Genomic DNA, 120697 nt, shown 5'->3' on the forward strand with positions numbered 1-120697 from the left:
CTTTGACCTCCACATGGCATGTTTCGCCCGTAGAGCTGCTGCTCGCTGGATATTTTTTCTCTTTTCCGACAAATTCTTAGTAAACTTTTAGAGATGATTGTATGTGAAAATCCCAGTAGATCGATATTTTATTCCCCATTCACTATTGCTTTGGTTATATTCTACCATTTAATATACAGTACATTTATTTTTTGCAAAGCTATTTCTCTTCTTTTTTTTCTTTTTACTTTGGATATACTTTGCATTTTACTCATACCGTCCTAAGGTGGCCATTCTCCTCTGACCTCAATGTGGCGTTTTCGCCCACATAACTGCTCCTCACTGGCCTTTCTACATTTTATATTTATATAATAGTTGTATGTTACGTGCCTGGAGCTGTGCTGCTGTTACACAACATTTTCACATTTTTTCACGGATCAACAACATGTAATATTTATGTCTACATTCCTTATGTGAGTTGAAAAAAATTAATTTGTATTTTATTTCATTAAAGTAAAAAGTACCTTAGTAGTAATTCTAGTATTTGTGTGCAGGCCTCACCAAACCTGTATCAGTCACAAAAATAATGTATTTCACCAAAACAATCATAGTAGTGCCATGACCATGATAGTAATGTCCTGACTAAACCTGTGCTCCCATTAGTCACCACCAGGGGGCCTCCACAGTTTGATAAAACACTGTACTGTTTTCCCTTGAACTCATTACTCTCACACAGACTGTGACGCTCAGAGTGCACTTGTCCTCTAATGTTGGACTTTGTTGTAGTTTAGAAAAGGGAAGAAGAAGAAAAAAATAAAACAGCTCTCCTTCCTGTCAAGGTATTTTTTAAACTCTTCCCGTTTCATTCTGAGAGGAAAACAACACTCGTGGTTTCAAAATGATCCTAAAAAAGCAGCTGAAACAGAGGAAACTCACTGAATATGTGTATCCTCTCACTCACTCCATCATGGAGATGATTAAATTACATTACATGAAGCCACTTTGATCAGATTGTGTCATCACGTCTCTGTGTCTCTCCTCACTTTCTCTCCTCCTCCTCCTCCTTCATCCTGTCTGCTGTCTGCACCTCCGCGTCCCTCACCTTTGCCCTCCTTACATTTACTTTATTGCTTCCTTTCTTTCTCATGTCTCCTTTAGCCATTCCTCTCACTTATCATCTTCCTAACCTGCACCCCCCCTCCCCCCCTCCCCCCCTACATCATTCTCTTTATTACACTCCCCCCCTCCCTTCAGATATCACCCACCTCTCCTCTCTCTTCTCCTCTTGTTCACCCTCCAGCTCACAGAGTTGCGATGGTGCTCACTGTGAAAATCTTCCCACTCCATAGCAACGCGCCTCCTCACGACTGTAGCCTCTGCTGCCACTGATGCAGCGTCGGGATGTGAAACTACATCAGAGGAGATTACATATTGCCTCGGCTCATTTTCCCACATGTCAGCTGTAGCTGCTGCTTTATCCTCCTTTCTTTTCATATTTGACACACACTTGGTGGTTTTTTTTTTCCTCTCCCTCTTTCTTCCTCCTCCTCCTCTGCTCATCTCCACGTTCCCCCTTCCTCCTCCTCCTCCTCCTCCTCTCTGCGCTCACAAAACGATTCAATTCACTCTCGGGGCACATGTGATTCAGGAATTGTGCTGGCCCTTTCTTTGTAATTTCACACAATAATTCAACAAGCAAGGCTGCTGCGTGGGCTGCCTATGAACACAGAGAACAACTAATGGAAAGAGAGAAAGACGAGAGAAAGGGGGAGAGGAGGAGGAGGAGAGAACACAATAAATTGCAGTCTGCATTTCCTAAAGAAGGAGGGCATGTGTTGCCTGTGTTTATTGCTGCTGTAGCTCTCGTTCCCCTTCTGTGTTTGACACCTCTTCCTCATGTACACCAATACTTTGTGTCATTTGTCACAATGCTTAAATAAATGTAAATGTTGTATTATTATTACAACTGTGTGTTGAAATGTAGCCTATAGTTTCCTTGTTGTGGGGGTTTCAGATCTACAGTGTTCCAACAATACAGTGAGAAAAAAGCTAGTTTTTATACTCACAATCGTTTTAATCAGGATGGAAATAACTATATTAAATGCTCAACTATGATCACCACCTGCTGTTTACATTATATTATCTGGCTGTGTACTGAGAGTTTCTAAGCTGGGGCTATATAAAGGAGAACTAATTAACTACAGGACGTGATTGACAATGAGAACTGGTTTTCATTTGATCTACCTGGTAAAATAAAGGTTAAATGATAAAAAACAAAAAACATTTATTACCATTCTTATTTGCACTGTCAGTAGCAACATTTATGTTCAGCCTGTCTGTTCTTTTAATACCATGCCAAATCTGTCCATCTAACTATCCATCCATCATCTATCCACCTAACCAACTATCCATCTATCTATCTATCTATCTATCTATCTATCTATCTATCTATCTATCTATCTATCTATCTATCTATCTATCTATCTATCTATCTATCTATCTATCTATCTATCTATCTATCTATCTATCTATCTATCTATCTATCTATCTATCTATCTATCTATCTATCTATCTATCTATACATCATCTAACCAACTATCCATCTATCTATCCATCTATCTAACCAACTATCCATCCATCCATCATCTTACCAACTATCTATCTATCTATCTATCTATCTATCTATCTATCTATCTATCTATCTATCTATCTATCTATCTATCTATCTATCTATCTATCTATCTATCTATCTATCTATCTATCTATCTATCTATCTATCTAACCAAATATCCATCTATCTATCCATCATCTAACCAACTATCCATCTATCTATCCATCTATCTAACCAACTATCCATCTATCTATCCATCTATCTAACCAACTATCCATCCATCCATCCATCCATCAATCTAACCAACTATCCATCTATCTAACCAACTATCCATCCATCCATCCATCCATCAATCTAACCAACTATCCATTTATCTAACCAACTAGCCATCTAACCAACTATCTATCTAACAACCATCCCTCCATCAATCTAACCAACTATCCATCCATCCATCCATCATCCATCTATCTAACCAACTATCCATCTAACCAACTATCCATCCATCCATCTATCTAACCAACTATCCATCTATCTATCTAACCAACCATCCATCCATCCATCCATCTATCTAACAACGATTGATCCATCTATCTATCCAACTATCCATCCATCCATCCATCCATCAATCTAACCAACTATCCATTTATCTAACCAACTAGCCATCTAACCAACTATCTATCTAACAACCATCCCTCCATCAATCTAACCAACTATCCATCCATCCATCCATCATCCATCTATCTAACCAACTATCCATCTAACCAACTATCCATCCATCCATCTATCTAACCAACTATCCATCTATCTATCTAACCAACCATCCATCCATCCATCCATCTATCTAACAACGATTGATCCATCTATCTATCCAACTATCCATCCATCCATCTATCTATGTATCCAACTATCCATCCATCCAGTTGTTCACAGTATTGTGGAAAAGTCTTATGCATCACCACCTTTATTTTAAATTCTATGATCATTGACATTTGGATCAGAATGATATGACTGAACTTGTGTGTGTTTAATGTGTTAATGTGGCTAACATCATCATCATTACTCTGTTTATAGTGGAAGCCTCACTGGTTTGTGTACGTCATTATTTATGCAGCAAGTCTGTTTTCACTGCACTTTGTTGTAGTGTTTTATTAACTTTCCCACCTCAGGGGACCTGACAATGCACTGTGATCTGAGTCAATGTTGGATTTTATTTATTTTTTATTTGCTCTGGTGTTTTATGCACTATTTAAAAAAAAAAAAAAAAAAAAAAGGTACACACGAAAGCAGATGGATAGAAAAGCATATATGACAAAAAAAAAAAGAATCCTAACCTGCAGTGCTGATGCACCACTAAGACAAACAAATGGAAGCAAAAAAAAAATTGCTTTGTCGTTACAATGCAGGTGCAGTGAAAGATTGTCCCTGTCGCTTCTTATGACTCACAAGTTTGTTTTAAAAACACACACTGAAGGCGTGAATGTCATGGTAGAGAGAAACAACACCGTCAGTGCTGCAGAGCACGTGGAGCTGTGATGAATGTGGTTTTGTTTTTTTCTCGGAATAATTTTTTGCAGCTTGGTGGATTTGTGTTGAGGCAGAGTCCATTTATCAAAAGTGATGAGAGAATTTCTTCCACTGTTGTTTTTTTATACTCTCTGGATTTGTCTCTTTCCTTTTCTCAAAGGAGGTCCAGGTTCTCATCTCAGGATTTATTGTCTCGCTGCGACAGACTCATTTAGTTTCTGCTGGGTTTTCCGGGACGTCGCACACCCAGTGTGTCCCACCGTCTCTTCATTTACACTGAGAAACAACAAAAAGTCCTGAATGAATAGCATGAGGCTGATTGGTGGAGTGTTTATGCCAGCTTCTAAAGCATCTCAAGGCCAAGACTGGGAGATCATGGTTCCCATGTCACTGGGTTTGGACTGGACTGCCACTCTCTATTCTGTGCTTCCCAGTAGAACTCCTGGGGTTTTCACGGAGGCAGGATGTGGCTTTATTGAGTGTCCGTTCCCCTCAGAAGGAAGCCAGAACAAGATAATCGTGTGTGTGTGTGTGTGTGTGTGTGTGTGTGTGAGAGAGAGAGAGATGCTGGCCTTGATTAAACTCATGCTGGCTTCACAGATGAGAAGGAACATTCAAATGCTGATGAAGCAGAATGAAGGCCATGATTCGACTCCCTGCTTCTCAAACACAGTTTCTTGTTTTTGTCACTCACTTAGCTTAAGTAGTTTTCTTTAAATTCTGTATATTGTAATGTCCTTATTTACATAATCAAATAAATATTTGTTGTTTACAATACTCTTAACCTCTAGTGCTCATGTGCCACATATCTGTGCCCCAGGTGCACCCATTGGGAAATTACCATGGGAATAATAGTTTTTCTCAAAGCTAATAATAACTCCTTATATGGACATCCTGGGGGTGTGTGTTTATAGGTCACATATTCAGGCAGTTTTTCACATCACATTTTTAGTAGTGATAATTGTGCAGAAGTCACAAAATTAGACCTTTTTTTCTTTTCTTTTTGTTCATAAAAAAACGAGCCAAGTGAACTTTCAACTGTGACGTGTTTCCAAATTTCACAAATTGTGCTTTTAAAAAAGGACATAGTTCACTCTATATTGCACATTCTTATAGCCTCTGTATAGTTGGATGGATGGATGGATGGATGGATAATAATAATAATAATATATAGTTGGTTAGATAGCTGAAATGGATGGATGGATGGATAATAATAATAATAATATAAAGTTGGATAGATAGATAGATAGATAGATAGATAGATAGATAGATAGATAGATAGATAGATAGATAGATAGATAGATAGATAGATCTCGGGCTATATGCAGCATCCCAATTCATTAGACTCATTGGCCCCCAGGTCACTTGAATTTGACACCTCTGCTTTAAACCTTAATGCTTTGTAAACCTAGCAGTGACTTGCTGGTTCAGCCTGATCGTCTTGTTTACTCACTCTTTAATACGAATCTCGACCCAGCTCGTAAAAACAAGTTTTCTAAAACCTGAAGACAGTTTGCGACTAAATTATGTATTTTAACAAATGTGGGTAATTACCCGCCTCTGTGTGGTTGATAAAAAATAAGGAACAGAAGCATTTTGGAGCTTGACTACAAACATAAAAGCATCTCAGCCTCAGCTTCTCTGATATTGACCTCTACATATATCTATAACCAGTCAGTGGGTGTTTTACGAATTTACATCCATTAATTTTGCATAGGAAAATCATGGCATCATCAGCATATAACATATATGTATCATCTTTATTGTATTTGGATGGACGATCTGAAACCTTTGTGACTTAAGTTTGTGCTTAAATACTGAAAATCCAGTCTCAAGAAAACTGTATTTGTATGTAGGTCAAATAAGGCTGGCTCAGAGGGACAGATGTGTAGTCACTGCAGATGTCATCATGCCACAGTGACTCAATGACAAAGTCAGGCAGGATATAGAAAGATTTTATGAGTTTTTTTTATTATTATTATTTTGTGTACTATGTTCTCATCTGCAATAATGAGCAGTCACAGTTTGTTCCACTTCCCAGTTCCTCTGACTATCAGAGCAGAAGGGCTACACGAGTAACGCAGTGACCACTTCTGTCAAATCAAAACTCCGGATAAACCCTCTCCGCTGTGTGTTTTGACGTTGTGACACAGGCTACTGCGGCACATGTTCACAGAACTGCAGCTGCGACATGCACTGAATGTTGTTTTACACACTGTTGCCCAACCTTTCTTCCAGGTCCCCACCCTGTTACTCAAGCGGTGATATCCTCCCTTCCTGTCCGCTTGGTTAAAAATTTGTTTAAGTCTATAAATGCTTCCCACCTCTCACTGCTGATCTCATCTATTGAATCCACATGTTGACCACAGAAATATTGACCGTGTCACCGTTTTTTTTTTTTTACAGCTCAAACACTAACGGTCCATAAATGTGTAAATCATACTCTCCCTGTAGAGCACATTTCATCAGTTTCTCATGTTTCTCTTATTTTGAAAGTTTGACTTCCTCATTCTACAGCAGGTGTTGTCTATAGTATAAGAGCCAGAGGACACAGAGATGTGATGGCGTGGGAGAGGAAACTGTGGTTTTCATAGTTCTCGCCACCCTGTTGCCACACCCTGCTGCAATCCTGCTCATGGTTTCTGGAGATCCTCATCAGGAACTCAAAAATAAAAAAATATTTAAAAAAAAAATAGTACAGGGTGGTGTCATAGGTAATTATTAAATTGCTTGGGACTCATCAGTAAGTGTCAGAAATGTATGCATGTGTGCAATAACTAGTACATCAAAGAATGTTGATGTTATAATTTTGCCTCTTTTTAGTCTCGAGCCCTGACTGAGGGAGCGTTTGTGTGTATACAGCAGCAGCACAAGTGCGGGAGCATTTATGATAAATAGTCATATTTATACATACAGCACATCTTCTGCACGCGCAGTGCGTTTTTCTATCACTCAACACCCTCTTACCCATGTCTTGCTGACTCGGGATTCAAACCCGCAACCTTCAAGTTGAAAGACGACCCGCTCTACCACTGAGCTACCGTTGTGCCCTGTCAACTTATCCCTTGAGCAGTAGAATTGATTAATTTCTTCTGTGTTCATAGTCATACTACAAACTGTTTGCAGTCGTCTTGCTTTACTAGCGCAATGTTGCTGTTGCGTCCATCTTGACGTAAAACAAGTAAATTCCTGTGTGCAGCACTGGAAGCAGCAGAAGACTTGAACAGTGAGAAAGACAGAGAGTCGTGTGGAGCTTATAGGTTTAGGCTTGAATCTAACTGACATCTTTTAATATTAAAGTTATCTAGTACCAGTTAAAGGCCTATTTAGTGCATTAATTTTTACTTTACTTAGTACTTCCTGTAACGTCCTGAGTCCATCAGTGTAAGTGTGACACTGAGGGTCACAGACACTGAAGAACAGAAAAGGCCTCTTGTCTCCAGGTGTGACCGGAAGCATCAGGGCTGCACAAACACGGGCACCGCCGTCTCTGCGGCGCACCAGTCTGCACAGCTGTTTTGCAGCAGCTGTATCGCCGCTATTGTCCTGATGCCCCTCTTTGCACAATGAGACCGAGACAGAAAGTCAACGAGGGCAGGAGGAAAGGGAAAAAGACAAAATACAATAGCGGCAGGGAGAGACGAGGAGAGAGAGCAGTGGTGGTGACGGCGCAGAAGGAGTCGCAGGCTTCACGGTGACGCTTGGATTATCCTTAAAACACCATGTACTCCAGATTCAGGTCTTACAATTATATAAAGATGAGAAGATATCGATATGCTTGGAGTGAGTATGTCTGCTGTATCTTTACTTTTTCCATTTATTGCTAAAAAAAACCCATCTTATTTGCCATGCTTTCCTTCTGCACATGAAGCCAGACAAGTTTATTCAGACCCTCACAAACTGTGCTTTTGACCAAGTGGGAGCCACTAATGTTTGCACAGGCAAATGACCCTGTTTGTTTACCTGTGACTGAGTCTGTGATTCTGACAGTTTTTCTTTATTGAAAAGCCAAAATTAGGAGCTGGAGTGCGTGGCCTGTGTGTGAACATGCAAAAAAAAAAAAAAAAAGCACACCGTGTGAACTGGATATAACTATATTATGCCTTATTGTGAATGCTTCCTATCAAACACTTGAGGCCTGTAGTGATTTGCGCGCACACACTCGCAAACATACACGTGCACATCGAATGAGTCAGAGTGCCATGACAAATTGGATTTACCACGCAATGCCCTCATTATTGTTACCAGGGTAACCAGGCACCCCCTCCACAATCATGCTATTTTGTCATTCTTCTTCAAGGGAGGGAAAAAGAGGCAGTAATTTGGGTGGAGGTCTCTTCTTTTTTTTCTGTTTTTTTAAAAATCTGCTTCTTCTGTGTCTTGTTTTGATTTAACCAGAGCAGGATATCAAAGTTCTGTTCCTCAGCCCCTCCCCATCACTTACGACCCACACCTATGTGTCATGCTTTAGCGCAGGAGGTCACAGTGACATCACGAAATTCCTTGATTCGTTTTCCTCTTCCTCTTCATGTGTATACAATCTCTGAGCATTCATTGTACTTGGAAATTCAGTCTACAAAGACTTTATGAATTGGCCTTTTTGTGTTTTCTCCTCCCATTGTTTCTTCTTCGGCGGATAAGAGTTGACGTTTATCATGTTATTATACAAGAAAGTGTGTGAATTGGTTTAAAATCTCATGTTGAAAATCCAATATCGAGCTTATTAAAGTCAAGTGAGTGTTTTTTTCGTATATGTTTTTAACAAGTAAAACACTCTCCATGTGACTGAAAACCTCATGTTCATTGAAAAACCATGGACTTGAACTCTGTGACCTCAGCTTGAAAGTGGAAAAAATAACCCTAAATCTTGTTGTGATCATGTTGATGCACGGTTTTGTGCACAGTCAGTCTGATCTGAGGATTGCATACTTAGAATTTGACTTTTTGTGTATTTTCTGTGTTTGGTGCATGTTTGAAGCATCTTTCCATGAAGAAATACAATAATGTACTTAAATCTCCACATACAGGAGATCTGTACCTTCTGTGTTTGTGTAGCCTGGATGCTAAAGAGGTGACACTACCATGCAAATGACTGATATTTTCAGCTACAGTAACGTGGCGGCGCACTGATGCTCATTGTCAGGGCCTGTGAGTGTGAGTGTGTAGGAGGCTGAAGCCGCCTATTCAGCCTCCCGGGTTATTCATCATCTGGCTGGATTCAGATGCCAAAGAGCTCCATTGTTTGACCCATTCAAACAACACCATTGTACCGAGCGGACTCTGATTGTGCTCCTCTCTGCTCTGCCAGAGTAACAGACGTTTGTACGTGTGTGTGTGCTGGTGTATTTTACTGCGTTGTGTTTGGTGTCATTGTGTGTGTGAACGTTCAGTGTTGTTGTCGTGTAAATATCTTTCTGTGTGTGTGTGTTGGCATTGTTTGTGAGCATCTCTGCAGCATGCGTTTGCATTTCCCAAAAGCAGGGGGTTTTCTCCACTGTTGACAACAATGTCGCCACTCATTGAAATGCACAGCAGAGCAAACGCAGCACAAACGTGAAGCCGTTTTTCTGGCACCGCCGCCTACAAAACGACCCGCGGTCGGAAGCTGTAGCTGAATTGGTATTGGGGCTTTTCATAGTAGATGCCATCCAAATGTTCTGGGGATGGAGGATATGACTCTGAGAGTTTGGCGGTGATCGTGATGCAGATCTGGATTCACTCACGTTTAAAATGTTTATTACGGAAGGAAAACATATTCAAGTTTGTTGTTTAGGCTCTGATGTCATCACCCCCAGCAGATTATATACACAGAAATGAGGAAATTCTACAGGTGGATGCTGTGGTGGTTGTGGTGGGAATGAAGAACAGAGCAAATGTGATGATAGGCAGAGAGAGAGGCCTGGCAAGTGTTGTACTTTAAATAGACTGACAGGCTTCACTGCATTTGTTAATCTTGTGAGATTAGGACAGTAAACAATAAAGGGAAGAAACTTGGGAAGCAGAAATGCTTTTTCTACTCTTATGTTGGGGACTCGAGTCACATGACTTGACTGGAGTCAGATTTGAGGAGTTGAAGACTCAAAATGACTTTGTCTTATGGCGACCTTGAGTGTCTTGAAAGGCACCTTCAAATATAATGCATTATTATTGTTATTATTATGGAATATTGTTGAGTGTTACCCTCAGCCCATGTAATTAAATTAGGGACAGTTCAATAAAACTATTTCTTGTCCAAATCCGACACCAATATTTATTTACATTTTTATACTACTAAGCTATTAAAAAAAAAAAAAAAAAAAGAACATTTATTTCAATGTATCAACCACCAAGCCATAACTAGTCATTTTCAAAACATAATGTTACAACTGTGAAACAAATACCTGGCCAGGACTTTTTCAAAATTTTCTCAAATACAATTTGTTTTTGAAACACAAAAAACATTGGGTTTCTTGCTTTTGCGGCCTTGCTTACAAACCTGGCAACCGAGCGACACCTACACCACAACGTGTAATTCAATTTGACGCTTCAAATCCGACAAAAGGAAGTTAAGACAGGATTTCAGTTGCTTGCTATTTTAATCTAACGCTAGTTAAAGGTGCATTATGTAATAAATCTAAATCAACTGGCCATAAAATCCTCCTAATATGTCACAGACTCAGGAATAATGTTCATATAACAAACTGAACTCACCAACAACAACAGTACAGACAAAATATTTGCATTCAAAACATTTTTTGCGGACTGCAAATCATGTTTATGTTTTGAAATCATGTTTTGGCATGTGGCGCCACCTACTGCCGTCTACCAATCATTGCAGTCAGTAGAGTCTCAGCTGTCGAGCAACCACGGGTTGCCAGTTACGTGTGAGCTGCAATGGCGGAGAAAACGAAACCTAAAAGACCTCGGTATTTTAAATTTGACTGTAGTAACCGTTTTTGGCCACATTCTTACATATGGCGCCTTTAACATCTTGGTGGGGCCAAAAATCAGGTTATGATTGGTGCTTGAAACATGCTGTTTTTAGCCTAATTCTAAAACTATTAATGTCTTTTTTTTTTTTTTTTTTTAAATAAAGAATTCCATTGTATAGGACCATGAATCAATCTTTACATTGTGTGAGTAAAACAGTGTTTCTGTTACAGATAAAACTCAAAATGACGGTCTTTATTTTCAGCATAATTAATGTGGAATATCTGGTAAATCATCTTTATCGTCTATAGTCGTACAACTTGACTTGTAACTTGCTTGATTCTTGCAAGAATGACTTTGGTTTTGCTTAAGATTTGTTTGTATTGACTTGCATATGTGTGACCTACTCCCATCAAACCCTCTTCATGTCCTGAGAGTCATCAATAAACAAAGAACATTTCTTTGGCTGTATTTCTTGCAGTGCTGCGTTTTCTGCAGCTGATTCAGACATGATGTATAGTCAGGATCAATGAAGCTGCCCTGTTATGCAGAGTGTCTTATTGTGTTTTAAGGGCGGAGCTTTTGACGATGACTATGTGATGTGATGACTATGTGATGTATAGGGTGCATCGGCTGCAGTAAACAGTCTGCTGTTGCAAGCTTTTCCAAGCTCCTACTTTTCTCTCTTTTTTTTTCCCCTTTCCGAAGACAACATTATTTATTGATGCACATGAAGACAAATAAACAAATTACATAAGAAAGTGAAAATGCTTCATAGTCACCAGCTCATGTGATGATGATGATGATGATGATGATGATGATGATAACAGGGATTGTTTCTGCATGAGTGGCCTGTGCAGTCCGTGATTCTCCTTCAGGATCAGAGTCACAAAGTCAAAACATGCCTCTGTCTCACTGCAGTGAACCACCAGACTGGTTAGTGAGCATTCATTATGACTGTAGAAATAAGCCGTCTTTTATTATAGCTCTGTCTGCTGTTTATTTCATCACTTTATTTCTTGTTGTCGGGAACAAAAAAGGAGGTGTGTAGTTTCTACAGACTCCATATTGTCTTCTTAAAAACCGTTGAATGATTCTTTCCATAGTCTCATCAGCTGGATGTTGTCATATCCCACCCTGTCCTGTGCGCGTACGCGTGCGTGCGTGTGTGTGTGTGTGTGTGTGTGCAGCAGCAGCAGCAGCAGCAGCTGATTATCACTCCCACATTCATAATTCATTCATGGCTTTAAAGAGCAGTAAAGTCTGCGCTATCAGGAGAAAATAAATCTTCTTAGATCAATAACTGCTCCTCATTTTTATGACTAACTATGACAATGATCCTTTACCATGTTTTTGTGTAAGAACATAACCAAACCTGTTTCTTCTACGGTTGTAATTGAAGGAAGGACTCACTTTCTTTTATGTTTTCATGTTGATTGATTTTTATTTTCCTATTGGGATTGCAACTAACATTTTTTAATTGATTGATTGATTCATTCATTGAGAGATTATTTATAGACAACATTCCTCAATCAAATCAGCTTCAGAATCGCAGGTAAATGATTGGAAATATGCAATTTCAATTGTTCAGAATGAAAGGTTGACATTTTAAAATGGCATCTTCCTTCTTTCAGTTGTCGATACTTATGTAGCCAGTAGTCAGTGTGCACTGGTATAATCCAAGAAAAGCAGCAAACACAGTGTTTATTAAGTAATGCAATATGTCAAATTATTGACTGAGAGACTATTCGTTTATAAAGTTGAATACTAGTGCTAGGCACGTTAGCGCGTTAACGGCGTTTCCATGACGACTGAACGGAAAAAGGCACGCGTGACGTCATGTTTACGGGACTCCTGATTATTAAAAGGTGTCTCTAAAGTAACGCTAAACTTTAAAGAGAGGCACACATAGGCACATATTCTTTTAATAAACAGACCGCTCCAGTTCGATTGTAGGCTCGCTAACGGCGCTAAAGGAGCTAACGCAGCTAACGGCGCTAACTGGTGCCTGGACTCCGGTGCCGTGGCACGTAAACATGACGTCATGCGCTTCTTTTTCCGGTCAGTCGTCATGGAAACGTGTCATGAGTTAACGTTGACCGCCGTTAACGTGTTATATATCACTATTGAATGCTGCTGAAAAGTTGCTCTCTAAGCTGTTTCTATAATACATTTACCTGTGTAGGTTCACAGATGTTCTTCCATTCATCCGTCTTCTACAGCTTTATCCTCCACATGAGGGTCGCTGGTGCCAATCCCAGCTGACATAGGGTAAAAGGCGGGGTCACACCCTGGACAGGTTGCCAGTCCATCACAGAACCACATATAGAGACAAACAACCATCCACTCTCACACCTACGGTCAATTTTAAGTGTCTAGTTTGCCCTAAATCTGCAAATCTGCATGCTTTTGGACTGTGGGAGGAAAGCGGAAAACCTGGAGAAAACCCCACACACACACGGGGAGAACATGCACCACTACTGGTTCTATCCACTACACCAAAGCGTGTACATAATGCACTACTTTTCAAGTACATTCTTCACAGCAGTTTTGCCTCCAATTTTAGCCGTTGTCTTGGTTTCAGTTCCTGGTTTAGGCTGACAGATATTAACATCCACACGCATCGTCTGCCAAACACCTGACTGTGTGTGTTTTGTCTCAGAATGACCTGAGAAAATTGTCGTTGACTCAGCAAGCTGCCCACAACAACGTTCCACCTCCGTCCTGATAGATTTAGTGACGTGTCTCGAGTTGTCTGGACTAGTCTCGGTGGCGATGAATTTCAGGATTGTTCCCCGGAGCTTCAGCCTTCAAGGGAGAGGAAGTCTGAAGGAAGAGTAATAATGAGTTGACTTGAGGCCTAGATTCTATTTTGGTAGGGAATTGGTTTTTGTGTAAATGGGATATGAGTCAGAGAAACTGCACAGTGAGGACAGACGGAGGCACGGTGTGAAAAGGAGGAAGGAAAATGTGGGTTTTTACTTCTTTTTACCGTCTTGTTACCAGTAATTAGGGTACATTTGTAAACAGGTGAGCTGAGGGAATTATATTCACACATATTGTGTACTTAAATGCAATAGCAGAAATATTCTAGTTTTGTCCAGTTTTGTCAAATTTAAAGGGTTCTTTCAATCCAGCTAGTAGGAAAATATCCTGTCTACAGCACAATAAAGAGAATTTATCAAATAGTCATGGCATCAGGTTTATGTGTGTGGCTAAATGAGTTGTGGTACTTTGTGTTGTGATGGTTTGAGCAGAGCGTAAGATGTGAGAGCTGCTCACTGTTTGGGTTGAACACAACAGATGTTTGGCTCCGTGAACCAAAAATCTTTGTCTGAAGCAAATCCTTCTCCCTTTTTTTCACTGAATCAGAGCAGGTGAGAGTGTGTTTTCTTTTTTTGCCTGTGTGTCATGAGTGGCAGCGTAGAGGCTTTCAGCGACAGAACACAATTGCGTTATCAGCGGCGCAGGGGCCTCCGTGGTGTATGGGCCAAGTGGAAAAAATAGAGGGAGCAATCAGTGTGGGGCCATGGTTCCTGGTGAGCTGTGAAGGAATGACAAGTGGAGCCAAGTCCAGATCTCATATGCCATTCCACACACACAAACACACACACACACGCGCTCACACACATGCACATTTTCACACTTTTTTTTCCCATGCTCTTCCTGGCTCACAATACAAAATCTAATTATTGTTAATCACCAGGCAGGCACTCAAGCTGGCTCGTTGCAGAGATTCATACTGTGTGTTACTGTCTTTTACACACACAAACACACACATTAACCACACATCATGTCTTCACCGTAATCATTTACATTACGTGGACTTGATTTTTATCCCCATAAGGAAGACAAGTCCCCATAATGAGACAGTGTAAACAGATTTAGGTCCCCGAAACATACCTGGAGCACATAATCACATTATCACACACACACACACACACACACACATACCCTCCCTATTTGAACACTCACTCATACAAGTGCTCTTCAAACAGCACACTCTCACTTCAGCTTTACACAGGATGTTATGAAATCTGCACTGCTGCAGTGGCTGGGAGTTCTCTCTCTCACCCACACACTCACACACTTACACACTCACGCACACACACTCTCATGATCTTGCACTTAAACACTCACACACTCACACACACATATCCTGGTGCAGGCAGCTGAAGCTCAGCTCAATCCCAGTCCTCTCTCTCTCTGGAGCGAGCGAGGAGCCTGCTGGTGATCGCGCTGTCGCCTGAAGCGAAGAGGCCAAACCAGTGCTGATTCAATCTTTCCAGTCCAGTCACTCTCTCCCTCTGCCAAGCAACGGTTGGTCAGCTGAGGAAAAAAAAGCGAGGGGGAGAGAAGAAGAAGAAGGAGAAGGAGACGAGAGGAATAGTGATGGCGACGATGACCAACGTTGCAGAGGACGACCTGGATGAGAGGATGCGCGAAGAAGCAGAGGATGTCTTCTTTGGAGACGGTAGGGTCAGGCGCGATAGTGTGAGAGCAGGTGTGTGGGTTTACAGGTGTTGCTGCTCGAGGCTGAGACAGCTGCAGGAGGCTTACAGCGTGGCTACGGTGGTTGGTTTGTGGCTCATGGTGGTAACGAGGTTAAGAAGTGAGTGAAAGTTGCAGTGTGGTCCAGGGGGATTTCTTCAGCTGTGTAGGTGCGGATGGTTGCTGTATGGATGATCAGACTCTGATAGAATGCCTTGGTGATTTTTGCAGAAACGGGTTAGTAAATATCTGCATGATGTCTGCACAGGAACTGGAATAAGAGTTTCTGTATGTTCTGTATGATGGCAGCACTGGAGGCAGATTGTCAAACTTTCATTCTTTAACCCTTAGTGCTCACGCAGCACCGTGCACCCGTCCAGGTAAATTGCTGTGGGAATAATACACAACTCCTTATATGGACATCCTGGGGAGTGTGTTTGTAGGTCACATACTCAGGCTTTAAAAAAAAATTGTGTTTTTGTCTTCTTATGTGTTGTTGTGTCAAAGTTGATATCACATTTATATCACAGTCGGGATATGAAGTAGCTATAAGTGTGCAAGAGTCACAAAATAGACCGTTTTTCTTTTATTTTTGTTCATAAAAATGAGCCAAGTGCACTTTGGTCTTTGAAAAAAAAAAAATCAGATTGCGTAGGTTGTGCTGAAAGAAAGGAGGAGATGCTCTATGTTGCACATTCTTATAGCCCTAGTATATACTGTGTCTAAGTAATGTGTTCTAAGGGTTAAATGTTTTTGGTTTTTTTTGTGTTACTACCAATTACCTGTTTAGATGAATGGTAAATTAAAAATAATACTCGATCATACAACAAAAGAGACATTAATAATTTATTTATCCCAAAACAGAACTGTTTTTACATGCACTGATTGTGTGTGATGATGAATCACTGTGGTGAGAACTTCACACTTTTTTTGTCTCTCTCTCTGCAGACGCTCTGTTCACTTTGTATAAGCAGTATATGAATATATATTTATTTATTTATTTTAACTTTTACCCTTTTTTTTTTAGAAAGCGAGAGGTGCTGTGTCCTGAGCGGTGTGGGCGTTCTTGTGTAACAGGCACATGTTTTAAACCAAGCATTTTTCACCGACCGAAAAAAGAGAAGCTTTTGAACATGCACTTTGTGTTTGTTATTTTAAAACCAACTCCTCTCATATGTGCTCCTATCACACAGTTCAGAAAGAACCGACTGATTGTTATTCACAAGTCGATAAAAGTTCAGAAAATGGTTTATTCTGTGGAACAGTGTTGGCCAGAAAAAAAACATTACATGAATATGATACTAAAGTGCTAAACTGATCCATATGGATCAGTTTAGCACTTTAGTATCATATTCCACTGCTGTTTTAAAGGGCCGTTTACTTAAAGGAACAGTTTGATATTTTTAAGTATTAGTTGTGAGGCATTAGACACAGATGAGAAGATCAATACCACTCTCATACACGGATGAATAGGAACTGTTGCTCTGTCGGTTTAGCTTAAGGACTGAAAAACTGCTCTATCCAGCAGGAAATCTATTTACCAGCACATCTGAGAGTCACTTTAAAGGGGACATATTACGCTAAATCAACTTTTTAATCATTTAAATCCTTATATTTGGGACTCTGGAGGCCCTATCGGTCGGCAAAGTGTGAAAAAAGATGACTCACTCATGTTTTTGTGGTCCTCCTCAGTCTAAGTACAGTAGATGAAACACTCATTGTTGACTTCCGCGCTCACTGGGACGTCACAAGATGCTAAATTTCTGGAATTGCTGTCTCGCAGGCCTCCGCTTTGTCCCTTAAAAAATGTGAGAGTGCTGGGGAGTACGGTAACGGTATCCGAAAACCGGAAGTCCGCAAAAAGTTCTATTCTTGGCTCCACAGTGCAGCACAGAGTTCTACACAAACTTCCAGCCTCAGAGGATTTATCTGTCCAGTGGATACATGTTATATATGACGGCAATGTGCCTGCTAGAGCCTCCAAATGATCACTTTTCCAAATGCTAACTGCTGTTAGCTCCCAGTAGCCTCTGTGGCTGATGTCATTTCCTGTCCCTTAAGTTTTATTTAAGGTGGACCTTTAAGGTGGACCTAAAGAGACACTACTAAACAGAACGTTCTGAACAGGGCTGTTTTGGCAGGGTGATTGAACTGCTGTGGTGCTTCATCCTTATGGTATTTTGACCAAAGCATGTCACAGACATGTTCATTAGGACACCAGGGAACTAGTTTAACTTGGGGAAATGAGGTATAATATGACCCCTTTAACATATTTCTCTATAATGTTTGTTTAATTTCATCGCATAGTTGTGGCAGAATTCTATATTTGTCATTTCTGAATTGGTGATCATTCAATAATGTGTCAACATTTCAAATGATTCCTTTAATTTAACCCAGTTTCACAATTTCTCTTAAGTGTAAATTCACATGGACACTGTGCACTGCCTTGGTATTAATACATTTGAATATATACTTGAGCTGAACGCCATACAGGCTTTAAGTGTCGCGCAGCAGCTCCACAGACGATGAGAGGACAGTGAGAAATATTCCCACATATTCTCTGTGTAATGTATGTTAATGCCTCCACTGACCCACTTCTGACTGATGCTCTGTATCAACACGACCAGGAGGTAGGATACACGCAGTCAGCTGACAGCCAATCACAGCACACTCTCTCTCGTGCAGAGGCTGGCCAGCAGGCATCACTGTGTTTATTCATAGAGGCAGCTGAAGGTTGCAGAGTATGGAGCTCTTATAGTTTCTGTAATTTCTCTTCTCACTGGCTCTTTGACTGTGTCACTGAAACTCTATGTACTAGTGTGTGTCGTGTGGTGAATATTTAAGTGTTTCATTCTTATTGGTGCTGCATGTAAATTTACTACCACTGGCCCATTTTTCTGTCTTCATCATTAGTTTCAACAGCTTTTCTATGCCACAAAATTAGAATTTCATGTTAAAATAGCTCAGTTTGAAGTGTCGACGTGTGATTTTGCTCCACAGGGAAAATGACTGCAGGAAATACAGGAAATCGTGGGATTTTTTTTGTTATTTTGGTTTTTAGTTTTCCCTCGTTCTCATTTTCTTGTTCTATTCAATGGAAAGATCTTCAAATTAACTTAGATTCATGGATGTAAAACCTATGATGAGTTGATTTGCAGCCAGGACATTAGTCCATACGTTGGCAGCGATTTTAACATTCTGACCTTTACGAGATCGGTATATAACACAGATCATCATCTTAATCGTAGCCTATTAGCCAATTCACATTTGTTAAAACTAAACACATCTTGTCTTATTATCTGAGCAAAAACATTGGACAAAATGTTGGTGCTGTGGTGTCGCCAGTTGAAGTGTCACATTCCATCCTGAGAGGTGAATGAAAGCGTCCACTAAATCTGATCAATGGCATTCCATCAAGTATGTGGAGATATTCATTAATTCATCTTCGATTGCTTTATCCTCACTGGTGTTAATCTCGGCTGACATAGGGCAAAAGGTGTAGTACACCCCAGACAAGCTGCGAAAGCCACTGGTCATAGGTGATGTAATAAGGTTTTTGAAGCTGGTTAGGCAGTGTAAAAATAGATCAAATATTGAGTGCAAAGATAAAAGCGTAGAAGCCAGTGTCAAATTTCAGCTACAAACCCATTAGCTATCAGCTCTGTATTTACAGAGACAATAGCATCTACTGCTTCAGGGCACACGCGCTGAGTGACGTGTTACCTAATCACCTATCGCTGCCTCGTGCTGTTGTACTTGCATATTTGCACCTGTCTTTGCTGTGTGGTGGCGTGTGCGTGTGTGTGTGTGTGTGTGTAGAATGATGTATGATGTAGTGCAAAACAATGTCCCTCCAGGGACAAGTAATGGCGCGTCATTGTCATTCATATGCTGCTGTGAATAGCAAGCTCGACGATGACTAAAGGCGCACGACCTTGACCTCTCATTGGAAATGTAAGAATGCATGAACAGAGGACACACACACACACACACACACACACACACACACACAGGCGTCAACACTCCTTAACTCTGTCACCCTCTCCTCATCACTCACTCTGGTTGTTTATGTGACGTTTGATGAAATGTAACTATTGTTTATATCCGACTAAAACCAGACTTTTAAAGACATTCAAACATGATAATCTGACTCCTCTTCTGGTTAAAAAAAAAAAACCAACATTTTATTATGTTACCCCAAAATGAAAATATTTTTCGGAAACTGCAACGATTATAATGAATGTTTCTGATTCTTCAGCTTCTTAAATGTCAATATTTTCTGGTTTCTTTGCTCCATACAACAAAGAAATCACTAAAACTGAATCATTTTTGTTTGTGGACAAGACGAGACATTCGAGAACATCATCATTTCCAGGTTTTGTAAACACGGATCAACATTTTCTGGACCAAATAATAGTTAGTTCCAACCCTGCTCACTTCTACTAGTAGTCAAGCAACATGTGGAAATGTGTGGCCTGTTCCCAGGCTCATCAGTCACTGCCTACTTTATTGTTTCGTCTTGGCTGTCGTGCCAAATAAAAGCCATTTTTATGTATAAAACGAAGATGAGTGTGCCTGAAATTGCACGTATGCTGTCCATGTACAGAAATAACAACAATTATGTGCAAACTGACACCATTTAAAAAATAATAAAATAAAAAATTGAACTCAGCGAGTGGCTGTGCTGACTGAAAATTACATCAGCGTGTCATTCAAGCCAAATTGGACACTCTAAATTGACCGTACGTGTGAGTGTTGGTTGTCTCTCTATGTGTCCCTGTGATGGACTGATGTCCAGGGTGTGACCACGCCTATCGCTCTATGTCAGCTGGGATTGGCACCAGCGACCCCTGTGACCCTCATGTGGAGGATAAAGTGGTAAAAAGATGGATGGCATTCAACCCATTTTAAAAGTATTTTTGAATCATTGACATACTGTAGGTCACTTGGATCACATGACCTGCTTATCTTTCACAAGCATAGTGAGGAATACTGTGTGGAAGAGGCTGAATAAAAGTGAAATCTCAGCGTTTTGATGTTTGCAGCATAGATTCAGTATCTACTTTCAGGGTGTGATTCTTTGTCTTGGCTCAGTTTAAAGACTCAGCTCACGCCTGGCGATTAGCGGCGATCCCTCGCAAAATAACCTCTTCATGACCCCCCCTCCCTCCCCCCTCCCTCCAGTTCGGCTGAACGGGACTTTATTCAGAGCACAGAAGCTACAGTCAAAGCTGCTAAGTGGTTTTACACACATTTTTTGCTCAAACACTGCGCCGCTTTCTTCCCTTGTTATCACACTTCACGATAAATGTGCAGGACACCACCTTATAAAGATTAAAAAAAACAAAAAAAAAACTGATACCAAAATAAATACAATGGCTTCTTTAACTCTTTCTTTCTTCTCTATGTCAGTGATTCAGAGAGTCTCATTTTTTTTCTGGTTGTTTGCTGGTGTGATTGTCAAAGTGAAGGATGAAGCGTTGTGCTGCAGTAGCATTGGCTTTAATGACAATGAAGATACAGTTGAGCGTAGGATCGATGGTGACATGGACGGAATGAAGGATCAGATCGGTGTTTGATTAACTGGGTCAGGTCAGAAAGCATAAAGAGCTGCTTTGCATCCTGGAAACGTCTCAGTCATTACTTCCCACAGTACCTTGAATTATATTTAGACTCACAAACTTCCTTTAAAGGTCCCATATTATGCAAAATCAACTTTTTAATCATTTTAATACTTATATTTGGGACTCTAAGACTAAGACTGGGAGGTTGGAAGTGTGGAAAAAGATGACTCACTCATGTTTTTGTTGTCCTCCTCAGTCTAAGTACAGGAGATAATACACATGATGTTGACTTCCGCACTCTTTGGGATGTCACAAGACGCTAAATTCCTGTAATTGTTGTCCGGCGGAGCTCCGCTTAGTCCGTAAAACACACGAGAGCGCTGGCGAGGGCAACGGTAATCCGAAAACCGGAAGGAAATGGAACGAAAAGTTCTATTCTTGGCTCCACAGTGCAGCACAGAGTTCTACACAAACTTCCAGCCTCAGAGGATTTATCTGTCCAGTGGATACATGTTATATATGACGGCAATGTGCCTGCTAGAGCCTGCAAATGATCACTTTTCCAAATGCTAACTGCTGTTAGCTCCCAGTAGCCTCTGAGGCAGATGTCATTTACTGTCCCTTAATTTTTGTTTTACTTTTTTTTAAGGTGGACCTAAAGAGATACTACTAAACAGAGTGTTCTGAACAGGGTTGTTTTGGCAGGGTGACTGAACTGCTGTGGTGCTTCATGCATATGGTATATTTACCAAAGCATGTCACAGACATGTTCATTAGGACACCAGGGAACTAGTTTAACTTGGAGAAGTAGGGTATAATATGAGACCTTTAACATGTCAGACTTGAGGGTCATGTTTTTTTTCCTGTGTTAATTAACATGTTGTTGTTTCTGTTGTGTTTTCTTGCTCTCGTGCAGGAATGTTTCACATTGTTCGTGTTCCTTGTGCAATAGGACGTGTTTCTCCTCCTCTGATTCTAACTGACTGCCAATTACATGACAAACCACTCATTCCTGGGCTCAATTGCTATTGTATGTTGTTGTTGTTTTTTGTCAGGGGGGCGGGATTTGAAAGCTCATGACGGTGCAGCCACCTGTCAATTACCTCGATTTCGTGGAGGGTTTCCACAATCGAGATAATGTTAAGGTTCTGCAAGATCTTGAATAAATCCTAAAGGGGTGTGTTTTGTATAAATGTGTGACACTATACACCTGTGAGTGAGATTAGTGTTTTCAACCCACCTCTAATTTAGGGCTTCTTCACTCCAGGCTCTGGCTTTTCTTTGATGCTCTCAGCTTAACAACACCAGTGAACAAATAAACAGAGATTATGTCAAAGACTTGACGCAGCATGTACAGATGAGACACTACAATTTTAAGAAAATTAGTAACTGAGACACTTATTTGGAAATGAATTTGAAAATTGGAAATAATAATAACAAAAAAAGACAAATACACCTCATTTGACTAACTTTGTGTGGAATTGCACCTATTAAAGATTCAAGATTTATTTATTTGTCACACGAGATTGTACAAGGTACAGCCCCCATTGTGGTAAATATGTACATTTAAAGTTAAATAAAGATAGAAATAAAGGTAAATAAAATAAAAAAGTGAACTAGATTAGAATATAAAGAAAACTGTAAAGAATTATTGAGAATAAAAGAATAAAACTGTACTGTAACTATGCATACTAGCTTACCAGAAAGCTAAGGTTAGCACACATTCCAATTTTAGTCAAATAAAAATATCTGTGATGAAGACAGAGACACGTGGAGCTTGTTTTAAGACTCATATATGATATCAGTCTTTATATATATATAAAGAAGCTATAAGCTGAGCTGTGAGATGTTGCTGATGACATCTCAATCGTATAAATGTGCAGCTCTTGTCCAGAGGATGAAACAGGGACACATACCTCAGCACTCAGCATTAGCTTGATACACAGAGTTTAAGGCAAAGGCTGCAAGACTAGAAGCCAGGTCAGATTTCACAAATCCTTTTCAGTCTCGATGTCTCTCTCAGTCTCTTGTCTGTACATGCCCTGCACGGCTAACTCCAGGAAACAGTATCCCCATCAGAGCTGACGCGGTGCCCACAGGAGCTCACCCTGGCTGTGAAAAGCTGGGGAGGGAGAGAGGGTTTATCTGTATGGAGAACCGGGTGATGGCGTTTAGAAATTGCACTATACATACTGTATACTCTTAGAAATAAGGGTTCCAAAAGGGTCCTTCTACAAGGGCTGAGGTTCTACCTGGAACCATTTGCCATTCTTGGTAACACTGATGGTTCCAGTAAGAACCATTTTGATCCAGAGAACTCTTTAAAACCCCTTTCCTGAATAAAAGGTTTCAAAAGGGTTCTTGGTGGAACCCTCCTTTTTATAAAGATTCCACCTGGAGCCAAAAAGGGTTCTCCTATGAGGACAAGCTGAAGAAGGTTATATGGTTCTTCTTAGCACTTTTATTTCTAAGAGAAAAGGGATACATATTTGCAAATGAATTTTGCATGTTTTTAGAAACGCTATTTATCCAAGTTTAATAGATGTAATAGATTGTTCCTCCTCCTGGAAGTTATCGTCTAAAGGTGATTTGTTTTAGATTAGATCATGGGTCTCAAACTCAAATGATCTAAGGGGCCATTGAGCATTGAGTCTGGTCAGGAGGGGGCCGCTCAAGTAAAAAAAAAAGTCTATTTTTGATGATTATTTTGAAATTGTGTGAAATAATCATCAAAAATAGACTCTTTTTTTGTGCATATGTTGTTGCATATGGAACAATATACAGTATAACTCACACTAAATATTGATTTATGGTGTAAAATTAATCTTTACATCAAAATAAAACAACAACACTGAAAGTTTGAGACCGGTGTATTAGAAATCACATTAGCAACAGGTTTACATGACTAAGTTCATAAGCTTATTTAGTCACAATTGTCACTGTGGCAATTACATAAGATACATATGCTGTGATTGTATAATTCATAGAAATTATGATCAATATGAACAAAATGCTGATGCCAAATTTGACCTTGTGGCAAAAAATATTGGCAAGCAGTTTGAATAGGTTTTGTTTCATTGAGTTTCCTCAGTTTAAATAAAGAGTCAGGACTGTCATTATGATTTGATGATACAAAAAAAAACCTCACCTACACTGGGGTTAAGTGTAGATACAGTTCTGTCTTTTCAAATATTTCCCAGGTGAAAGTCTTTACATGACTTATTTTTTAATACACCGTAAGCGCTGTGATGTTTATTGCAGCAGAGCAGTGTGTGTTTGTCTGAGCAGGCAGTAATGTAGTCAATGTTTATTGCTGTCTGTCAACTGAGCTCAACTTTTACATTCAGTGGGTGAGGGAGAGGGAGAGGGTGAGGTCAGGGCCAAAGATATCACTGCTAGAGGTCGGCGTCTTAATCTGTTCGCCTTGGTCGTACACAAAGACATTGGTATCATCTGCATCGTGAATATTAATACACACCTCCACCGCGTGACCACGTCTCCGTCCACAGACGGTGTACGTTAGTGTGCCAGTGGTGACTCTGTGTTGAGAATAGCTCTGACCTGAGGGAAGTGACTGTAGCTGCGCTGCTCATCTCCCTCCTCCTGATTCTGACAGTTGGCTTCGCTGACCTACTTTGACCAAAAGAAGAAAGAGGAAGAAAAAAAAATCCAACTATTAATATTTCCACACAGCTTTCCCTGAAAGAGAAAAAGAATGGGAGTGAAGACAGAAGGAGGTAGAGGTACATTTTTAATGGCGCAACATTCAGTAAGGTGAATGACGCAAGAGGAGAAATCGTTCTCGTTTTAGCCTATAGGCTCATTTATGTTTTTCTTGTGGTGTATCTTGGCAGATCCACTGCACTGCTAAACCTTCCTTTTCACTTCCCGTGTGGTTACCGTGACGGTCATTGTTGCTGGCTGCACTGGGCGTGCGAGGTTTACATTTAGTGGTTTAAAAACCTCTCTCATAACGAGGTAATCCCAGTTAAAACAAGCAACAACAGACCACCCATGACTTTTCACAGATGGAGGTTTGGGATGGACTCACCTTTCTTTAGCTCACACATGTGTTGTCCAAAGAAACAGCTTATCATATATTTAATAGGAAATTAAAATGGAAATTTTTTTTGGCCATTTAAGAATGTATAGAACAACAACAGCAAAACTGTTAGAGTTTAAGTGTTGAAACTTTTTTAACCGTTTAACACCTACGCCTCAAAATGTGAATTTGTGCTTATTTTGATCATAAACTAAGTGCCTTTGCCCATTTTTCCAGAATAACTTTCAATATCTGGCAATTATTTACAATTTTCTGCATGTTAAAATAATGTATTAACAGTTTTAATAATGTTTTATTGAGGAAAAAAAACACAAACTCCAGTTTTTGCATGTTAAATTTTTTAATTTGAACCGTATAACACATATTTAAAATAACATTTGTTTTGAGTTTTTTCTCAATGTCCAAAAATCGGCCAAAAAATTAAAACGTATTCTCTTCCTGCAACAGTGCGAGTGAAATCACCGTAATAACCACATGTTGCCTTTGACGTGCAACTTCTCAGCTTTCAGAAACCGTTGGAATTTTTTCCGATGTCACAAACCGCCGCGTAACTATGACAACACAAATAGTGCTTGCACGAATGCGTCGTCTGCGATACACTCAGTGTTAATGGGTTAACAGCTACAGAGTAAATAAAAGTCCAACATTCAGTGTTAGTCTGCTCTGGTGTCTGATTCCTGGTGCACGACATGGTTGACTTTCTTCATTAATTACGGTTAAAAAAAAAAAAATTCGATCAGATCAAAGGCTAACAGCTAGGGGGCTTGTTTTTATAGACTGATTATTACAGCTTTAAAATGCACCAATAATCAAACAGACTTGGAATCACTGCCTTTTCACGTGCTATAGAGCGGAATGATAATGTTCCCCACGCAGCGGTCTGCAGATCTATGACATGCTTAAATGCCCTCTCCTCTACCTGGTGGCGACCTGGTACCTGCACCAAAACAACCTGTCATTACTGAGCAAAAGTACAGCCACAGCGTGAAGCCGTGCCACAGCCTGTAATCACTTCACCTGCGTGAGTCTGACTCAACACAGGATAATATTCAACTTTGAGCAGACACATAAGACTCATTCAAGAGGCACGAGCGCAGTAAACACGTCTCTGCATTCAGAGGAGCTTGTACTGTACGTAAGTGTTTGCTCAGTGTTTATGTCTGCGTTAAACGTCTCAAACTGGGCTTTCAAAAGCGATGGTGAAGTCCAACAAGGAGACACAGAGGACAGCGAGTAAACTGAGGAGGCAGCACTCAGCATTTTCCTCCTGATATTTTACTGCCACACTGTCACTCTGACACACACACACACACACACACACACACACACACACACACACACACACACACACACACACACACACACACACACACACACACACACACACGGTCAGCTGTGCCTGTACATCCCTCAGCCTTGACCTTCCTGCCCTCCGGTCATGTGACTCTTCCCCCGGTTTGGTAGTCAGACATGGACGAGCACATGCGAATAATGGTGAGAGGGAAACGAAGTCAAAGGAGTCAAATGAAGACTTAAATGAGGACATACTGTGTATTTAGAAGGTGTTTCAATGCTGCACTACACGTGGAGCAGGAGGTCGATGGTGACGACCAGCAGCAGCAGCAGCAGCAGCAGCTATGGCCGCTATGGAAGAAAAAGATCAGCACTGCGGGGAGGTCAGTGGGAGTTGGCTTCGTTTATATCTTTGTGTATATTCATGCTTGCTAGATTTATGAATGGGGACACATATGTGTGTATATGCAGTGGTTCTACAGTATATACACTCACGGTTCATCCAGGATTGCAGTATTTATTCAGGGTATATATATATATAAGAGTCACAAAGTCAACAAAGTTTTGCTCTTATAATAAATTGATTTCAGCTCGGGTGACATGTGTTTAAAGGATGGAGGGATCGTGCTGCTAATTCAATTTACACAGTTTTTACCGTTGTGTTCTACAAGTACAGCGGAGTTTCTGTAAATGCTGAATTTAGCATATGAGATATTTTTATACTGCAATATAAACACAAATTTCCTTTAATTTAATTGTAGTTTTATTCAAAAAAGAAAAGAACAATACAGCTCTGGGAAACCTGGGAAAATTCTTGCTGTGAGACAATGATGCAAATCTACCCACTGTCAAATTATGTGTTGCTGTGAGTTTGAGTGGCAGTGTTTATAAATAGTCGTGCATGTGCACGTATGTGTCACGCAGTCGTGTGTGTGTGCATGGCCTCCTCTTTGCATGTGTGTGTGTGTGTGTGTGTGTGTGTGTTTGTGTGTGCTGCTTCTCCAGTATATATAGCTGCTAGTCAGGGACTGTTGATGACGGCCATAATTACAGGCTGAGCTGTTCAGCAGCTGAGAGTCTCGGAGGAAGAAAGAGGCGTGCATGTGGGTGTGCACGCAAGTGTGTGTTAATATTAGCTGAGGGGGCTTATGTAAACCCCGCAGAGTTCCCCGAAAGTGCGATTTCATCATAAAAATGCTCAAGTCTGACCCGGCAGAGACAACTGAACAGCTGAGCAACTGAAAAACAACCAATGTTAGTCAAAAGTACAGAGAGAGAGAGAGAGACACCAGGGCAGAAAAGGTCAAATATGGGTTACATTTTTATGTATGAGGGTGTGACGAGGGTTCAAAACCAAAAACATTAGCATCTTTCTCTCCATTAGGTCATTTTCACGTCTGCTGGACTCGATTACGATTGGGGGTTGCAACATTCAGCCGGTGCAATTTTGCTTTCACACTCGCAGTTTAGTGAAATTAAACAAACATTTTGAAAAACGCATTCCCCTCCTCGCCTGAGGTGGCGCTGCATCAAGAATTACTGAAGGAGAAGACGAGACAAACAGTGAACAAGAAAACTCGCTCATCTGTTGGTTAATGCAGGACAACTTGTGTTTCCTCCAGAGCAAAACATGGAGCTACATCAAACTAGCTACACCTGGACGTTCTGTGCAACAATAATAATAATGATAATAGATCCCAGTACAAAGAAGAATAAGACAACAGTGACAAAAAACATGGTGAAATTCAAGCCAGTACATTTCTGTGACAGATGAGTGGAGCAGTGCCAAGCACCAGAGTCAGACACGCTTCATTCAATAAATCCATTCCTCACCTGTGCTTGTACAGTGGGACAAGGACATCTGCTCCATCCCCAAGATACAACGTAAAACAGGACTGTGTCACTTTATCAAAGTCTCTTTATCACAGTCTTTCAGTTCCATCCTTCAAGGATGACTTTGGTCAGAGACTATTTTTTTTTATAGGTGCACCAAAATTGCTACCATATCAGTTTTATTCTTGTCAGTTTGGGTTGGTGTTCTGCTTTGTGCTTCTGCAAACCTGAGCCAGACCAGTTTAACTGCAATTTAATTGTTGCTTTTAATCTGTTCTTTATTATTTTGCAGTATAATACTAAATACATTAATTTTTACCACTATAATCAGAACTATATGCAGCTATAAATCAATCTTATCTACTGTATTGTATTCCTTCAAGCCTTGTTTTTATTATTTCTTAATCGTTCTTTGCTATTCTTTGTGTATTAATCATCTTTTTTTTTTGCTTTTCCTCTCTCTCCATCATCATCTTTCCCTCTGCAGCTCTTTCATTGTCTCATTGCCGCTGCTGTTTCTTATTGACTCGACATCAAAGTACATTTTTGGTCCTGGAAACTGTAGTTTGGCTTAAAACTTTGATTGGACACATCAACTGTATTCGTTCTGCCCACGAAGAGCTTTATTGCTGTTGTTTCTCAGCAAAAATGACTTCTCCACAAATTTAATTTAATGCCTCAAAGACAACCGCATGAAAAATCTCCGAAACAAAGCTTAATGACATCAACGAGTCATTATGAAATCCCTTCCTCTACTAATATCAAACTGATGGATTAAAAGGGACAAGCCATTTGCTTCTAGGAAGGGCGAGTTGAATTGGATTTGTATGGACTCGGCGGAACAGCATATCCACTTATGGAGGGCAATTATGCTGACAGGAGCACTTCAAGAGGAGTCGCTCTTCTGAAGTCGGTCCAAAGAAATGTGTTTTCAAACAGCAGCGCTGTTCCAAAGATCAGCTGACTCAAACAACTCTGGGTTTGTTGGCCTAAGTCGATGTGAAAAGAGTCGATTTAAATCTCCAAAGGATGATTTTCATGTCCACACGTACAGTAGATAACTGTAAGAGACAGTAGGAAGCACCCCACAGGTCAGACTGGTGTGTGCAAAGAGAACAGAGATGGATTTTGCAGAAGTACAACACAGGCTGAGCTGCAGGGCCGGGCGTGGACTTTCATTTCCTGAATCAGTTCCACTCAGAAACATGTGCCACTGACCAGCAGCAAGAAGCTGCATTTGCAGCCATAGATGTCAAACTCACTGTGAACACACACTAATTGTTTTCCTTACAGCTTCAGTGCAGAGTTTCTGTCACCTCCATGAGATAAAATTGTAATTATTATTATTAAATATGCTGATAAGTGTTCAAATATTAGGTTCTCATGTTCCACTGGAGGAGCCGAGAACACATATACACCTAAGTGTGGTCCTAAGCAGCTGCACATCGCTGTTCATCAGTGTTTGTCCATCCATCATCCATCTTCTACCGCTTTATCCTCCACACGATCACAATCACAAACCTCAGACATGTAGAGAAGCAATGTTCATCTGCTGTAGTCCACACCAAAGTGTGCATGTGAGTGCGTGTCCACTGCGGGAGGAGTACACGCTTTAGTATGAGGGGCCGTGTAGGCTATAATTCCTTTTTTTACCTCTCACATTAAATGTTTTACCCCCACATACAATTTTTAACCTCTCACATTACTTTTTTTTTTTACCTCTCACATTACATTTTTACACATTACATGTGAGAGGTAAAGAAATTGTATGTGTGAGGTAAAATTGTGTATGTGAGAGGTAAAATTGTGTATGTGAGAGATAAAATTGTGTATGTGAGAGGTAAAATTGTGTATGTGAGAGATAAAATTGTGTATATGTGAGGTAAAATTGTGTATGTGAGAGGTAAAATTGTGTATGTGAGAGGTAAAAAGGGAATTATGGCCTACACAGCCCCTCATACTTTAGTGGGGGCTGGAGCAGCCGAACGTTGCTGTTTATCAGTAAAAAAAAAAAAAAGGGCATCTACTACTCACTGGTGGAGCAGGTACCACTGGTAATGCTTAAGACGTATGGACAGTGGGGGGACATGTCCCCACCAATATGTGGAAAAAGCAAGATTGTCCCTACAAATATTAGAGACAGGACATTGTATACGTGTGTGTGTGTGTGTGTGAATGCTGTGAGAGGAGAGCGAGAGTGACTCCCCACCAGTGTTGTAACCAAACCTACACCCTTGGTCCAAAGCGTGACCTGGGGCCAAAGGCAGCCTGGGCCCTGGGGACTGAACTTCATGTGGACCTCTGCTGCACAGTATTGTTTAATTAAGCAAAACGGGCATTCTCTATACATCACTGAATATCATTTCCTCTAAGGACACCCCTGTCATGTGTAGGGACAGCAGGGAAGTTCATAACGGCAGCCTTTTTTATTGGAAGGACATGCACAGGAAACAAAGATGCAAGGGCATCTGCACGAGAGACAATCATTTAAAATTTGTCTTTTGCTTTAGAGGACACACAAATGGCAGCCAGTAGGACACTTTGACTACTCAGGAGGGCTCTTTAGAGTATTGCGTTTTTGTCCATTACGGCACACGATTTACAAGTTGCTTATGTGTCTACATTTTAGCCTATATTTTAGTCTTTACGCCATAATTCTTTACTCCAAAATGCTCATTATTTCCCATGTTCTCCACTGTTTTCTAACATAAATCATGTGTGAGCAGGAGAAACTCTGCATTCGGTTTCCACGGACTCTAAAATGAATGCACAGACAGCTTTTGTGCTGACAGACAAAGGGAGACATCATGGCACTCACTCACTCACTCCAAGCCTAATTCATGCTCTCTCTCCTCTCTCTCAGGTCTCGCTCGCGCGCAGACATCCGCGTTCACGCGCCGTCAGACCCCTCCACTCACACACACACAAGGGGAGCGTTGGGGGGGGCGGGTAAAACAAAACAGAGAGAGCCCGCCCTCCTCCATGACTCCGCCGACCGCTCATTGGCTCGCCATTGTTCGGGAGGAGCGCAGCAAACACAAACTCGCAGCCGTGTGAATGTGAGTGAGAGTGAGCTCCGTGTGTCTGTGCTGTGAGGTTCCCACACTGAGAAAACGTCGAGCAGCTGTCGGATCATCCGTTTCTGGATTTCGAGATTTTTCGTCTTCTTTTTTTTTTTTTTAATCGAGAAAACAACGAGAATCTGCGTCCAAAAGCGCACGTTTCCATTTTTTTCCCTTCCTCTTTTACGCATGGATGGAGAGGCGCAGGTAGAAGAAGACAGGCACAGCTGAAGAGCCACTTGGGTGAAGTTTTGGAGAGGTGAGTCCAAACCCGGGTCCTGTGAGGATCCACGAGCTCGTTTTTAATGTATGGAGAGTGACATAATATATATACTACTGTGGGAGTGTGTGAGGCAGAGCGTGTTCTCTGGGCTTATAGTGGATCACAGAGATAAACTGATTTGATCAAGGATGCAACCGAGTGGAGGCTAAATCCACATAAAAACCAGCAGTAATATTATTTTAACGTGTACTCTTCATGACACAAATATCATGCAGTGTTGTTTTAAGCTTTAAGTCACAGCAGGATGTAACTATAGTGATGTGAGAAGTCGCAAAAACCACAATAAAACACATTTTATTTACAGATTTCATTGTAAGATTTGCATCCCACTTAGTGGAAGGTGTGTTGGTTTTGTCACTGGCTGCGTTGAGTTTGCTGTTGGCACGTGATTTAAGTTTGAATGAGAGGAAAATGTGATTGAAGTTTAGTGTCATGCACTTTTTTTTTCTTACTTCGTCAGTTTCCTTCTACACAAAACAATATAAATGTGCATAAATAATAACATCTAGAATACAAATGTGAGTAAATGTGAAAATGCAGGGGAAGATCCATTCATTTGAAAAACAAACCTTATTTTTCAAAAGTGTTCTGTGCCTACAGTGTTCATGTGTCGCACTTTTCTGATAACAATCATTTTCAAGTTCAGCTTACAAAGTGCTTTACACAATGAAAACACGCCAAACCAGGCAATTAAGATACAAATGATGCATGAAATAATTTAATAACAATGTTGACAATCGCAGTATTGATGTTGCAGGTGAAATGTAAGAGAAACGGGGTCAGTGATTGTTTAAAATGTCCCTCTGGGTGTTTGTGTTGTAAACCAGGGTCAACGTGGGCATTTTCTCTCCATGCTTTGTACAGTGACAGCACAGACAGTGGGTGTGTCAGCTGAACCACAGCAGCACAAACAGTGGGACTGAGAAACATCCGTTATTCTGCATATGATTATTTTCTTCTTGGGTTTAATGAAACACCTACCTAACCAACCTGGAGAGGAGTCAAGATTTTCTCCTTTTGTCCCTCAATCTGATCAAAATCAAGAATGCCCCCCCAGCTGTCGAACCCTTATCTCTGAGCCAATTCCACTGCACTTAAAAACCAAAACAAAAAGACAATCTTTAGCCTGAACAAAAAATGCAGCTTTACAGCGAGGCTTTCCTCCTGGCTGCTCATGCTGTTTCTGGAGCAGTTTTTTTTTTATTATTATTATTTCAGGGCAAAATGCTCCTTCATTGCTGTGCCAGGCTGACTTTGATATGGTTAAGTGGAAGTGCTTTGCTTCTCTGCCAGCCTGTTTGAGCCTTGGTGAAGCTGTTTGAGGAGGCAGGAGACGAGGGGGTGATGTGCATGTGCCAAGTCGAGGAAGGCTGCAGGGAGGCAAGAGCAAGAGCTGTTCCCAGGCTCTCTCTGTCTCTCTCTCTCTTTCTCACACACACACACACACACAAATAAAATCTCTGTCACCTGCTCTCCACTTTACCTCAGTCAGCTCTTCACTCCATGCATCTGCTGCTACCTCATTCTCAACCTTTCCCCCCGCCATCTCCCTCCTCTGTTTATCTCATTCTCACTTGTTTTTCACTTTCTCTGTCTGTCTCTCTCTCTCGCACTGACACACACACATGCACACAAACACAAACACACACGCACACACACTTCCCTTTCTCTCCAAAGGCACATTACAGGAATTATGAGTGTGTGGTTTGGAGGGAATTCAGATGCTCTCGTGTTTATTTGGGTTTTCCCCCGAAACTCCTAAAACACCGCACTTAAAGTGAATGCGATTTATTTTTTTTAAATTATTGTTATTTGAATTTCAACATCACCTGAACATGTTCGAGTGCTGTATCCAGGAGCAACTAATGACTGTTTTCATTATTTATTCATTTATTTTATTAAGTTAACTCGTGAAGCTGCTGTTTTTAGTTCAGTGTCTATATTTAAAGCTGCAGTGTGTGTGTCCTTTGGAGGTTGATGTTGTTGTTGTTTGTTTGCGGCATCCTTCATCTGAAAGCAGGCTCTGTCAGGCAATACTATCAGAAAAGCTAGTGGGGACAAGAGGAATTGTCCCATGATCCTTAAGTAGTAGAATTTGCTTCTGTAACTTTTAATTGGTACTTCTTTGTGTTTTCATTTACACGACAACCTGTTTGTAGCGTCTCACTTCACGAGGTTGTGCGGTGTTGATGTTGTTGTTGTTGTTAATGTTGCCTGCGTCTGTCCTGACGCATAACAAATCACTTCCTGTGTACAGTGTGGGACGGTCACCAGGCAACGTGACATCTAAACACTGCCATACTGAGAAAACACACAGTGAGTCGTGTGGAGCTGTTGGGCTTAATCAGCGTTGTGTGAACTCGGTTGACAATGGTTTGAATGTAACAGACATTTGTTTGTGTTGCACCACAGCTTTAAGCGAAGCATCAAATCATTTTTTTTGCTTTAGGAAGGAAAGAAAACAATAATGTTAACACAATAAAGCAGCATGTGATTTACCAACCGATGTTGATGTCATGTTGCAGATGATAATCTGTTGCTTGGCTGTTAGCCCATAGTCATTTGACTGAACTCATAAGACTGCATCCATGCCTCTATTTTTTTATTTGAAAAGATCAGGTCTGTGTCCTCACTTACACCCCTGAAAACAATAAATCACATAAGCAGTGTTGTACAGGCTCATTCCTAATTGTAATGTCAGTCAGTGCGTCGACATGCATGTTAAAAGTCCAATTTTAGTCAGACTAAGACAATTTAGTTTTCTTAATGTCAGTTAGTCGGACGAAATCTAACTAGTCTTAGTAGGACTAACATACCTGGATAAAGCGATTCATAGTCCGATTACTCCTGCATGTGTACGCTTAATTGGACTGGAGTTGGACTTGGCGTTCTGCACATGCACCAAAACTTCCTCCCTGTCTCTGACCTGGACGTAGAAGGAGACGACGTATAAACTGCAGTTCTGTTGCCGGAAATCATACGGCGGTGGTCGTCTTTCTTCAGACAACACAGCAACCGCGAGAGCCATGTTTGATGTACAACAGGTACCAAACACACAGGACCACAGCACCATCCATCTCACCGTTCGCGGTTTGTTTTCCTCTGACGTTAAGGTCAACAGGAAACTTTTTTAATAAGCACTAGCTTACAGAGAGGTAGAGTCGGACATATATAGCCAATAAATCGATAATCTCCGGTAAACAGGCTCGGCATGTTGTCCGATTACCTGTCTTAGTCGGACTACGGCCTTAGCTCGATTAAGCTGTGCATGAAAACGTATTTAGCTCGTTAAATGTTGACCAAATAATGCCAAATAATTTAAAACGTACACAATTCGGCACAAGCTAATTATAAGGGACATAAACAGTATGACACGGATGGAAGTGCATTATGCTGTCAGCCACGATAAAAACATCAGTGCTTTTAAAATCCATTAACGTCTCACACGTGAGCACTTGACCTTTTCCTTTCCCTGAGAACACCCATTTGCAGTTCTCAGGAGTATCACTGGCTTCTGCGTGTGGGTGGCTGTGTGTGTGTGTGTGTGTGTGTGTGTGTGTGTGTGTGTGTGTGTGTGTGTTCGCTGACTGCACATACATATGTTTTTCCATCCCTGAGCATATGTGGTGCTTTGGGGGGGTAAATGTCGGCCTTGCATTCTTCCAGGAGGAGTGTCTCCTCCAAAAAGTTTTCACAGCTGATAGTTATTTCATAAGGTGCGGAGGCTGCAGAAACGTTAAAGTGCTCTGCTGGGATGAGGAGAGAAATGAAATGAATGAGTTGAACAATAAAGTTACGAGTTAAATCATGAAGTAAAATCCTCCGCTTCGTTTTAATGACCCAGACATTCTCAGACAGGGCTGCCTTGATAAAACCAAAAAAAAAAGCCGGTAAGAGGTTGATCTGCTTCTGCTTCTTTGATGAAACTTTAATATTCCCTGTAAAGAGATTTGGTTAATTCTGTTCACAGACGGAACTTTTAACACTTGACAAGCTCGTAAAAAAAAGGTGATTCATCACATTCATAGATAACGGAGACAAACCGAGTAAGTCGCGGCGTCTGCTCTGAGTCAGAGGTTATCTGCTCTCAAGACGGTGGCCTGTCCTTATTTGCCTGTCTCGACGTGTCCTACCCTGCAATCACAGCTTCCTCGGGGGGGGGGGTGGGCGGGGGTGTGTGTTTTATGTTAGTGGGGAATTTCTGGTGTCAAGAAGGTGGGCTGTGCTGGTTGCACCGGGGGTTAAGTGGAATGCGGAGGGAGGGGCACGGGGCTTGACTTGGGACAGTGAGACGAGCAGCTGGAAGAATGGGAGGTGGGAGGTGGTGATCTCTGCGGAGAGACGAGTAGGAGAGAACAGTTTGGCCGTGCTGGCTGCAAAGTTCAAGGAAATGTCTAAAACTGAAATGTGCCACTAACCGTTGTTTCATTTTCTTATAGATTAGGTGTTTCTTCTCCGGGTCGTTTCCTCCCACTGTCCAAAAACATGCAGATTAGGGCAAATTGGATACTCTAAATTGACCGTAGGTGTGGATGGTTGTTTGTCTCTATTGGTGTGTTTCCACTGGCATGGCATAGTTGCGTTTCCACTAGCATAGTACCTGGTACCAGATACTTTTTTTTAGTTTTAGCTTATTTTATTTTTTTTGTTCCAAGCGCGCTGAGGCTATACTACGCGCGACTGCCTGCCACTGATTGGTCAGAGTGGCATCACAGGAATAGACGTCCGACACACGAATCAAGCCGAACAATGCCGAACTGTAGATCAGTTAAAAAGACTGTCCAAACAGTCCTAAAAACATGAGTTAATCTCCAACAATTACCAGAGAAACATCTAAAAACTCTATATTTAACAGAGGAGTCTGGTGCATTTAGCGACAGCACTGCAGACCTGTCCAGGGTGTACCCCGCATTTCACCCTGTGTCGGCTGACCCTCATGTGGAGGATAAAGCTGTAGAAGATGAGTGAATGAATGGAAGATCAGCTGTTTTGTCCAGAAAATATTCATTTTTGTATACCTATAAATGCCACTTTGGTCTAGTGTGTAACAGTAAGGTGGATTTATTTGTATAAATTGAATCTACGACCCATAAATAGGTTTATATCACTGCTTTAAGATGACTTGGTTTTCATAGCTTTAGAATTAGCCTCGCATTGCTTTTTTACTGTATGGCTGTATACGAGTAAGAGGCAGTGATGTATGAAACATGATAACCACAAGTGCTGTAGTCATTAGTCCACGAGTGTGTGCTGATGATGGTCAATAATGACTACAAAGCTCTTTGTGTGTGTGGTTTCAGGTCGACTCTTGTGGTCCCCCCCCCCCACACACACCCACACACACACATTATTACTCCCATCTTCCTTCCATCCATCCCTTGGTTCTTCCTCCAGTCCCTTCCCATCTGTCCACCCCCCTGTCTCCCTCCACTCACCTCCATATGCAGACAGAGAATTTATGGAAGGGCGTCTGAACCCATCCCATCCTCCCTCCCCCTCCTCCCCCTCGTTGTCTCTGAGCAGATCAACATTCTTGGAGGTGGTGGTGGTGGTGGTGGTTGGAGTTCCCCTTTAATCCCCTGCTCTGAAGGGACACACATGAACATGTTCTCATATTGTCATCATGTGCGACACATGATATTCCACACACATGTACACCAGTGGCTGTGAGCTGTAGCAGGGTCATAAGCGTTTTAGGGTCGTAAGCTTATAATCTGGCTGTTTTGGTCCTAATTCCCTCTGGTCCAGCAGCTGGAGGAGACGTGATTGGAGAACACATCTGTTCTGTGTCTGTTTGTTTACCACAGTGTGGTAGACGGTGTGTAGATGACGCGTTTTGTGACACATCCATAGCCGGCAGTCTTGACGCCTTCCTTCATAGTTATTGGTTAAAAAAAAGAAGGAGAGGAAGAAAACTCGGGACATGTGTTGTCAAAAATCTTCACACTCCTGTGATGAATCTCTTAGCAACTGTCAGCACTTCAGTCTCTGTGCTGGTGCAGACTTTGTTTCTGACTCTTCATCCTCCCCAGATTACAGCGCTGTGATCATATGTGGCCACAGACACATTTTGAGTCTTCTTTAGAGAAGATTATTTGCACCTGTTTTTTTTTTTTTTTTCTTTTCTGTCTCAAAGTCAAGTTTTTTTTTTTTTTTTGAAGTGGGTGTGTTCACATTAGCAGGCTGCCTCGGGGTGGCAGCGACACACAGCTGTGTGATGACAGATGAACCGAGGAGGAGCGAACGAGGGGAATGACTGTGCTCCCTTTTGTCCTGAGGCGACAAGTTGTGAGGATGACGGTTCATTCTTTGAACAGTATAGCAAGAAAATATGTCCTTCAAGGTTTTTGCCACCCCAAGTGTGATAATTATGTTTTGGCACCGTATAAATCAAAAAGGCCACTCTTTGAGTTGAAAGTGCAGCGGAAAGGATCATAATTCCTAAACTGACAAAGATTTATTTGTGGTCAAATAAATCTTCAAAGCTGTTACTGATCTGGAAAACTACAAACTGGTGGAAGTAGTTAGGAGGAAACAAGAATATGACGGAAACTAATGATTATTTCCGTCATCTATTATTTTCTCGATTAATGGCTTGGTCCATAAAATGTAAAAAAAAAACTTTGATCAGTAGAAATGACGATGTTCTCGAGAGTCTTGTTTTGTCCACAAACCAAAATGATTCCGTTTTAATGATTTCTTTGTTTCTTTGTTGTTTTAATAATGAAAAAAAGCTTTTAATAAGATTCATAATCAATAAATCGATTTATTATTTCAGCTCTAGTGCATTGTGTGAAATTGGAGGATCTCTTGGTTTAATCCATATTATTGACAAAAATAAGGATATTACTTTTCCTACACAGCTCTTTCACAGTTTCTTTTACTGATTTTGTCAACTGTAGAAACTAACGTTGAAAAAATGCGCACAAATTATTATTTGAATAAATGAAATGGATACTTGAAACACGCGATGTTGACTTACGCGCTCATTGGATGTCACAATACGCTAAATTTCTGGAATTGCTGTCTTGCAGTGCAGCACAGAGTTCTACACAAACTTCCAGCCTCAGAGGATTTATCTGTCCAGTGGATACATGTTATATATGACGGCAATGTGACTGCTAGAGCCTGCAAATGATCACTTTTCAAAATGCTAACTGCTGTTAGCTCCCAGTAGCCTCTGTGGCTGATGTCACTTCCTGTCCCTTAAGTTTAGTTTTTACTTTTTTTAAGGTGGCCCTAAAGAGACACTACTAAACCGAGTGTTTTGAACATGGCTGTTTTGGCAGGGTGATTGAACTGCTGTGGTGCTTCATCCTTATGGTATTTTGACCAAAGCATGTCACAGACATGTTCATTAGAACACCAGGGAACTAGGTTAACTTGGAGAAATAGGGTATAATATGACTCCTTTAAGAATAAACTGAAATAATAACTAGTTACAGTGACTCAGATTCCACTTTCACTCCTAAAGATTCCATTTAAAAAATATGTGCGGCTCAATTAACAGTCGATGAGTAAGACCTTGTGAAAACCAGGCTCCACTTTGTCTGTTGTTTAAAATTATTAATGAGAGAGTAATGAGGAAATTACAGCGTTTGAATTTGTCATGTTTCCTAAAAGGGATTGAATAATTTAGACGTGAACCACTTGCTGCTCTTCATGCAGCTGTTTATGTGCATGTATGACATAAAAATGATGTGACGGCGCAGGGTTAAAGCACGCGGCTGCAGCAGAGTCGTTTGAATGACTCTTGATCTTCTCTGCTTGTCCTCCACTCTCTCACTTTCCCACCTTCCCATTTTGAACCCACTGATTTCTACAAGTGTATGTGAACAGCGGGGCGGGTCAGAGGTCAGGTCGGTGAATGTGTGGCTCTGCATCACTGTGTCTGAACGACCGCTTATCTGTGTCTCAATCACGTTTTTTCATGTCCTTATAGTGACTATGTGCAACTTTGGTGTTTGGTGATTATTTTATATTATATTATCCATTATTGACGTACCAGTAAGCCCGAGTAGTGCATATACTGTAGGATATTGGATTTTGAAAAGACGTCTAATTCAGTAAAGGTGCTCTTAATTCATCACATACAGAAGTATGACTCATTATTAATTTTACCTCATTTACATAATCTACGCTGCATTTTAAATCTGCCAACTTCCAGGGAGAGGGGGAAACATTCCTTTACTTCTCTGAGCAACTTAAGACAGCTGAAAGCTTGATTTTAATATGTATTTCTATGTCTTTTAGTTTAATTTGTAGTCAAAGGCCTCTCGGGGTTCATATCGTCTCTGTTCCCCCGGCCCCCACTGAGCCTTTACTTAACATGTTAATCTTCACAGTTGGTTGAAATATTTTACCGTGAAACCACAGCTACGAGAGAAAAGGAACAATTGTGCCCTACAGTGATTTTCTCTTCCAGGGAGAGGTCACTTCAAGAACATGTGGGAGCTCTTGTTTTTATCATTTCCCTTTTCTCCCTGCAGCCTTTTCCTCCTACTGTCCCAGTTTTGCTTGGGAAAATTATTTGTTCTGTTTTTAACAATATGGTAATGGTTTAGTCCAGGGTGGAGTGTTGGGAAAATATCTGATTGTTATTGCCCACAGTGTTTAATACATTTATGGATATCGCAATGAAAGCAATGGAGCCAGAGTGCATTTATGTGGCTGCAGTTAAAGACTATTTGCATGCAACTGTAGCATAAAATGTAAAAAATTGGTTTATTAATCCATTCATTTCCTAGAGCTTTATCCTCCACATGAGGGTTGCAGGGCCACTGGAGCCAATCCCAGGTGACATAGGGCAAAAGGTGGGGTGCAGCTTGGTGGACAGGTTGCCAGTTTAGTGTCCAGTTAATCCACAATCTGCATGTTTTTAGATTGTGGGAAGAAGCCGGAGCACGTGGAGACATGCGCACGATTAAGGCAAAGCAAAATGTGAACCAGTGACCTTTTTGCAAGGCACCGCCATGATGTCCTCGATTTAGTTATTAGTTATTTCCTAGTTGATATACCACCTTTTCCTGTTGATATGTCATGATTTTGCCAAGTTGTTGCTGTATATTTTCCCATGCACACAGCTCTAAGCTCGTTTTGTCACAGTGAGCTGCTATCGGTGAAAAGAATGCCCGCTAAAAAATAACAAAAGGAGCTGAAATAACCAAACCTAATCCCGGTTTTTTTTGTGCCCGCCGCATTCCGTTGCCGCAGCATAGGTGGTCACTTTTTGTGAGTCGCACTTTATGGACGTAAACACAACAAAAGAAAGTAGAGCAAATAAACAAACCGGTTCTCATGGTGACACGCTGAATACAGAGATGTCAGTCAGATATTTATAACAGGACGATACATGTACGCTATGGATGTAAAAATACAGAAGCAGTGCAGGTGGAGGGTATTTGATCGAGGAGTGTGAAGTTGAGTTGATTGAGCGCACGTCAAGTGGTGAAGACTAAATTGAATCCACAATTACTGAGAGGAAAACAGGAAATGAAAGAAAAAATATAACAGGGAGTGGATGTTTGTGTGCAACAGTTTAGAATGAAGTGAATGAATATGAGAGAGCATAAGTTGAGCTTTAAGCCTTTTTTATTTATTTTTTTATTTTTTTAATCATCACTGGAAATTAGGGTAAACAATTACTCGAAATTGTATCAAAACCGCAATACGGCCTACTGCAATTTTGAAATCGCAGGAGGCACGATATTTGTTAAAGCCAAAATGTGTGTCAAAATATCGTTTTAGATTCATTATTGTCTTGATCTAAACACGTTATTCTACAGACTGAAGAGAACATGTTTGTTTCTTACAGATCTGCACACATTTTCAGAGAACAATCCTCCTATATTTTTTTTCGAAAAACTCACAATTGTTCAGCCTTAGTGGAAAGTAAACAAGAACATGGCTGTGCAGCATCAGATCTGCTGGTAATGACGTTGTCTCAGTGTCTCATCATGTGCAGATTCCCCTCTTCTATCCTCTTGAAGAATTCAACTGCTCTCCACTCAAGATGACGACACAGATTTCTATATTACCAGTTAAAACATGTTAACACAGTGCAGTAGTGGCTTGTACCATTACCTTGCAGGAGAAGAGAGCAACCCGGTCTGAACAAGTGTCTTTCTGTGATCCTCCCACTGTCCGAAAACATGCGAGAGTGAATGGCTGTTCATCTGGTGACGTGTCCAGGGTGTTTCCTGCCTTTCACCCTGTGTGTCAGCTTGTGTCAGATTGGCTCCAGCTCTCCAAGACCCTCATGTGGAGGATAAAGCGGAAGACAGTGAATGAATGAAAGCCATTGAAAGATGTTGCCATTTTGCTCTGCAGGCCTGTTCTTAATGTGGAACAAGTATCCAAAATCACACATCGTTACCTGCAGCTCTTAATGTCTTTTTGTCATCGTGTGGACACCAAGTCCATAAGATGCTGTACACAATCACGTGTCCCCCTCTCTTCAAAGCCTCTGCTTTCTGTTTTATGGTTTCACAGTTGTTGTGAAATTTGATCCACGCCGAATCCTTTCATTTGGATCGCGCATTTCACCGACTGCCGCGTCCTAAACGCGTCTCATAAGCGATTACATGGCGCTCTCTCCGCAGCTGAAAATGTCAGGCGCGGCCGCTTTGAGCCTAACTTCAGTCCAGACGGGCCTGAACTCATCTGGTCAACTGTACATTTAAATGCCACTCACTGTCCCGGTGTTAATTTCCCCTGCACGCTCCGCTTCACGAGGACACTGATGACCTATAATTAGAATGGAGTGACTCTTTAACGATATGAGAGGAAACCTGAACACACACACACACACACACACACACACACACACACACACACACACACACGAGCAGCTGGTGCCTTTTTGAAGAGTGAGGAATGTCACTGAGGTGTAGACATGTCCTCTTTGGCTCTTGTGAGATGTAGTAGCTTAAAGGTCCAGTGTGTAGTTATTGGTGATATTTAATGGTAAGATTCGATCGGCCACCCTTCCTTTTCCTCCCCGGAGTATGTTAGCGAACCATGGTTGCAGCTGTATACCAGAAAATATGTAAAGACACTTCCACAACTCACTCCACACTCTTGCATCCTCCCGTTTTTTTTTCTCTGCCATCTCCTTCTTCTTCATTGGTTTGTGCATCAGATTCATGTTCTGCGTCATTTGCATTTACATAGGAAGGGTCCACTTCAAAATGCAAAACGCGCGTTTGTTCGAGCTGCCATAGAAACATGGAGGTCTCCAAGAGGCAAGGCCTTTGCCTGAAGTACTTACGTAAGGCTCATATACATTTTTATTGTAAAGTGATTATACACAAACTAGGGACTTGAGACGATACCACTTTTGTGTGTGTCCAATACCTATATCACAGACTAGAGTTTCTACCAATACCGATTTTAGTTGGTCCGTTAGTTTAGTTAGTTTGTTAGATTTGATTAGTCCGATCGAGTCATTTTTGTGCCGAGTCATTTCAAAAGACATAATTATCCAACTGTGTAACATTATTGTTCTCCCATAAAGAAGAAATAAACAGACCTAACATGACTAAAATGCTTTTGCTGGTTTTTATTTACATTTTTATAGTCTGTGCACAGTGAAGCATGATATGATATATATATATATATATATATATATATATATATATATATATATATATATATATATATGTATATGTATATGTATATGTACATGTATGCATATGTATGTATATATATACGTGTATGCATGTGTGTGTGTGTGTGTATATATATATATATATATATGTGTATATGTATGTATTTTTGTATATATTTATGTATGTGTGTGTATATATATGTATGTTTATATACATGTGTATATATATATATATATGTTTGTATATGTAAATATGTGTATGTATGTGTGTGTGTGTGTGTTAAATCGGTTCTCAGGCCTAAAATAACCCCATTTCAGGTTTATTTCTGATAATGTCTCCACTTCCATGTAGTTGGCTCTGCAGCCTTCTCAGCAGACTTTGATTAGAACTCACTGGCATCCAGTTTCCTGTCTGTCTGACTGATAAGAAACACTTAAACTGCATCAGATGACTGCACTGTTCATCAGCTGGTTCTGCTCTTTTTGTTTTTGTGTGTGTGTCTGTGTGAATTCACCATGGCAGCAAACATAATGTGAGATCAGGAGCTTCTGATTATTCGGGTCACTGTGTCAGGCAACTCGATTATAGTAGGTCAGACAAGGTCCTGATAAACAGTGAGCTCAGTCGAGCAGATTAAAACAAAAAGTGTGTTCCACGAGACGAGGACGAGACCATTTTTGTGCTGGCAGTGTTATTCACGAGTCACGTTCTGTATGTGAAACACACGTGACGACCGTTTACTGCTGTTTTTCCACGTCACACAGGCTGACTTGTAAAACATGTCATCAGTTTCTTTGTCAGCTTGTTGGTGTTCGTCAAACATTTGTGTTTCCCCTGTGGAATTTTCCACCACCCTGAGCTTTCAAAGCGACAATTGTAAAGAGGCATTGTTTCACTTCTTAGGGGACGACTGTTGACCAGGCCCTTTGATTCCCTTTGGACCTCAAATATTCTCACCACATACCAGCATCACACAGGATGTGTGGATATGTGGGTACTTTACCCTTTTTGTTTTCATTGTGTGTTTTGTCTGTGTGGTCAGTTTCCTAGTGTCCAAAAACCTCTACCTGTCATCCTACAGGTGATAGAAGAGCTGACTTTAGTCATAACAGGGTCTCTTTCCTTTGAGCTGCATACTCGTGGCCACTTTATTAGACACACCTGATGAAGTGGCAGGAGTGACACTCGGTCCTTCCGCTTCCAGGTCTGATGTGTTGTTTATCTTCTGCATACCATGGCTAAGTGAGTTACTGTTGCCTTTTCTATCTTTTGGAACCAGTCTGGTCATTCTCCTCTCACAGCTTGCATCGACAAGGCGTTGTCATCCAGAGAGAACTGCTGCTCACTGGATATTTGATCCTCTTCACACCATTCTTTGTCAACTCTAGTCATGGTTGTATGTTAAATCGCAGTAGATCAGCGGTTTCTAACAACATTGCCATGTTCAAAGTCACTTAAATCACTTTTCTTCCTCATTGTGTTGCTCAGTTTTGAACGTCAGGAGGTCATTGTGACCATGCATGCATACATTAAGTTGCTGCCACGTGATTGGCTAATTATATATTTGTGTTGACAAACAAACCGTTAACAAATGTACCTAATAAACTCATGGCTAACTGCATCTGTGCATCTGAGTGGCCAAAAACTGATGTGGTGAAAGTGAGGCAGGAAAGTCGTGTAACTAAAGTACTGGTATTTATTTATATAAATTCTAATGTATGAAAAAAAAAAATCTATGTATGATGGTTTTTTTCAAGGTATGATTTGTTTCCATGATTTTCTTTTGCCAGCAGTCAAACCTGAACTCCTCTTGTTTCATCACAATTTCTTTCGTGCCCTTTGCAGTTTCCGTTGGCCTTCCGAAGTGCTCTTTCATATGGAGGAACTTTTCCTTTGCACCAGGGTTGATAGAGACTCTCTTTTTTGCCTCGGTGAAGTAGCTAAAACGGACTACATCCTGAATTCACTTAAGATGTAATATAATTATCTTTTTTTTTTTTTTCTTTAGATTGACTTGTGCACTATCCTGACATCACTTTTCATAAACACAGGCTGTGCCAGTGCCTGTGACCTCACACGTCTTTCTGCCTTTTGCGTTCGACACACTTTCGTTTACAAGCATGTGATTTAAAAACGGTCATTTCAAACTTAATCTTATACAGACGTGGGATTATTTTGATACCGAGAGTCTCAAATCTGTTTCATTTCGGGGGCAAAATGGAAGGAAATGTTTCCAGTTGCGTTCAGGCGTTGTGTAGCGGACTGTGGTTGACATTTGAGAGCTTCATAACAAGCTGCTGTGCTTGGTCACCGTCAGTCTCACCCTCTTGTTTTGAGTTTTGAACACGCATGACAGGGAAATTGTTGCAGATGATAGCAGCCAAGAGCCGGGTTTGGAGCACCGGACCAGTTTGCATGGACATAATGGATAAGGATGAGGGATAATGGAGCGGCTGTCTGGCGTGCACTTGCAGGTTGTGAGAGAGCATGTTACTATGTTTACAGTCACATATACAGTATATAATCAGTGTAATCTCATGGATTTGTTCTGTGTCAACAGTGTCTTGCAGCCAGACGACCTCTCGTAGACTTTCTGCTGCTTTGCATACAAGCTGTCATCATCTCAGGCCTCCTTTTTTTTTATTATTATTATTGTTTCTATTTTTGCCTGCGTTTCCTGTCACACTGACTTTGAATAGATTCAAATGAAAGGGCTTTAGGACACTTTTAATTAAGCTGTGGGTGTATTTAAAGCAACATCTGCAAATACACAAAAAAACAACTTTTTTTTTTCTTTTTCCAAATGACTGATTGGTGCTTTTAAAGCCTCAGTCCTGTATCATGAGGGCGTGTGTCCTACTTCTGGCAGTTGGCTCATAACCGTTGTTTTACGTAACACACTTTCTTGTCTGCTGTTGCCATGGCGAGGCTAATTTATACAGGCATTAAGAATTAGGCTCCTGTTGTTAACATGCAGGGAGGAATGACGCTGGTTTTTATACACTCGCAAAACACTCCGAGGATTATTCAATAGTGTGTGTTTGTTTGTGTGTGTTTGTGGGGGTGTTCATTTATTTGGTGTTTGTTACCACTTTTACTCCTTCTGGCATAAAAACAGACCTTAAGGACCACTTGCGGTTGTTGAAAACTTACTAAATCAGAATCAGAATTGGAAAAATCCTTGCATTTAAGTAGCTATAAAAAGACATTTCTGTTTGAAAATGAACACATTTTCAGTGTTCGTCTTGTGTTTTTGCAGCAGCTTGATAAACTTCCACAAGTTGGATACAGATGCTGCAGATGTTCGGCTAATAAATGTTGTAAAAAAAACAGTTTTCAGAACTCAGAGAGGGCCATTTCACCCCCAAAAATATACTTTTTTGATATAAATGTGTTATTTCGTCATCAGACGGTGGATCTGAGAGACATGCCTCATTCCCACGACAACAGAGGAAGTTGGGATTGAAGGAAATGAATAAAACTGACAAAAAGTTGACGTCAAAGCGTCTCCTTTCCAAGAATTTACTGCTTTTCACTGCGTTTCTATCAATTATAACACATTTTATGAGTAAAAGGTCTGAAAAAACCAGGGTGAAATTTAATCCAACTCTGTAATAGAATTTGAATTCAACAAACGCTATTGTGTTTACTCTTCATTTGACCAAGTGGGAAAAAAAATGGTTGAAACGGCCCTTTAAGTATTGGCTGTTTTTTTACTGACACAGAGAAGTGTGTGCCACGTTTATCCAGCAGTGAGTGAGTCCCTGAAAATGAATACAACTATTTCCTACCTGTGCTCCTCTCCTGAGAGAGTGTGATTCCCTCGAGTCTTCATCGTGGGCAGAACTCACTGCTCGTTCTTTTTGGGAACATTGAGGTTTTTTCCAGCGGGGACACGTGTAAGAAAACAGCTGATAACACCTGGTGTCATTGTGCACAGTAATGCCTGCACATTGTCCCAGTGCCTCTATTTTTGTGGTTTCATCTGAATCAAGAGGATGGTGTGAGAAAGAAAGAAAGGAAGTGCACCCCCCCTGTATTGTGATTGGCGGGATAACATTAGGTAACAAAGTGTTACCATCGTTTGCCTCCCACTGCTCCTCTTTTAGGAGAGTGAGTCAGAAATGACAGAGACAAACGAGGCGGGGCTGAAAACTGTCGGTGGAACATCGAGAAACTGAAATAGACTAAAGTGCTTCGCAGCATTAGAGCAAATTGCTGCTCTCCTGTTAAGTCTTTTGCCTTCTTTCAATCATGATAAGACCACGGTGATAATTCACAGTGACATTTTCAACTGTTGTTTATCTGCACAGTCTTATCATACTGATATGATCTGACCACTCTGGATATATTGAGGATTATTGTTTCAAGTTAAAAACTCACCTTCTTACCCCTGTTTGTGTTTGACCCTCATGATGAGCTCAGTCTTATTTCTGTGTTAAATTAAATTAAATAGACGTAAAATGTGTGTACACAACGCTACATCACAGCAGTAAGGTGAGATGTTAAAGCTGCAGTGTGTAACTTTTGGGAATTTGTTTTGGTTGTTTAGATTTTTGGTCTTTGGGAGCAGAAATTATGTGACATTATATTGTGGTTCTCTTGTCAAGCAATACTACCAGACCTGAATATGGGAACATTTGTGTGTATACAGCAGCAGAACAGGTGCACGTGAGTCATACGCCAACCTGCTTGCATTTGTCTCACTTTACTTTTGCCTTTGTCTGTGGAAAATCACTTCCTGTGTGCAGCACGGGAATATCGCCAGGCCGAATTTTAACAGAAAAACAGATAAATTCATGTGGAGCTTAAAAATAAATCATTCTTAATCAGCATTTTATGAACTCATCTAACAATGGTTTGAATGTAACAGACATTTGTTTATATTTGAAAGTTACGCACTGCAGCTTTAAAGCAACCAAGTTGCCCTAATATAAAACAATAATGTGACATTTTTCCTTTTCCTCCCTAATGGGGCTGCTGTGTAAGCAGCGACGTCAGTTTAATCTTTATCTAGGTGGAAATAAAGCAACATTAGCATTCATTTGGACTCATTTGGCAAATGTGGGTTCCAGTATCAGCGTTTATTTTAGCTCAATAAGGGAAAGTACCTTGTTAGCTGTTAGTTTGTTGAAAATTAGGGTTGAGCTCGGCCTTTTAATGGAGAACCTGGAGAGTTCAGCAATTCTTTCTGGTGATTCTCTTCCCTGTTACACCAAATACTGTAACTATCTATTCTTAAAATAAGACATGGATGAATAAATACACATTAATTATTGGTGAAGAAGAATTTTAATGATACTATTTTTAATCTTGTCAGCCTAAAATATCGTCTCGTATCACCAGTTTGCAGAGCCAACCAACGTATACAGTATTTGTTCAATCAGTGAGTCACAGCTATCAGGGTCCTCGGTGTTAAAGTGAGCTCGCTGCACAGTATCAGTCTCGCGCTGCCATTGTTCCCATCGCCAAACATGGATCTAGTCTTTCCCCGGACCTTGTGTCAGGTCTTTGTGTTACTCATCGTCTGTCACAGAAAACCAAAGGGAGACGATATCGGGTTGCTGGTTCAATCACTAGTTTTACTTGTGTGTGTGTCTGTGTGTGTGTGTAGGACAACTTGAGCCCGGCAAAGTCAGCCACACAGGTCGTCTGTCCTCTGGAGACAGAAAGATGTATCAGTGGAACAAAAACATGTGTCTCTTCGTCGTCACTTACTGAAGCTAAGTTGTTTAAGGGGCAGGACGATGTGGGACGATGAAACGCAGTGACTGTGAGGAAGAGAAGAGCGGAATAATGAGGCTGATTTATTCTGCTTGATTCTTAATCAGTCGCTCATTTGTGAAACAGCTCAGACGTAGCTACGAGGCAGGAATGACACAGCTTTTGCAGCCGTCACACAGTCAATGCTGAGGTCAGCGTGTTAGTCAGCTGATCCAATCAGCACACTTTCATCGCTCCTAAGTGGGGAATTCACTTTGTCTAAGTTTGTCTGCTGCTGCTGCTGCTGCTGCTGCTGCTGCTGCTGCTGCTGCTGCTGCTGCTGCTGCTGAGTGAGGTTGTTTCTGGTTTAGCTGGTGGCAAGTTGTTACCATGTCTTGTTACCGTCCATTAACTTCAAAATAGTTCATGCTTTAAGCTGACGGAAGCATGCTGAGAAGCTCGGCTGCTTATTTTTCACTGCTCCTCAGTTCATGTTTAGCAGTGAAAACGTTACTATATGTTTCACTATATGTGAAACACAAGGTGCTAAAGCAGGGATCAGCAAATAAATGTGGCCGGGGGACAATTTTCTTGTAAGAGATTTAATGTTGTGGCTAAAACGTTGTATCTTCATCAGGCAAAAGTGCCGTAAAAACGTCTCGTCGGAAACAAAAACCCACGTTTGCTGCCTTAAACTAACAATAATGTTGTAATTTCATCACCAGCTTGTTACCAAGACAAATGCGTGTGAGATGTGTACTCCTATTGTATGCATCATTCTTCTCATATACATAACGTATAATAAAAGTTATTTTATGGACATTTACTCAAATGTCAAAACCCAAACCTGGCTGTGTCCATGACAACAGCAGTGTTTTTATTTTTCAAACCAAATATTTAGTATAGGTTTACTGCCGATTCTCGCAACATAATACAATGTATTTGAATAATGTTTTTTTTTTTTTTTTTTTTTTAGAATAAAAGCTCTGAACTCGGTATGAAATTTAAAATTTTAAGCATATAATGTAAGATCAGATTTTTTTTTTTGCTGACCATGCTGAGGGTTAAGCGCAAGCAGAGATGGTTAATGTTGAGCTGGTGTTATACTTATACTTGGATCCACATGATATAAATATTGACTGTGTACGTGAAAGAAAAGGGATTTAGATTTATACTGAAGTTCCTAAGGTGTGATTGTGTGGATAAACGTTGTTGCAAAACTCACTCTATGGGTAACAATTTAGCTAAATATTATCATTGTTTCTCTTCAATGTAATGGTAGAGAAAATGTACTTGTGTTACCTCTGTCCGTCTCTGAGCAGCAGAGAGTAAAGAAACGGATTTGATTGAATTTTTCGAGACAGAGGTTTGAGCTCTCCGAGTGCTTTCTCTCGTCTCACAAAAGATGTACCGATCACATTGTTGGTCCTTCGAAGTATCTGCCAGAACATTCAGCAGCCTGGTTGTAGTGACCCCAGCGTTTTTTTTAATCAAATCAAACTCGGGGCCAGTGACTGCTGCTGCTGCTGCTGCTGCTGCTGCTGCTGCTGCTGCTGCTGCTGCTGCTGCTGCTGCTGCTGCTGCTGCTGCTGCTGCTGCTGTGGCACTGAAGACGCTCATCTGGACAAAATCTCATCACGCCGGTTTGGAGCTGTGATCGAGTTATCTCACTGGACTCGTCCCTCTGGGTGCTTCGAGCTGCTAAACCATTATCTCGCAGCTATAGATGGAAGTTTCTGTGTCTATTCTCGGCTTGTCTCCCCCCCCCCCCGGTGCCCACGTGAGTCGTGTAGCATCTCCAGTTTAAAAAAAATAATAAAAAAATAAGTTTGGAAACTGACATGCTACTGATGCTAAATGTACGCTGTGATTTTAAAAAAAGACACCTTAATGATAGGAGAGGCTGATTAGAACTCTGAGATCGTCCAGTATCAAAATTATACTGGCTTTTTTCCTATTTTATCTTAAAATATTATATAATAGCTCATATTATCACTGCAGAGTGAACAATGAGTGCATGTCTTACCCCAATATTGTACATAGTGTATATTTCCCCAGTACTACTCGCATATTTTAAATTTATACAGTTACAGCCCACACATATCATAGTATATACCTCCACTTTCTGTGTATATTATATGTATTCTGTTACTGCGTATGCACCTGTGACGTGCAAGCTGAATCTAATCTCATACATTTATTGATTTTAAGCGTTTGCAGTGTCTACGATACTCAGTCCGATGATTTTCGACCAGCATTGGATTGAAATTTAACTGAATATCAAATCAAATCAAATCAAATGTATTTATTTATATAGCCCACAATTACAAAACACAGTTTGTCTCACCGGACTTCACAGGGTTGGTAACATACTCTGTCCTTAGACCCTTCGACCAGGGTAAGGAAAAACTACCAGGGAAAAAGAAAGAGGTAGAACCCTTAAGGAGAACCACAGGTGAGGGATCCACTCCCTGGAATATCGTATTGGCTCATTCTTAGTTACCTCTGCTTGTAGTTGCATCTATCTTAGAGATAAAACCACACACTCCGCTTACTGGAAAAGACACTTGTCTTGTGTCGCCTCAGGTAGACATATATGAATCGGTAGCGGTGGCGTATTCTGTACGTCTCAGCGGTGACAGAGGAGTTGAGACATGTTAGCGCAGGCTGTGCTGCGTGAATGCTGCTTGTCCACATCGCTCACGGTGAGCATCACCAACAGAGTCGTGTCTGGTTTTTTTTTGGTTTTTTTCTGTGCTACATTGCACAATGATCATTGAACTCCAGTTACCCTCTGTGTGGACTGACATGCTTTTATTGTCCATTGTGTTCTTAAGGAGCTTCCATTGTGAAATGTTGTCCAAATATTGTCTGTGGATTTGTGTGTAACAAATTTTTTGTGTGTCTTTTTTTTTCTCGCTCCAGGAGTGTCGCCCTGCATTCCGGAGATCATGGCGGCAGGCACCCACTCCCCCGGAGGGCCCAATGGCATAATCCGGAGTCAGTCATTCGCTGGCTTCAGCACGCTACAAGAACGACGCTCGCGGTAAGCGGGAGCTATTGACCCTAATCTTAATCTTAATCTACAGTCAATAGGATTGAAGGAATTTGTTCTAAAACCCTGGGTTTTAATATCCTCCAAACATCAACACTATTTCATTTTTGAATCGAGTGAAATTAACTTGACTTTAAAGGTTTAAAAACAATAAAGAAGAAGCCTGGATCCTGCTAATCACATCATGAAACCCTGTCTTCACTGTCATCCATTTCTGAACTCTTACTCTATTTCAAAACTATGGAGCTGCAATTCTAATCCAAAAACTACCCTGGGGACATCATTAATTCCGACTCTTGAAATCGTCTTATCAGTCATTGTTGTTTGTTTTACTGTAATCCATGCTGGTCTGGGCACAATCAGTGCTGGAGGACTTTTTTTTTTTTTTTTTACTTTAAAATGATGATCACATGTTCCTGACCCGTTCAGTGTGGAGTTTGCATGTTCTCCCTGTGTGCACTGTGGTGCTCCAGCTTCCTCTCACAGTCCCAAAATATGGTAATTGGGCACTCTAAATAGATTGTAGGTGTGAATGTGAGAGTGTTTTGGCCCTGTGACCTGTCCAGAACCTATTTCAGTAGGCTCCAGCAGCCCTACGACCCATGTGCAGAGGATAAAGCGTTGGAAAATGAATGAATATAAAGCTCCAATCTGATCTGTAAGACGGCAAAAAGAGAGTTTGTTGCATAACTTGGGACCTGTCCTCAGATGACATGCAGGATGTGCTGATGCAAAAGCAGTAACTATGGAAATTTCACTGCTGTTTATTTCCCTGCGTTCATGAAAGCGAGGGCTTTCATACGCTCCTTAAACGCAGCTGTTCCTTCCCTCATTCACAAGTCCCAAAGTGAAATAAATCCCACAAAATCCTCTAATGTGCCTGCAGCTTTGCATATTTTAACTGTATATTTTTGTACACGTTCACTGTAAACGGCCTTAAGTCACGGAGATGATCCGAGAAGAGCCAACAGCGAGCACCGACAAGTCATAAGGAACTGAATTCTTGAATGGTGATCATCGCTCTATTGCTCAACCCCCGCAGCTTTTCTCGATTCCTCCTTTCATTCATAGCCGCTCTGTTTTTTACTTGTCAACAGTTGACAATCACGCAAGTTCCTGTAAGATAAGAATCGTATGTGCGTTTGTCCGTCTCTGACTCAACAGTGACAGCTCTCGCTCCATCATCGCGATACACAAAGCCCTCTCACATTCGCGTCCTGGAAATATCTCTGAGCATCTTTGAGCCGTCGGCGCCTGAGCCTCTTCAAGCAGCGCTGGTCCTGCTGTGAGAGCCAGACGCGGCTCCTCTCTTTAGTTTGTGCTCAGACAGTGAACACTGTAATTGGTTGGAATGACTCGGCGGCGGCTGTGGGGGCGACTGACAGCTTACCCTTCTGATAATGAGCGAGGTGGATCGGCACAGAGAAATGGCTTCTGAGGCCACTTGAGTGAGTGTGTGTGTGTGTGTGTGAGGCTGTTTATGAACCTCTGTATGTGCACACTTTTAGATTGTACAGTTTGTCTCCAAATCGCACAATCCACTCTATGGAATTGTGTAGCCAATGTATGTGCGCATGTTCTCCTGCCAAGAGAAACCTTACTACACCACAGCTTGTCTGACCCCAAGGCTACGCAGTGTTCTCATTCAGCGTTGCCCTACATTTGTGGCGACTTAGCCTTCACTTGTGCTGCTGGCGTGCAGCGAGACGCGGCACGTTACGACTTGACGAGCGTTGGTGGAGTCGTGGCCGTGTCCCTGAAATAATAATAATAATTCATTGCGTTTATGTTTTTGGGGAAATTGAAATTTGTCGGCTAAATTCTATAAATGTTTTAAAAGCTGAGATGTGCATGAGCGAGTAGGAAGATTGTGACCTAAAACAGGAACGCTGTGTGTGTGTGTGTGTGAGGTGAAAAACTTAGACTCAGACATAATTTGATGATGGAGTTCATCATTTCACAATTTATATAATCTTGAAATAATAATTTACAGATATTTTCCAGCACAAATGACACAAACACAATTCTGATTTTCACATCCATGTAAAGATGGGGGGGCTGTATGTTGTAAATCAAAACAAGAGGGAAACTGGAAGCAGTCATTTTCAATATCAACCAACCGTGTTTATGAAAATGCAAAACTGGGATTAAGATGTGATAGTGCAGCTCCACTGAACGCCCAAATTTAATCTCAGCAGTAGGATCTGCTTCTGAAACCTCCATCGTCGAAGTAGCCGTCTCACATTTCTGTGTCAGAAGTTGTTTTAAAAGTCTTAAAATCATCTATAAACAGCCTTTTAGATTCCTTCTTTTCATTTATTTTCTTTTATATGTTGTTGTCTCTCTATAAGAAGACTTTATTGTATATTTTGTGAGTGTAATCAATGTAGTTTAGGTATATTCTCTTCTGTGTACTTCAGCGATATTTTGTATTTAGGTGGAGCCTTCAACTACTGTGCAGTGCAGTGGACTTTTGCCTCTCCCTGCACTGTTTATTTTTTATATATTTTTGTGTATTTTATCGTGTAAGATCAATCATATATAAGGCGGTATAGTGAGAACATTGTCAAGCACTCTTGTCCATTTATGAGATGAGATGTTGTACCTTGTAGTCTGCAGTAAATGGTGTGAGGTGAATATTGTGTTTTCATGTTTTTGAAAATGTGGAAACAGAAATGTATCATGTACAGGAGAGGAAAGCATAAATAACAAAAAAAAATACCGTCAATTACAAAAGAATTGCACATTACTCATTGTAGCTACTGTTGTGTGTGTGTGTGTGTGTGTGTTTGTGCAGGTGTAACTCTTTCATGGGGAACGCGGCGCAGAAAAAGCCTCAATCCAAGCCCAAGAAGCCTAACCTGTCGGGGCATAAAGGAGGCAGCAGCTCCAGAGAACCACAGCCCAAACGACTGGAGGAGGTTTACACTGCACTCAAACAAGGCCTGGAGTGAGTCACTTCTGCCCCTTTCCCTCTGGTCAAAAATACCCATTTAATCATGGGTTTAAAGTTTTTTTTTTTTGTATCATTATTTGTTACTGAAAATGTGCTTAATCTGCATTCACGACTGGATGCTTTTGCATTAATCGACATCAGTGGGAACTCAGTACTGGTTGAACATGCACATTTCTTGTGTCTGCTCTCTAGAGACTGAAGTAAAAGATGCATCATCACTGTAACATTATCACTGAGAGCTGTGGAGCTTTTCTTTTCTCCTTCTTCTTAATCTAAACATGTGAATAATTAGTGTTTATTTTGCAGTACATTTAGTGCCTAAAGGTGCTGACATGTTTGCCAGTGTATTTAAAATATAATATCTTGATCTTCCAGTGTGATTGCATTGCATCTTTGTCAGATAAATGAAGCAGCTAACGTGTGATTAAGCAGGAGTTTGCAAACAATATTGTGAAATGATTTAATTCAAAAGAATAAGTGGCAGATTATTCAAACAAACACTGTGTATGTATTAGACCTCAATTGTTGTGTTTCTTCTGCCCTGCAGTGAGTATCTGGAAGTTCATCAAACAGAGCTGGACAAACTCATGTCTCTGATGAAGGACATGAAGAGGAACTCTCGCCTGGTGAGAAACGAAGAAGCACTTTGATTAGTTTGAGGCTTTTCAGATGGAGTGTTAAGTGTATACATCTGCTGGTGTTAAGTCATAATATAGAATTCAGTGTCATTAATACACACTTAGCAATCACAATTTTGATTTACTACAGTGCACACACACACGTATACGCACACATAAAGGGACGTTTTTTGATGTGAGATGACTATAATGGTCTTGGCTACTGTACTAACTGTTTAACTGTGCGTCTGTGTTTCTTATCTGCAGGGAGTGCTGTACGATCTTGACAAGGTGAGTTGATGGAGAGAAGGGACAGTGGTTACAGTCATTTGAATTTAATGTGTAAAAATGGAGTTGGGAAGTTGAGAATTAAAATAGGAACATGGGTCAAAGAGGAAGAAATGGTTAATGAGCCGGGAGGAGATAATGTATTACATACTGTACCTCATTATATGTTATCTTATGGACACACAAGTAGTCCTTGTTACAGCTGGTAGAGCAGATACAGCAGTAACTGTCTTTTTCTGTCTTTCCGCAGCAAATCAAAACCATCGAGCGGTACATGAGACGTCTGGAGTTTCACATGAGCAAGGTAATCAGTGGTGTGAGACGATAACGGAGCGTTCTGTTCGGGCTCTTTTCAGGTGTTTCAAGACTATACTTGATTCTTAGAGTGGGTTCAGTCAGTGCTGAGTCTTATTTGTGTCCTGCCTCCATAGTCACTCTGATGTGTGGTGCGTATCTCCATCTCCACAGAATCAATGCTTTTTATTACATTTTTAAAAATGTGAGAACTGAATATTAACGACATTACCTCTCACGTGTATTCAGTAAATATTAAGGCACAACGAGCAGCTGGTTAGCTTAGCTCAGCATAAAACTTCAGCCGGTCTGTCTGTGTCCCAGCGCAGCCTGCGGCTCAGCTGTTTACGTCAGTCTTTATGCTAAGCTAAGCTAAACAGCTGCTGACTCTAGATTTATTACGAAAGAAGCAAATCTGGGACTGTTTCTAACCAGAATGTTGGAAGTAATCTTTTGTGCTGTTCTGAGAAATTAGATCATTATTACTTCTTCCCTTTAAAACTGTTTTTTTTTTTAAAACTGGCCATAAAATCCTCCTAATATGTCACAGACACTCAGGAATAATGTTCATATAACAAACTGAACTCACCAACAACAACAGTACAGCCAAAATATTCGCATTAAAAAAAAATCTTTTGCAGACTGCAAATCATGTTTATGTTTTGAAACCATGTTTTGGCATGTGGCGCCACCTACCGCCGTCTATCAACCATTGCAGTCAGTAACAGCCAGTTACGTCTGAGCTACAATGGTGGAGAAAACGAAACCTAAAAGACCTCGGTATTTTGAATTTGAGTGTAGTAACCGTTTTAGGCCACATTCTTACGTATGGCGCCTTTAAATATTAAAAAAATGTCCATTACAGTTGAGCTGCTCCATACAACTCTCTTTGTGTTTCTCAGTATAGTGTTTTTTAGCTCTTGTGTCACCCAGTGACAGTCCCACGCTGCACACAGGAAGTGTGATTTGTTTCATGTTAAGACAGACGGATGGTCTTTCAACAGTTTGAAGGGATACGCTCAGTCAGGTCTGATAGTTTTGCTTGACAGAGCCTGTTTTCAGATGAAGGATGCAAATTAAATCAAACAAAGTCATATTAATAACATAAAAAGGAACTTACCAAAGGTTACGTACTGCTGCTTTAATGCTGAAAATTGCACATTGACTTTAAGCTCCAGATTAGAGAGGTGCTCCTGCGTGTCTCAGGTTCACGTGTTGATGTTTTCGTGAACTTTGAGTCCGAAATGTCACCACCGTGGTCTCCAGGTGGGCAAACTTTCTCCCCACAATATTGTGCTCTATTGTAGTCGGGCAGAGAGAGTGACTTTTCATCCACATCCCCCTTTTTGAAGTCCAGTAATGGCCTCCCTCGCTGTGCATCAACTCAGGCGCAGCAGCAGGCAATCAGAGCACACACGCCCAAACAACAGCACGGCTCTAAAGGTAACCATGGTTACCCCAAGATGGAGCCTTTGAACTCCTGAGGAGCTCAGGGAGGCCATCTATTGGGTGACGTCATTAAGCCATTATGTTAAAAAACAACATCCTGTACATCCTGACAGACAATCAGAAGTCAGAAGTGAGGTGTGGACAGACACAGAGAGATGGTCCTTGGACTTTGTCGTGGCTTTCAAGTGTTTGTGAAGGGTTGAAAGTAACGGTGGATCTAGGTCAGGGCAGTTAGTGGCTACAGTGAAGTACAATTAACAGGGTCTTCAAAAGAGGAGGGAAGGAGGGAGGAACGTAGGAAAGAAGGGAGCATTGAACACGCGTACATGCACGTGGGTTTGCAAGCATCAGCTACTTAAGACTTCACTCACAGAGAGAAAAAACACGGACACAGATTCAACTCTTGTGCTATGTTGTGATGTTGTCACACGATCCTTTTCCTTTAACATCCAGCCCGACTCTCAAGCGCCTCTGTTCTTTGCAGCTCTGCACAAAAATAGATTTGTTTTTCGCTTGTAAATATTTGAAATGGTGAGGCAGCGACTGATTTATCTTGCCAGAAGGGCAACGTGCTTCAAAATTCAAAGCGCATCGAAATAAAAACCGAAATAAATCTGATGCTAATTCTGTTCTTTTGATTCTAAAAATATGCCCGCACTCGCTGTGTTGTTACAGAATTATTTTGCATGAACACACACACACACACAGAGGAGACAGGTCAGTTTTCTGAACATCAGCAGAGAGCGATCATAATGAGTGTCCTTCTAAAAGAAACGGTCAACCACAAGAGCAATCTCTCTCTCTTTCTTACACACACACTCATAGCTGGAAGCTGTAGGATTTACAGTAGCCTGATAATTACCCTGTCACAGAGTTTTAATAATGCATGTGCTTATTCACATGCATCTGATGTTATAAGTGACTTCCAGACAAATAAATGCACTTTCTATCTCACAGCTATGTTTGTAACTGAGACGGTATGTTTTCTTAAACCTGTCTGATAGATCGACCAGGTCAGCTGACTCTGACTTTCTCAGTTATTTTGTCCTAAATGTTTGTTTTTTTTTGTTAAAAAGACATCATCACTGCTCGGGGTTAGCTTTGTGTTGGACGTGTAGCCCGACTGCTATAGAACAGGACACACAAAGAGAGAGAGAAAAGCGCTTTTGTTTTGTGATCAGTCTTTGTAGAGGGAAGGAGCCTTCATCACCTTCATATTATTTGAGTGATGAGTACTTCAGAGAGGGAGAGGGGGAAAAAAAGTCACTCTTAGTAGATCCAGATACAGGAAATGAGCAACTTAAAATACCTGATATGATGTGAGACGATTATGTCACTATTATATATGCTTATATGCTTATACCCAGTTTTTTAAAAAAAGTGCTCACTGTTAATCAGTCAGCAGGTTTCCCTTTTCCAGCAGCTGTGAGTTACAGTGAGTGTGTACGTGTTAATTGTGGCTCAGGCTCAGACGTGTCTCTCTTTGTGTTGGACAGCTGCGGTGAAGAATGACTTAACAATCATCCATCAGCAAGTTGTTAACATGGGTGTGTGTGTGCGTGTGTGCTTGTATTTATTACCTCTCAAGGAAATTTGGAACCAGTAGTCATGACTGAAACCTTGTCCGAGTGAGACTGAACCTCATTTCTGGTTAAATTTAGGGTTAGGCTTTGGTTAGGCTGTCATTGCAGTGTCCTAAGAAGAGTAGCTGTGCAAACCTGTGTGTGCGTGTGTGTGCTCTTTTGTCTCTGGACGTGCTCCTGGTCGCCTGCAGATGTCTGCGACATAATTGGCACACGCAGTAGAAGCAGGTGGCACCATGCGGCCCATATGAGGTCCTGCATGGGTTAGTGTCTGCAGTGTGTGTGTGTGTGTATGTGTGTGTGTGTGCACTTACATCAGCAGGGCATCATTAAAGAGATGAGCGACAAGAGCTTGTGAAACAGGCTGCCAGACGTATCCTCTTTACCCAAAAGACAGGAAAATGTGCGTGTATATGTGGGTGTGAAGACTTTGCATGCGATTATTTTTTATTAAAAGTCTTTTTGGATCCCTATTTTCCCCTTCAACAATCCTGCCCCTGACACACACACACACACACAGGTTTGTGCAATTATCCTGGCATCAACATGCATTCATTTGGACAGACTAAATAAAGCCATAATCTTAACCATAACCAGTTAGCCCTAAACTTAGCTCTAAAGTTCCTCAGAAATGAGGTTCTGCCTCACAAGGACCAGGTTTTGGTCTCCATGAGGACTACTGGTCCTGACGAGGTCAGTGTCTATGCCAGAAAAATGTCCTAACAAGGTAACAAATACAAGCACACACACAGAAAGATCCCTATAGAGGCGATTGTGTGTTTGATGCTGTTTGATGTCGGCCGCCTGTTTTAATCTGCTTATAATCACTCAGCCCCTGGCTAAACGTGTGTGTGTGTGTGTGTGTGTGTGTGTGAGAGATTCTTTAGAGGATTCCTGCCATATCTTAAAGAAACTTATATTCTAAACCCACAGTCTAAAGTCAGATGTACAGTTGATACAGAGACAATCCTTTAAAACGCAGTCATTTTTAATAAAAACAAAAAACACAAAATGCTATTGGTCAGTATTTGTATGTAGTAAGTAGGCATATGTTGAATGAATATGAATGAGTGTATTTCATCCTTGATAAATATGACAAATATGACACTGCTGTAATCCCTCACTGAGTCATGCAGGTTTCACTGAGTAATGATTAAATGATTAAACCTTGGGTTTAGATGAGCAGATTGATGATTGAAAAGAATGTTAGTGTCCAGAGGAGAATATAATGTTACCTGTACAGTCTAGAAAAGTTATTAGTTCTCATGTCCGTCTCTCTGAGCAGGTGTATGTTATTACTTTGACATACTTTATAGTATTTATCTGCCTGAGTTTAGGCTTCTCTCTGTTTCTTTGTTTGTCTTCTGGCTTTGTTCCTCCCCGTCTCCGGGCTGAAATGTGCCCGAGGAAACACAATATGCTGATGGCGGTCCTCAGGAGTGGAGCTTGGCTGACCTTCAAAAGGACGTTTCCTTGAAGGCAGCGAGCGAGGGGACCTTTGTAGTGGAGGGGAGGGGGGGGGGGACAAAAATGAGCTTAAGTAGCTGGTAATGATATGATTACTGATTGCCCGAGAAGAATGAACGCCATTCATCAACTGCAGGTTGTGAAAGGACCCGTTTTATGAGTGACTTCTCTCCAAATTAGCAACGTTATTAGTGCAAAAGTTCACTCGGATGTATACGTTTTTTTTATTAATCTCAACTTCATCACACTCGGGCTCCCTTTGTTTCGAAGTAGACGTATGCCTTTTTAAAAGCCGTCAAGTGTAAGGTTCTCCAGAGGAGCCAGTTGTGGTTGAAGAGGGTTTTAAAGTTGGCTCAGCTCAGCTGCAGCAGCTCCGCCGCATTCACTACATACCAGAGACAGACGGGGCTGAGCCACTGTGGGGGGGTGGGGTGGATGAAGGGGGCTAAAGGAGCAGCACTGGGGCCCTGAACAAAAACATCCCACTTTAACTTTTTACAGTAAACCCACCACAGCGATAGAGAGAGAGAGAGAAAAAAAATACATTTAAACATTCAAACATCCTGTCAGTGTTTGTTTTGAGACACAAATATTCACTCAGAAGCCGTTAAGACGACAGGAGCCCATTTTCTCCCTAATGAGCGCCATAAAGAGCGAGAGCATCAATATTTCAGCATTCTCATCAGGCGCCATGAGATATTTCCATTTTAATGAGGCTGAGCAGAGGTGTGTTGTTTTGCCAGCTGCCGCTCTCTGATCATATGTACAGTGAGGAAGCCCAAAAATGTTCCAGTTTCTGGGAGGAAATCGGTTGCGTCAGCAATATTTAATTGTCTTCCATCTGGTCCGCTTTCCAGTTTTTGATTGTCAAGTGTTCTGTGCCATTTAAAAGTGTAATACGTTCACGTTCTCATCCTTGCATTAGAGTCATATCACGCAATAGTTCATATTTTGCCAGTGTCATGTATAAATATTTCACTGAAACATATGTATTTAACAAATTAAATCACAAAAATCACAAGTGAAATCATTCTGCCCTTATTTACATCTGTTTGGAAGAGTTAACCATGGCCTATTTTATTTGTAGTGGTGCCAAAAAGACACCGCGATATCTGAATAACTGGATGCTCTCTATAGATAGCACTTTTACTTTTTAATACTTCACCACAGAACTTTTTTATAGCAAAGGCTAAAACTGTAAAAAAAACAAAAAGAGGCTTCTTTTTACGCCTTTGAGCGTTGTGTCCTAATGATTCCTGGCAGTTGTAACACTTCAGCCGCAGCGAGAAAGCAAGGATGTGGAGTCTCTCTCTCTCTCCTCCGTAGGTTTGGGTTAGATCCGCCTGGTGAACGGAGCAGAATGAAGTCGGGGGGCAGACGTCTCACAAAATGAGCTTTAAACGCCGTCTGTTGTTGTGTCTCTCTGCTTTGGGAGTGTCTGTCCCACTGGAGTCGTAGACTGGGACACTGGGCACGTGCATTTGCCGCTGCAGGCTGCAGTTATGCTGATGCATACCAGCTGTGGCTGTGCTCGCTGTCATTTCACTCTAAGACTCTCTGTCTGTTACCTCTTTGTCTCACTGGCTGTGCATTATTTGGTGCAATTTCCTGTCTTTTCATCTTTGTACTTTTCAACATACGTTGATGTAAGCCACAGCAGCTGCGTGAGGACATCCTTGAATGAGTTTGGATTCATCCAGGATAATTTTAGGATGGAATGTATGGAGATGTTTGCACATGTATGAATCCACGTGTGTGTGTGTGTGTGCGTTCAGGTGGACGAGCTGTACGAGGCCTTCTGCATCCAAAGCCGTTTGAGAGAAGGTGCCAGCCGCATGAAGCAGGCCTTCTCCTCCTCGCCGTCCACTAAAGGCACCAAGGAGAGCATCGCGGAGGTCAACCGGCGATACAAGGAATACACTGAGGTACTGGCAGAAGCAGCAGCTGCAGCTGTTTTCTGAAGAAATATGTGTAGAAAGTGTTTTCACCTCACTGCAGTTATAATGGTAGTAATATGGGGATGTTGCATGACGGGTCAAGGCTTTGTCAAATGTATTCAACCTTTTTTTTTATTTTTTTTTTTTTATTTTTTTGCTGACATCAACAACACAATCTGTAACACTGATGTGACATTTGTGACAAACTGCTGCCTTTTGTTGGGTCGTATGTCAACAACAGGAATTCCCATCAACAACAGAAGGAAATAATCATGTATATGCACAAAAACATCGTGGGGGGTGCTGCGCCAATCTCAGCTGACGTAGGGGGAAAAGGCAGGGTACACCCTGGACAGGTCGCGAGTCCATCCCATAAGAGACCCACACACACGGGCAGAACATGCAACCTCCATACACACTAAAACATTGGCCTGCAAAATTAAAATAATGAATAAATAAATGAATAAAACGGACTAACAAAAAGTTACCAATAATGAATTAAATAAATTCTGAATAACACACATATAACATAATCAGTTAGTCAATAAAAATATTCTGCAACTTAGAAACAGAAATGTACTATATTAAACACTTAGAAATTAGAAAAGATCATTCTTATCTGTGCCCCTTGAATGATACTTGATCCAAGTCAAAGTCATCATTTGACAAAGAAGAAATTAAAGAATAACCTCTAAATGTTCACATGTGAGTTAAAACACAGATATTGTACTTAACTTGACTGATCTTTATAGAGTTGATACTTAGAAAATGTGATTTTTATGTCATAAATGGAATATTTGCTGACATTTAACACACACTCACACCTGTCCTGAGGGCTTAGAACAGACTTCTTTCCTCCTTTGTTTACCGTTGACAGACTGTGTCAAAGCGTGAAGCCGTAACTTGATTAATATATTGTTGTTCTTGTCTGACGTGTAATCAGTCGTAACTCTCCATCTCTTCCAGAACATGAGCACGTTTGAGAGCGAACTGGAAAACCTGCTCGGGGAGTTTCACATCAAAATGAAAGGTACGCTCAGAATAGGTCAATCAAAAACAGTATCTGTATTGATCATATGATATTATAGAAACTGTTGACTGACCAAAATCTTTATTATACAACATGGAAAAGAAAAAGAAAGACTTTTACACAGTTGGTTAATGTAAGGCACACAGTGTTTTATTACAATCACCAAAAAAAATAGAGGTCACTTGGCTCAGATTAAATGAATCTTCCTTTCTCTCGCTCTCTTCCAGGATTGGCAGGCTTTGCGAGACTCTGTCCTGGAGACCAGTATGAGGCAAGTGTTTTTGTGCTGCTTCTTATTTAATCTGGTACACGTGAAGTTGGTTTTCCATCAGAATTAAATATAGTATAATAAGTTTTAAATAGTCTCCATCTTGCCCCTGCCGTGTTAAGTAATGTGGCTTTTTTTAAAAACGTTAATTCCTTTGGCTTCAGGCTCACTTGTTTGTGATTTTTGTTTCCTTTCTGTGCTGCAGATCTTCATGCGGTACGGTCGTCAGAGGTGGAAGCTGAAGGGCAAGATCGAAGTAAACTCCAGACAGAGCTGGGACGGAGACGAGATGATCTTCATGCCTCTCATCACGGACCTGATCAACATCAAGGTAGGGTGGAAGTGGGACTCTTTGTTAAAGAGACAAACGGATATGTTATGTTTTCTTTAATAACTGAAAGGACAGTTTGATTGATAATGGAAATCATTAGCTTCCGCCTTAAAGGAGACATATTACGCAAAATCAACTTTTTAATCATTTTAATACTTATATTTGGGACTCTGGAGGCCTTATGAGTCGGCAAAGTGTGAAAATAGATGACTCAGTCATGTTTTTGTGGTCCTCCTCAGTCTAAGTACAGGAGATAAAACACGCGATGTTGATTTCTGCACTCATTGCTACGTCACAATGAGACATTCCTGGAATTGTTGTCTCGCGGAGCTCTGCTTTGTCCCTAAAAAAACATGAGAGTGAGTGCAGGCGAGGGCAATAGTATCCGGAAGAGTGGAAGTCCGTGCAGTGTTCTATTCTTGGCTCCACAGTGCAGCACAGAGTTCTACACAAACTTCCAGCCTCAGAGGATTTACGTGTCCAGTGGATACATTTTATATATGACGGCAATGTGCCGGCTAGAGTCTGCAAATGACGGCTTTTCCAAATGCTAACTGCTGTTAGCTCCCAGTAGCCTCAGTGACGCTGACGTTTCCTGTGTCTCATTTGCATTTAAAGAGACAGGCACTCAAAACAGTTCTGAACAGGGCTGTTTTGGCAGAGTGATTGAACTGCTGTGGTGCTTCATCCTTAAGGTATTTTGACCAAAGCATGTCACAGACATGTTCATTAGGACACCAGGGAACTAGGTTAACTTGGAGAATTAGGGTATAATATGTCTACTTAAATAAATGAAAGGGCAGATTGATTGTTAATGGAAATCATTAGCTGCCGTCTTAATACACAATATTAAAGACTGAGTTGTACTTGTTTTATTTTCTTAGTTTAATATTTAGCGAGGCTGGTCATCTGTGCAGCTCCCTGGTTTTTGGTTGCTTAGTTACGATGGGCATGACAGTAGCGCGACCCAAAAACACCTCTGTTGAAAACATCTCTGGCTTTGTCCATTCATTTTTTCATTTGTATTAATGCTTTTTTTCGATGCTGCCTGTGAGCAAACGATGTATCTTGTTACACCGCATCTTCTCTGGTCGATCAGCTGCAGTCGAGGGCGATGGTCGTCTTCAGGGCAAAACACAAACGCACCGCGACAAAACCACTCGTCGGCAGTCTCCGAACTCGTGCCTTGTTGTCGGATGAAGTTGAAAGATTGTCTTCCAGGCACTTGGAGTAAAAAAGACTTGTGTGTTGTCTGTGTTGTCCCATCAGGTGACGGAGCTGAAGGGCCTGGCCACTCACATGCTGGTGGGCAGCGTGATCTGTGAGACCAAGGAGCTGTTTACTGCCATGCCTCAAGTGGTGGCTGTGGACGTCAACGACCTGGGGACAATTAAACTCAACCTGGAGGTCATGTGGTAGTAAGTAGACTTAAACATGTGTTGTTCTTTTGTTTGTTTTATAACCATTCATATGTGGTTGATTACTATTTTTAATTCAGGAAGAAACAGTGGTGTAGCTTCAGCAGAATTTTGTCGCCCTTCTAGTGAATGAACCTATTATTATCTTGTGATCGGTTCTTAAGAAGTTCATTAGGGCACCTGGGTATCTCAAATAATGGGATTTAAAAGCAATGTTAGTTGAGTAGAGTGTATTTTAATACCTAAATATTATGTTATTGATTTTAGATTGTTTGTCCAATTTATTTCATTCATTTACTATACTCTATTGTTAACTATACCTGCACTTCTTTCACAATAGGTCAATACATAAAGTTACACAAGATAATGACATAGATATAACACTGAGAATTTGCTGTTACTTGGTTATTTTGTGATGAATTAATTTACTTTCATTTACTTTAACTTCCTTAAGGATTTTATTTGCAGTTTATGAAAGGGATAAATCATCAGTCAGGGATTGTATCACTGCTGCGCTGCAGGGTTGAGAATCACATTGTGTTGTTTGACCGTTTGAGTGTTTTATTTGTTTAAGAACACTTCACCTTACTGCTCAGCCGCAAACTCAGTGTCGACATGACTTGTCCTTTCCTGCCATCTAGTGGAGGAACATGTTAATGTAATAACAAAACAGAAAAAAAAGGGAAATCCTGCCCTGTGACACCAAATAAAAGACATCACTTATCCAGCAGTAAATCACAGTGCAATCACATTAAGTGTCTGGTTTTCTTGCCTCCATTCAGCCCCTTCGACGTCGAGGACCTGACCCTGTCGTCTGGAAACCTGAGCAAAGCCACAGCTCTCCAGAGACGAGTGTCAATCTACAGCCAGGGAACACCAGAGACCCCCACCTTCCAGGACACCTCCTTCTTTGTGAGCCCAGCACACACACACACACACACACACACACACACACACACACACACTCTTTAGTGTTATTGCTTTTGTAAGGGACAGTCAATGTTTTTTCAAGGGCATTTTTTACTGTGAGGTCCTAAATAAATGTCTGCTCCAGCGTATAAGTAGGTTTTCATTGTGGTCGAGTTTTTCTGTTGATGCATCATGCTTATGTGAAACAATGCCAGCCCTACTCCTAACTAACCCTCACCCATCTCCCTGCTATTCCCCTCCACATGCATTTCCACATCAAACCCCCCCCCCCCCCATTTCCCACACTCTGTCGCACTTAACACTTTCATCCACCTCTCCGGTGTCCCACTCACCTGCCCTCACTCGTATACCCAACACCCTTGTCCCATTTGCCTGCGTGCATTGTGTAAAGAAGTGGCGGCCAAAACCCGTGGAGCGCCAGCGCCTCTCCTTCCTGCACATGCTGCGAGACACCCTGCTAGAGAAACTAAGGCGCAGTCGCTCGTTTGGTGACCTGGCCTCACTTCGGCCAAGGCCTAAGTCCAGTCTGGAGGTCTATGTGAGTGTGCTGTGGCCCCTTGACCCTTTGACCTACCCCTGACCCTTGTGTGCCCACTGACTCTGTGACATGACGGGGATGTACTCCACTGCTGGTGTTGTCCAGTCCTCATGTGTGGGCTGCTGAATACCACGTGTGGCTGTTTGCATGTTTCTTTGCATGACACGCATGAAGCTGTTGTGTTTTTCCGTTAACACTGACCTTCGTGTGACGCTTGCTCAGCTCAGCTCAGATCATGATTATAAAGAAAATTGGAAATATGCTGAATCTTTTTCTTGATCTGCTTCCTCTCTATTGGCACTTTTTCACTCTACAGTTCTAGCACAACTCGGCACGGCTTGACTCAACTCGGTTTGATATTGTATTCCATTTCTATAGTACGCCGATAGATGTCGCGTGCATGATTATTCCAGTGCCGGCAGTCTGTCAAACCTCGACATAGCAGGTACTAAAAGATACAGGTACTATAACTAATGGAAAAGCAAAAAAATCAAGTAGTCAAGCCGAGCCGAGTCGTGCTGGAACTGTGCAGTGGAAAAGCGTAATTTCTCAACTCAGTGGCAGTTCAACAATAGGGGGTGCTATGGTGCCGCCCCACCTGTCTTACATGAAGAACCCCACAATCTGGTGGACCCCTGGACCTCCGTACTGGAAGTTGGTGTTAGACATTAACTTGTTATGATTAAGGTTAGGGGACGATGCTTTGTTTAGGCTGTCGTAATGAGTTGAAGTCAATGAAATAAACGTCAGAAAATCTCCCTCTGCTGAGGTTTCAATGATACTGAGCAAATAAACATGTGAGTCTAAGGTCATTTTCTGGTACGGAGGAATAGAGGTCGGCCACATTGCTGCAGCTGACTTTAACAACATTTTTAAGATATATACTGTTATATTATACTATTAATATATTACTATATTAATCATCAAATATTTTGATAATTGATTAATCAATTTGAGTGTTATTAAAATATTTTTTTTGTGTGAATAATTACATTTTCTGACAATTAAAGGACGAAATAACTCATAACAGATTAATTGATTATTGAAAATAATTATTAGTTGCAGTCTTGAGTCTTTTTAGTAAGTACACTGGTGTGATGCACCATTAGGGTGCTTTGGCGCATCCTGCTGGTGAAACAGGGTTGTATCCCATCTGAAAACTGACTGCCACTAATCTCAGTCTTTATCTTCTTCTCATTTACACTCGTGTCTCTTCTTGCAGTCCACTTTACCAGATGACGTCTTTGAGAATGGCGGCTGCGGCGTGGCTGAATGCAAGCGCCTCTCCTTCACCTTCTCCGACACGTCTGGCTCCATGTCCAGCCCCAGCCCCGCCCCAAGCTCCCACTCCCATGCCCAGTCCAACCCAGAGATCACCGTCACTCCTCCAGAGACAGAAACGTCATCTGTACAAATCCTCCCAACAAGAGAGGACTCCATCGCAGAGGAGCATTTGGTGGAGGAAGACGAGGAGGATGAGTATGACGAGGAGATGGGCAGTAGAGGAAGTAGGGGCACGAGCGCCAGCCTCGCCAGCGATGAAGCTGAGGTGGCTGAGGACTCGGAGTGGGAGCACACGGAGTCTCAGAGAAATTCTGGCTCCAACTGTGGTTCTGCTGCTCCATCTTTGTGCTCTGAGAGTCACTTTTCTACGGTGGCTCCAGAGGACGTTTTTCTGGACCACGCCGATGAACTGAAACCCGTGGAGCTGGACACGGAGGAGGCGGGCAGCCTGACCAGGCAGCTCGTGAAGAGACTGACATCTTCTGAAATTGTGTCACCCAGCGGGAGCTCCACTGAGGGTGGAGGCAGTCTGAGCTGGGCAGGAGAGGGGAGCAGAGCTTTCCTGGAGAGCAGCCTGGAGGAGGCCATTCACAGTCTGCTCATGAGGCTGGAGTCATTGACTCACCGCTGCCGAGAGCTGCAGGACCTGGAACAGGAAGTGATGCGCCTAGAGGACCTGCTACAGGTAAGTCAGCTGTCTGACTGCCTTTGTTCCTGAATGAAGAGGTGGATAATCCAAATGTACAAGTAAAGGATTATTATGAACTACTCCTCCACCCTGTGTCCACCTTCAGTGTCGTCTCCCGGGCCACAGAAGCAGATCTTCCAGCCTCAGTCTGACAGTGGAGAGTGCACTGGAGAGCTTTGACTTCCTCAACACATCTGACTTCGACGACGAAGATACTGGTGACGACAACGCTGTCCTCGGCAGCATTCCACCACAGAGGTCTCCGCTTTTCGATGTAGACGGAGAGAGGATTGGGTGAGTGATACAAGCACATGTCAATGAAGCACTGACTTTTCATTGACAAATGAATCTAATGTGTATTTATTTTAGGGGTGGAAATATTCATTGTTGTGAGAGCTAAAGTAAAATATCTGAGTTTTGGAAGCTTTGATTGGGTCCATGGGTGTCTTTCTGATACGTTGATAGAAAAAAGAATATACAGTTTTTTTTTGTTTTTTTTTTTTATTTAATTATATATTATTTTGTGCCTGTTCATTCATTTATTTGAATGTTATTGCCGTTCCACTTAAAGGTGCATTATGTAATAAATCTAAAGCAACTCGCCATAAAATCCTCCTAATGTCACAGAGACTCAGGAATAATGTTCATATAACAAACTGAACTCACCAACAACAACAGTACAGACAAAATATTTGCATTAAAAAAAATATTTTGCAGACTGTAAATCATGTTTATGTTTTGAAATCATGTTTTGGCATGTGGCGCCACCTACCGCCGTCTATCAATCATTGCAGTCAGCTCGGCAGCTGAGACTCTACATTCAAGCTGAGAATTTGAATGTAGTAACTGTTTTTGGCCACATTCTTACATATGGCACCTTTAAAGTTTCAGCAACATTTCTGTGGACTGAACATATTTTAATACAGTCCTGATAGCAAAACTGTTAGACAGCAACGTTGTGAATCACAGTCTGTTACTGACTTACTAAAAAAACACCTACATCGTCTTTATTTAGTCACGTAGCTGCAAAGCTCACTGAACATATTTCTAAAAACACTGTATAGCAGCACCTGCTTAAATAAATAAATCTCTCAGTAGTTTACTAATGGTGTTCACCTCTTAGGGTCCAGCATCCAGAAGCTAGAGGACACCTGAGCGAAGCCCTGACAGAAGACACCGGCGTAGGCAACAGCGTGGCTGGAAGCCCACTGCCACTAACGACTGGGAACGAGAACCTGGACGTGGCCATCGTCATCCACCTGCAGTACTGTAATCACCTCATACAGGTACAGCTCCTTATGACATCGATTTAGATTTTAATTTCTATGTGAATTCCTAGTGACATTTCAGTTAAATAAAGACATGCATCTTTCAAACAGCACTGACATTGTGATTTTTTTATTTTTGTTTTTTTTGACAGCTGTTGACGAATGGGCCAAGCGTGTGGCAGCGTTGCAGTGTGCTCCTCAAACTGTCCACACAGACTCAGTTGTTAGAAGAGTTAGCGGAGATCAGTGCGGACAGACTGGGAACGATTACATCTGCTACTGACGGTAGGTCCAGACCATAGACCACACAGAAAATGGATATACACTAACGCTTAAAAAGTTTGGGCTCACCTATATAATTTGTTTGTGTTTTCCATTGAAAGTCACACTTTTATTCATTAAAAGATTTGCACAATGAATAGAAAATATAGTCAAGACATTGATAAGATGAGAAATAATGATTTTTATTCAAACAAAACATCATTGCACAAGGGTTTTCTAATCATCCAATAGTCTTTTGACGTGATTAGCAAACACAATGTACAATTAGAACACTGGAGAGATGGTTGCTGGAAATGTGCCTCTATACACCTATGTACATATTCTATTAAAAACTAGACGTTTGCAGCTAGATTAGTCGTTTACCACATTAACAATGTATAAAGTGTATTTGTGATTCATTTAATGTTATATTCTTTGAAAAAAGTGATTTTCCTTCAAAAATAAGGACATTTCTAAGTGACCCCAAACTTCTGGACAGTAGTGTAGTAGGTTTTGTCCCTGAAGGCAACGTGCAAGTAACAACAGAAGAGTTGTGACCAGGGCTGATGGAGAAGAGCTTACGTTCTACTTAATTTATAACATCAATAAACCTTTTCCTGAATAATTAATGGTCTCATTAGCAGAGTTTGGGTCTCATTCAATAGCAAATTATGTTTATTTTGAATATGAGAGGAAAACGGATGATAAAAGCACAGCACAATTGAGTTGACAATAGTGTGATTGACGGCTGATATCATTCCAAAAGTGCCTAGTTGCAGGTAGCATCGATCAAATCACAAGGCTTCAACGGGAGTTGATAATGTTTTCCGGGTGATGTCATTTTGCACTTTAGAGCAGAGCGCATGAATAAAACATAACCATGCACATGAGACCATGGTTTGTGTGTTTTGAAATGTCTGACCTTGCTGTTCTCTCTCTCCCTCCCTCTTCTCAGTTCTCCCGGGCCTCGCCGAGCGCCCACAGCTGATGACTCTGTGGTCAGAGTGCAGCGGGTCTGCAGGACTTTTCCACACCACACTGGACAGAGTGTTCAAACACATGCACCGGCGCTACACGGCAGTGCTGCAGGAGAGGCAACCACACAGCGCTGACACAGGTTGACTCATCTCTCTCGTTTGCCCGTGGGGAAGTTAGATCACTGCAGCTGCTGAGAATGTGCTGTGGCACGAGAAAAGATTAAAAACATGTTTCCGTCTTCTCTGCAGTGATTGGAGTTGTCGTGGGCGAGATGGTGGACAGGAGCGACCTGGTGATGTCACACAGTCCTCCCGCCTCTGCGTTGTCCCAGGATGTCCTCACTGTGTTTCAGTTCCACAGCTATATCATACAACATGAGGTCCAGGACATGGAGACACACCTGCTGCACCTGGCCAGAGAGGGTAAATCATGAATTTACCCTCTGTCTGTCCTGCTCTACAATCCATCATATGTCTTAACTTGTGTGACCATAGACTGTATTTAAAAATGGGCATACCTTTTTGGTAGTCTAGAAAGTAGGATGGAAATAGCAGTTAGCCACCAGGGGGCGACACTAAGCTGGCTGCAAAAAATTAACTCTGTTTGAATGGAAGTCTTCTTCTCACTTGATTTAAAGTAAAGTCAGTAAACACTTTTTTGAGAATGTAATGGTCTCATTCGCTAGTTTCAGGTCTTCTTCAACAGCAACTGATGTCAATTTTGTAATCTATGTTTCCATTTAGAGCAAAATGGATGATAAAGTACTGCACATATGATTGGGCATCAGTGTGATTGACAGCTGGTATTGTCACAAGAGGTGCCTGGACATCTGTGAATCTACACTACTGTTCAAAAGTGTGGGGTCACCTATGCAATTTTTGTTGTGTTTTCCATTGAAACTCACACTTTTATTCATCAAAAGAGTTGCAAAATTAATAGAAAATATAGTCAAGACTGACAAAATGAGGAATAATGATTTTTAATCAAACAAAACATAATTGCACAAGGGTTTTCAAAGGTTTTCTAATCATCCAATAGCCTTCTAACGCCATTAGCAAACACAATGTACCATTAGAACACTGGAAATGGGCCTCTATACACCTACGTACATATTCCATTAAAAACCAGACGTTTGCAGCTAGAATAGTCGTTTACCACATTAACAATGTATAAAGTGTATTTCTGATTCATTTAATGTAATATTCATAGGAAAAAAAGTGATTTTCCTTCAAAAATAAAGACATTTCTGGAGTTTTAGAGAGAAAGAGACTAGAAGATTATGTCAAATCTATGATGAATACGCTCTACTTTCCATGGTGTGACTTTTTGTTTCTCATTTCCTTTCAGAGGTGTTTGCTGAGACTCTATACAGTGGGGATTATTCTCGGTGTTTAGCGGAAATGGAGGCGGTGCCTTTGTCATCACTGTGGCCTAAAAACAGCACCCTCAGGGCGCTGGCCTCCCTGCTCACTGCAGCCAACCCTCAGGTCAACAAGGCGGCGGCCGATTACCTCTCTGCGGGAGCGTCACGCAGCCACTTCAGGAGCAGGGTGAGTAGTGCTAAAGAGAGGCGGTGAGTGGGTGTGTCATTCATACCTGTGACGGATGTTGTGTGTCATGTGCGATTGTTTGTGGGTTACAGGCTGTGGAGTGCTACACGCAGGCACTGTCAGAGGCTGGAGGTCTGAGCCAGAGGGCAGCGTGTTCAGCTCTCAGCTGTCTGCAGGTCAGTTTGTGTGTGTGTGTGTGTTTGTGTGTGTGTGTGTGTGTGTGTGTGTGTGTGTGTGTGTGTGTGTGTGTGTGTATCCATCACTGAAGACACTTCAAGAAGGAAACACAGAGACTAACAATTTAAGGGTCATCAAAGCTTCAAGTCCAGTTGTATTGTTTAATTTATTGAAATAGTATTTTTATGGTAACACACATTTGTCCATTGTTGTCACGAAGCCATTGGGGATTACGAAAGAATACATAGTAACTATTACTTCCCTGTTATTCCCTATTATTTGCTATTTTTTGCGATGTCATGCAGTAGTGCTGCTACACACATGCAATAAAACATGAGGGGAACATCTTGATGGGGACCATTCACTGACCTTTTCTTTCTGTCTACAGGCGGTGGAGAGCATCAGGGCCGTGGTAGCGCTGTGCGATGCAGCCGATGAGGAGCTTCGCCATGTCGCCATAGAAACCCTGCTCACATTTGGTGAGTGACAAATAAATAACACAGTGAGCAGTGACGCCACGTCGTACCTTCAAAATAAAAATAAAACAGATGTACACACACACACACAAGTGTAGCTTGCTATTTGAGACCTGAAACTAGAAACTGAAACTATGTTCACTCCTCAGGAAAAATGTTCACGGATGAAATGAGAAATTCCTTTATAAAGAACTTGTTTTTACACCACATCCATTTTGCGTACATAGTCTATTATTGCAATACAACTTAAATGATGTTCTTGTGCACACAGTTTCTTCAGCCGTCTGTTTTCTCAAAGAGTATATATATATATATATATATATATATATAAATACTTTATGTAAACCTTACATGTTTAAAAATGGTAATCCCAAATGAAAACATTGCAGGGGTGTGGTTGCCAGATTCTCAGAAAATACAGAAATAAGATGCTGCATTTATATCTGGTGTAACACTGTGTTCATGCACAAACACATCCGCATACTGTACATAACCGCCTTATATGTATATTTTTTCTAAACATCTAGCAACAAAGTGTATGAGAGAGAGAGTTAGCTAACTTCCCATTTTCCTCTCCACTTTCAAACTAGGCACGGCACGATACCACTTTTCTGTGTCCGATACAGATACCGATATCACCAACTACAATATACAGCGATATCAGTCTGCTACAGTCATTTTATACCTTTTAAACTATGAACCCATGAACATTTGTGCTGTATCCGTTTCATTTCAAATTCTACCAATTCTTCTCCCATAAGGAAGAAAGAAAATGCCCACAGCTTGACTCAGCTAAACGCTGATTTTTATTCACATTTTTACAATCTGTGTGGTAAAGCATGTGAGATAGAGGATTTTTGGATTGTATTGGATTTGACATTTTGATCTGTCCAATATCCAATCCAGTGATTTCGACCAGTTTTAGTATTAGTACTAGTATACAAGTGTCATATCGGCTCATCTCTATTTCGCACACGTCTTTATTTTCCCCTGCACAACTCTCATTATGGTTCTCCTCTGGTTGAGACATTTCTGAGGCATTTTAGGTGCAGTGTTGTTTAGTATTCAGGATGCTAGCACTATTATTATTATTATTAGTATTATTATTATTATTATTATTATTATCAGTAAACCCAGTATTTGACATGTTTCCTGAATCTCTGGTGACACATTATGGTCACTTTATACCTTAATATGTTACGGTTATTTTATATATACAGCATGTTTCAGAGTCAAACAGTAAAATGATTATGCTGACTTTATTATGATGGATGTATTAAATACTTACTTTTACTACTACTCTTATTATAGATAGATGGATGGATGGATGCTTGGAGATTCAATGTTGATGGACGAGGCTTGTGTTTGTTAAAGGTGAGGAGGGCCGCCTGGCGTACGAGCAGCTGGACAGAGCGCCGGGGGAGATGATCCGTCTGGGCACGCGGCGAGGAAACGCCGTCACCACGGCCTTCTGAGCCAGTGAAGATAATGCACTCCACCTGAGCCTGTGACCTCTGAGGACAACACTGCCGCACTGCACACCTCACAGGGCCGTTTGGTTACTGATCACTTCACTGATCTGCTCATTGGAACAGACCTTAAAATATCTCAACCCTCCAACTGCCTCCTGTAAAGGAACTAACCTGCAAACAAACTGTCTTAACCACCCAGAACACAACCTGTACCCCTCCTGTATGCACCTTGGTCCACTTTCACACACCCACCCTTCCCCCCCACCCCCTCTGCTTTCTGAGCCACACACTGGTCACGTTGAGTTTGACACGAAGCCACTTAAAGCTGCAAAAGACTGGAGAACAAGCGATGCATCCTCACCCTTCACATAAACTCTCACTTCACCGATTTACCTTCCACGTGCGTCCTCACTATGTACTAATTATGCTCTTTGTGTTATCACATGTTTAAGTTGGTGGTGTTGGGAAATGTTTTTTGGCGCTTTCATAAGATTTGCACTCGTGTAAAAAAAAAAAATATGCATGTAAATATGGCATATTTTACACAGCGGGTGTTGTATGTACGGTTTTACTCAAAATGTATTTTTAAGTTGTGATTTCAGGTACGTTCCATTTTGAGTTTCAGGGATTCTTGTGTGGTTGAAAGTGTGCTGTGTGGCAGTGGAGAGTGGCGTTGTGGTAACGTGGTGAAAGAGCACTTTGCAGTTTTGAACGGATTTAGACCTCAGTTGAGAAGAAGTAAAAAAAAAAAAAAGAAAAGCAGCTCAGAGGGTGAATTTTAAGCTCTGAGCGCTCTCGTATTTGCAGCTGAACAAGTGCAATTTTTTTCTGTACATAGCTGACACCAGAAGACAAGTCAGCCTTTTGACCATTTGAGCCTTGATGTAGTCGAGCAGGCTGGTTCCACATTACTCTATTTTGTAAACGTATTTTTCCTACCAGGTAAGGAGCCAGTCAGAGGGCAATAAAGTCAGTTGAAGAGCATGTGACTGTACAGAGAGACGCGGCCTCTGGACAGAGTTGGCTGTAGGTTGTAGCCTTAGTCGTGGCTATCTGCACATGTATGCAGTATGTGAGTAGGAAATCCACTTTTTCTATGAGAAAGTGCAGGATGAAGTGTTGTTTGGTACGTCGTGGGTCGTCTTTGTTTCGACGCGACTCAAACTTTTGTCATTGTAACTGTACTACTGAGTCAAAAGTGAGGCGGTAAAAAAAAACCCACATTTGCTCTCACCTATTTATTATTTACTCCTTGTGATTCTAATATGCTTTACTGTTCTAGAGTTTTGTAAATATGTTTGACTTTTGTCCAGGATTTGAAATAGTTATGTTTAAACAAAGGCCTCCGTGTTATTACCATGCAACTGATCTCATGCTTAACTTAAATTTGAATATTATTTTGAAACGAATTGTATTATATTAATAGTTATTATTTTTTTGAGAAGATTTAGATTTGTTCATAATCTAATAGGGTTATACATTTATTTTCCCATGAAAGGTCCCAAAAGCAACGGGACAAAATATATAGGAAGGTTTTCTTTATTAGATTTAATGTAACCAAAGGAAGAATTGATTTTAAAGTTGTCATCAATAATTCATCTCGTAGAATGTATTTTCAATACAACACTGCCATTTTGGCGAGAATGCTGGGACATAAATGTTACGAAGCACAAGAATCCACAAATCCAGCGAAATTTGGCTCTAATTGCACAGCTCAAAAGCCATATTAATTAAAAACAAGTGGTAATATTTCTATGAAATGTATTTTTTTTTCTTTTGTATTATCTGTAAATGTGTGAAGGTGTTACTAAATTTTGTTTTTCTATACATTTTACAAAATGCAGTCCATGTTTTGAGTACAGTTGCAGTATTTTGGTCTTGTATCAAATTCACCCACTCAGTGTATTTTTTTTTTTTATTCTTACAAACATGCAGTTGACCAGTGTTATAGGTTGATGTTTCGATTTCTAATCACCACAAAGTACAAGTTGGCAAAAATTTGCATGTTTATAGTTTATGTATCAAAACCGGTTAATTATAACTTGATATTTTTGCTAAAACTGAACTTGATCACGTCCGTGGTCAACAGCTTCAGTACTCTGTTGCGTACTACTCTTCATCGTGGTTAGTCTCACTTCTTCTGCTCAAGTTGCAATAAAATTTTATTTTTTCATAATTTAAACAATAGCCTGTCTTTAATGGGACGAGCAGATGTTCATATTTAACATGACAATCCCAGCTGATGTAGGGCGAAAGGCAGTGTACAACCTGGCTAGATTTCCAGTCGATCACACTGCCGCAGAGACAAACCACCATCCACAATTAAGTCCAATTTGCCTAATCCCCAAAATCTGCAGGTTTTTGGACTGTGGGGGGGGAACTGGACAAAGCCCATGCACATATGGGGAGAATGTGCAAACTCCTTGCAGAAAGGCCCTTGTTCTGACAGAGTGATAAACCAAGGTCTTTTTGCTAGTGGCAAAGGCAAGAGTGCGAACCACTACACCAACCTTGAGCTTCTAATGGGGATGGTTACACAGATTTAGATTTTGTCTGCAGCTGTTTCGAACAGACACTTTTTTTCCCCTCAGCAAATTTCAGTTTGAATTGATAGCATGTACAATGGCTCCAGTATAATCAAATCCTATAAAAAATGTCCATTAAAATAAAGTCTAGCACCTCGGTGCAATTTTTTGCTCGATACACATCAGCAGATCCAAAACTATGACTGAGAAATACTTCAACACCCAGGACACACTTACTGAAAAACTTAAGTGACAAGATTGTATCTTAAGAGTTTATTTTACACAAGTTTTATGTACAGGGCGGTGCTGCTATATTGCACACATTTACAGTGTAAACCAAGACACAGGCCACATCTGATAGTGTAGCACACTCTCCAAAAGAGCCAAAATTTAACCACAAAGAAAAGCACAGGCATTACTGTAGGTGGTTCTGCCATCAACACATCACGGATATGAAAACGTACAGAATTAATGTATTGGTGAGACAAATGGAAAATTTATTAGAGTAATTGGGACTTTTGTTGATCTAAATGAATGATCAAATTTTTTTTTTTTACCTCAACAGTTAAACAAATAGTTTGTGCTTTACAGGCGGGCCAAAGGGTCTTCTTTTAAAAATAATAATTAAAAAAACATATCTAAAAACCCTGATAAAACAGTTCCCGTCTGTTCAAGGCTTAAAAGTTTACACACCGAACACAAAATATTGTCAAAAACAGTCAACTGGTCCTGCTATGTTCGCTCTAGGTCAAATCTGATGACCTGTATTCAGACAATGTCCCTTGACCCGAGAGAGGCATCAGTTAATCCTGCTCTTCTGAGGCCTTTTCTTCCTCCTCTTCACTCGTGTAATCACAATATTCATCTTCGCTTTGGTCTTCAACTTCATCGTCGTCGTCTTCCTCGTCCACGTCAAGGGCAATGTCTTTTAGCTCCTCTAGATTGTCTGGGCACTTTCCCGTCAGCCTCTTAAAAAAAACAGAGCAAATGAACATAGTCAGCACAAGTTCACCTTTATCTGAACATGTAACGGCAATTGTGTACACAAGCTCATTTCAAAGTGTGCATTCACCACTATAAAGATATACTTAATTAGTTGCTGGGATACACGCACAAAAAAATAATAATTCTGGGCATTTGTGCTTACCTCAATCATGTCAGCCATGTACTGTACGTGTTGTGCCAGCTCTTGTAGCTCCTCGTTGTCACTCTTTAGTTGCGTTATTTGTTCATCTTTGGTCTCGATGTCTTTGTGCAACTGATTTAAGAAAACAGAAAAAGAAATTGAGGCATAGATGATGCAGACAAAATGACAATTGAAAACTAGGGTTTAAAACAAAAAAACAAAAAAAACCTTCAGTGTAATTCATGTCAAAGTTAAACTGATCTGAAATTAGTTGCAGAGTTACTTCAAATGGTGGTGTCAGCTGGATTTGATCCAACTAAGGTCAAACTAAAGGGGTCGTGGGAACAGCTGAACCGAGAGCTAAACATTAGCTGCCTCTCAGTGATTAACTCACCTTCTCGTTCTCCTGTAGAACATTGTACAAGGCCTTCCGACGCTCCTCAGCTACCTCTTTCCAGTAGGTGGAAGGTGGCATTTCTATAAACAGCAGAGATTAAAGCTCAATATAAATAAATTTTTGACCCAAGCATTTTTTGACCAGACTCACAGATTATGAAGCCTACCTTTGACCATAAGCTCATATGCTTCAGTGGACAGGCCATCTGTCTCGCACTGAGATTCTTCCGTTTGAGTGGACTTCACTTCTACCTTCACCCTCTTTGGACCTCTAGTTTGTTCTCCACTCCACTGTTTCCGCTTGGGAATTACTTTTCCTGCCTAGAAAGCAAAAGGGTTTTAATGTTAATAAATATGGACCACTTGTTCCCTCAATGGAACCATTTCACATTGAATGCAATTATGGACATTGACATCCAAATCCAATTGACAAAGTACATACCTGAGCCGACCTGCCCATATCATTGGTGGCAGCCGAGGCCTGGAGGACCTGCAGGGTTTGCCTGGGGGCTCCCACTGCCTTTTGAGGCAGTGCAAAAAAACTCTGAAAGAAACAAATTGAAGTTGGTGTTAAAATACAATTACATTTGTAAAACAGAGCAATACCCTAATCCCTCTCCAAATGACACTAGACACTCAAAACAGAGTCCCATGGGAAAATACCAAGCGCTGTGTTCTCATTTTCACGGTGCATTGTTTACCTAGTTACACCATCACCATGGGCATTAGAGAAGAGGCTCGACAACACTGCTGCCATGAGAGACAGACCCACAGGTGTGGGAACAGGGGCAGGGCCCAGAGTTTTCCCCAACAACAACCCCGTGGGAAAGTTTCAAGCAAGCAAGATCACGCAGTCATTGAGCAGAATCTGTTAATGTTTGTAAGGGTGATCTATTGGTGAGTGCAAGCTGACACCAGACAATGGCTTTTAACTACATTCAGCCACGTACCAAAGTGAAGAGCAGCACACTGCTTAAACTAATGTAATAGTACTTTTGCTACATTGCACTGCAGTCATGTGACACTCGACTGCTCAAATGCACAGGTGATGCCAATAGTGTTCAATTGTTTCAAATTAGGAATGACATAGGCTAGGTTAACTTCACTGTAGATATTGTGTATAGTTCGGCCACAACTGCCACTTTATTAGGTACACATGTTCAACCATTTATAGACACATTTGGGCGTGTGAACATGTTCAAGGAGACTTGCTGAAGCCAAACTTGAACACCAAAATGGAAATGGGGTGATTAATTTCTTACCTTGATGTTCTCATTTGACTTCTGCTGGCTGTGCTTTAGTTTCCCACCGACACTCATTTTCTTTCAGGAGATCTGTGGGACAATTAAGGCCATGACGTCAGAACACACGGAGTGAAGAATGAAGGATGTTTTGTTCTGAAATACGTGGTTATTCCGAGGCCTACTACGAGTGTTATATTACACGCTATATCAAGTGACTGTTTTAGGCTCAACACAACCTACAAATGTTTGTAGAGGAACAATATGACGTAAATTTCATTCTACGTTTGAGAAAATTGCGACACAAACGGCCAACAAAACCGAGTCAGTAACCACTTAAAACAAGTCCGTTTTTGAATAAATTCCGCTTATGCTAGCACGTCGTCGGCTTCTGTCGCCATTTCTTAGAGTGGTACATGTTAAGGTATTTAAATTAAGGCAACAATACAAAAAAATAGATGAACTTACGTGAGGCGACACACGAAAACGTTGACTGATTAGTTTCCTGTGGATCTCGCGCCAGGAGCTTAAATACGCCCATACAGTCACGTGACAAAGACGTCACTCTTGATAAAGTTTTTTTTTCCAGGCTGTTTTTTCTCTCTTGAGTGGTCACGTGTCTACACGTCACGCGTAACATCTTTGTAGCTGACTGTGCAGCCATTTTGGGGAGGCTGTGGGCCGACGAGTTTGTATGTGTGCTATTATTACCTGCTCTAAGACACACAAAGAACCCAAACGGAAAAAAACGTTGGACGACACGCCGTGAAATATGGGTACACCAGGAGACAGACGACGCCATTTGTTGACTGAAAGAATGGAGAATTTCAGCTTGATTGTCGATTTATCTTGACATGGCATGCAGCAGCTGGGCGAGTCGAAGGCTGTGACGACTGAAAAAAAGAAGAGAGAGAGAGAACAAGCGAAACTTCAGACGTGGGAAGGGGGCGATTGTGTCTAGCTAACATTTATTTCGCCATTTAGTGTGTTATTGCTGGGTTGGCTACTCGATTCCCGAGCTGATTTTATCTCGATGAAGTTGTTGACGAGACACGACTGACTCTAATCTAAAATGCTGAGCACACGCAAAACCAGTTAGCTCGTGAGCGCTGCAGTTCTCCGGACTCTTATAGCACTGGCTGTCACGCTGAACCGAGAGAGATGTAAACGCGTGGAAAGATGACTGTACGCTAGCTAGCCGACCACACATAGGCCTCAATTAAGCCAGTCAGACAGAAGATAAGATGTAGCTTAGCTCGTCGGTCCACTACTAGTTAGTGTCGGAAGTGAAAGCCTAGATTAGCTTGCTAGCTAGCTCGCCTTAGCTAGTGTGCTAAAAATACGCCCACATCATGAGCACCAGCAGTGGCAGCACCACAGGCCGTGGGCCTAGCGAGTGGCAGTAAAAGTCAAGGAAATGTCAAGTTACTTTCGCAGTAGTCTTCGATGTTACCCGGTGCCAACACCTGCTGGCATCTGTATTTACCTGCCATGTTCGTCTGTGTCCCCTATCCGCCTGTAACACGCACATAACGAGGTCTCGGCAGAGAAACAAACAACGACAGCTATGGATGAGAGACTTTGAAATGACCCACATAATATAAAAGTTGTGTGCTCGCTAGTCTCTGTAGTAGTCCTCAAATTCACGAGCAAAATATATCGTCAGTATGGGTTTTTATAGTATCAGCCGTCTCTGTTGATTTCATAAACTTTGTTTTTCCAAAGGAGGAATTTGTCAAATTTGCGTTGCAGTTTTGTTTAAATCTCTGTTGTCATCCATCTTAGATGGCAGGTTGGAAAAAAAAGCTAATCTGGCTTAAAGTTATGTCTTAAAACATGGATGTCTGATCATATAATTAGGCAATTTAGTCTTAGCTTGTCGATCATTCCCCTCCTCAACACTGCCGTTCTCTAAAAGTTTAAAATGACATAGTCTTGTTTTTAATTTGTTGACCTTTTCAGTTGGTAGGTAGTGGGTATTTCACAGATCAAACCTAGAGTTGTTTGTTGAGTTGTTTCCGCTAAGGGTAGCTAACTCCATCTTTTTATCTGACTTAAAAATACAAGCATAGAGAGTGTAGCCACAATATTCTACACTAGATAAGATCATCAGAATCTAACCATGGGGGACCCAACCTCACGAAGAAATCAAACAAGAAATCGACTTCGAGCTCAACTTCGAAAGAAAAGGGAATCTTTGGCTGATCAGTTTGACTTCAAGATATATATAGCCTTCGTTTTCAAGGAAAAGGTTTGTAAACCAAAAAAAAAAAAAAATCATACACCATATCCTCGTACGTATGACACATGCTAAGTTTCTAATCTGACATGGTCTTTGCTTCTGCCTTTTGTCACTACAGAAAAAGAAGTCTGCACTCTTTGAAGTAGATGAAGTGGTGCCAGTGATGACCAACAACTATGAAGAAAACATCCTGCGAGGTGTGCGGGATTCCGGCTACTCTCTTGAGAGTTCGATTGAACTCATGCAAAAAGACGTTGTGCAACTGCACGCTCCCAGATACCAGTCAATGAGAAGGGTAAGACTGAACCAGCTGAAGATGAGAAACTTGAGAGAAAGCATCTGGTTGTATTAATACATTCTCCTTCTCTCTCATTTTATAGGATGTGATAGGCTGCACACAGCAGATGGACTTTATCCTTTGGCCACGCAATGACATTGAGAAGATTGTCTGTCTGCTGTTCTCCAGATGGAAGGGGGCCGACGACGAACCCTTTAGGCCTGTTCAGGTCAGAGCAAAGTCAATACTCAAATGTCTGAAGATTTTATTTCTAGTTCTTGAGTAACAGTCATTATGTGATTCTATGATTTTTGTTTAGACTTCACGCTCCATTGTGTGTCTTACAAATCATATTTCATATTTTCAATATTGAAAGATAAATCCAATTTGGTACCTGTTTTGTTTTTTTATTGCAGGCCAAGTTTGAATTTCATCATGGAGATTATGAGAAGCAGTGCGTGCATGCTTTGGGTCGTAAAGACAAGGCTGGAATGGTCATGAACAACCCAACTCAGTCTGTATTTCTCTTCATGGATAGACAGCACTTACAGGTGAGCCAGTCCATTTAAATTAAACTGTAACCGCTTTGAAAACCTAAAACCTTGGGTGGCTTTCAGACATCACACTGTAACCATTCTCTATCCACGTCCTCTGCAGACGCCTAAAACCAAGGCCACAGTTTTCAAGTTGTGCAGCCTCTGCCTGTACTTGCCTCAGGACCAGCTGACCTGCTGGGGTGTGGGAGACATCGAGGATCACCTCCGCCCATACATGCCTGATTAGGGCGTTCTGCTCCAACCAGCCACATAGGGAAAAGCCCCTCCCCTTTCCTCCTGCCTAAGCCTTTGGAAGCAAATTGATGTACTCATCTCCATCTTTTTCCCTTTAAAAGATTTGAACTTGTGCTTGGATCTTTCCTTTTCCCCTTTTTGTTGCCTACTCATTCTCCCCTCCCTGGCCTGTGGCTGATTCAGTTGCATCCTCTTTTCCTCCCTCACACTCCAAATGCCCCTCCCCCTTCTCTACCACCATTTTGTTGGTTGCCCTTTTATTGTTTTTCCCTCCCTGTTTATTCCCTCATCCATTTTTATTTGAACCTGCACGAACATTGATTTTGAGTGGTTGGTTGTTCTATTGGAGGCTCACTGTCAACAGCACCGGTCATTGAAGGAACTCTATGTTGCATCAAAACAGGAACAAACACCCAGGTCTTCACGGTGGTTCTCAGATGGACGTGTTTTTAGATCCTTGTTGTCATAAGAAAGGATTGTTAAAGCTTGTTTGTAATGTCATTGGGGTTGGTATAACAACTTTACAATCTTTTGACCAAGGACAGGTGAATAGGTGTTAAAACACCTGTGTACACAAAGATAACAAGATGAACAATATTTGTCAAATCATATGGTGTAGGAATTGCTTCTTATAATCTGCCTTAGTTTTTTTTTGTTTTATTTGGGACTTGAAAGATGTTTTTGGTATCATTTGCTTTCCTCTAAAAAACATGCTAGGCAGGCCTTCACTAATATGGCAAGTGACTTAAAAGGCATTGTTCATAAAGTTGAGACATGTTGGTTAGATGTTGAAGGTCATTGTCACCTTTCAAGCTGTTCATGCACTATTCAAGCTACTGAAATCCGATGTACATTTATTTGGGATGTGGGTTGGTGATACTCTGAAATGTGTAATAGTTAATGTTTAACATAACCTAACAAAATTTGCTAAAAGATAATGGGTTTTAGTTCAATTTGACCTAGTAACATTTAAATTATTTCCTGCCATGCTCACCAAATTAAAATTGGAGTCTACAGGCTTGCTTGTTAAAGAATAAGTACTTGGTACATATAATTTTGCTCATTGATTCAGTGTGTTCAGTTCAAAGATTATAAGGTGTGTAACATTTGTTTTTTTCTGTTTGATTTTCAAATCAATTCTGCTGAGCATATCCCAATACAGTGCAAATTCTGAAAGCATAACTCTTTGTCCATCCGTTTTATTGCATGTGCATAAATCATTGATACCGTGAGGCCAGGACTGACACTGAGGGTATGAAAAAACGTTCATTTGTAACTGTTGATAACATGTATAACAATTAACAATACAGGTCATTCAGTAACCAGCAGGAAAATCACTTTTGGGTTGAGTCAACCGCCTCTGTTGTGTTATTACACTCGGGGCCTGATTTACTAAGATCCCAAATAGAGAGTGCTAAATTGCATGCGCAAGCTTAAAGATTGCGCCTGCAGCTGGTTTGCGTTTTGCAGGTGACCTACTTACATACTTGACCTACTGTTAGTAGATCAGCATCAATGCAAATGTGCGTGTGCAATCCAGTTTTTGTATGACTTTGCATGCGCAACGCTTTAGTAAATCAGGCCCTCAGTGTGTTCAGCTATTTACAGACAGACTGGCTTATATATTAATTTTCATAAACAAATGTTATTACGAGGCACAGATAAGAATCAGTTTAGCTGCTGCCGAGGTGCTTGGTGTGTCTTCCTTGAGCAATGATCTTCCCAGTGGCCTTGTTGGTGAGGTCTACAGTGGCGAACGCCAATGTCCGCCCTTGCTTTAGGACCTGAGCTGTAATTAGTACATCCTCTCCGATCTTGGCAGCATTCGTATATCTGCAAAACAGTTAAAAAAAGAAAAATCTCAGTCATTCATACAGGTTACTGGGGTCATAATCGTCTAAGAAAATCTTGACAATGTTACTTCCAACTACGGAGACGTTAAATCCCATTTGCACTTCCAGATAGTGTAAATTTGATCATTCTGTAGCACAGAAAACAAACCTCCAAGAGTGTGAAGCGGATTTAGAATAGCATTTGTAAATATGAATATATTTGAGAGACTTTTGTATTTTCCAGTAGGAACTAATACTTGTGATTCAATAAATAAAGTGGCTTTTGTAGGAAGAGGTTGCTGAAGTTAGGCATCAATTAATGCTACTTTCACAGTTGATTATATTTACACTAGGTATGAAATGCGAACAAAACTATTAATTTTCAAACTGGTGAGTTAAAAAAAAAGAAAAAGTTATTCAATCAATAATATTATTGAAGTTGATGGACTCACGTGATGTTCATGTCCACACTAACCCCCGGTGCTCCTCTATCACTGTACATGATCGCCATCGTGGAGATCATATCGACCAGAGTGGCTGTCAGGCCGCCGTGCAGCGTCCCTCCACGGTTAGTGTGCTCCTCCTCTACCCGCATCTCACACACCACCTTCCCTGGACTGGCAGATACAACGTCCACCTGAGGAAAACACACAGAGTGTGTAGCTATGTGTTTGTTTGTTTGTTTGTTTGTTTGTGTGTGTGTAACTTTAACGAAAGTTAGCGGCTAACTTTGAAAGCACGGTATGTGTCATCATGTACCGGTCTGAAAATGTCACATAATGCTTAGCTGCCCTGATTGATTTGATTGACGTCTCACGCCACACCTCCGATTTGTCACGCTGAAGTACACATCACGGTTTAAAGCGGTTCAAAATAAATCTGACGGCTTAGTTTATTTGTGTTCTAATCTGTTAAGCCCCAAAATATTCTTCAAATATTTGTGGACGGCCTTCAGTCGGGAAGGTCCTAAGATCGATTTCAGATGATGTCATCATCGTTTACCTTTTTATTGTATACAGCATTATGAGTATTAAGCATTATTAATACGTAAAGCATTAATAAGCTTGGAATGTATAAAATATTACTATAGCCATACATTTGCCCCGCATGCCGCGATGTCTCACTCCAAGGTTTTCTCAAAAGTTAGCAGCCCTGCATAATGTGTAAAAAACATTTACCTTGCTCAGCACTCTGTCGAAGCCTGGAGCGTTTGTCATTGTTCTCATTATTTGTTTTATCGAATTTAAAGTCAGCGAAGCCATATTTAATTATAACTATCGCGACCAATGTCAACTCTCTTTTGGTTTAGGTGACATAGGAAATCAGAGCGTCTGTTAATGCATCCGGGTGAAACGCCCTGTTGATTCAACCTTCCGAGTGAAACTCTGTCCATGTCACACTGTTCAAAGTCACGGATATTTGAAATGAACCTGATGCTAGCTTATCTATATAATGCTACAATGTTTGTGGTCTTAGAGATTAATAACAGCACAACGATAAAATAACGTGTCGATAATTATTATTGTTATACAAGTTCCTCTTTGCTGCGCTGACCGGAAGCCTTGCGATGTTACACTGGGGGGTGTAACGTAAACATGGAATGACGTTTGAATTTGATTTTAACTTGTGCGTTTTGTATGTGTACATTCGTCATTAAGACGTGTGTACAGACAGCATGGCCTCCCCACCGGGGTCAGACAAACCGTCAGTGTCTAATGTGGAAGAAAACAGAACTCGTCTCTGCGATGAGTTTGCTGCGATAGCGGGAACGGACACCGCTGTGGCTCAATGCTTCCTGGCTGAAAACGAATGGAAGATGGAGGTACAGCAACTCCCGACATCAACACGGACGTCTACAACTGGTGGTCGCTACCAGCACATTTTGATTAAATCCAACACAGCTCCATGTACATTTTAACAGATTTCCAAAGGCTTGCTTCAAACACTAACTGAAAAGGGTTAACGACTCCCAACATCCCTTAGCATGCTAATGCTAAACTGTTTTCTTCCACCAAAACAATTCACAGAATCAATTGATACTCATGTCTTCTTATGTCAGTCCCAACAGCAGAGGGAGAACATGTTTTCAGAACTGTGTACTTAAAATGGGCATGAATTGAAATGAAAGCAATAAACCCATAATCATATCTCTCACACTCCAGTCACATGGTTGCAGGTTCATTGCAGTAAATTTCCACACAGTTTTCCCTGATGTTCTTTCCTTTCACTTGTCTTTCAGAAAGCGTTGAACTCTTTCTTTGAGACAGACATGGAGAGAGTATTTGAAGGGGAGGATTTTCCAGAGGGAAACGCAAGTCCTAAAACCAAGAAGCCGAAGGTTGATGAGAAACCTGCAAGAGACTGGTGAGAATACTGTTTTCTAGAGCTGCACCTAACGATTATTTTCGCAATCGATTAATCTGTCAATTCTGTTCTCGATTCATCCTTGTGGAGCAAAGAAGCGAAGAAAATATTCACATTTAAGAAGCTAAAACAATCAGAAATCTTGTTTTATTAGTGAATATTTCGATTAATTGTCTTCTGATTTCCATGGGCTGTTTTTTACAGCAGACATTTTGATATATGGCATATTTTTCAAGGATAAACACAGGACATTAATTAACTTAAATAAACATCTTTGACCATTTTTTATACTTCTACGTTCTGGGACATGTTGAAATGTTTCTCTCCTCACATTCCTGTTTTTGTTAGTGTCCATATGTTTCTGAATGAACTGCCTCTGACATCTTCACAGCATTGATTTGACTGGAGACAGCCCTGCTACCTCACGCAAACCCTCGGAGGAAGATGACGGTAAACTGTCGGTGATTTCCTGGAACGTGGACGGACTTGATACAGTCAACCTTGTAGAGCGTGCCAGAGGCCTGTGTTCCTACTTAGTCTTGTGAGCTGGAATTTCTTCTTTACTAGTCAGTATTTTTAAATTGTAGAAGGATAGTAGTCAAATGGTTTTGATTAAGGTTTGAGTAAGTAAAACATAATAATAACACAGGGAAACAGAGGGGAAAGCAGACAGTATGTGAAAAGTGAGTCTTCCTTTTAATGCAGATACACACCAGATGTGGTTCTCCTACAGGAGCTCATTCCACCCTATGTCCAGTATTTGAAGAAACGGGCTGTCAGCTATCTGATCATTGAAGGTATGGCTTCATTTTATGTGGGACAAGTACACAGAGTTGCCATATACAGAACATGTCTTTCCAAATCTCATATGTGTGCCCTACAGTAGTGCACAATATGACCAAGTGTAATATCAAAATAAAAAGTGAGTTAAACTGTGCTCTGCTGCATTGTTCGCAATATCTGTCATGCTTATTTTTACCATGTAATACTATACAGTACATTGTATAAACTGTGGGGAAACTTAATTTTAAGCTGTCTTTACTGGTGTTGACCAGGTGGTGAAGAGGGTTACTTCACTGGGATGATGCTAAAGCGGTCACGAGTCAAACTGGTGGAGAGCGAGATCGTCGCGTACCCCACCACACAAATGATGAGGAATCTGCTTATAGCTCAAGTTTGTGCGCTTTTCATTTACTCGAATCGTTGAGTTCAGTTCGACCATAAATGCGTGTAAACGTCATGTCTCTGTCCTTGAATGTCAGGTGGATTTCAAAGGCCAGAAACTGTGTCTCATGACTTCCCACTTCGAGAGCTGTAAGGGTCACGCAGAGGAGCGGATGAAGCAGTTGCGAGTGTTGATGCAGAGGATGAGGGAGGCGCCCGATGCTGTCACCGTCCTGTTTGGAGGGGACACAAATCTGAGGGACACCGAGGTTTGTCATTTGTCCTCCGGTCACATGTAATCGGATCAGTTGGGTGCGCTCCACACATGTAAGCCGAGTGTTTCCCTGTAGTAATACTTGATTTGCTCTTCACGTCAGGTGGCCAAGGTGGGCCTGCCGTCCAGTGTCTGTGATGTATGGGAGCAACTGGGCAAACAGGAGCACTGCCGCTACACATGGGACACCAAAGCCAACAACAACAAGAGCGCTCCATATGTCAGCCGCTGCCGCTTTGATCGGGTTTATTTCCGCCCGGCAACAAAGGATGGAGTCCCTCACATGGCCCCTGACCACATGGCCCTGGTGGGTCAGGAGAAGCTGGACTGTGGACGCTACACTAGTGATCACTGGGGAATCTACTGTAGCTTTGCTGCAGGTTAATCACGCTACAAACGCTAGTGAGTGGTTTTCTTTTAAGATCAACAGGTCCGTTTTGGGTTTTTTATTTTGCTGACCATTTGCCACTTTGTCCATGTCCTTTGAAAGAAAATGAAATAAAGTCATGCGAGAATAGTTGCCTGTAAATTGTGTATTTAATTTGACAACATGGTCTGATGTCTTTTTTTTTTTTTACCTTAGTTTATGAACAAAAGAATGTATGTTATTGATAAATTTAGAGTTGCTGGATTTTGAATTTGATTCCAAAAGTTATATATATTTACTTACTTATAAGTTAAGTATATATATATATAGTCACAGTGTCTGTTGGTTTAGTTTTTGGTTTTAAAATAACGTTCATAACAGCAGAGAGCTTTTGTAACATTGTGGACTTTTATGTTTCAACACAGAAATTATGAGAAGGTGGGCGTAATTGTTAGTTAACACCACTAGAGAGCAGTAAAGAGTTAAGTATACAGTATTGTACTTATTGTACTAGCACATCTGTTTAACTGCTTAACACAAACATATTTAGCAGTTCAATGTATTTATGTAGACATAGTCGAGACGACTTGTTGAAGTTCAAACAAAGCATAAGGAAGGAAAGTGATTTAAGTGACTTAACATGTGGTACTGTTGTTGGTACCAGATGGGCTGGTCTGAGTATTTCAGAAAGTGTTGGATCTGCTGGAAAATTCACATTTAACCATTTATACACTTTACAGAAAATTGTTCAAAAATGAGAAAATATCTAGTGAGTAAAATGTGTTGTTGATGCCAGAGGTCAGAGAAGAAAAACTACTTGTTACAATCAATGTGTGCAGAAAACCATGTCTGAGAGACAAGTCAAACTACAGACTACACTGAGTCTGTAGTTTACCACATATTATGTGGTGTGTTTCTAATAAAATAAAATTAAACTTCATGTCTATTTCTTAAAAGAATACTGCAGTGAATTCAATGGCACCTGCATGTAAATCTATATCCTACATTTAGACTCAGTGAATCTTTAATTCTACCTCAGATCATAGATAACCTCCTTCAAACATCTCTGTCCAAACACAGGGTGAAAACATCAACCTCGCCTTTGTCTAACAGTGAGTGTTTAAATGTTTGCTCACCAGCAGTGACACAGAATAGAAGCGCTGACCTCAGGAGAGGACACAGATGTGACTCTTCCCTGGGAGCAGACATTAACACGAGAGACCCGACGTCCCTCCCTCCCTCCCTTGTTTGTCCCTGCGCTCCCTGGTTCATAATGAGCAAGGACACGACGATGGGATCTGTCACACACCAATGAGTTTACCTTAAACCTCCAAGAATAAGCAATAATCCTCTTATTTCTATGTAGTTGTGGTTCCGTTTCCTGTATCAGATAGAAACGTGTTATCCCGTCAAATTTTGGACGACACGCTATTGTATGACTTTTTGGTCAAATCTTGGACGACATACTATACTATGACGTTTTTTTTTTTACCAATTTTGTTGAATTTTGGAGGACATACCATACTATGAGGTTTTAGACCATTTTTGACCAATTTTGGACGACATACTACACTGTGACGTATTTGACCATTTTTGGAGGACATACTATAGTATGATTTATTTGTATAGTATATCGTCCAAATATGGTCAAAAACATCATAGTATAGTATGTCGTTCAAAAATGGTCAAAAACGTCATAGTATAGTAAGTCGTTCAAAAATGGTCAAAATTGGTGAAAAACATCATAGTATAGTATGTTGTCCAAAAATGGTCAAAAACGTCATAGTAAAGTATGTCGTCCATAAATGGTCCAAAACGTTATATGTCGTCCAAAAATGGTCCAAATTGGTGAAAAACATCATAGTATAGTATGTTGTCCAAAAATTGTCAAAAACGTCATAGTATAGTATGTCGTCCAAAAAGGGTCAAACACTCATAGTATAGTATGTCGTCCAAAAACGGTCAAAAATGTCATAGTATAGCATGTAGTCCAAAAATGGTCAAAAACGTCATTGTTTAGTATGTTGTCCAAAAATGGTCAAAAACGTCATAGTATAGTATGTCGTCCAGAAATGGTCCAAATTGGTCAAAAACGTCATAGTATAGTGTGTCGTCCAAAAATGGTAAAAACCGTCATAGTATAGTATGTCGTCCAAAAGTGTTAAAAAACGTCATAGTGTAGTATGTCGTCCAAAAATGGTCAAAAACGTCATAGTATTGTATGTCGTCCAAAGTGTTAAAAAACGTCATAGTATAGTATGTCGTCCAAAAATGGTCAAAAACGTCATAGTATTGTATGTTGTCCAAAAATGGTCAAAAATGTCAGTATGTTGTCCATGAATGGTCAAAATTGGTCTAAAACGACATAATATATGTCGACATAAAACTGACAATTTTTTTGAAAAAAAAATATTGGTCCAAAATTTGACAAAAACATCATACTATACTATGTCGTCCAAAATTGGGTCAAATTTTTCGGGGCGTTTTGCCTTTGCAAGTAGGGTGCTCTACAATCTGAGCTAAACATAATAACATACTATCATCGTCCTCGACCTCAATCTCATACTGCACTATTTTGTCCAAAATTAGACAAAAACCTCATACTATACTATGTAGTACATCATACTATACTATGTCGTCCAAAATGTGACCATTTTTGTATAAAAAAAAAATTGGTCCGAAATTTGACAAAAACGACAAATTTTTCAACACAGAAATTTGTGTTCTATGTCGTCCAAAATCAGATAATTTTTTTTTAAAACATTTTTTTGGTCCAAAACTTGACAAAAACGTCATACTATACTATGTAGTACGTTATACTATACTATGTCTCCAAAATGTGACCATTTTTGGAGAAAAAAAATTTGGTCCAAAATTGGACAAAAACGACATACTATACTATGTCGTCCAAAATCTGACAATTTTTTTGAAAAACGTTTTTTTGGTCGAAAACTTGACAGAAACGTCATACTATACTATGTAGTACGTCATACTATACTATGTCTCTAAAATGTGACCATTTTTGGAGAAAAAAAATTTGGTCCAAAATTTGACAAAAACAACATACTATATACTATGTCATCCAAAATCTGACACTTTTTTTGAAAAACGTTTTTTTGGTCCAAAACTTGACAGAAACGTCATACTATACTATGTAGTACGTCATACTATACTATGTCTCCAAAATGTGACCATTTTTGGAAAAAAAATAATTGGTCCAAAATTTGACAAAAACAACATACTATACTATGTCGTCCAAAATCTGACAATTTTTTTGAAAAACCTTTTTAATGGTCCAAAACTTGACAAAAACGTCATACCATACTATGCAGTACGTCATACTATACTATATTTCCAAAATGTGACCATTTTTGGAGAAAAAAAATTTGGTTCAAAATTGGACAAAAACAAGATACTATACTATGTCGTCCAAAATCTGACAATTTTTTTGAAAAACCTTTTTAATGGTCCAAAACTTGACAAAAACGTCATACTATACTATGTAGTACGTTATACTATACTATGTCTCCAAAATGTGACCATTTTTGGAGAAAAAAAATTTGGTCCAAAATTGGACAAAAACGACATACTATACTATATCGTCCAAAATCTGACAATTTTTTTGAAAAACGTTTTTTTGGTCCAAAACTTGACAGAAACGTCATACTATACTATGTAGTACGTCATACTATACTATGTCTCTAAAATGTGACCATTTTTGGAAAAAAAATAATTGGTCCAAAATTTGACAAAAACAACATACTATACTATGTCGTCCAAAATCTGACAATTTTTTTTAAAAACATTTTTTTGGTCCAAAACTTGACAAAAACGTCATACTATACTATGTAGTACGTCATACTATACTATGTCTCTAAATTGTGACCATTTTTGGAGAAAAAAAAGTTGGTCAAAAATTTGACAAAAACGACATACTATACTATGTCGTCCAAAATCTGACAATTTTTTTGAAAAAACTTTTTAATGGTCCAAAACTTGACAAAAACGTCATACCATACTATGCAGTACGTCATACTATACTATATTTCCAAAATGTGACCATTTTTGGAGAAAAAAAATTTGGTTCAAAATTGGACAAAAACAAGATACTATACTATGTCGTCCAAAATCTGACAATTTTTTTGAAAAACCTTTTTAATGGTCCAAAACTTGACAAAAACGTCATACTATACTATGTAGTACGTTATACTATACTATGTCTCCAAAATGTGACCATTTTTGGAGAAAAAAAATTTGGTCCAAAATTGGACAAAAACGACATACTATACTATATCGTCCAAAATCTGACAATTTTTTTGAAAAACGTTTTTTTGGTCCAAAACTTGACAGAAACGTCATACTATACTATGTAGTACGTCATACTATACTATGTCTCCAAAATGTGACCATTTTTGGAAAAAAAATAATTGGTCCAAAATTTGACAAAAACAACATACTATACTATGTCGTCCAAAATCTGACAATTTTTTTTAAAAACATTTTTTTGGTCCAAAACTTGACAAAAACGTCATACTATACTATGTAGTACGTCATACTATACTATGTCTCTAAATTGTGACCATTTTTGGAGAAAAAAAAGTTGGTCAAAAATTTGACAAAAACGACATACTATACTATGTCGTCCAAAATCTGACAATTTTTTTGAAAAAACTTTTTAATGGTCCAAAACTTGACAAAAACGTCATACCATACTATGCAGTACGTCATACTATACTATATTTCCAAAATGTGACCATTTTTGGAGAAAAAAAATTTGGTTCAAAATTGGACAAAAACAAGATACTATACTATGTCGTCCAAAATCTGACAATTTTTTTGAAAAACCTTTTTAATGGTCCAAAACTTGACAAAAACGTCATACTATACTATGTAGTACGTTATACTATACTATGTCTCCAAAATGTGACCATTTTTGGAGAAAAAAAATTTGGTCCAAAATTGGACAAAAACGACATGCTATACTATGTCGTCCAAAATCTGACAATTTTTTTGAAAAACGTTTTTTTGGTCCAAAACTTGACAGAAACGTCATACTATACTATGTAGTACGTCACACTATACTATGTCTCCAAAATGTGACCATTTTTGGAAAAAAAATAATTGGTCCAAAATTTGACAAAAACAACATACTATACTATGTCGTCCAAAATCTGACAATTTTTTTTAAAAACATTTTTTTGGTCCAAAACTTGACAAAAACGTCATACTATACTATGTAGTACGTCATACTATACTATGTCTCTAAAATGTGACCATTTTTGGAGAAAAAAAATTGGTCCAAAATTTGACAAAAACGACATACTATACTATGTCGTCCAAAATCTGACAATTTTTTTGAAAAACCTTTTTAATGGTCCAAAACTTGACAAAAACGTCATACCATACTATGCAGTACGTCATACTATACTATATTTCCAAAATGTGACCATTTTTGGAGAAAAAAAAATTGGTCCAAAATTAGACAAAAACGACATACTATACTATGTCGTCCAAAATCTGACACTTTTTTTGAAAAACGTTTTTTGGTCCAAAACCTGACAAAAACGTCATACTATACTATGTAGTACGTCACACTATACTATGTCTCCAAAATGTGACCATTTTTGGAGAAAAAAAATTTGGTCCAAAATTGGACAAAAACGACATACTTTACTATGTCGTCCAAAATCTGACAATTTTTTGGAAAAACGTTTTTTTGGTCCAAAACTTGACAAAAACGTCATACTATACTATGTAGTACATCATACTATACTATGTCTCCAAAATGTGACCATTTTTGGAGAAAAAAAATTTGGTCCAAAATTGGACAAAAACAACATACTATACTATGTCGTCCAAAATCTGACAATTTTTTTGAAAAACCTTTTTAATGGTCCAAAACTTGACATAAACGTCATACTATACTATGTAGTACGTCATACTATACTATGTCTCCAAAATGAGAGCATTTTTGGAGAAAAAAAGATTTGGTCCAAAATTGGACAAAAACGACATATATACTATGTCGTCCAAAATCTGACAATTTTTTTGAAAAACCTTTTTAATGGTCCAAAACTTGACAAAAACGTCATACTATACTATGTAGTACGTTATACTATACTATGTCTCTGAAATGTGACCATTTTTGGAGAAAAAAAATTTGGTCCAAAATTTGATTAAAACGACATACTATACTATGTTGTTTTTTGATTCTGACAACTTTTTTTGAAAAACGTTTTTTTGGTCCAAAACTTGACAAAAACGTCACACTATACTATGCAGTACCTCATACTTTACTATGTCTCTAAAATGTGACCATTTTTGAAGAAAAAAAATTTGGTCCAAAATTGGACAAAAACGACATACTATACTATGTCGTTTTTGATTCTGACAATTTTTTTGAAAAACGTTTTTTTGGTCCAAAACTTGACAAAAACGTCATACTATACTATGTAGTACGTCATACTATACTATGTCTCTAAAATGTGACCATTTTTGGAGAAAAAAAATTTGGTCCAAAATAGGACAAAAACGACATACTATACTATGTATTTTTTGATTCTGACAATTTTTTTGAAAAACGTTTTTTTGGTCCAAAACTTGACAAAAACGTCATACTATACTATGTCGTCCAAAATCTGACAATTTTTTTGAAAAACCTTTTTAATGGTCCAAAACTTGACAAAAACGTCATACTATACTATGTAGTACGTTATACTATACTATGTCTCTGAAATGTGACCATTTTTGGAGAAAAAAAATTTGGTCCAAAATTTGATTAAAACGACATACTATACTATGTTGTTTTTTGATTCTGACAATTTTTTTGAAAAACCTTTTTTTGGTCCAAAACTTGACAAAAACGTCACACTATACTATGCAGTACCTCATACTTTACTATGTCTCTAAAATGTGACCATTTTTGGAGAAAAAAAATTTGGTCCAAAATTGGACAAAAACGACATACTATACTATGTCGTTTTTGATTCTGACAATTTTTTTGAAAAACGTTTTTTTGGTCCAAAACTTGACAAAAACGTCATACTATACTATGTAGTACGTCATACTATACTATGTCTCTAAAATGTGACCATTTTTGGAGAAAAAAAATTTGGTCCAAAATTGGACAAAAACGACATACTATACTATGTATTTTTTGATTCTGACAATTTTTTTGAAAAACGTTTTTTTGGTCCAAAACTTGACAAAAACGTCATACTATACTATGTCGTCCAAAATCTGACCATTTTTTTGAAAAACCTTTTTAATGGTCCAAAACTTGACGAAAACGTCATACTATACTATGTAGTACGTTATACTATACTATGTCTCTGAAATGTGACCATTTTTGGAGAAAAAAAGATTTGGTCCAAAATTTGACAAAAACGACATACTATACTATGTTGTTTTTTGATTCTGACAATTTTTTTGAAAAACGTTTTTTGGGTCCAAAACTTGACAAAAACGTCACACTATACTATGCAGTACCTCATACTTTACTATGTCTCTAAAATGTGACCATTTTTGAAGAAAAAAAATTTGGTCCAAAATTGGACAAAAACGACATACTATACTATGTATTTTTTGATTCTGACAATTTTTTTGAAAAACTTTTTTTTGGTCCAAAACTTGACAAAAACGTCACACTATACTATGCAGTACCTCATACTTTACTATGTCTCTAAAATGTGACCATTTTTGAAGAAAAAAAATTTGGTCCAAAATTGGACAAAAACGACATACTATACTATGTCGTTTTTGATTCTGACAATTTTTTTGAAAAACGTTTTTTTGGTCCAAAACTTGACAAAAACGTCATACTATACTATGTAGTACGTCATACTATACTATGTCTCTAAAATGTGACCATTTTTGGAGAGAAAAAATTTGGTCCAAAATTGGACAAAAACGACATACTATACTATGTATTTTTTGATTCTGACAATTTTTTTGAAAAACGTTTTTTTGGTCCAAAACTTGACAAAAACGTCACACTATACTATGCAGTACCTCATACTTTACTATGTCTCTAAAATGTGACCATTTTTGAAGAAAAAACTACTTTGGTCCAAAATTGGACAAAAACGACATACTATACTATGTATTTTTTGATTCTGACAATTTTTTTGAAAAACATTTTTTTGGTCCAAAACTTGACAAAAACGTCACACTATACTATGCAGTACCTCATACTTTACTATGTCTCTAAAATGTGACCATTTTTGAAGAAAAAAAATTTGGTCCAAAATTGGACAAAAACGACATACTATACTATGTCGTTTTTGATTCTGACAATTTTTTTGAAAAACGTTTTTTTGGTCCAAAACTTGACAAAAACGTCATACTATACTATGTAGTACGTCATACTATACTATGTCTCTAAAATGTGACCATTTTTGGAGAAAAAAAATTGGTCCAAAATTTGACAAAAACGACATACTATACTATGTCGTCCAAAATCTGACAATTTTTTTGAAAAACCTTTTTAATGGTCCAAAACTTGACAAAAACGTCATACCATACTATGCAGTACGTCATACTATACTATATTTCCAAAATGTGACCATTTTTGGAGAAAAAAAATTTGGTTCAAAATTGGACAAAAACGACATACTATACTATGTCGTCCAAAATCGGATAAAAAATTTTTTAAAACATTTTTTTGGTCCAAAACTTGACAAAAACGTCATACTATACTATGTAGTACGTCACACTATACTATGTCTCCAAAATGTGACCATTTTTGGAGAAAAAAAATTGGTCCAAAATTTGACAAAAACGACATACTATACTATGTCGTCCAAAATCTGACAATTTTTTTGAAAAACCTTTTTAATGGTCCAAAACTTGACAAAAACGTCATACCATACTATGCAGTACCTCATACTATACTATATTTCCAAAATGTGACCATTTTTGGAGAAAAAAAATTTGGTCCAAAATTGGACAAAAACGACATACTATACTATGTCGTTTTTGATTCTGACAATTTTTTTGAAAAACGTTTTTTTGGTCCAAAACTTGACAAAAACGTCACACTATACTATGCAGTACCTCATTCTATACTATGTCTCTAAAATGTGAGCATTTTTGGAGAAAAAAAATTTGGTCCAAAATTGGACAAAAACGACATACTATACTATGTTGTTTTTGATTCTGACAATTTTTTTGAAAAACGTTTTTTTGGTCCAAAACTTGACAAAAACGTCACACTATACTATGCAGTACCTCATACTATACTATGTCTCTAAAATGTGACAATTTTTGGAGAAAAAAAATTTGGTCCAAAATTGGACAAAAACGACATACTATACTATGTATTTTTTGATTCTGACAATTTTTTTGAAAAACGTTTTTTTGGTCCAAAACTTGACAAAAACGTCACACTATACCATGCAATACCTCATACTATACTATGTCTCTAAAATGTGACAAATTTTGAAGAAAAAAAATTTGGTCCAAAATTGGACAAAAACGACATACTATACTATGTCGTTTTTGATTCTGACAATTTTTTTGAAAAACGTTTTTTTGGTCCAAAACTTGACAAAAACGTCACACTATACTATGCAGTACCTCATACTATACTATGTCTCTAAAATGTGAGCATTTTTGGAGAAAAAAAATTTGGTCCAAAATTGGACAAAAACGACATACTATACTATGTCGTTTTTGATTCTGACAATTTTTTTGAAAAACGTTTTTTTGGTCCAAAACTTGACAAAAACGTCATACTATACTATGTAGTACGTCATACTATACTATGTCTCTAAAATGTGACCATTTTTGGAGAAAAAAAATTTGGTCCAAAATTGGACAAAAACGACATACTATACTATGTATTTTTTGATTCTGACAATTTTTTTGAAAAACGTTTTTTTGGTCCAAAACTTGACAAAAACGTCATACTATACTATGTCGTCCAAAATCTGACAATTTTTTTGAAAAACCTTTTTAATGGTCCAAAACTTGACAAAAACGTCATACTATACTATGTAGTACGTTATACTATACTATGTCTCTGAAATGTGACCATTTTTGGAGAAAAAAAATTTGGTCCAAAATTTGATTAAAACGACATACTATACTATGTTGTTTTTTGATTCTGACAATTTTTTTGAAAAACCTTTTTTTGGTCCAAAACTTGACAAAAACGTCACACTATACTATGCAGTACCTCATACTTTACTATGTCTCTAAAATGTGACCATTTTTGGAGAAAAAAAATTTGGTCCAAAATTGGACAAAAACGACATACTATACTATGTCGTTTTTGATTCTGACAATTTTTTTGAAAAACGTTTTTTTGGTCCAAAACTTGACAAAAACGTCATACTATACTATGTAGTACGTCATACTATACTATGTCTCTAAAATGTGACCATTTTTGGAGAAAAAAAATTTGGTCCAAAATTGGACAAAAACGACATACTATACTATGTATTTTTTGATTCTGACAATTTTTTTGAAAAACGTTTTTTTGGTCCAAAACTTGACAAAAACGTCATACTATACTATGTCGTCCAAAATCTGACCATTTTTTTGAAAAACCTTTTTAATGGTCCAAAACTTGACGAAAACGTCATACTATACTATGTAGTACGTTATACTATACTATGTCTCTGAAATGTGACCATTTTTGGAGAAAAAAAGATTTGGTCCAAAATTTGACAAAAACGACATACTATACTATGTTGTTTTTTGATTCTGACAATTTTTTTGAAAAACGTTTTTTGGGTCCAAAACTTGACAAAAACGTCACACTATACTATGCAGTACCTCATACTTTACTATGTCTCTAAAATGTGACCATTTTTGAAGAAAAAAAATTTGGTCCAAAATTGGACAAAAACGACATACTATACTATGTATTTTTTGATTCTGACAATTTTTTTGAAAAACTTTTTTTTGGTCCAAAACTTGACAAAAACGTCACACTATACTATGCAGTACCTCATACTTTACTATGTCTCTAAAATGTGACCATTTTTGAAGAAAAAAAATTTGGTCCAAAATTGGACAAAAACGACATACTATACTATGTCGTTTTTGATTCTGACAATTTTTTTGAAAAACGTTTTTTTGGTCCAAAACTTGACAAAAACGTCATACTATACTATGTAGTACGTCATACTATACTATGTCTCTAAAATGTGACCATTTTTGGAGAGAAAAAATTTGGTCCAAAATTGGACAAAAACGACATACTATACTATGTATTTTTTGATTCTGACAATTTTTTTGAAAAACGTTTTTTTGGTCCAAAACTTGACAAAAACGTCACACTATACTATGCAGTACCTCATACTTTACTATGTCTCTAAAATGTGACCATTTTTGAAGAAAAAACTACTTTGGTCCAAAATTGGACAAAAACGACATACTATACTATGTATTTTTTGATTCTGACAATTTTTTTGAAAAACATTTTTTTGGTCCAAAACTTGACAAAAACGTCACACTATACTATGCAGTACCTCATACTTTACTATGTCTCTAAAATGTGACCATTTTTGAAGAAAAAAAATTTGGTCCAAAATTGGACAAAAACGACATACTATACTATGTCGTTTTTGATTCTGACAATTTTTTTGAAAAACGTTTTTTTGGTCCAAAACTTGACAAAAACGTCATACTATACTATGTAGTACGTCATACTATACTATGTCTCTAAAATGTGACCATTTTTGGAGAAAAAAAATTGGTCCAAAATTTGACAAAAACGACATACTATACTATGTCGTCCAAAATCTGACAATTTTTTTGAAAAACCTTTTTAATGGTCCAAAACTTGACAAAAACGTCATACCATACTATGCAGTACGTCATACTATACTATATTTCCAAAATGTGACCATTTTTGGAGAAAAAAAATTTGGTTCAAAATTGGACAAAAACGACATACTATACTATGTCGTCCAAAATCGGATAAAAAATTTTTTAAAACATTTTTTTGGTCCAAAACTTGACAAAAACGTCATACTATACTATGTAGTACGTCACACTATACTATGTCTCCAAAATGTGACCATTTTTGGAGAAAAAAAATTGGTCCAAAATTTGACAAAAACGACATACTATACTATGTCGTCCAAAATCTGACAATTTTTTTGAAAAACCTTTTTAATGGTCCAAAACTTGACAAAAACGTCATACCATACTATGCAGTACCTCATACTATACTATATTTCCAAAATGTGACCATTTTTGGAGAAAAAAAATTTGGTCCAAAATTGGACAAAAACGACATACTATACTATGTCGTTTTTGATTCTGACAATTTTTTTGAAAAACGTTTTTTTGGTCCAAAACTTGACAAAAACGTCACACTATACTATGCAGTACCTCATTCTATACTATGTCTCTAAAATGTGAGCATTTTTGGAGAAAAAAAATTTGGTCCAAAATTGGACAAAAACGACATACTATACTATGTTGTTTTTGATTCTGACAATTTTTTTGAAAAACGTTTTTTTGGTCCAAAACTTGACAAAAACGTCACACTATACTATGCAGTACCTCATACTATACTATGTCTCTAAAATGTGACAATTTTTGGAGAAAAAAAATTTGGTCCAAAATTGGACAAAAACGACATACTATACTATGTATTTTTTGATTCTGACAATTTTTTTGAAAAACGTTTTTTTGGTCCAAAACTTGACAAAAACGTCACACTATACCATGCAATACCTCATACTATACTATGTCTCTAAAATGTGACAAATTTTGAAGAAAAAAAATTTGGTCCAAAATTGGACAAAAACGACATACTATACTATGTCGTTTTTGATTCTGACAATTTTTTTGAAAAACGTTTTTTTGGTCCAAAACTTGACAAAAACGTCACACTATACTATGCAGTACCTCATACTATACTATGTCTCTAAAATGTGAGCATTTTTGGAGAAAAAAAATTTGGTCCAAAATTGGACAAAAACGACATACTATACTATGTCGTTTTTGATTCTGACAATTTTTTTGAAAAACGTTTTTTTGGTCCAAAACTTGACAAAAACGTCATACTATACTATGTAGTACGTCATACTATACTATGTCTCTAAAATGTGACCATTTTTGGAGAAAAAAAATTTGGTCCAAAATTGGACAAAAACGACATACTATACTATGTATTTTTTGATTCTGACAATTTTTTTGAAAAACGTTTTTTTGGTCCAAAACTTGACAAAAACGTCATACTATACTATGTCGTCCAAAATCTGACAATTTTTTTGAAAAACCTTTTTAATGGTCCAAAACTTGACAAAAACGTCATACTATACTATGTAGTACGTTATACTATACTATGTCTCTGAAATGTGACCATTTTTGGAGAAAAAAAATTTGGTCCAAAATTTGATTAAAACGACATACTATACTATGTTGTTTTTTGATTCTGACAATTTTTTTGAAAAACCTTTTTTTGGTCCAAAACTTGACAAAAACGTCACACTATACTATGCAGTACCTCATACTTTACTATGTCTCTAAAATGTGACCATTTTTGGAGAAAAAAAATTTGGTCCAAAATTTGACAAAAACGACATACTATACTATGTCGTCCAAAATCTGACAATTTTTTTGAAAAACCTTTTTAATGGTCCAAAACTTGACAAAAACGTCATACCATACTATGCAGTACGTCATACTATACTATATTTCCAAAATGTGACCATTTTTGGAGAAAAAAAAATTGGTCCAAAATTAGACAAAAACGACATACTATACTATGTCGTCCAAAATCTGACACTTTTTTTGAAAAACGTTTTTTGGTCCAAAACCTGACAAAAACGTCATACTATACTATGTAGTACGTCACACTATACTATGTCTCCAAAATGTGACCATTTTTGGAGAAAAAAAATTTGGTCCAAAATTGGACAAAAACGACATACTTTACTATGTCGTCCAAAATCTGACAATTTTTTGGAAAAACGTTTTTTTGGTCCAAAACTTGACAAAAACGTCATACTATACTATGTAGTACATCATACTATACTATGTCTCCAAAATGTGACCATTTTTGGAGAAAAAAAATTTGGTCCAAAATTGGACAAAAACAACATACTATACTATGTCGTCCAAAATCTGACAATTTTTTTGAAAAACCTTTTTAATGGTCCAAAACTTGACATAAACGTCATACTATACTATGTAGTACGTCATACTATACTATGTCTCCAAAATGAGAGCATTTTTGGAGAAAAAAAGATTTGGTCCAAAATTGGACAAAAACGACATATATACTATGTCGTCCAAAATCTGACAATTTTTTTGAAAAACCTTTTTAATGGTCCAAAACTTGACAAAAACGTCATACTATACTATGTAGTACGTTATACTATACTATGTCTCTGAAATGTGACCATTTTTGGAGAAAAAAAATTTGGTCCAAAATTTGATTAAAACGACATACTATACTATGTTGTTTTTTGATTCTGACAACTTTTTTTGAAAAACGTTTTTTTGGTCCAAAACTTGACAAAAACGTCACACTATACTATGCAGTACCTCATACTTTACTATGTCTCTAAAATGTGACCATTTTTGAAGAAAAAAAATTTGGTCAAAAATTGGACAAAAACGACATACTATACTATGTCGTTTTTGATTCTGACAATTTTTTTGAAAAACGTTTTTTTGGTCCAAAACTTGACAAAAACGTCATACTATACTATGTAGTACGTCATACTATACTATGTCTCTAAAATGTGACCATTTTTGGAGAAAAAAAATTTGGTCCAAAATAGGACAAAAACGACATACTATACTATGTATTTTTTGATTCTGACAATTTTTTTGAAAAACGTTTTTTTGGTCCAAAACTTGACAAAAACGTCATACTATACTATGTCGTCCAAAATCTGACAATTTTTTTGAAAAACCTTTTTAATGGTCCAAAACTTGACAAAAACGTCATACTATACTATGTAGTACGTTATACTATACTATGTCTCTGAAATGTGACCATTTTTGGAGAAAAAAAATTTGGTCCAAAATTTGATTAAAACGACATACTATACTATGTTGTTTTTTGATTCTGACAATTTTTTTGAAAAACCTTTTTTTGGTCCAAAACTTGACAAAAACGTCACACTATACTATGCAGTACCTCATACTTTACTATGTCTCTAAAATGTGACCATTTTTGAAGAAAAAAAATTTGGTCCAAAATTGGACAAAAACGACATACTATACTATGTCGTTTTTGATTCTGACAATTTTTTTGAAAAACGTTTTTTTGGTCCAAAACTTGACAAAAACGTCATACTATACTATGTAGTACGTCATACTATACTATGTCTCTAAAATGTGACCATTTTTGGAGAAAAAAAATTTGGTCCAAAATTGGACAAAAACGACATACTATACTATGTATTTTTTGATTCTGACAATTTTTTTGAAAAACGTTTTTTTGGTCCAAAACTTGACAAAAACGTCATACTATACTATGTCGTCCAAAATCTGACAATTTTTTTGAAAAACCTTTTTAATGGTCCAAAACTTGACGAAAACGTCATACTATACTATGTAGTACGTTATACTATACTATGTCTCTGAAATGTGACCATTTTTGGAGAAAAAAAGATTTGGTCCAAAATTTGACAAAAACGACATACTATACTATGTTGTTTTTTGATTCTGACAATTTTTTTGAAAAACGTTTTTTGGGTCCAAAACTTGACAAAAACGTCACACTATACTATGCAGTACCTCATACTTTACTATGTCTCTAAAATGTGACCATTTTTGAAGAAAAAAAATTTGGTCCAAAATTGGACAAAAACGACATACTATACTATGTATTTTTTGATTCTGACAATTTTTTTGAAAAACTTTTTTTTGGTCCAAAACTTGACAAAAACGTCACACTATACTATGCAGTACGTCATACTTTACTATGTCTCTAAAATGTGACCATTTTTGAAGAAAAAAAATTTGGTCCAAAATTGGACAAAAACGACATACTATACTATGTCGTTTTTGATTCTGACAATTTTTTTGAAAAACGTTTTTTTGGTCCAAAACTTGACAAAAACGTCATACTATACTATGTAGTACGTCATACTATACTATGTCTCTAAAATGTGACCATTTTTGGAGAGAAAAAATTTGGTCCAAAATTGGACAAAAACGACATACTATACTATGTATTTTTTGATTCTGACAATTTTTTTGAAAAACGTTTTTTTGGTCCAAAACTTGACAAAAACGTCACACTATACTATGCAGTACCTCATACTTTACTATGTCTCTAAAATGTGACCATTTTTGAAGAAAAAACTACTTTGGTCCAAAATTGGACAAAAACGACATACTATACTATGTATTTTTTGATTCTGACAATTTTTTTGAAAAACATTTTTTTGGTCCAAAACTTGACAAAAACGTCACACTATACTATGCAGTACCTCATACTTTACTATGTCTCTAAAATGTGACCATTTTTGAAGAAAAAAAATTTGGTCCAAAATTGGACAAAAACGACATACTATACTATGTCGTTTTTGATTCTGACAATTTTTTTGAAAAACGTTTTTTTGGTCCAAAACTTGACAAAAACGTCATACTATACTATGTAGTACGTCATACTATACTATGTCTCTAAAATGTGACCATTTTTGGAGAAAAAAAATTGGTCCAAAATTTGACAAAAACGACATACTATACTATGTCGTCCAAAATCTGACAATTTTTTTGAAAAACCTTTTTAATGGTCCAAAACTTGACAAAAACGTCATACCATACTATGCAGTACGTCATACTATACTATATTTCCAAAATGTGACCATTTTTGGAGAAAAAAAATTTGGTTCAAAATTGGACAAAAACGACATACTATATACTATGTCGTCCAAAATCGGATAAAAAATTTTTTAAAACATTTTTTTGGTCCAAAACTTGACAAAAACGTCATACTATACTATGTAGTACGTCACACTATACTATGTCTCCAAAATGTGACCATTTTTGGAGAAAAAAAATTGGTCCAAAATTTGACAAAAACGACATACTATACTATGTCGTCCAAAATCTGACAATTTTTTTGAAAAACCTTTTTAATGGTCCAAAACTTGACAAAAACGTCATACCATACTATGCAGTACCTCATACTATACTATATTTCCAAAATGTGACCATTTTTGGAGAAAAAAAATTTGGTCCAAAATTGGACAAAAACGACATACTATACTATGTCGTTTTTGATTCTGACAATTTTTTTGAAAAACGTTTTTTTGGTCCAAAACTTGACAAAAACGTCACACTATACTATGCAGTACCTCATTCTATACTATGTCTCTAAAATGTGAGCATTTTTGGAGAAAAAAAATTTGGTCCAAAATTGGACAAAAACGACATACTATACTATGTTGTTTTTGATTCTGACAATTTTTTTGAAAAACGTTTTTTTGGTCCAAAACTTGACAAAAACGTCACACTATACTATGCAGTACCTCATACTATACTATGTCTCTAAAATGTGACAATTTTTGGAGAAAAAAAATTTGGTCCAAAATTGGACAAAAACGACATACTATACTATGTATTTTTTGATTCTGACAATTTTTTTGAAAAACGTTTTTTTGGTCCAAAACTTGACAAAAACGTCACACTATACCATGCAATACCTCATACTATACTATGTCTCTAAAATGTGACAATTTTTGAAGAAAAAAAATTTGGTCCAAAATTGGACAAAAACGACATACTATACTATGTCGTTTTTGATTCTGACAATTTTTTTGAAAAACGTTTTTTTGGTCCAAAACTTGACAAAAACGTCACACTATACTATGCAGTACCTCATACTATACTATGTCTCTAAAATGTGAGCATTTTTGGAGAAAAAAAATTTGGTCCAAAATTGGACAAAAACGACATACTATACTATGTCGTTTTTGATTCTGACAATTTTTTTGAAAAACGTTTTTTTGGTCCAAAACTTGACAAAAACGTCATACTATACTATGTAGTACGTCATACTATACTATGTCTCTAAAATGTGACCATTTTTGGAGAAAAAAAATTTGGTCCAAAATTGGACAAAAACGACATACTATACTATGTATTTTTTGATTCTGACAATTTTTTTGAAAAACGTTTTTTTGGTCCAAAACTTGACAAAAACGTCATACTATACTATGTCGTCCAAAATCTGACAATTTTTTTGAAAAACCTTTTTAATGGTCCAAAACTTGACAAAAACGTCATACTATACTATGTAGTACGTTATACTATACTATGTCTCTGAAATGTGACCATTTTTGGAGAAAAAAAATTTGGTCCAAAATTTGATTAAAACGACATACTATACTATGTTGTTTTTTGATTCTGACAATTTTTTTGAAAAACCTTTTTTTGGTCCAAAACTTGACAAAAACGTCACACTATACTATGCAGTACCTCATACTTTACTATGTCTCTAAAATGTGACCATTTTTGAAGAAAAAAAATTTGGTCCAAAATTGGACAAAAACGACATACTATACTATGTCGTTTTTGATTCTGACAATTTTTTTGAAAAACGTTTTTTTGGTCCAAAACTTGACAAAAACGTCATACTATACTATGTAGTACGTCATACTATACTATGTCTCTAAAATGTGACCATTTTTGGAGAAAAAAAATTTGGTCCAAAATTGGACAAAAACGACATACTATACTATGTATTTTTTGATTCTGACAATTTTTTTGAAAAACGTTTTTTTGGTCCAAAACTTGACAAAAACGTCATACTATACTATGTCGTCCAAAATCTGACAATTTTTTTGAAAAACCTTTTTAATGGTCCAAAACTTGACGAAAACGTCATACTATACTATGTAGTACGTTATACTATACTATGTCTCTGAAATGTGACCATTTTTGGAGAAAAAAAGATTTGGTCCAAAATTTGACAAAAACGACATACTATACTATGTTGTTTTTTGATTCTGACAATTTTTTTGAAAAACGTTTTTTGGGTCCAAAACTTGACAAAAACGTCACACTATACTATGCAGTACCCCATACTTTACTATGTCTCTAAAATGTGACCATTTTTGAAGAAAAAAAATTTGGTCCAAAATTGGACAAAAACGACATACTGTACTATGTATTTTTTGATTCTGACAATTTTTTTGAAAAACGTTTTTTTGGTTCAAAACTTGACAAAAACGTCACACTATACTATGCAGTACCTCATACTTTACTATGTCTCTAAAATGTGACCATTTTTGAAGAAAAAAAACTTTGGTCCAAAATTGGACAAAAACGACATACTATACTATGTCGTTTTTGATTCTGACAATTTTTTTGAAAAACGTTTTTTTGGTCCAAAACTTGACAAAAACGTCATACTATACTATGTAGTACGTCATACTATACTATGTCTCTAAAATGTGACCATTTTTGGAGAGAAAAAATTTGGTCCAAAATTGGACAAAAACGACATACTATACTATGTATTTTTTGATTCTGACAATTTTTTTGAAAAACATTTTTTTGGTCCAAAACTTGACAAAAACGTCACACTATACTATGCAGTACCTCATACTTTACTATGTCTCTAAAATGTGACCATTTTTGAAGAAAAAAAATTTGGTCCAAAATTGGACAAAAACGACATACTATACTATGTCGTTTTTGATTCTGACAATTTTTTTGAAAAACGTTTTTTTGGTCCAAAACTTGACAAAAACGTCATACTATACTATGTAGTACGTCATACTATACTATGTCTCTAAAATGTGACCATTTTTGGAGAAAAAAAATTGGTCCAAAATTTGACAAAAACGACATACTATACTATGTCGTCCAAAATCTGACAATTTTTTTGAAAAACCTTTTTAATGGTCCAAAACTTGACAAAAACGTCATACCATACTATGCAGTACGTCATACTATACTATATTTCCAAAATGTGACCATTTTTGGAGAAAAAAAATTTGGTTCAAAATTGGACAAAAACGACATACTATACTATGTCGTCCAAAATCGGATAAAAAAATTTTTAAAACATTTTTTTGGTCCAAAACTTGACAAAAACGTCATACTATACTATGTAGTACGTCACACTATACTATGTCTCCAAAATGTGACCATTTTTGGAGAAAAAAAATTGGTCCAAAATTTGACAAAAACGACATACTATACTATGTCGTCCAAAATCTGACAATTTTTTTGAAAAACCTTTTTAATGGTCCAAAACTTGACAAAAACGTCATACCATACTATGCAGTACCTCATACTATACTATATGTCCAAAATGTGACCATTTTTGGAGAAAAAAAATTTGGTCCAAAATTGGACAAAAACGACATACTATACTATGTCGTTTTTGATTCTGACAATTTTTTTGAAAAACGTTTTTTGGTCCAAAACTTGACAAAAACGTCACACTATACTATGCAGTACCTCATTCTATACTATGTCTCTAAAATGTGAGCATTTTTGGAGAAAAAAAATTTGGTCCAAAATTGGACAAAAACGACATACTATACTATGTATTTTTTGATTCTGACAATTTTTTTGAAAAACATTTTTTTGGTCCAAAACTTGACAAAAACGTCACACGATACTATGCAGTACCTCATACTTTACTATGTCTCTAAAATGTGACCATTTTTGAAGAAAAAAAATTTGGTCCAAAATTGGATAAAAACGACATACTATACTATGTCGTTTTTGATTCTGACAATTTTTTTGAAAAACGTTTTTTTGGTCCAAAACTTGACAAAAACGTCACACTATACTATGCAGTACCTCATACTATACTATGTCTCTAAAATGTGACCATTTTTGGAGAAAAAAAAATTGGTCCAAAATTGGACAAAAACGACATACTATACTATGTCGTTTTTGATTCTGACAATTTTTTTGAAAAACGTTTTTTTGGTCCAAAACTTGACAAAACGTCACACTATACTATGTAGTACGTCATACTATACTATGTCTCTAAAATGTGACCATTTTTGGAGAAAAAAAAATTGATCCAAAATTTGACAAAAACGACATACTATACTATGTCTTCCAAAATCTGACCATTTTTTTGAAAAACCTTTTTAATGGTCCAAAACTTGACAAAAACGTCATACCATACTATGCAGTACGTCATACTATACTATATTTCCAGAATGTGACCATTTTTGGAGAAAAAAAATTTGGTTCAAAATGGGACAAAAACGACATACTATACTATGTCGTCCAAAATCTGACAATTTTTTTGAAAAACGTTTTTTTGGTCCAAAACTTGACAAAAACGTCATACTATACTATGTAGTACGTCATACTATACTATGTCTCCAAAATGAGAGCATTTTTGGAGAAAAAAATATTTGGTCCAAAATTGGACAAAAACGACATACTATACTATGTCGTCCAAAATCTGACAATTTTTTGGAAAAACGTTTTTTTGGTCCAAAACTTGACAAAAACGTCATACTATACTATGTAGTACGTCATACTATACTATGTCTCCAAAATGTGACCATTTTTGGAGAAAAAAAATTTGGTCCAAAATTGGACAAAAACGACATACTATATACTATGTCGTCCAAAATCTGACAATTTTTTTGAAAAACGTTTTTTTGGTCCAAAACTTGACAAAAACGTCATACTATACTATGTAGTACGTTATACTATACTATGTCTCCAAAATGTGACCATTTTTGGAGAAAAAAAATTTGGTCAAAAATTGGACAAAAACAACATACTATACTATGTCGTCCAAAATCTGACAATTTTTTTGAAAAACGTTTTTTTGGTCCAAAACTTGACAAAAACGTCATACTATACTATGTAGTATGTCATACTATACTATGTCTCCAAAATGAGAGCATTTTTGGAGAAAAAAAAATTTGGTCCAAAATTGGACAAAAATGACATACTATACTATGTCGTACAAAATCTGACACTTTTTTTGAAAAACGTTTTTTTGGTCCAAAACCTGACAAAAACGTCATACTATACCATTAGTACGTCATACTATACTATGTCTCCAAAATGTGACAATTTTTGGAGAAAAAAAAGTTTGGTCCAAAATTGGACAAAAACGACATACTATATGCTATGTTGTCCAAAATCTGACAATTTTTTTGAAAAACGTTTTTTTGGTCCAAAACTTGACAAAAACGTCATACCATACTATGTAGTATGTCATACTATACTATGTCTCCAAAATGAGAGCATTTTTGGAGAAAAAAAATTTGGTCCAAAATTGGACAAAAATGACATACTATACTATGTCGTACAAAATCTGACAATTTTTTTGAAAAACGTTTTTTTGGTCCAAAACCTGACAAAAACGTCATACTATACCATGTAGTACGTCATACAATACTATGTCTCCAAAATGTGACAATTTTTGGAGAAAAAAAAGTTTGGTCCAAAATTGGACAAAAACGACATACTATATGCTATGTCGTCCAAAAATCTGACAATTTTTTTGAAAAACGTTTATTTGGTCCAAAACTTGACAAAAACGTCATACTATACTATGTAGTATGTCATACTATACTATGTCTCCAAAATGAGAGCATTTTTGGAGAAAAAAAATTTGGTCCAAAATTGGACAAAAATGACATACTATACTATGTCGTACAAAATCTGACAATTTTTTTGAAAAACGTTTTTTTGGTCCAAAACCTGACAAAAACGTCATACTATACCATGTAGTACGTCATACAATACTATGTCTCCAAAATGTGACAATTTTTGGAGAAAAAAAAGTTTGGTCCAAAATTGGACAAAAACGACATACTATATGCTATGTCGTCCAAAAATCTGACAATTTTTTTGAAAAACGTTTATTTGGTCCAAAACTTGACAAAAACGTCATACTATACTATGTAGTACGTCATACTATACTATGTCTCCAAAATGTGACCATTTTTGGAGAAAAAAAATTGGTCCAAAATTGGACAAAAACGACATACTATACTATGTCGTCCAAAATCTGACAATTTTTTTGAAAAACGTTTTTTTGGTCCAAAACTTGACAAAAACGTCATACTATACTATGTAGTACGTCATACTATACTATGTCTCCAAAATGTGACCATTTTTGGAGAAAAAAAATTTGGTCAAAAATTGGACAAAAACAACATGCTATACTATGTCGTCCAAAATCTGACAATTTTTTTGAAAAACCTTTTTAATGGTCCAAAACTTGACAAAAACGTCATACTATACTATGTAGTACGTCATACTATACTATGTCTCCAAAATGAGAGCATTTTTGGAGGAAAAAAAATTTGGTCCAAAATTGGACAAAAACGACATACTATATACTATGTCGTCCAAAATCTGACACTTTTTATGAAAAACTTTTTTTGGTCCAAAACCTGACAAAAACGTCATACTATACTATGTAGTACGTCACACTATACTATGTCTCCAAAATGTGACCATTTTTGGAGAAAAAAAGATTTGGTCCAAAATTGGACAAAAACGACATACTATACTATGTCGTCCAAATCTGACAATTTTTTGGAAAAACGTTTTTTTGGTCCAAAACTTGACAAAAACGTCATACTATACTATGTGTACGTCATACTATACTATGTCTCAAAAATGAGAGCATTTTTGGAGAAAAAAAATTTGGTCCAAAATTGGACAAAAACGACATACTATACTATGTCGTCCAAAATCTGACAATTTTTTTGAAAAACGTTTTTTTGGTCCAAAACTTGACAAAAACAATACTATACTATGTAGTACGTCATACTATACGATGTCTCTAAAATGTGGCCATTTTTGGAGAAAAAAAAATTGGTCCAAAATTTGACAAAAACGACATACTATGCTATGTCGTCCAAAATCGGATAATTTTTTTGAAAACATTTTTTTGATCCAAAACTTGACAAAAAAGTCATACTATACTATGTAGTACGTCATACTATACTATGTCTCCAAAGTGTGACCATTTTTGGAGAAAAAAAAATTGGTCCAAAATTTGACAAAAACGACATACTATACTATGTCGTCCAAAATCTGACAATTTTTTTGAAAAACCTTTTTAATGGTCCAAAACTTGACAAAAACGACATACTATACTATGTCGTCCAAAATCTAACAATTTTTTTGAAAACCGTTTTTTTGGTCCAAAACTTGACAAAGACGTCATACTATACTATGTAGTACATCATACTATACTATGTCTCCAAAATGTGACCATTTTTGGAGAAAAAAAAATTGGTCCAAAATTTGACAAAAACGACATACTATACTATGTCGTCCAAAATCTAACAATTTTTTTGAAAACCGTTTTTTTGGTCCAAAACTTGACAAAGACGTCATACTATACTATGTAGTACGTCATACTATACTATGTCTCCAAAATGTGACCATTTTTGGAGAAAAAAAATTTGGTCCAAAATTGGACAAAAACGACATACTATACTATGTCGTCCAAAATCTGACAATTTTTTTGAAAAACGTTTTTTTGGTCCAAAACTTGACAAAAACGTCATACTATGTAGTACGTCATACTATACTATGTCTCCAAAATGTGACCATTTTTGGAGAAAAAAATATTTGGTCCAAAATTGGACAAAAACGACATACTATATACTATGTCATCCAAAATCTGACAATTTTTTTGAAAAACGTTTTTTTGGTCCAAAACTTGACAAAAACATCATACTATACTATATAGTACGTTATACTATACTATGTCTCCAAAATGTGACCATTTTTGGAGAAAAAAAATTTGGTCCAAAATTGGACAAAAACAACATACTATACTATGTCGTCCAAAATCTGACAATTTTTTTGAAAAACCTTTTTAATGGTCCAAAACTTGACAAAAACGTCATACTATACTATGTAGTACGTCATACTATACTATGTCTCCAAAATGAGAGCATTTTTGGAGAAAAAAAATTTGGTCCAAAATTGGACAAAAACGACATACTATACTATGTCGTCCAAAATCTGACACTTTTTTTGAAAAACGTTTTTTTGGTCCAAAACCTGACAAAAACGTCATACTATACTATGTAGTACGTCATACTATACTATGTCTCCAAAATGAGAGCATTTTTGGAGAAAAAAAATTTGGTCCAAAATTGGACAAAAACGACATACTATACTATGTAGTACGTCATACTATACTATGTCTCCAAAATGAGAGCATTTTTGGAGAAAAAAAATTTGGTCCAAAATTGGACAAAAACGACATACTATACTATGTCGTCCAAAATCTGACACTTTTTTTGAAAAACGTTTTTTTGGTCCAAAACTTGACAAAAACGTCATACTATACTATGCAGTACGTCATACTATACTATGTCTCCAAAATGTGACCATTTTTGGAGAAAAAAAATTTGGTCCAAAATTGGACAAAAACGACATACTATATACTATGTCGTCCAAAATCTGACAATTTTTTTGAAAAACGTTTTTTTGGTACAAAACTTGACAAAAACATCATACTATACTATGTAGTACGTTATACTATACTATGTCTCCAAAATGTGACCATTTTTGGAGAAAAAAAATTTGGTCCAAAATTGGACAAAAACAACATATTATACTATGTCGTCCAAAATCTGACAATTTTTTTGAAAAACCTTTTTAATGGTCCAAAACTTGACAAAAACGTCATACTATACTATGTAGTACGTCATACTATACTATGTCTCCAAAATGAGAGCATTTTTGGAGAAAAAAAATTTGGTCCAAAATTGGCCAAAATGACATACTATACTATGTCGTCCAAAATCTGACACTTTTTTTGAAAAACTTTTTTTGGTCCAAAACCTGACAAAAACGTTATACTATACTATGTAGTACGTCATACTATACTATGTCTCCAAAATGAGAGCATTTTTGGAGAAAAAAAATTTGGTCCAAAATTGGACAAAAACGACATACTATACTATGTCGTCCAAAATCTGACAATTTTTTTGAAAAACCTTTTCAATGGTCCAAAACTTGACAAAAACGTCATACTATACTATGTAGTACGTCATACTATACTATGTCTCCAAAATGTGACAATTTTTGGAGAAAAAAAAATTTGGTCCAAAATTGGACAAAAACGACATACTATACTATGTCGTCCAAAATCAGACAATTTTTTTGAAAAACGTTTATTTGGTCCAAAACTTGACAAAAACGTCATACTATACTATGTAGTACGTCATACTATACTATGTCTCCAAAATGTGACCATTTTTGGAGAAAAAAAATTTGGTCCAAAATTGGACAAAAACGACATACTATACTATGTCGTCCAAAATCTAACAATTTTTTTGAAAACCGTTTTTTTGGTCCAAAACTTGACAAAAACAATACTATACTATGTAGTACGTCATACTATACTATGTCTCTCAAATGTGACCATTTTTGGAGAAAAAAAAATTGGTCCAAAATTTGACAAAAACAACATATTATACTATGTCGTCCAAAGTCTGACAATTTTTTTGAAAAACGTTTATTTGGTCCAAAACTTGACAAAAACGTCATACTATACTATGTGGTACGTCACACTATACTATGTCTCCAAAATGTGACCATTTTTGGAGAAAAAAAATTTGGTCCAAAATTGGACAAAAACGACATACTATACTATGTCGTCCAAAATCTGACAATTTTTTTGAAAAATCTTTTAAATGGTCCAAAACTTGACAAAAACGTCATACTATACTATTTTGTACGTCATACTATACTGTCTCCAAAATGTGACAATTTTTGGAGAAAAAATAATTTGGTCCAAAATTGGACAAAAACGAGATACTATACTATGTCGTCCAAAATCTGACAACTTTTTTTGAAAAACGTTTTTTTGGTCCAAAACTTGACAAAAACGTCATACTATACTATGTAGTACGTCACACTATACTATGTCTCCAAAATGAGAGCATTTTTGTAGAAAAAAAATTTGGTCCAAAATTGGACAAAAACGACATACTATACTATGTCGTCCAAAATCTGACAGTTTTTTTGAAAAACGTTTTTTTTGGTCCAAAACTTGACAAAAACGACATACTATACTATGTCGTCCAAAATCAGATTTTTTTTTTTTAAACATTTTTTTGGTCCAAAACTTGACAAAAACGTCATACTATACTATGTAGTACGTCATACTATACTATGTCTCTAAAATGTGACCATTTTTGGAGAAAAAAAATTGGTCCAAAATTTGACAAAAACGACGTACTATACTATGTCGTCCAAAATCTGACAATTTTTTTGAAAAACGTTTATTTGGTACAAAACTTGACAAAAACGTCATACTATACTATGTAGTACGTCATACTATACTATGTCTCCAAAGTGTGACCATTTTTGGAGAAAAAAAAATTGGTCCAAAATTTGACAAAAACGACATACTATACTATGTCGTCCAAAATCTGACAATTTTTTTGAAAAACCTTTTTAATGGTCCAAAACTTGACAAAAACGACATACTATACTATGTCGTCCAAAATCTAACAATTTTTTTGAAAACCGTTTTTTTGGTCCAAAACTTGACAAAGACGTCATACTATACTATGTAGTACATCATACTATACTATGTCTCCAAAATGTGACCATTTTTGGAGAAAAAAAAATTGGTCCAAAATTTGACAAAAACGACATACTATACTATGTCGTCCAAAATCTAACAATTTTTTTGAAAACCGTTTTTTTGGTCCAAAACTTGACAAAGACGTCATACTATACTATGTAGTACGTCATACTATACTATGTCTCCAAAATGTGACCATTTTTGGAGAAAAAAAATTTGGTCCAAAATTGGACAAAAACGACATACTATACTATGTCGTCCAAAATCTGACAATTTTTTTGAAAAACGTTTTTTTGGTCCAAAACTTGACAAAAACGTCATACTATGTAGTACGTCATACTATACTATGTCTCCAAAATGTGACCATTTTTGGAGAAAAAAATATTTGGTCCAAAATTGGACAAAAACGACATACTATATACTATGTCATCCAAAATCTGACAATTTTTTTGAAAAACGTTTTTTTGGTCCAAAACTTGACAAAAACATCATACTATACTATATAGTACGTTATACTATACTATGTCTCCAAAATGTGACCATTTTTGGAGAAAAAAAATTTGGTCCAAAATTGGACAAAAACAACATACTATACTATGTCGTCCAAAATCTGACAATTTTTTTGAAAAACCTTTTTAATGGTCCAAAACTTGACAAAAACGTCATACTATACTATGTAGTACGTCATACTATACTATGTCTCCAAAATGAGAGCATTTTTGGAGAAAAAAAATTTGGTCCAAAATTGGACAAAAACGACATACTATACTATGTCGTCCAAAATCTGACACTTTTTTTGAAAAACGTTTTTTTGGTCCAAAACCTGACAAAAACGTCATACTATACTATGTAGTACGTCATACTATACTATGTCTCCAAAATGAGAGCATTTTTGGAGAAAAAAAATTTGGTCCAAAATTGGACAAAAACGACATACTATACTATGTAGTACGTCATACTATACTATGTCTCCAAAATGAGAGCATTTTTGGAGAAAAAAAATTTGGTCCAAAATTGGACAAAAACGACATACTATACTATGTCGTCCAAAATCTGACACTTTTTTTGAAAAACGTTTTTTTGGTCCAAAACTTGACAAAAACGTCATACTATACTATGCAGTACGTCATACTATACTATGTCTCCAAAATGTGACCATTTTTGGAGAAAAAAAATTTGGTCCAAAATTGGACAAAAACGACATACTATATACTATGTCGTCCAAAATCTGACAATTTTTTTGAAAAACGTTTTTTTGGTACAAAACTTGACAAAAACATCATACTATACTATGTAGTACGTTATACTATACTATGTCTCCAAAATGTGACCATTTTTGGAGAAAAAAAATTTGGTCCAAAATTGGACAAAAACAACATATTATACTATGTCGTCCAAAATCTGACAATTTTTTTGAAAAACCTTTTTAATGGTCCAAAACTTGACAAAAACGTCATACTATACTATGTAGTACGTCATACTATACTATGTCTCCAAAATGAGAGCATTTTTGGAGAAAAAAAATTTGGTCCAAAATTGGCCAAAATGACATACTATACTATGTCGTCCAAAATCTGACACTTTTTTTGAAAAACTTTTTTTGGTCCAAAACCTGACAAAAACGTTATACTATACTATGTAGTACGTCATACTATACTATGTCTCCAAAATGAGAGCATTTTTGGAGAAAAAAAATTTGGTCCAAAATTGGACAAAAACGACATACTATACTATGTCGTCCAAAATCTGACAATTTTTTTGAAAAACCTTTTCAATGGTCCAAAACTTGACAAAAACGTCATACTATACTATGTAGTACGTCATACTATACTATGTCTCCAAAATGTGACAATTTTTGGAGAAAAAAAAATTTGGTCCAAAATTGGACAAAAACGACATACTATACTATGTCGTCCAAAATCAGACAATTTTTTTGAAAAACGTTTATTTGGTCCAAAACTTGACAAAAACGTCATACTATACTATGTAGTACGTCATACTATACTATGTCTCCAAAATGTGACCATTTTTGGAGAAAAAAAATTTGGTCCAAAATTTTACAAAAACGACATACTTTACTATGTCGTCCAAAATCTAACAATTTTTTTGAAAACCGTTTTTTTGGTCCAAAACTTGACAAAAACAATACTATACTATGTAGTACGTCATACTATACTATGTCTCTCAAATGTGACCATTTTTGGAGAAAAAAAAATTGGTCCAAAATTTGACAAAAACAACATATTATACTATGTCGTCCAAAGTCTGACAATTTTTTTGAAAAACGTTTATTTGGTCCAAAACTTGACAAAAACGTCATACTATACTATGTGGTACGTCACACTATACTATGTCTCCAAAATGTGACCATTTTTGGAGAAAAAAAATTTGGTCCAAAATTGGACAAAAACGACATACTATACTATGTCGTCCAAAATCTGACAATTTTTTTGAAAAATCTTTTAAATGGTCCAAAACTTGACAAAAACGTCATACTATACTATTTTGTACGTCATACTATACTGTCTCCAAAATGTGACAATTTTTGGAGAAAAAATAATTTGGTCCAAAATTGGACAAAAACGAGATACTATACTATGTCGTCCAAAATCTGACAATTTTTTTGAAAAACGTTTTTTTGGTCCAAAACTTGACAAAAACGTCATACTATACTATGTAGTACGTCACACTATACTATGTCTCCAAAATGAGAGCATTTTTGTAGAAAAAAAATTTGGTCCAAAATTGGACAAAAACGACATACTATACTATGTCGTCCAAAATCTGACAGTTTTTTTGAAAAACGTTTTTTTTGGTCCAAAACTTGACAAAAACGACATACTATACTATGTCGTCCAAAATCAGATTTTTTTTTTTTAAACATTTTTTTGGTCCAAAACTTGACAAAAACGTCATACTATACTATGTAGTACGTCATACTATACTATGTCTCTAAAATGTGACCATTTTTGGAGAAAAAAAATTGGTCCAAAATTTGACAAAAACGACGTACTATACTATGTCGTCCAAAATCTGACAATTTTTTTGAAAAACGTTTATTTGGTACAAAACTTGACAAAAACGTCATACTATACTATGTAGTACGTCATACTATACTATGTCTCCAAAATGTGACCATTTTTGGAGAAAAAAAATTTGGTCCAAAATTGGACAAAAACGACATACTCTACTATGTCGTCCAAAATCGGATCATTTTTTTGAAAACATTTTTTTGGTCCAAAACTTGACAAAAACGTCATACTATACTATGTAGTACGTTATACTATACTATGTCTCCAAAGTGTGACCATTTTTGGAGAAAAAAAAATTGGTCCAGAATTTGACAAAAACGACATACTATAC

The 120697-nt window shown here is 38.3% G+C and overlaps 5 protein-coding genes across 5 annotated transcripts; 3 read left to right on the forward strand and 2 right to left on the reverse strand.

The window, feature by feature from the left end:
* Window positions 1-7680: 7680 nt before the first annotated feature.
* Window positions 7681-75439, forward strand: ripor2 (RHO family interacting cell polarization regulator 2; the record flags this gene model as incomplete). The annotated part of the gene is made up of 26 exons (XM_083899488.1): window positions 7681-7808; window positions 13716-13860; window positions 14440-14584; window positions 15339-15497; window positions 51850-51970; window positions 54777-54929; window positions 55483-55561; window positions 55820-55843; window positions 56091-56144; window positions 62409-62558; window positions 63537-63600; window positions 63828-63871; window positions 64074-64199; window positions 65469-65617; window positions 66400-66529; window positions 66939-67085; window positions 68308-69054; window positions 69164-69351; window positions 70181-70343; window positions 70478-70610; window positions 71542-71703; window positions 71813-71986; window positions 72912-73114; window positions 73207-73290; window positions 73680-73770; window positions 75142-75439. 26 exons carry the CDS (start codon window positions 7681-7683, stop codon window positions 75240-75242), a joined length of 3864 nt encoding a protein of 1287 aa, XP_083755614.1. The 3' UTR covers window positions 75243-75439.
* Window positions 75440-78496: 3057 nt separating this feature from the next.
* gmnn (geminin DNA replication inhibitor) lies at window positions 78497-80620 on the reverse strand. The gene is made up of 6 exons (XM_083899902.1): window positions 80549-80620; window positions 79729-79830; window positions 79454-79607; window positions 79285-79367; window positions 78912-79022; window positions 78497-78732 (listed from the first exon to the last, which is right to left on the reverse strand). The coding sequence occupies exons 1-6, from the start codon at window positions 80603-80605 to the stop codon at window positions 78568-78570; spliced, it is 672 nt and encodes a 223-aa protein (XP_083756028.1). The 5' UTR covers window positions 80606-80620; the 3' UTR covers window positions 78497-78567.
* A 559-nt stretch (window positions 80621-81179) lies between these two features.
* Window positions 81180-85019, forward strand: cUnh6orf62 (chromosome Un C6orf62 homolog). The gene is made up of 5 exons (XM_083900291.1): window positions 81180-82778; window positions 82888-83064; window positions 83150-83275; window positions 83463-83597; window positions 83704-85019. The coding sequence occupies exons 1-5, from the start codon at window positions 82650-82652 to the stop codon at window positions 83827-83829; spliced, it is 693 nt and encodes a 230-aa protein (XP_083756417.1). The 5' UTR covers window positions 81180-82649; the 3' UTR covers window positions 83830-85019.
* A 43-nt stretch (window positions 85020-85062) lies between these two features.
* On the reverse strand, window positions 85063-86987 carry acot13 (acyl-CoA thioesterase 13). Its single transcript, XM_083900292.1, has 3 exons — window positions 86848-86987; window positions 86122-86306; window positions 85063-85670 (listed from the first exon to the last, which is right to left on the reverse strand). Exons 1-3 carry the CDS (start codon window positions 86929-86931, stop codon window positions 85511-85513), a joined length of 429 nt encoding a protein of 142 aa, XP_083756418.1. The 5' UTR covers window positions 86932-86987; the 3' UTR covers window positions 85063-85510.
* Window positions 86988-87270: 283 nt separating this feature from the next.
* On the forward strand, window positions 87271-89948 carry tdp2b (tyrosyl-DNA phosphodiesterase 2b). The gene is made up of 7 exons (XM_083899324.1): window positions 87271-87491; window positions 87909-88033; window positions 88425-88574; window positions 88739-88830; window positions 89089-89207; window positions 89296-89466; window positions 89575-89948. Exons 1-7 carry the CDS (start codon window positions 87345-87347, stop codon window positions 89854-89856), a joined length of 1086 nt encoding a protein of 361 aa, XP_083755450.1. The 5' UTR covers window positions 87271-87344; the 3' UTR covers window positions 89857-89948.
* Window positions 89949-120697: the final 30749 nt, after the last annotated feature.

Source organism: Microchirus variegatus (genome assembly GCF_963457635.1).
Source record: "Microchirus variegatus genome assembly, chromosome: 13".
Lineage (NCBI taxonomy): Eukaryota > Metazoa > Chordata > Actinopteri > Pleuronectiformes > Soleidae > Microchirus > Microchirus variegatus.

Coding starts and splice junctions, on each gene's coding strand:
- cUnh6orf62 (XM_083900291.1), top strand. CDS start 82,650: ATGGGGGACCCAACCTCACGAAGAAATCAAACAAGAAATCGACTTCGA. Junction 83,065..83,149: donor GATACCAGTCAATGAGAAGG/GTAAGACTGAAC, acceptor CTCATTTTATAG/GATGTGATAGGCTGCACACA. Junction 83,276..83,462: donor AACCCTTTAGGCCTGTTCAG/GTCAGAGCAAAG, acceptor TTTTTATTGCAG/GCCAAGTTTGAATTTCATCA.
- gmnn (XM_083899902.1), bottom strand. CDS start 80,605: ATGAGTGTCGGTGGGAAACTAAAGCACAGCCAGCAGAAGTCAAATGAG. Junction 79,368..79,453: donor ATATGAGCTTATGGTCAAAG/GTAGGCTTCATA, acceptor TGCTGTTTATAG/AAATGCCACCTTCCACCTAC. Junction 79,023..79,284: donor TTCTACAGGAGAACGAGAAG/GTGAGTTAATCA, acceptor TTCTTAAATCAG/TTGCACAAAGACATCGAGAC.
- acot13 (XM_083900292.1), bottom strand. CDS start 86,931: ATGGCTTCGCTGACTTTAAATTCGATAAAACAAATAATGAGAACAATG. Junction 86,307..86,847: donor TCGACAGAGTGCTGAGCAAG/GTAAATGTTTTT, acceptor TGTTTTCCTCAG/GTGGACGTTGTATCTGCCAG. Junction 85,671..86,121: donor AGTGTGGACATGAACATCAC/GTGAGTCCATCA, acceptor ACTGTTTTGCAG/ATATACGAATGCTGCCAAGA.
- tdp2b (XM_083899324.1), top strand. CDS start 87,345: ATGGCCTCCCCACCGGGGTCAGACAAACCGTCAGTGTCTAATGTGGAA. Junction 88,575..88,738: donor CTGTGTTCCTACTTAGTCTT/GTGAGCTGGAAT, acceptor CTTTTAATGCAG/ATACACACCAGATGTGGTTC. Junction 89,208..89,295: donor GGAATCTGCTTATAGCTCAA/GTTTGTGCGCTT, acceptor CTTGAATGTCAG/GTGGATTTCAAAGGCCAGAA.